The following is a 144179-nucleotide window of genomic DNA, read 5'->3' on the forward strand; positions in this document are numbered from 1 at the left end:
AAATGCTCTAACTTCAAATTTTAAGTTTAAGGACAGGCTACTTAGAAATAAAGGTTTTACTTGTATTTCCATAGAAAATCAAAAGCTGTTGATTCCTTCCAGACTAATATGGTTTGATCAAGCAAGACCCCCTGAAGCTGAGATGATACAGCCTTACAGACTACAAAAACAAGGACGTGGTCAGGTTTCTATGTTTTATCATGATCCCAATGGTATGAACATCGCCCCCCAATCAGCAGGAAGCAGTTTAGAAAGAACGACACCCATATTCCCAAATATTGTTTATAAAAGTTTGTTTTCATTTAAATGGGGTTAGTTATAAATGATAATGAGCATAGTCATTTTTTTAGAGAAAAAAAGGGGAATAGGATATAGGAATGAATACTTTGCACTGGTATAGATTGTCATTTATTGATACAACTTTAAGGTCAATTTTGTGATATGTATATGTCTCCTCTTGTTTAGGTATTGTGTTTATACAGATCTTTTACCTATAATAGTCAGAACTTAGGTTAGTTAGGTTTTCTAGATATACAGAGATATATTTGAGATGGTAAGGTATTTTTCAAACCTTTCAAAGACCTACAGAAATATGGCATTTAAATGATTTAGGGTTTTTCTTGGCAGTGAGACACAACTGCTCCTGGCACACCAATTATGTCAGATAGGAGGATGGGCATCGAAGAAAGTTGTTATGGAGTTTGCTTTCAACATGGCAAGATTAGCCATGTGGGCAAGAAACTGCTCTTGCCTGGACTGTTTGTTGGTGTATAAACTGGACATACAGGACCTACAAGAAAGTGAGTGCTGAACTTACAAAACAAGACAGTACTAAAGGGTTCCTGTTGAAATGGAGAAGTGTGCCAGACACACTGTGGCCTATGGGATGAAGATGGATGCCCCAACGTTACAGAGGAACCGTGGGTGACTGTCTAGGCAGCGGATGTCTCTGTCAATTTTAGAATTTATATATTATCCTTCTGTGGTCTTTGATAGAGTTGAAGACAGATAGTCACCGTTATAGTTTTCTTCAGTTATAAAAGATAAGTTATCTTTCTTTTTATTTAGACAAAAAAGAGGAGATGATGGGGAAAGTACTTCTGTGTATGTTTATCTTATTGATTGTTAAATAAAATAATGTTTGGCCATTGAGACAGCAAGTTAGACAGGACTAAGAGTCAAAGAGGATTCTGGGAAATGTAGTAGAGAAGTGGTGATATAGGAAGTGACATAGCAAGGAGACTCATATTTAAGTGAAGGAGAAACAGGAAGGGTCTCTTTTCCCCTCGGCTCCTGCTCCATCGGCACAATGTGATCCACCGGCAAGGAAACTCAGCTAACAGATGAGAATCCTAGTCATTGGCCAAGCAGCATTGTACCTAATACAAGTTTCTGTGTATTCATTTGGGCCTACCTCAGGCAGGTGGCTGGTGTAAAGCTCACACGTGGCAGTGGGGCTCAGCGGCTTTGGCAGAAAGATTTATCGTAACATTAATAGGTTATCATGAATGATTTTAGAGATATATACTGACATCAAGATAAATAAATGACCCCAGTTTAAAGAAGAAAATCATTGTATTTCTATGCTACAGTCAATACTTTTTGTAATTGACATCATGAGAACAACAATGAGAAACTGTATAATTTTGTATTCTGTTTGAAGGGAAGGTAATTACATCTTTCATAGAAAGTAATCTAGGTAACAGTAATCTAAGACTCTGATTTCAGAACAAAATATTTAATCCCTTATCTATAATTGAGATCATTGTCTACCCAGGGCTACCAGCTGAGTTCTTTCACCCAAGACATCAAGAACCACCCTTGCTGGCCAAGGGAACTGCCTCTCTAAAGGAACTGTGTGACCATGTAGAGTGGCAGCTGGACACTGAAGAATAAATCAGAAGTACTCAGCTTCAGTGTGAAATTGTCTGAACTCTGCATCATACACCAGACATCTTTCTAGATTTTTTTTTTATTTTTAGAATATTTATGAAAGTCTATTCCTTGGGAAGTTATCTGAGAGAGTTGGCTCTAGGAATCCGTTGTGGAAAGTGAAATACTGAATTTGAATTTACCCTATGATGTCCAGGTGGAGTTAGAAAGTCCCTGACAGGAAATCACAGTGTGCAATGGCTAAAACATTCACCAGTGACAAAGCAAATGGGATTCAACTGGAAGAGAGTATGCTAATAGTGTGGGTGTTTTAGAGGTTTAGAATAAGCTGTAGTCATAAAGACTATGGATTATGTGGGTGTTCCTAGAAGCTACTGTGATGTTTGGGAGTTATCCATGTAGAGGGTGGTTCATTACTCATTTAAGTGAAATCCTAAGCCATTGGCTACAGATGAAAAGACTCATTCCTGTAGTCAGGGGACAAAAGGCTGGAGATGAGGTGCAAGCATTACACAAGGTTTTTGAAAATAGTGTGTGTTCTCCACCCTGTCCTATGAATAACCTGGGAGGAGAACCCTGGAGCTGATATGAGGACATGTGGGTCAATGCACTTGAACATTTTCTATTTCAGACTTCTTTAAGCCCTGGGCACCTGCAGAAGAAAACTGCCATTTGTTGAAGATGAGTGCTTAAAAACGTGAAGTCTCTGACCCACTTAGAGCACACACTTTCTTGATGTACCTCATTTCTCTTATATCTTAAGTACAGGAACAAAAAGATGCCACACCCAAAACACCTTTGAGCAATTTCTATCTCAGAATCTGTTTCCAAACTCTATGAGTCACTGTTATTGTTTCTGTGACAAAACATTGGACAGAAGCAATTAAAGAGAGGTTTATTTAGATTTGTGGCTCAGAGGGAACACAGCAGCATGGAGAAGAAGGCGTTAGTACCTAGCCGTCGTGGAAGCTTGTAGCAGGTAGCTTATCACATGGCAACAATCAGAAAATAGAAACAGGACTAGAAATGGCACTAGTCTGTAAGCCTTGTGCCATGCCTTACTTCCCAAAGGGTCCACAGCTTTCCAAAATGGAGCCACATTGACTGGGGACCAATTGTTAAGACACATGGGCCTGTAGTGGAACACTTTCTATTCATGTCATAACACAAAGAAACCCACCATGTGCCCTTGTTAAATTGAGGCTAATTTCACGAAATGCAGTTTGGCTTTGAATTACAATTGTCATTTAATTTTGTCTGAGAATACCCCAAGTATTAATGTTATAAGGAATAAATTAAACATGATGTGATCACGCTAAACACTTTAATTTTAATGGGTCAAACAATGTAGTGCTATGGAATAGTTCAGTACAGCTAGATAACTACAAGGCACACAAAATCAGACAATAAAATGCATAAATAAATTAGTATCATGTGAAATACTACATTATTCATCACTTCACAAAAAATGGGGGCGGTGTTTTTTAAAGGAATGAGAAACTAAATCTGGATCTCTAAAAAGACACAGGAAATGTGAAACCAAGTTTTCAATTATACTTGAAGAATGACTTCTCAGGACCCACTCAAAGCTTTGCCCCCTTTGAAATCCCTATTCAAAATCCTTGGTTTTATGGTTTAGGACCAGCTATGTATTAGAAGCTATAAATTAGCTAACTATGTGTAGCATGGTATGGTATGGTTAAAATACTATAACAAATAAGACAATGGGAATTTCAAGGAGGAGGCTAGAACTACAGACATTGAGTGTAGATCAGCAGTCACATGAAGTCTGAGATAGCAAATCTGAGCTTGAGAATGGCTCTTCTACCTCACTGCTTATGCAAATTATTTTCAGAGGTCTTACTTTCTTAATAAATAAACAGCTGGGCCTTGGGTTGGCCCACCCTAACATCGACTCCAACTAGGACCCTTTTGAGCTGGTAAAGGGACTGGTGTTAGTATTCATGCATCTGTACTGCCCTACCCTCGAGGTCCTGACAGAATATGTCCTCAGCTGTATCCACTAAGAGCACTGCCTATGCACATTCACTAAGTTCCCTTTTAAAACCTGGGCCTTGCCCAACTCCGGTCTCTTTCTCTGTCTCTTTCCTTTTCTCTCTCTCTCTCTCTCTCTCTCTCTCTCTCTCTCTCTCTCTCTCCACTTTTGTCCCCCAGGAACCAGTCTCTGCCCTCCCCTGCCCCCCTCTCCTCTTCAAATAAACCTCTGATGTGAGTTTTGTTGAATGGCATGACTTTTCTTCAGGAAAATTTTAAATGAATTACAACAACTGGTTCTGGGGAAAGAAACCCACAGGATCTCCATGACTTAAGGTGATTGCAAGATACCCCAGAGGAGTTTTGGCGAGGACCCAGTGATGATGGTGTACCAGAAACCAGGGGCTTTGAACCAGACCAACAATTCATTTCAATGAACATTTGCTAGCTAGCACAGCTGACTGGACAAAAGGATATACTATGTGACACATTACTCCCAAAGCCATCAGGACAAATAAAGGGGTATTGAAGAAGCGGAAAAGACGAGGATAGACGAAGTTTTGTTGTGTTTTGCTTTTGAATTTTTTGTTTGCTAGCTTGCTTTTCTTTGTTTGGTTTGCCTATTTTAATTTCTTTTGGGAGGCACTGCAGAGATGTGTGGAGGATATGGGGAACTGGAAGATGAGTGGAATTAGGGTGCATGATATGAAATTCCCAAAGAATTAATAGATAAATTACATTTATAAAAAGAAAAAAACAGATTTTACTTTTATACAAAAATACAATTATTATAGGCAGAATAAATAATTAGCTCAAAGATATCTTTATCTTAATATGGTTATCACAAAATTCACAGCTCATAAAGCTGACAAATAGTAGTTTCTGGTACATAGGTTTAATTATGAAAGTATAATATAGTAGTGTACATCACTCAGTAGGGGAACTACCTATATAGATCACTTTAATATGTCTCAAAGCCAGAGTATTTGGGGCTCATAAGCATGATTTCAGTTATTAAAGATGGCTCTGAAGGCACTTGCCACCAAGCCTTAACAACCTAAGCTCAGTCCCCAAAGTCCACATGGCAAGCTGTACTCTGTCACACTGGTACAATGTCATACATGCATCCTATGCCTACAGACAAATAAATGTAAAAGATTTTTTAAAATGTATACATACATTAAAGTTTGGGCATTTTTTATTTTAAAATCACAAAGTAGTATAAACATGCACATACATTTTAAAAGCATTAACACTATGTTTTATTTGCCTGTAAAATGTTCTTAGTAAGGGAATCTCCTGGCCTGGGGACTGCAGACAGGTCGACTCACCCCCAGAGGACCAAGCAATCCAGAGTCTGCTGATCAAGGGGAGAAGTTAGTGTGGGCCCCTGTCTCAGGCCTGACTTCCACTTGCCCTCTTTGGGATCTCCTGACTTGGGGACTGCTGGCAAGTAGACTTGCCCCAGGCAAATCAAGCCACCCTGAGTCTGCCTACATTGCTAGTCCCTCCTCGACCCACCAGGAGAGGGAGTGTCTCACACCTTCCTGCACCCATCTTGAGTCCCATTGAAGTATTGGACCTGCTTGCACCCACTGGAAGAGAACCTTGTTCCCACCAGTAGAGGGAGAGACCCCACTTGCACCCACTGGAAGAAGGATGGGAAGACAGCAATATAAGACCACATTCAACAACAGAAAAAAACAGTAGGACGCCACCAGAGTCTAGGGACTCTACACCAGCAAGACCTGAACATCCCAACACAGATGAAGCAGAAGAGAATGGCCTAAAAACAACTTCATGAAGATGATAGAGACTCTAAAAGAGGAAATGAGAAAATCCTTGTGGTGGCACACACCTTTAATTCCAACATTCAGGAGGCAGAGGCAGGTAGATCTCTATGAGTTGGAGACCTGCCTGGTCTACAAGAGCTAGTTCCAGGACAGCCTCCAAAGCCACAGAAAAACCCTGTCTCAAAAACAAACAAACAAACAAAAAACAAAACAACAAAAACAAAAAAACAACAAAGAAATGGAAGAAAAAATAAGCCAAAAAAAAAAAAAATTCAAGAAATGGAGGAAAAAACAAACCAAAAATTGCAAGAAGCAATTCTAACAGTGCAAGATTTGAAAGCTGAAAGGGAGAAAATAAAAAATTAAAAAACCACAGTCTGAGTGAGTGCTGGAATTAGAAAAGCTGGATAAATGATCAGGAACTACACATGCAAGCATAACAAATAGAATACAAGAGATGGAAGAGAGAAACTTGTGAATTGAAGATACACTAGGAGACATAGATTCATCGACCAAAGAAAATCTTAAGTTCAACAAATCCTTAACACAAAATATCCAAGAAATATGGGATACTGTGAAAAGGCCAAACCTAAGAAAAATAGGTATAGATGAAGGCAAAGAAATACAGCTCAAGGGTACAGAAAACATAGTCAACAAAATTATAGAAGAAAACTTTCCCAACTTAAAGAAAGACATACCAATGGAAGTACAAGAAGCTTACAGAACACAAAATATAATGGACCACACACACAAAAAAATTCCCTTGCCACATAATAATCAAAAGACCAAATATACAGAATGAAGAAAGAATATTAAGAGCAGCAAAAGAAAAAGGCCAAGTGACATATAAAGGCAAACCTATCAGAGTAACACCTGACTTCTTCATGGAAACTCTGAAAGCCAGAATGTCCTAGATAGATATTCTACCTACACTAAGAGACCATGTATGCCAACCCAGACTACTATAACCAGCAAACCTTTCAATATCTATAGATAGATAAAACAAGATATTCCATGACAAAACCAGATTTAAGTAATACATATCCACTAACCCAGCCCTACAGAAAGTACTGGAAGGAAAACTCCAACCTAAGGAAGTTAACTACACTCACAAAAATATAGGCAATAGATAATCCCACTTTACCAAAAGCCAAAAGAAAAAGCAGGGTAAATCCATGCACAATACCAACAACAACAACAACAACAACAAATCCAAAACAAACAAGAATTAACACTCTATGGTCCTTAATTTCCCTCAATATTAATGGTCTTAACAAGCCTATAAAGAGACACAGGCTAGCAGAATGGATACAAAGACAGAATCCATCCTTCTGCTGCATACAAGAAACACACCTCAACTGTAAGGGGCCGTTTCCTGCATTATAATGGTGCCTGAAGACACCAAGATGTAAATTACTTCACAGGCGCTGGGTAATCTCCATTCCTTTGATCTCTGCCTATCCCGTGGCTCATTTTGGCCTGAGGAGCTGAAGCCATTCATAGGGTAACACGTCCCAGGTGGCTGGCCAGCCTTTATAAGGGATGGTTTTCTTGGTTTAGTGTCTCCGCTCAGTCTCCGCTCTGGGAAGCTTATGCTCTTTCACTCTCAAGATGCATTAAAGCTTGTCTGCAGAAGGATCCGAGTGTCCCGTGTATGATTTCTTGCTGGCGAGAAATACAGAGCGCGCGCGGGACACTCAACTTCAATGACAGATGTTACCACAGAGTAAAGGGTTGGGATAAGATTTTGCAATCAAATGGACCTAGAAACAAGCTGGTGTAGTTATCCTAATAGCTAACAAATTAAACTTCAATCTAAAATTAGTCAAAATAGATGAAGAAGGTTATTTCAATATTCATCATAGGAAATATCCATCAGGATAAAATCTCAATTATGAACATCTATGCCCCAAATAAAAGGCACCCATGTTAGTAAAAGAAACATGACTGAAACTCAAATCACACGTAAAACCTCACACACTTATAGTGGGAGACTTCAACACCCCACTCTAATCACTAGACAACACCCCACTCTCACCACTAGACAGAGCCACTAGACAGATACTTAACAAAGAAACAAAAGAACTAACAGAAGCTATGACTCAACTGGGTTTAACAGACATCTATAAAGCGTTCCCTCCAAATACAAAAGAATATACCTTCTTCTCAGCATCACATGGAACCTTTTCTAAAATCAGCCACATACTCGGCAACATAGCAAACCTCAACAGATATAAAAAATTGGAAAAACCCCTGTGTCTTATCAGACCACTATGCTTTAAAGTTAGTGCATCCCCTAATGATGCCAAAACCTTGTAGGAGGGCAGCTGCTTGGTTTTTATAATAGTTTTAAAATAAGTATTCAGAGAAATGAGAGGAGTGAGAACAGCACAGTTGTCTTTCCTAAATCTTGATGAATCACATTTAAAGGCTAGTATTCTAATTCACATTCAATCTACTGTTCTGTATTCAAAGTCATTGAATTCAGTGATAAGGTTAGTAGGTAGACAGTTAAAGTTTTAAAATGCCACTAACCAGAAAAGTAAAAGTTGCTAGCACTGCATGATCTCTAGTTTTGTTTTTCTGATCTATGAACAACACAAGTCTTGATGCCACTGCTTTAGATCATCCCCATTTAGCAGAGGGAGAAATTAAAGTCTAAAGATTTGAATGCCTTCTTCAATATCATATCAGTGGCAACACCAACACTTAGAACACAGCCATGTCCAGTTCCTCAATAGCCAAAAAAAAACCCAACAACAAAAAACTTTCTTAAAGAATGTAAATGTCCTTCTTTTTCATCTACAGTCATGCACATTTTTCGAAACATAATTATTGTCCTCATTAGAGTTACTATAGCTGTGATGAAACACCATGACCAAAAGCAAATTGGGGAGGTAAGGGTGTGTTTGCCTTATACTTCCAAATCAGAGCCCATTATTGGAGGAAGTCAGAACAAGAACTCAAGCAGAGCTGGAACCTGGAGGCAGGAGCTGATACAGAAGCCATGGAAGGATTCTGTTTACCAGCTTACGCATCATGACATGCTAAGCCTACTATCTTATAGAACCCAGGACCATGAGGCCAGGAATAGTACTGCCTACAATGGGCTGGGCTCTCTCCCATCTGTCACTAATTAAGAAAATACCTTATTGATGTATCCTATGTAGGCATTCTCTCAATTGAGGGGCCCTCCTTTTAAATGTCAATTGGCATAAAGCTAGCCAGGACAACTATTAAACAAATTGTCAATATTTGTTGGCTTTTATAAATATAAAAGCAAAATATATAATCTATATAAATCTATTTATATTTGGTCACAGGTAACAATATTGGCATCCTGGGAGAACAAAATTCTTAGCTGGGTTTTGACTGGTTCAGAAACACTACTAACTGAAGTTCTGGACTCTTTCTAGTATCTCTTGGCAGCTTATTAGAAAGGCAGGTAGCCAAGGATGTAATTGAGTCAGTGATGAGACCTGATTTTTGTTGTTAATGGAACTCATGGTAAAGATAAGCACATTGGTTTGGAGGTTGTATAAACATCATCTCTGAGATAAGCAATTTGCCTAACTAGAAAGAAGACTAAGCTATTTCCCCAGGCATCTGACACTCACTCTTCCAGACCTGGAATGAAAGTTGTTTTCCTTTGCCATTAGGAAGACTTATATTATGTAGATGGCTTCTTAAGAAAAAAAAAAAGGGGGTATGGAAATGGAATCCTAAGTACCCTAGACCTTCATTACATTACTCTTGTTTTCTGAAAATAAACATTCACACTATTGTGTGCACAGTAACTTGGAGCTGTGGGCATCTGTCTCAAACAGGAGTTTCTGATTAAAGTTAAAACACAAGTGTCTACAGTAGAGAGACAGCATCACACAAAGGAAAAGATAGTGGGGGGCCATAGGGATTGTAAAAGCTCCAATATTCCTCTTCCTGGATCATGACATCACTCATTTTATTTCCAGAAATAAAGGGTTTTAATGCTAAGAGTTGGAAACCTTCTAAGAGACAGGAAACTTCAGAGACAGAGTTGAGACTTAAACCAATGTGCTAATTTGGAAAGAGAAAATTCAATTCTTTGGCATTGAAATTACCATATGCTTCAAATGAATGGTTTTAGATGCATTTGTCTCCTACTGTGCTTTGGGAGCTTATCATTACCATAATTCATGAAGACTACATGGCCTGTTCAGTTTATATTTTCTCAATGGCTGCTTTTGAAAAAGCGAGACTGATAACTTAAAATTTTTATTACATTTATTTTTTTTACTTATTTGTTTGTATGCACACAAGTGCATGCAGGTGCCATGGTACATGTGTAGAAGTCAGATGATAACCCACAGGAATCTTTTCTCTCCTTCTGCCATGTGGGTGTTGGGGAAGCAACCATGGGTGATCAGGCATAGTTGGCATTGAGGATCTCTAAAATGGATCCACCTCACCAACTCTCCAATGGCTGCTTTTATGTGTCCTGTTAGGCAAGTTAGAATACCTAGTCATTCAAACACTAACCCAGGTGTTGCTATGAGTTTGTAGCTGTCTTGGCCTGCAATCAGCTCATTTTGAGCAAAGAAGATTCTCCATAATGGAAGTGTGGCTGCCTTTTCAGTTCAAAGACCTTAGATGATGGAGGGTGGTCCTTCTGTGTATATGTTTGTCTTATTGGTTGATAAAGCACTGTTGGCCAAGAGGGAAGCAAGTTAGGTGGGACAATAGTGTGAATGTTTATTTTCAGAAAACAAGAGTAATGTAATGAAGGTCTAGGGAAATGTAGTAAAGAGGGGTCACCTGATCCCAGGAAGAGAGGATGTATGCTGCTGGTGTCCTCGGTAAGATAGGAAGATAGGTCTTTATAAAATATATAGATTAATGGTTATGGTTGATACTTAAGACAGAGCTAGAAAATAAATCCTAGTCATTGGCCAACAGCATTGTAAATAATATAAAACTTTGTGTGTTATTTGGGAGCCCTAACGTGATGGTGGAACTCAGGCAGCTGAGTTATTGTTATAAAGATTCTCTGTAATGGAAATGTGGCTGCCTTTTCAGTTCAAAGACCTTAGAAGTTAACATGAAGTCTCAACGGAAAAGAGACCATTCCTCTGAAGATGATATTATTGACTCTTGACCATCAGTCAGTTTCCAGCCTGCAGTTCATCCTCTACAAGAATACCTGATTCCTTTAAGGAAAGCTCTTCTAGCTTTGTACCTGTGTTCCGTGTGTTTCTTTAGAGAAACCTCAGCTTATAACACTTTCCCAATAAAACATTTTTGAGTGAACACAAAAGCCATGATGTTTGTAGTTGTTGCCAATATCTGTCCTCAATCAGCAACTGCCATAAGTTAAAACCCTCTTATTCACTTATTGTCTCCTCAACAATGTTTTTTATTTGTATAACCTTAATTTCCCATGGACTGGCCTGTCTTCTGACATATTTTGTGATTGATTGGTTGTACTGAGAAGTCAACAGTCAAAACCTAATGTAAGTCTCTTAAATTGCTTTAATTCCTACTAGGGTAATATTCTTACTTAGAGGGGGTGGAGAATGGGGAATATGTACCTTTTAAAGCCATTATTTGTCAAGAATGAGGGTATCCAAAGACGCATTCTGTGCCCTGTTATCAGCTAGTCACTTGAAAAAGGAAAAGAGCCAGGCAGAGGTCAGGTGAGAGGTGGAGAAAGAGGGAACAGAGAAAGAGAAAGAGAAAAGGAAAGTGAAAGAAGTTAGTGTCATTTCTTAAAACTGGACAGAAGAAAAGTGTGTGACTTTCAGGAGTTACAGCACCCTTGGAAGAGGAAAACAAGGTCAGTAACAATGAAATTTGCTCATCTAGGTCAAATCATGGACTGTAAAGTCAGGTTGCAGGGAATGTGGGAAGAGTAGTAGGGAGAGGTAGGAGAAGAAATGATGTAAGGACAGTGTCCATGTATGAAATTCTAAAAAGAAAGAAAGGAAGCAAGGAAGGAAAGAAAGAGAGAGAGAGAGAGGGAGAGAAAGAAAGAAAGAAAGAAAGAAAGAAAGAAAGAAAGAAAGAAAGGAAGGAAGAAAGAAAGAAAGAAAGAAAGAAAGAAAGAAAGAAAGAAAGAAGAAAAGAGAGAGCTGATGTTCCTGTACAATTCACACCATCAAGCTTGTGACAGAAAGTTCTTAGGATCCAGGATACTGAAGGATCAGTATCTGAAACATAATTGTGAGTGCCATCTGAATGGATGATGGTCTTTCAAAACATCATGGTAATATAAATTCAACTGACTTATGTTTTCTTACACTGCTATGAAAATCAGAAGAGGATCTATTAAGGATCAAAATTTCAGGGAGAAAGAAATACAAACTTCTACTAGAAATGTAAGAGAAATCCAGGCTTGGTGGTGCATGCCTTTAATCCCAGGACTTGAGAAGCAGAGGCAGGTAGATCTCTGTGATTTTGAGGCGAGTTCCAAGGCTACACAGTGAAATCCTATCTCAAAAGGAAATAAATTTAAAAAGAAATGTAAGAGAATAAAGAGAATTTTTATGTTTGCTCTGAAGAGACTTGGCACTACGTTTTCTTTGAAAGGCTGTTGACATGATTATAGATTGTATGAAATGCCACTCCAAATACTCATACAGTAAAGTCTTGGTTCCCAAATTAGCACTATTGGCAGCTGTAGTGTCCTTGGGAAACTGGGGACCTGTTCTTGACAGGGACAGTGGAAGACTATCCTTTCCTTTTCCATGTTTGGGAAGGGTTCACTCCATCAAGTGCTTCAGTCATTATGCTCTTTCCCACAGGCCCAAAGGCAACAAGGCCAGCTGTGCGGGACTGACATGCTAGGATTATGAGCCCAAACAAGCCTTATTGTTTTAGGTATTCTGTAACAGTAACAGAAGACTCACTAACAGATATCGTGTCAGAACCTACATTTAAAATGGCAATTCTTGAGGAATAAGATGAGAAGTTGAAACTGGATTCAATTTTATGCAAACCAAGTTCTCCTCACCATGTGTCTTAGAACATTGCCTGGCTGTTGACGTTCAGGCTTCTGCCACTCAACTGCTCACTGCTTTGGTTAGATCTTCTCTAAAAGTCAGTGAGAAGGTCCTTTAACTCTTTTTCAGATGACTAACTGCAAATCCCCCCCCCAAAAATAGGATAGCACAAATAAATACAGCAGAAAAATGTAAAATACCAAAGCCCAATACTAAGTTATTGTTTCCAAGGGAGGGGGAAAAACATCAAAATTCCAGCTATTACTGTAAATTTAATTAGACTGTTTTTAAAACATTCCATAATTATCATTAACTCTCATAATTTATACCATCCATACAAGGACTACAGAGAATACACTCAAAAGTCAGACTGGAATTCCAGTAGATGAAACACAGCTTCAAATGTTGCCTGATTGTTTGAATGCACACATGAGGAAATAAGTCAGTTACCATTAGCTTTTAAGGTACACCTTGCCCAGCTTGCTTAATGAACTCAAATGCCTGGGGTAGCTCCTGGACATTTGTACAGACAAAAAGGTTTCAGCAAAATCAGGGTCACCATAACCCCTTTTAAAAGGCAGCATGTGCTTCTTCCTTATCTGAAAAATCTTAGCTATGCTTTCAAGATTGCTCTCTGGGAGGCTCTGTAAGAAAAATGCCTCCTTCCTCCTGCCTACCTCATGAGTATGTATTTGATAAACACGGCCATTTGGAAGTGCTCTGAAGTCTTTAGAAAGATGTACGTCTGGCCTGGGACACCAGTCAGCCATGTGTGGTTCTCATTTGTGAACAATCACTAAATGTCTTTTGGAAATTGGGAAATCAGCAGTAAAAAAAAAAAAAAGAAAGAAAGAAAGAAAGAAATTCATCAGCTTTTAAATATCCACTTTCAGGAAAAACAACATCTCTGGTGTGCGATTGCTTTGATTTCAGTAATTAAAATTACATTTTTCTTTCACAAATATTTTTATCCTCTTGGAATAGAACTTAAATCTCTGTTTTATAGAAAACACATGAAGCCTGATTTTTCCTTTGAATCAGAAGCATTTCTCAAGTTATTCCAAATATATTGTATTTCCTTACAAGGCAGCATAAAAGACAGATGCGGAGGATAAGGCCCTTTATAACAATCAGAAGGATTGGCTTCCTGTGCAAACTTTTTTCTCTCAACTTCCTATCAACATTTCTATCAAAGAGCTGAGCTTCTGAGCCTTTTAATTTTAATTTAATTTAGCTTTATCTTCTTTTGGTGGAGAAATTCCTAAGCTTACGTTTTGGATATAGTGCCACAGAGGACATAAAGAAATGGGTAAACTGAAATGGGCAGGGAGAATATGCTAAAAGAAAGATAAAACAATGCCACAAATGCAAAACGACTCTATCAATAGCACTTGGGACAGGGAATCGAGTGGAGGAAGGAAAGAAGGAAGAGTGGAAGCAAACGAAGGAGGAAGGGAAAGAAGGAAGGAAGGAAGGAAGGAAGGAAGGAAGGAAGGAAGGAAGGGAGAAAGGAAGGAAATATGGAGATATGCCATAAACTTTAGAAGACATGGTTGAACTTAAGTTTGGGCTACCAGATCTTTCTTGTTACTTGGTTTGAAAAGTCTGGACTCAAGCAAGTGAAGTCTAATTTACTTTCAGACTTTCCTTTTTAAAAAGGAAAAAGATCTAGAACTCCCTTTTATCACTAACTATGAGCTAAATTATAAGTTCCGAATATTCATATGTTGAGTGAGCCCTAATGTCATACCTCAGAATGTGACTACTTTTGAAACCAGGTCATTTTAAGAGATGATTAAGTAACAAGTAGATAATTGCTGTAAGAAATCTGGACAGACAGTGTTACGATAAATCTTTCTGCCAAAAGCCACCCGAGACCTACTGCCATGTGGGCGGTCTCCACCAGCCGCCTGAGTTCTGCCCACAGCGTGGATGGACAAAATAATACAGAGACATATTAGGTACAATGCTGCTTGGCCAATGACCAGGATTCTCATCTGTTAGCTCAGTCTTGATTATCATACATCTATATATTTTATAAGACTTATCTTATTGGACGCCTTATTGGCGTCCCTCCTTGTCAGTGGATCACATTGCGCTGCTGAAGGAAGAGTGGAGGGATAAAGGGGAACCCTTCCTCTTTCCTTTGCTTAAATATGAGTCTCCTTCCTATGTCACTTCCTGCTTGGATCATCACTTCTCTACTACATTTCCCAGAATCCTCTTTGACTCCTAGTCCCGTCTAACTTGCTGTCTCATTGGCCAAACAGTATTTTATTTAACAACCAATAAGATAAACATACACAGAAGTACTTCCCCCATCAAGACAGAGAGACAGCAGACAGTCAAAGAGGAGACTCATTTAGAACTCATAAAGCACTCAGCTGTCTGCAAGCCCAGTCACAGACACCATAATGACCACGCCTTGACCTTAGACTGGCTAGTCAGTTTGGGCTCCTGAAAAGGAAATCCAGTGACTAGTGGGCTTATAAACAAAATAGAGCAGAACAGAGAACCAATTTCTCATCTTGGGACATTCAAGATCATGATTCAAGTTCAAGATCAAGGCACTAGCATGCACAGGTTCTTAGTGAGGACCCTCTCTGAATGTTCCTTCATGGTCATTTTTGGCATGTGCAAATCCACACATGTACACATACATCTCTTGCATCCTCATTCTGTAATATAAGGTAATAATCTCATCATGAGGCCCTACCCCACAACCTAAGGTAATTTCCCATACCTCCCAAAGAACCCAGCTTCAAAAAAATATGATCCTGCAGGCTAGTTTCAGCATACAAACACTAAGTCTGTAGCAGATTTCTAGTCTATTCAAGGGTGAAAATGTAAATAGCTATTGCTTTGAGCTACCCAGGCTATAGTGCTTTATTATGCTATTCATGTGCTAGAACTACAGCATAATAATACAGTTGTACAACATTAAACATTGCTTTTATTTATTAGTGTTAAACTATTATTAGTTCCTAAACAACTTAAAGAGAACAACTTTAAATTCTAAGTAGAAATGTAGAAAAATTTTCACATGGACTAAATTTTATTCTTGCCAAACAAAAATAGTACATCCTATCTTATTTTTTTGTATTTTGACTTTAAAACTAAAATAAAAACTCTGGGTTGTCACAGAGAACAGGAACTGACAAATGTTATTTTCTGATTAACTTCTAAATGATAAATATTTTAGGCTCTGGGGGCTGTAACATCTCTCCTCAAATACAAATGTAGTTGGGTTAGCAATACAGAATTAAGTGTCTATATTCTAGTAAAATGTTATGCATAGGCATAGAAATTTTAATTTCTTATGATTTTCACATGTCATGAAATGCCTTGACTTAAGAACTACATCAGACTTCACCTCCTAAAGGGCTTACCACCACTTAACACCATGCTTCCAATACATGAGTCCTACAGTGACACCCTTAAACTGTTTCCAATCCATAGCATGCCCCAAGATGAGGACATCAACTTTCTAATGTAAACATGACATAATGATTTAGATATAAAGTACTGAAATCATGACTCAAATAATTATTAACATTTGTCTGGTAACATCCAATCCATCATTCTCTTACTGTCTTGGAACCAGATTTGAAAGAAAAATCCTAGCCTAATACATTTTCTCTAGGAAATTACTTGGTGCTTCTAAGTGGTAGCTATGAGTGATGTATGCCTATCAGCACCAGCAGACGGAGTCTTCATTCTAACATGGTACTTCAAATGGCTGTGTCTCAGCGGGTTCTACACTATTATCAGAAGACCTGTATCATTCATCTTCAATTCTTTTACTTTTAGCTGTATTAATTTTTTATTACAGTTCCACTGTACAAAGTTACCACAGTTCACCTAAAGAATAAAAACACATTTTTGCTTTCTTTACATCATGTCCTTTTAGCATGATTGAAATGTTACAGTCACTGAATTGTGTACTGTTCTTTAGGACAGATAATTATCTTTTATTTCAGATTCAGGATAATCATTTCATAGTTTTTTATCTTGTATAGGATCTTCTAACAATCTCTGGGTCCTGAGAGAGCATGAAGTGTAACTAGATAAGTGAACTAAGACTTTCTGGGTGGTGGTGGCACACACCTCTAACCTCAGCACTCTTTGAGTCAGAGGACAGCCTAGTCTACAAAACAAGTTCCAGGACAGCTAGGGCTACACAGAGAAACCTTGTCTCAAAAAAACAAAACAAAAAATAAGCAAAACAAGCTAAGACTTGTGCTCTGTACTCCTTACTTTTCCTGCTACTGTGACAAAACTTTTAACAGCAACAATTTAAAACAAGGAAGGAAGATTTATTTTGTTCACAGTTTTAGAGGGTCAGGTCATAATTGATTGTCTCTGTGGTCCTAGTTAGAAAGAACATCATGGTGGCAAGAACATGTGACAGAGGAGAGCTATTCACTACATAGTCAAGCAGAATGGTGACAATCTACAAGAAGTGACCAGGAATAATAGAAACCTAAAGACCTATCCTCAGTGAGGTACTTCCTCCACCTAGTCCCACCTTCCAAAGTTTCTAGAACCTTCTTAATTAGCTGAAGATCAACTTTTCAATAAAAAGTATTTTTGAAGGACATTTCATTTCCAAACTGTAACACATTATTGCTGTCACTTCAAAATGACAGGAATAATTGTAATATAATGTGTACCCTGGATGTAAAACATTAAGTAGCTGCTAGTAGTTCCCAGCAATGTGGTATTAGGGTTTGTATTACTTAAGTAAATCCTTACAACAATTCAAGGAACTATTTGAGTATTCTCTTTTATTTTTGAATTGAGGACATTAACATTTATAAAGGTTAAATGGCTTTACCCAAATGTCAGTATTTTGTGACCACATATAATTGACAGATGAGTCCATTAAATATCATTTTCCTCTAGAACAAATAAAATACCCTTCTTCCATGAGTCAGAAGTAATTTTGAGAAAAACAGACCTTTAAAAATGTTTACAAACATAATAAGCAAAGATTGAATTGGAGAAGAAATCACCGTCGGTCTGAAAACAAGAGTCCCAGTGTCAGTAAAAGCTTTGGAGACCACTTGTCAGATACAATATAAATTGGACCAAACTGCGTTAGACACTGAGAGATGCTCACAATTCCCAAGCTTGTAATCCCTGCGCAGACTGCAGGAAGCTGATGGAAGAAGGGCCCAGTGGTTCAAAGACACAAAGACAAGTTTGAAATGGAGACAAATTCAAAGAATGAGAAATAGCAGGAGTGGTGATTTGGAAAGGGACCTAGGAGAAAACATTCATGAAAGTTGGATCCTCTTTTTTTCTTTCTGACCAATCAAACTAGGATACAGAACATTAAAACCATGCAATAACAGAACCAAGTTGATCACATGGAGGAAATTTCCCTTAGAAGTCTCACTGAAGATGAGCTTCTCTGTAGCAACTAACAATTGCCAAGAGCTTCCTTGGCTAGGCATGGGACTTACTGCCCAATTCCCCTTTCCATGATGAGATTTGGTCTGGCTTGGGCTTGTACATTTCTTTTGCATGCTGTCACACTGGCTGCGAATTCGTATGTGAAGCTGTCCTGCTGGGTCAAGAAGACACTGTTTCCTTGTAGTTATTCACCACCTCTGGCTCCCACACTCTTTCCACTTGTACAATGAAAACTTTAAAACACTATAAAAGAAACTGAAGAAGATATCAGAAGATAGAAAGACCTCCCATGGATTGACAGGATTAATATTGTGAAAATGTCCATCCCACCAAAGGCAGTCTATAGATTCAACACAATCACCAAAATTTCCATTATTCATAGAAATTGAAAAAAAAGATCTTAAGTTTCATTTGAAAGCATAAAAAAAATACAGGATAGCCAAAACAGTACTGAACAATAAAAGAAACACTAGAGCTATCACAATTGTGTATTTTAAGTTGTACTACAGAACTATAGTAACAACAACAACAACAACAATAATAATAATAATAATAATAATAGTAAATAGCAATCATACTGGCATGAAAACAAACTCATTGATCAATGGAATAGAATTGAGGACATGCATGTGAGCCCACTGTCCGAGAACCACACAATTTTTGACAAAGAAGACAAATATTGTATGTTAATACATTAATATATTGTATATTAATTATAATTTTACATCATACATATCAGAGAAAAGATACAGCATTTTCAACAAAGTGTACTGGTCAAATCAGATAGTTACATGTCAAAGAAGGAAAGCCAACTCTTTTCTCTCACCCTGAAGAAAACATCTCCAAGTAGATAAAGGACTTCAACACAAAACCTGATAGTGGGAATCTGTTGGAGGAGAAAGTAGGGTATCCACTTGAGCTCATGGGCACAGAAAAGGGTTTTCTGAGAACACCATTAGCACAGGTATTGAGATCAGTCACTTTCTTCTCATCTCAGAGACCCAAAACTCCACTGTTGCTGGTTAGCACAGAGTTGTGGATACAAGTGTCCCTTTGTGCATCTTTTCTTTGCTTTTTTCTTATCTTTTTTCTCTTTTCTTTTCCCCCTGTTTCCTATGCTTCTTTCCTTCTTCCTTCCTTTGATTTTCTGAGACAGGGTCTTGCTATAAGCAACACTGGCCTACAATGGATGACAGCTCTGCGTTAGCTTCCTGTGCTCTAGAATGGTGGTCTGTACCACCATGTCTTGTATGGTTTTCTTTAAAATACCTTGGAAAAGCCTAAATTTTAGGCACTAAAGTTAGGATAATGCCCAAGACAGTGGTTCTCAATCTTCCTAATGCTGCGGCCCTTGAATATAAGTTCCTCATGTTGTAGTGACCCCTAATAATAAATTTATTTCATTGCTACTCCATAACTATAACTTTGCAACTGTTGTGAATTGTAAGGCAGGTAGCTGATAGTCAGGGTATCTGATATGTGACCCCCTGGGGATTGAGAACCACTGCTTTAAAGCATAGCCACAAAGTCACCTCTCATGCTTTATAGCTCACTAGCTGCTGGAGCAGCCTATGGGTGCAGGCTTCTCATCGGCTCTCGGGCCACCCATTAATAAATAAACAAATACTTCTCTTTCAGTGTTGTCTTTTCTGTCTCCCCCAATTGACACCCAGACTTAACTGTCCTAGTCAGATCTCTCTCGTGGAGTAGATATTTCAATAAGAATGAAATGGCACAGGTCAAACAAAAGCCACAGTGAGACTGTTGGAATCAGCTGCTTTCTACAACACAGGCTAGCCCATTTGCCAGGACAAAGAAGCCTCATTTAAAAGCCCAGTACAAGCACTCCTGATCCCTTTCCTTAGAGCAGGGCAGGGCTGGGATTTATAGTTTCTCTCCATCAAAGATCTCAAGACCAAATTTTAGGAAAACCACAACAGTCCAACGATGTCTGAAGACAGCTCTGGAATAAAAGACTGAAGCAATGAAATCAAGTGAATTCCCAAGAGTATAGCAGATGAAACTTGGCAATACCAATAGACAAGTAATTTTGAGAAAATACCACACACAATTCATTTCAAATTGTTGGGCTGATGATTATTTCTTTTTAAAAAGTCTAATGTATGCATGTGTGTGTGTGCCGGTGCCCTCACAGGCCGGAAGAATAAGCCAGAACCCTGGAGCTGAAGTTATAGTCAGGTGTGAGCTACCCTATGGTAAGTGCTGGGAAGTAGACTCAGGTGCCCTAGAAGAACAGCAAGTGCTCTCAACCACTGAGCTATCTCTGATACCCTAATTCCTAGTACTCAGGAAGTTGACACAGGTTTTCCCAAAGTTGAAGGGTGTGTGTGTGTGTGTGTGTGTGTGTGTGTGTGTGTGTGTGTGTAATGTGTATGTTATATGGACCAGCCTAACATATAGTATAAGACCTTGATCGGCAAAATGGTTGTATACACAATATTGTTGCCGTCTGCATTTATTCATGAATGTCGAAGGAGCCTAAGAGGGCCCATCTCTCACAGAGGGACTCGCTATACAATAAATGACTGTTGGGGTTGACAGGTAGATGGTGTTCTTTTCTTGCATGGTGTAGCCACAGACAAGTTGAACCACTGAATGTCTTCCCACCCACACTGAAGCCAGTGACTCTTATTAAACTTGGTGGGACACACACAAAAAGAAGAAAGAAGGGGTCTTTTTTAAGGGCACCAGGGAGAAAGAGAGGGGAGTCAGGGATTGGAATTGGGGAGGGGAATGACCAAAATGCATGCATGAAACTGCCATGCAATTTTTAAAGAACTTGAAAGAAGAAGTCCAGCCACCAAGGGAAGGACTGGGAAAAGAAATAGGCACTGGGTAGAAATGGCCACCTGTGGTTCTGGCTGCTCTCCAACAGCTGCTTACTCTACTTCATCTTCCCTTTCCTGTGCAGCCTGGCTGACTCCTCAGCTTCTCGTTGAATACTGCCCACCCATGGAAAGGATCCATGAGGAATTCAGGGGTTATGTCCTCATTTCAGGTGGCCATAGGAGGAAATTACAGAGCAGAAGGAAGGAGAGCAGAAAGAGAATGCAAGAAGAGCTGGAGGAATGACCATGGGCAAGGACATTCTTTACTAAAAATCAAGACAAGCTGGTAGACAAATAGAACTAGTAGGTATTTTATTTCATCACAGTCAACTGAGAGCATGTTTATTTTCTGTTTACTTCTAAAACAATAGTGCAGTGTGTACGCGGATTTATTGATACAGGAAGGCTCTTTCACAACCTCTCTCCTGCTCTTACTCTTCTTTTTATTGGTTCTTGCACAACCGAGTTGGGAAATTGCAGCCTAGAGCCTCCTTGCTGAAGAATAAACTTGAAAATTAGGATGTAAATCATCTCAACAGAAAATGGTGCACTCTGTCATCTTTATTGGCTTTACCTTTCTAGTTCTGAGGGAATGAAAACAAGGCTGAACAACTCTTCTTCATTGTTTTTTATAATAAAAATGTGTAGGATGCTTAGTGGCCACCACTAACTACACATGGGTGTGCAGGACGGTCTCTGCCAATGAGCTTCTTGAGGTCTGTTGCCTTATTTTAGTTCAGTCTTGGGTAGGATATGTCGAGTTTGCTTTTGCTATTGTTTTGATGTACTTTTTATGTTTTGCTATGTTTTGTTTCTTTAGAACAAAACCTTGTCAAGATAAAACAAAATGTGGTCCATGAGATACATCTTATTTTTAACCTAATGTTTCAGTGGTTTAAGATAATCAGGGTTCCATAAACACACATGGAAATGTCCATGACACAGTGAAAACAGGCCTTAGGTTATATTATGAGGAACTGGACATTTTTTGTTTTTTAATATAACCGAACTCAGAGCCTCAAGAAGTTCAATTTAATCTCCTGTAGAGTAAATCCATTCTCAAGCGCCTGTGGATACATTTGTTATTTAGCCCTTTGCTGGGTTTCTTTTTAAAGCTTTGTAAAGAAACAGAAGCAGGTCACAGGGTCTCGGGGCTTCATTTTGTTCTCAGTGGGAGAGGACTGTCCCCTGACACACAGCACTGACCCGTTAATATTGGGACATTGCCTTTTACCCTTGGTCACTGGCTAGAAATTAACCACGCACAGAGAAGTGCTTTTGTCAACCATGGTGATACTCTGTATTCCTGGTAACAAATAAAGAAGCATCATTCATCACTGAACAGAGAAAAGGGAAGAGAAACTAAGCTATTGAAGCTTTTTAATGCATTTTCTTTATTTTTATGTGGCACATATATTTTTGTCTTTCAAATACTAGGTTTGGTTGAGGTTTTTTTTTCAGAATTTTGTACTATCTGCCATTAATGTTCAGCTTTCTTAAGTCCCTTTATAGGCAGAGCTTCTCATTCATGCTAGTAAAGAACTTCCCCACAAAACATCATAGCTAGAACATTGTAAGTTCACTAGAAACCCCCTGGATCTTCTGATCCTTTCTATTGATCTCCTAAATGATCAGATGAAGAAACCAATTAATAGTCAAGCTGATGCTTGAAGTTCTGGGACGAACACACATTCTCATGACAAGATATTGCCTAAATGAAGAATGGTGGCTAGCTCCTTCTGCCTGGGTTTCCATGGAGCTTTCTTTACTCCATTTACCTCAGACGTTATGGAGCAGGACAGTGAAGACAAAAACAAAGGCACATTTTATAGCTGATACCTGCTGCTGTCATGTTCTGAACCACTGAGTCCAACTCCTAACAGAGTGTGATTTCTCTCAGCTTGTCAAGGTGAGGCTGCTAAGGCCTATTGAGAGCTCCCTGGCAGAGGGCTGCTACACCTCAGCTTTTGCAGACATGGAGTCTAGTGGGAGGTCTTCTGTCACTTGAGGGAGTGGGGGTAGGCAGGCTTGCTGCCTTAATTGGTACAATGGGACTCTAGTGCATCCTCTTTTGAACTCTCTTTTCCATCTAGTCATTAGGCAAATGGTTTTGCCACATACTGCAGCCATGACACTCCCCAAAGCAGCAGAACCAACTAATCATGATTAAAGGCAGGTAAATTGTAAGTGCACATAAACATTCCTCTTTTTAAATTAAATTTAAGATCACCAGCAACACGTGTCTTTACTACCTCATGACTATAGAACAGTTTTACTAAACACATCTTATAGTGCAGAGAGCTCAGACTAAGATTAAATTTGAAGTTTGAAATGACTGATCTCATATTTATTGCAATAACAAAAAGCTTCACTTTGTCTACTTAAGCTTTACTACATCCAGAAGATCTTGCTTTCTATTTTGTGAAGCAGATTGTCACATTAGGAGCACTCTGTCTTCTACTCAGAAAACATTGCTGTCAATTAATAGTAAAGAATATAAATATGCAATAAGTATGGAAAGGTTTGTGTACTACAACAAAGTCTAAAATATCTCTCTGACTCACTAAAAGCATGTAACTGATATGAATTATTTATTTTACTAAACTTGCAGAAAACATAGTAAATGTTTAATCTCACAAAATGTAAATGTTTTTCTACATTTTGAAAAATACGCAGGAAGTTTTTATTCTCAGTTTTAATTTTCATCTTCATATATGTTCAGAAAGAAACTTCATGTAAATTTAGATGTAATATGATTTTGCTTCATTCCAGATCTCAATCAAGTTAAGCTTGGTAATACTTATGCATTTAAAAGGCTCTTGAGCATTTTATGAAAATAATTAACTATAATGATATAAGCTTATTAAAGTATTTAACAAAATGATGGCACTGAAGTCCAAAAGTATTAATACTGATATCTCAAATTTTTGTCACTATAATTCATGACATTTCACTACAGAAAACTGACAAAGGGTACTTTAATTTTATATCTGTCCATTTATAGCCTAATAGAATAAACAATTAGATGAAATATATGAACCAATAAAACATATTTCTTTCACACTGTGACTTTTACAATATCAGACAACAGTATTTCCCATCTTGAGTCTGAGCTGTTTGTACTACAATGTACTTAGAGAAACTGTTCCTACTTGATTTCATTCTGTTTTACAGACACTGTGTCACAAGGACATCTATCTGCTTTTGGAGGCTTGTGTTTTCTAATGGTCTTTACTTGATCACAGTAACATTTCTTCAGAAGAAATTAGAGTCGTCTTGGTGACCTTCTGTCCGTTGAACCTTGTTTTTATTTCTGGTATGGCTAAGGTTCATTATTTTAGTGTTGGAAATTATAGATTCAAGGTAGATGGCGGAACACTTTGTACCTTAGGATTGGCATGACCTGTGCCTGATGGTTGGCAAACACATACCCTGGAGTTCAGGGAAGCTGTGTCCAGCAGCACAAGAAATAATGGGACCAGAGAACTCACCAGCTCCATGGGAGTCTCTAGACTTCCTGGGTCAGTGACTCCCGTGTGAAAAGACCAACATGAACAAATGAAGAGGAATGAACATTTGGAGAAATGACAAAGGATTAACAAGTAGACTCTGAGGGTTGGAGTCAGTTTCTGTGGACTCTCCTCCTCCTTCTTCCACAGTTCGTTCCCACTTTGTGGTAAGGATGTTGTAATTTTCCTTCTAAGCAGGTAACTAATTCCTGCTGAGACCAATGTATTATGCTAACAACGTCTTCTGGTAACTACTGATACAAAATTCACATAAATGATACTTTCTGAGTTCTTTTCACCAACACACACACACACACACACACACACACACACACACACACACACGTGTGCCCATGCACACATCATGTGTCCTAACATAGAGGAGAAATATTTCAGAACTGAAAGATGGCTCTCTGACCTATAAATTATAGAACATATTTAATGATATCTCATTGTGTCGTGTGGTCTACAACAGAAGCCCTTTCCCTGCAGTTGCCATATAATCACTACATGACTCATTTGATTCTCTCCTCTGGAAGAAATTATAATAATAATGTTTATTCATTTGGAAATATAAAATTGGTTTCATGAAGTTAAGGCTTTTAGAGAAAGCATAAGCACTACAAATAGGTTTTGGTTTTGAAATACAGGTCAGCCAGGCATGGTAGTGTATGCATGCAAGCCTACAGGCACTCCGGAGCCAGAAGCACAGGGGTCATACACAGTAAGATCTCCTCAAAAAACACTAGCAAGCTGGGCTGGGAATGCAGCTCAGCTGGCAGAGAGCATGAGACTCCCGTGCAGTACCCATCACTGAAAAAGGAAAGCATAGATTCATGTAGAACTCCTTATTTTTGTGAGCTTCAACATATTTTAAAAGCTAGAAGATTCGTAAGAATAAAAATAAGATTAATATGAAAGACAGAACATCACCACCACCAACAGAGACAAAACACGTCAGGAAGAAGTTGGTTGTTGTTGCAATATTATTCAGGCTGTTATTGCAGTGGGGTGAGCCCTCGGATGTTTTTCCCATGGGATTTTATAGGAAGGTGTTTACAAGTCACAGGTGTGCAGATTTATCAGTGGAGTTCATTTGTCATCATGGCAGGCACAGCCAGTTGAATGATGACCGTTCATTTCTAGTGTCTAGTTAGTTTCGGGGGAAGGGCAGAAAGGGGTCAGCCAGTGTTGTAGGAAATACAGAATGCAAAGTTGGAGGGCCTGTGTTTACAGGGATCACAGGTAAACAAGACCAACACCTGTAAGAGTAGGCAATAGGTCTTACCTCAGTCACAGATAAAGAAAAGTTTTCTTTACAGAGGTTTCCCAGAATGCAAAGGGTAAAGATTTTAGAAAATGAACTTCTGTTTTTATACTTATTCCACTCATGGAAAAACCTACAGTGTTTGTCATTTTGTGAGCTAGGGAAAGAGATGACAAAGGGAAGGATATTCAATAGAGGGTATTCTGAAAGTTGCTGATACCAAAAGGAAAAAACCTACTCAACCTAGACAAAATTAGAGCCGAGAGGACCAGCAGGATGGTACAGTGGGTAAAAATATTTGAGCCAACACGGAGGACCTAAGTTCAATGCCCAGGACCCACATGCTTAAAAGAAAGAACTAACAGGCTGTCTTCTGACCTCCACAGGTATGTCCTGAAGATAGACATACACATGCACACAAATAAACACACAGATACACGCACACGCACATGCACACACACACGCACACAGACATTCTTCACACACACACAGGCACACATACATATACACACCCTGACTAAATAAGCAAAGGAATTTTTAATTTCCAAAATTAAATCAAAGAAATTATGAAAGACAGTATGTTTGCCTACTTGAAACAACGCTGTCTCCCAGACTTTCCAAAAGCTTTAGTAACAAATTCATCTCATTTAACATTCACCCCACTGTTTGCATATTTCTGAGGTATTTACATATTTATATCAAATAACTTATCCTTAACATTCCCCCAGACTGAAGTAACTCAGATAAAGTTCTTGACAAAACACTTGTCCAGCAATGGTGCATCCACTACCAAGGGGAGATGGACACCCTTGTTTTCCAAGACAATGAACTCTGTACCTCTGTAGTCAAGTGCTTCCACCATTTTCTCCTTCCTCCCACCTTCTCTCCTTCCCTCTTTTCCTCTTTCCTTCCTTTCCATTTTTAAAACTAATAAATACTTCCCTTTCCTTTGACATCATTGGAGAAGTCCATGGTTTGTCACTGTACCCCAATTTCTTGCTACTCTTAGATTTTGGTCTTATTAACCTTGACCTAGTCTTTCTCTGCGTTACTTAGGATAACAATACAAAGTTCCATTTAGAAATATATTTTGGGGACCTATTGTACTTTCTGCTGACCATGCTTAATACAAACTTATCATATATTTTTAAGTTACTGAAATTGGATTTTTACAAAGACAGATAACAAATTATGAAGAGCTCGATTCTGTTCAGGGCACTGCAATAGGGGATTTTTTTTTTGGTCTGGAATTTTATACAATGTAGTCTACATAGAGAAGACAGGTGTGAACACCCCATTGTGTTCCATAAACAGACACAATTGCTGTTCTACTAAAATTTTATAAATAAAAGAAGCTGGGTTTGGTGGTGCATGCCTGCTACCCCAGAACTTAAAGGGTTTTGGAATCAAGAGTTTCAAGGATACCATCAGTTATATAGTGAGACTGAGTTCAAGGCCAGTTTGAGTTACTTGAGATCTTGTTTCAAAAATAAAATAAAAAAAAAAAAGGCAGCAAAATAATACAACACAGGGACCTAGTGAAGTTCAGCACTGTCATTAATATTAGCTAACTACACTAAAGTCATATATAATCCATAACTATTTTTAAATTTTTAGTTTTCTTCTAAAGTACAAAGGGTATTTCACAAAGGTTTTTAAATAAGCACAGTGTAATCCTTAGAAACAGAAAATATTTAGCAAAGTATTTTTAAAAATATTAATAGATCCATAATCTAAGTCTGGCCTAACAGTTCTCAGAAATTTGGGCCTCAGAAATTATACACAAAATTTTATTGAGGGTATTCAAGAGATTTTATTCATGTAGTTTATTTTTGTTGACATTTACTGCATTGTAAACAAAACAGAATTTCTAAAAAAATCTATTTACTAATGCACTAAAATAACAGCCATAAGCCTAGCACATGAGAAAGTTTATAGTTATTATACAAGTTATTGTACTATAAACAAAAAGTTTATCAAAAATATTTTCCAAAGAAAAATATCAACAAGAAACGTTTTCTATTTTGAAACATCTCATAATATATGGCTTAGGGTAAACGTAGAATCTCATTTTGGCCTCTGTGATCTCAAGATTATTCATATCATTTGCTTTGCAGTAAAAAAAAAGAACAGTCTAGCCTCACACAAATACATTGTTTAAAAAAAGTGGCTGCTACACTGGACAATTGTAAATATTGGTCTTGGTATTTTAGCAAAACTGAATTTGCTTCATGTAGTTTCTTAAAGATCCATTGAGATGTGATCTCTGAACTTCATCCCTGAACTTTTCACCCTCTGCTGAATTGTAATCTATTGTTCTATATTTCACTTGGAGTGGATCCTTTACTCAGGCTTGGTTTTGCAACACTGTGCATTGTTTATGGAAAACATTGGGTAAGACAGACCTTTTAAATGTTGATGTACTTCATGATAGGATACTAAAAACTGGCATGCAATGACATCACCACTGATCATGTTAGGAACACTTTTAGAACTGGGAACCTTCCGGTGTTGCTTAGAAGCTCTCTCCAGTCACAATTTTTATCTAAAATCCTGAATTTCAGCATGGCAGCAATAGAGTATTGCTTTCCGTAAATTAAATTCTCACTTTCTCCCTATATGAGAAAGTTTCTGTTGAATGCCCAAGTCTCAAAGTATTGTGCTTTTTCTGCTATCTTTATTTCAAGTAAAATGATGATTCTCCTGAAATCAGCTGACTCAGTTGGTGGATCAGTTGCTTATGTCCCCTTCAACTGCTGCTCTGCGATACTCAGCAAGAGGCCATGCCACCCATCAACATAGCTTCCTAAGTGAAACTCACTTCTTTTTCCTTTTGATGTTGTTGCTGTTTGGTTGTTTCTGTCTGTTTCTCCCTCCCTCCCTCCCTCCCTCCCTCCTCCCTCCCTCCCTCCCTCCCTCCCTCTCTCTCTCTCTCTCTCTCTCTCTCTCTCCTGTATGTGTGTGTGTGTGTGTATGTTTATATGTGTATGTGTATGTGTATTTATGAACGTGTGTCTGTGTATATATGAAAAATGTCATGATGGCATGAAGTTGCTACATTTACACCTAATGTCTTGATTTGCACTAAAAACTTAATAGTCTTTTTGTGTATATATCAATCCTGACAAAAAGGCAAACAATGCCTTCAAATTGTGAGGATAATACTTTAGAGCTTGAAGGGGTGTTGAGAACTCAGGAGCCATCAGACCACATTTTGGGAATGGCTAATCTACTGTGATGAGTGTGCAAATCAGGAGCCAAAATACTGGCATTCCTTGGACCCAAAACAGCCCATGGGTCGGTTCTGCTTGGCCTCCTTACAATACTTTTATGCCTTTAGACAGGGAATGCATTCCCTGGTTTACTACAGTTCCTCCACCCCTTTGACTCAGCTCCTACTTTACTCACTGATGCTAATCGGTCTTGATAGACATTTAAGCCTAAGACCACTGCCAGTTCAATAGGAAAGTAAAATCTGAGGCAAGAGACTTTGAAAGTCATTATCTGCAGACAGTATGATTGTTCATCTTGCAAACCAAAGAAATTCATCTGGAAAGCTAGTCAAAGTAATGCATTCAACAAAACCCCCCAGTTATTATATTAATAATAAATCAATATCTTATGCAACCCCAGAGTCAACTGGAAAACTGAGATAAATATATTTAAACCCACTAAGTTAATATGTAGAAACTGTGAATTAAGAAAATAGAGCAGTTTGATAACTGGTAATTATAATTATGTAATGATTAAAACAGCACTATTTACAAGCACTTACTAAATTTTACATGGGGTCCTGCAGTTATTTGTCATCTAATCTCACCTTACCCTTATTGTAGCCCTTTGCCATCAGCTCTGGTAAAATATCCATCTTATAGATGAAGAAATAACATACACACACATACACACACACACACACACACACACAGAGAGAGAGAGAGACAGAGAGAGAGAGAGAGAGAGAGAGAGAGAGAGAGAGAGAGAGAGAGAGAGAGCAGATGGTCCTCCAAAATCATATGTAAGGAAAAAGTTTACCACATTCTTACATGGAAAAGTCAGTTTATGGAATTGGCTCTCCTCAAATAATCTACAAAAATTAATATCAGTCCATTACCATTCAAAATTCTATTTTTTAACAAGGAAACTTGACCGTGTAATTCTATCCACATGAAAAAAGAAAAACTACATAACCAAGATAGTTTTGAATGAAAGAGAACTTTTCTATAGGTGTGAAAAGACTCTCTGAAGTTAAAGTTATCAGGATATCACATGATATTTGGTAGACAGGCAAGGATGGATGAAATGGAATAGGGTGCCGAAACCAGGTTGTATTCTCATGTACTTAATGCTCAGCAACTGCTGTTATTTATGTAAGTAGGGCAAAAAATGAAGGCTATGACAATGAACAGTCTATGACAATGATCTTTATTGATTTAAGGAGCCAACTTAAAACTTTATTGTAGATCATGTGAAATAATTTCCAAATGAGTAAAAAGTTAAGTGTAAAATTATATGTCAAATATAAATTAAACATACAAGAATATTTTAGTAATGAGATAGTAAAAGTTTTTCTAGACTAGATTTGTCTACTTGCCCATTAATTTTTTAAGATTTATTTTATTTCATATGTGTGTGCTTTGCCTGTATGGATGGATGTGTACCACAAGTGTATCTGTTGTCCTCAAAGGCTAGAAAAGAGCATCAGGTCCCCTGGAACTATAGTTATGGACAGTTGTAAGCCACCATGTGGGTGCTGGGAATTGAACCCTGGTCCTCTGCAGAGCAGCAAGTGCTCTTAGCTGTAAAGTAAGCCTCTCACTGAGTTTAAAAAAAAAAAAAAAAAACCGCAAGCATAAAGAATAATTTAGCATATGTATACCCATCTTTAAACTTTTTTTCTAAAAAAAAAAAAAACACTTCTATAAAATAAAATACCACACAATATTAAAACTCCACAGGCAGTTGGGGTAAAATGGGTGACCTAGTTAAAAATAAATCAGCTTATGTAAGGAATTCTTCCATGTAAATACATTGATAAACCACTCAGTTTTTTTAAATGGGCAAATATCTTTAAATGTTCAGAAGAGATATTAACATCAAGTAGACATTAAATTAGACTCATTCATAAGCATTAAAAAAGCACGTAGTTTCAGTATAATATTTTGTTTAAGGATTACATTTGTGATGTTGAACAATGCTTGGATTCACTGACTGCAGTCCCATGCTACCATGTGCTGCCCAGTGGTGTAACCTTTAGGAATGAAACTTGCCAACATCCCCTTGTACTGTCAGTAGGAGTCTTCCTCATAGAACCATCTCTGTCTCTGGTGACTTTTTTTCAAACTTTCATCACATACGTAGAAAGACTGAGGTAGAAATAATAATAATAATAATGTTCACACATTAGCTCTTCTAGCAAAGTGAACCAAGCAGACAAACAGGAGAAAATAAATGGTCACAAATGGGTAAGTGGCACTAAAATACAGTAAATAGGAATACAGGATACTAGCAGCTATTGTCAATAAATATGGCATGGAACTATTTACATATGTAATGCAAAGGGAAAAATATTGTGGCTTCATTTGGAATAACTGAAATGGCAGTAGTATTAAAAAAGATATATGTGCATGTATGTGACGGTAAATGACCAGAAGGGTCACAGGAAAGTTATATATCAAACTGTTGGGAGGAATCCTTTGGGGACAGAAATGGGGAGGGGGGCAGTGGTGGCACCCATTTTGCTCACTGTAGTTCTCTGTGATTAAAGTTCTTTCCGTGAGTATATATTGAGTATAAAGGAACAATGATTGCTTATATTTGAAATATGTCTTTCCACACATATTGGAAAATGCCTTTTTCCCTCAGGTGTGCATTGAGTGTATGATGGGTGATACAGAGTGAGACACTGATGACACAGAGGCTTGGCTCAGCTGCCTCCCATCTGCTGGGAGATGGGAGCTTCATGCACAAACTGTGCTAAAGGGGGCGCTTTGCCCTTTCCTACCAGAAAGTATTACAACAAACAGAAGCAGCAAGAGAATGGAGCAGTTAGAGTAAATGGTGTGGGGGTGGGAAGGTGGTTTTGTTCTTCTCTGAATAATTAAGCAAAATAATAATAATTGATGACTTCTCCAGTACCCTTGAGGTCTTCTTTAGTAGACTGTTGGTTATTTATTCATTGCTTTCCAACTCTGTAGAGATTTGTTCCTCTGGCACCTTTCCACATTCTCAATGACCTTAGCTTTCACAGTGTAAACCACTGTGTTTTCCCTCGACCACCATGTTTATTGCTTTACTAGTGACTGTGTTAAAATAGTCTGCATGGTGCTGTGGTATTGTGTCTTGTGAAAGATCATGTGTCCAGGAACTTTTGTACTCAAGTCCAAGGTCTTTTTTCAAATATCTGACAATCTGCTTTTCTAAAATATCAGTAGAAGGGCTGGTGAGAGGGTCTGGGTGGTAAGGGTGCTTGACAAGAAAGCTTGGGGACCTGAGTTCTATCCCAAGAATCCATTTAAGGTTGAAGGGAAGAATGGACTCCACTAAGTTGTCCTCTGTCCTCCACATGCCAACTATGGCATATATGCATGCTACCCTACATAACACACACACACACACACACACACACACACTTAATAATAATAAATAAATTAGCAGGAGTCATATATAGTAGACACATTGTACTTCCCTGAGGAATGTATCTTTTATCTTATAAAGATTGCCATTAGTTTCTTTGTAATAGTTATCTAATTTTTTCTTGGCTTCACTAACAATTCTTAAAGCTATTGTATGTGTTTAAAAAATGTATCATGCAAATGTTCACTTTAACATTAACAAACTTTTGGGCAAAAGCAAAGTAGACCTTGGTTCTTTTTTTTAAGATTTTATTTGTTTATTATGTATACAACATTCTGCTTCCATGTATATCTGTACACCAGAAGAGGACACCAGATCTCATAACGGATGGTTGTGAGCCACCATGTCGTTGCAGGGAATTGAACTCAGGACCTCTGGAAGAGCAGCTGGTGCTCTTAACCTCTGAGCCATCTCTCCATCCCTAGACCTTGGCTCTTATGTGAAATTTATATGTTAATGCCTAGAGGCCTGTACTCTAAACTCTAAAGTGGTAGTGCAGTTGAGTCAGCCAAGAAATTCCTTGGGCAAGCTGACTCTTCAATGAAAGAGAACCACCTTGTATTAGTTTGCTAGTGTTGCCATGATAACATATCAAAGACTGGTGACTTAAACAGCAGAGATATACATCTTTGCAATTCTGGAGGCTACAAGTCAAGACCAAGATGCTGGCATCTTAACGCCCCATTGTTGAAGGTGATCTCTAGTCAATCAACTGATGGAAGTGCTTATCTCTTCTGAAGACCTCTGCATAGACACACCCAGAAATCCAGTGTGACAACTTACCTGGGCATCATTTAGCCCAGTTAATTGATTCAATGAAATTAGCCCTCCTATCCACAACCACAGTAGTCAATTGTCACCATCACCACCATCGTCTTTTTCAACAATTGTCATCATGACTCACTGTAAAGGGCAAGCATGGCTAGTCTTGTTCTGCTGAACAGTTAGCTAAATGGAAAGAAGAAAATACATGTGCTTGGGACTTTGACAGTTTTCTAACTGTAAATCTGTTTCCATTATGCCATGTTGATTCTCAAAGAGTTGTGTGCTGTTAGAGGAACTCATTCCTCATTTTAGCTAAGTTTTCTTCCCTTGCGAAGAGGAGTCAGAGGGATGGAAGTAAGGTAGTGATTAAAAACCGGGAACTGTGTGTCAGGGCTTCTGGTCTCCTTCTGTTCATGTATGTGGCTCTCCACATAGCATATCTTTATACAGCACTCATTAGTCACAGAAATTGTGTTTGCATGAAACCCTAAGTGAGAACATTTGCTTTTTCAGTATAACTTATTGCATTTGAGCAAAGAAATCCCTTTTGTTTAAATCTCACAATCATATTTCTGAGAAAAATATGATACTTCTTCTAAATCAGTTTCAAATATTGAATTATAATATGTCATGAAAAACAGATATATTGTTAACCATAAAAGAACTATAATTCTGTATCAGGTTTCCATTTGAAGTTACTTCATATATATATATATATATATATATATATATATATATATATATATATCTACCTTCAAGTCACTTGTACATGGTCATGACTCACCTAGATTAGTTGGGCTTGAAAATACACTCAAGTCATCCAGGGATGCTATTGCACACCTACAATTCTAGTGCTTAAGTAGAGGCAAAGAATCATAACAGCTTCAAGACAAGTTTGGACTACATAACTAGACATTCTCTCAAAATCTGTACATATATTACATACTTATGTATAACTTACTGGGGCACTGTGAATATAATCAATCAAAAATTTTCATCCCAGTTTAGATCTGTCTTGGATTTAAAAGATGTGCATATATCCCCATCTGCTTATGAATGTGTCTTTCTGACCAGTAGCAAACCACATATTTTAATACCAATAACAACAGCTCTCTTTCAATGTGTGTACTAAACAATTTACATGTCTTCAAGACCAGGTTTCTTCTTTCATGCTCATCTCCCGGGCAAGCTTGGTTTAGTCTACATAGGGGCTCAGGAAATGAGATGTGAGCTCTGTGGTGGTCAGGTTTATGTGACCACTTTGAATGGTGACTGACATAGTCTTTAATTATGTATTAAAAACTAGCCAACAGGTGGCGCTGTTTGGGGAGGCGATGCAGCATTGTGGAGGAGTTACGTCACAGGGACAGAATTTGAGGGTCCCTATCCTCTGCCCCATTTCTGACCCACTCTCTCTGCTTGGTGCTTGCAGGTAAAGGTGTGATCTATCAGTGTCCTACTCTAGTCACCCTCTGCCCGGCCTCTGTTGCCATGAAGGATGCTTCAACTGAGTCAACCCAAATATACGCTTCTTTAGTGGCCTTTGGCCGTGTTATTTTCTCATAGCAACAGAAAAACAACCCATACATACAAAGAAGTGCGAACCATTCCAGCACTTGAGGATTTCATCTCACTTACAATCAGAGATGTTGGCGAGAGTCAAAAAGCATTAACTCTAGAATAGGAAGATGCTGCGTGCGGTCCTTTGAGTGGCTAGCGGTCAGAAGCTGCGAATATTAAATTTGCCAATACGTGATGTTGTGCATGGATATTTTAGAGGGTTGCTGGATCTTTATACAGTCTAAGCAAAGTAAATAAAAACGTTAAAAATCCCCTCTTCTGTTTTTGCTTTCTTTGATCATTTACTTATGGTCCCGTTTTAAGGAGGTCACGTGTCAATGTCTATAGCATTCCATCTGCTGCAATTGAAGACAGTTATGGTTTCTGTAAGTCAGCCGCTGACCTCGGGCTGACAGGGCATGTTGGCTGAGGGCTGCGACCTGAGCTCACCACCTAGAATGTAGTGACTCACTACCCAGGGTTTTAATTCCCAGCAAAGGAGATGACTCACAGAGTGACCTTAAACAGTCCTCTCGTGACTCGGTTTCTCCAAGGAAAGCAGCTCCCGCAGAATGAAGGATAGCAGTATTACAACCCCCCAACCCCCTACCCCGTCATTAATAGGCATTTAAAGTATCAAAAAACGAAGCATGGGTAGCTTTAAATTTTCCTCTTTTCTTCATAAATTAATGATTTAAGGTGTTATGCCCCTTCCCACTTTTATTTTTTTTCTGAAGTTTTGTTTGTTTGCTTGTTCATTTGTTTGTTTGAGACACAGTTTTTTTCTGTCCTAGAACTCAGAGAACCATCTGCCTCTGCCTCCAGGGTGCTGGTATTAAAAGCAAGTGCCACCACTAGTGGCCCAGCTGGCTGAGGTTTTGTTGATGTTGTTTTGTTGGTAGGGGTTTTTGTTTGTTTGATTCATTTGGGGGTGGTTGTTGTTTTGTTTTGTGTTGTTTTGTTTTGTTTTGTTTTGTTTTGTGTGCTGGTACAAGTGGAGACCAGAGGATAGTCTCTAGGGTCAATATCAGGAGCTCTATCCATTATCTCTGAGACAGGCTCTCCCATCAGCCTACAGCTCACCAGTGAAACTAGATGGGCTGGCCAGCAAGCCCCAGAGAGTCTCCATTTTCTGTCTCTCCAACATGGGCTCTAAATAAAGACCAGACTAAAATACTGGTCTTCATATCTGTGAGACAAACACTTCACTTCTATCTCGAAGCCTTCATAGGTGTTTCTATTGAAGGATAACTTTTGTTATTCTTTTTTAAAGTGATTTACCTGGCCCATGCCACGAACTGCTGAAAATATATCTACTATACCACAGCACTAGATACATAACAACAGCAGTTGTGTTTTGAATACAATAGGAGCATGGTGCAACAATTCAGAAAGTTTACTAGTAAAATTAAATGTAGTATTTTCTGGGCCATGACTGCCTTATGGAAAAAATTAATATTTGTCTCTGAATGGATTACTTCTCAGTGGACTGAATTAGTTCTTGTGAGACTCGACGTAAAAGAGTGAGGCTAGTCACTCCCCTGTCTTGTCCTTGCTTAACCCTTTTCATGTGGCTAGTTTCCTCACTTCACTGCCACATTGTGACACACCCAGACAGTACTGCAAAACGGTTTGGACTTTTCATTCATGAGAACTGTCAGCCAAATGAACTTCTTTTCTCTTTATATTACTGAGTGTCTGGCACTCTATTATAAGCAACACACAATGAATTAATCTTGTATAAACTGAATTACATAAAATGCATGTACTTGGAAGGGAAATTTATTTATTTGAGTCAGATAAGTGGGAGCTGGAGAGATGGCTCAGCAGTTAAGAGTACCCTTCGCTCTTCCAGGTCACCAGAGTTGAGTTCTCACAACTGCCTATAACTCTAGCTTGGGAGATCCGATTCCCTATTCTGAAATTTACCTTCACAGACGTCTTCATTCATATATGTACAGACCCACATCTACATACATAATGCATTAATAAACAAACCTGAAAAAAAGCTCTTGAGTCTTATAGATAAAATCACATATATGTGTATATATGTATACATATAAGTGTGTATTCTGTATGTGTGTATCAAGAAAATGATTTTACAAACTCCCCCATGTCTGCTCTTCCATGCCCCAAATTTTGTGAAAATAAATTTCTGTATTCATCCATGCATTTATTCACTCACTCTTCCTCTAACTCTGTTAATGCACACTGTGTGTGTGCTGGAGGTCACAGATACAGCAATGAACAGGACAGGCTCAGAATCTTCTCTGATGGCATTTTCCTGCAAGCAGAAGCCATGAAAATGACACCAGACTTGTTAGAGTGAATCGAGAATCAAATGAGGGCTTTGGTTGAGAATGAAAGCAAAGATCTCTAAAAGAATGAACAAGGAACTCCATCAGCAAATTGGTACACAGCATTTACACAAAAGATGAACAAATGTTATATCTACAACTGTCCTACTATGAGGTAACAATAGAGTGGAAATTTAATTAAACTCTGGTCTTTAAAGGAGAGGCCCTCAGAGTAGAGCCCCCAAAATTGAACATTACTAGCTTTATAAGACAAGAGAGAGACTGGAAGACCTACACATGTACACGCCCTGTCTCTTGCTATGTGATATCTTGTGTACAACAGGACTCAGCTGGAAGGAGGTCATCAAAAGAGGCAGCCTCATGACCTTGGGCTCTAGAACCATGAGCCAAAATAAACCTTTTTGTTAAAACACACGTAGTTAGTAGAATTGCGCTATCAGACACAGCAAACATACTCATACAATATCCCTAGGAAATGACAACTCAGCAGACAGAAATGATGAGAGTGGCTTTCCATGAAAAGGAAACTGAATGAATAAATATTCTCCGAAAGGAAAAACGTGTAGCATGTTCCAGATACTGAGGGTAGGAACAATAGGGCTGAAATAAGAGCCAGAAAGCGACAGTTCCTGCAGAGGTTTTTGTAGGCAGGGAGAAGGTGTCAGAATCTTCTAATAAAGACATTGTGACATCCCCCAAAAGATAACCATGTTTCTTTTAATTGTCTATAATGTATTTTTTGCTTGCTTGATGATCTACAACTGTCATTTTCGTTTCATAGCAAGTCAGGCCAGGAAAGTATGTTTTGCATTGTGTGTGTGTGTGTGTGTGTGTGTGTGTGTGTGTATGTATGTTTTATTTCAACCTTTATTCCTATTCTTGATTGGTCTTCACCTTGCATCCACTCCCTCAAATTTAAGTAACAGACTTAACATGTGTGACATTATTTTATGTGTTCATCTTCCATAAGTTGGGTTTAAGAAATCTCATTTTATATCTCACTCAAAATGATGCTTCAAGCTACTGCCTCTGTTCCCACTCTGCATCCCATATGACAAAACTATCATATCATAACCCTTAGCAATCATCTCCCAAAGGAAACATTTCCCTAATGGTGCATTTTAAAGTGCTGTCATGAGACTCTGTCTTACACACACATATGTACCTGATTTATGATATATGTACAGAATTATCTGGAATATCTACCCAGGGGTAGCCCTGCAAAATCATAAGGTACATGGATCCTTAATTTATGTACAGGCTTCATGTTATTCATTAGACTGGTAGAATTTATTGATATTCTTATCAGCACTACTTGTCTCCCTTTTCTAAAGTAGTACTTAATTTTATAAGCCTTAACAAATTTGATATTTTTGATATCTAGACACAGAGAAAAATAGATAGATACTATTGTGTATATTGGTGGCTAATTTGGGATTTCCCTTACACAAATTGTTTTTCAGCTTGTTCCTTGTTTCCTTGACTTTCTTCTGTTTTGTTGTTTACTTGTAGAAATATATTTGTAAACATTCTTATTGGTATGAAAAGTTTGCATTGCTTCTAGTTGGTCTGCTTCTGCTGGTTTCGGACAGAAACTCTAATCCTAACACAGCAAGTCCACCATCCATTCACTTTGGAATTTGAGTTTTTAAAGACAATCTTAGGAAATCTTTTCTCACTTTGAACCATAGAAAAGTCCTCTTAATTTTGATTTATTGACTAATAGATCATCTTTCACATTTAATCACAAAACAAATTTGGATTCTATCTTCATATGAGATAGGGCCTAGTTTTAGTTTTTTTCTAAATAACTTTCATATTTTTCAATGCCATTTGATTTTAAAAGGACTAACTCTCACATGTTGCTTTACTTGAAATTACATATTCTAATATGTAATAGTCTGGGTTCCATACAGATAGATACTCTTTTATATAGCATTGTTTATTCTTCTTTTAAAAACCATATTTTTAAAGTAATGTGAGCCTGTATTGCTGCCTAAATGTTTGTAAAGTAAAGCTGCCAACCTGATTCTCTTTTAAGAATAGACAAAGACTATTTAAAGCTATCAGACATGCTCACCTCACTCAGGGAGGTGAAAAAAAGTAAAACTCAGAAAAACTCTGATAAGCTGTCAGATTGGCGACTACAGAGGCTGGGGAGATGGCTCAATCATTGAGAGCACTTGCTATTCTCCTGTAGAACCCACCTGAGTTTGGTCCCTAGCCTCTGTGTTGGCAATCTCTGAGTTGCCTGGAACTCCAGCTCCAAGGGATCCAATTCTCTCCTACGGTGTCTGTGGGCACTATGCAGACAAGATACACATTCACACACATACATATAAGTAACTTGAAGAAAAAGGACATATGACTATAAGGTCACAACTATTATGTAGTTTCTAGACAAATAGTGTTAATCTAAGTGAAGTTCTTGTCTATGATATATATATATATGTGTGTGTATATATATATATATATATATATATATATATATATATATATATATATATATGGAAAGAATTTGAATTAAAACCCCAAAGTAACTTACATTGTTTGTTTATGATAACACAAATTCAGCTACCAAGACATACTGTTCTGGCCAAAGTTATTGAGGCAAATACCTTTTGTAATAGCCATGCCAATAACAAAAGTAAAAGCAAACTGGATTCATTGTTTTTAATTGATTGGCCATGGGCATTTCAACTGCTATCTAAAAGTATTTTGGGGAGTGAGAAGAGAGAATACTTGCAGTAAAGCATAAGGAGGTCTTACCTCTTTTTCTCTGACATCTACTCCACCATCCTGATGGTGTCTGCAGATGGCCAGCATCTTCATACATAGATCAAATGCCTAAGTCTCTGTCACAAGAGTCATATCCCCAGGCATGGCATTATTCCTGTGGAAGGTAGTGTAGTTTTGCCAAATGGATTTCTTTTTTATTTGTGGTCAGAATTAAAATACCAAAAACCAATTGCTATTTGATGCTATCTCTGTTTTTCTTACGCAGTGCTTGCCCAATGTCTTTGTTAAAAACAAACAAACATAATAGTTAATTCTTGGTTTTCCTGTTGTGATTGCTTAAGGATCTCCCAGCTGGGATTTAACCTTAGATATTCTACAATTTCTGTGGAAAAGTCTGGTTTGATGAAATGTTTAGATGTCAGCTCTGTGGTAGACATGCAGCTACAGCCGTTCCTTTTGGGTCACCAATCTTGTTTTGCAGGGTCATGGGATTCTATAAAACAACATATTTTTTTTTATTTACAAATTACAAGTGAAAAGAGAGGGGAAAAATCCTTGGCACATAGAAAGATAAAGGGAAGGAAGAAAGCTTGCAAAAACATTAGGAGAAACTAGGACATATTGTTACTGTTGTCCTTCAGTAAAAGACATGTAATAAAGTAATGAAAATTACTTCCATTTGACCTTAGTAGAATGTTGGCTAATGGCAGCTTGACCTTTGTTTGTGTTCATCCTAATTCCTTCTGAAGTAAAACTTTTGTAAGTGTAATTTGTTTTCACTGCACACCATTGCTAACTTTTTCAAAAAGTTCACTTATTACAACACATACAGAGATCTCTTGAAATATTTTTCCTGAGCTTAAACTCTTCTCTTGCTTCACCTGGTCATGTGAGTGTAATTTGTTTCCACAGCCCACTACTGCTACCTGTATTTTGTGAAGATTATGGTTTCATGTGAGATGGGTAATGAATATGTAAAACAATTAGCTTAAGAGAAAAACAAAAGCCTTATACTGTACAAGGAAAATGTAACAGAGGGCTAGGGATGGCTCTACAGTAAAAGTAGTGGCTGTGAGGACATGAGTTTGAATATTCAGCACCCATATAGATGATGGCTGGGCATGTGCCTGCCGCCATAATTCCAGCCTTGGAATGTGAAGACAGGGGAGTTCCCAGAGCGAGGTGGCATCCATCTCATGGGTTTGACTGAGAGACCCTGCCTCAATGAATAAAATAGAAGAATAGACAAGGATGAATGTCTGACCCATCCACCATGGGTGTCCAACATGCATGGACACACTCAATCATAAAAAAAAAGAAGAAGAAGAAAAGACATATCCTCTACATTCAAGGTTTCCTTTTATTACTTATAACTAATTATTTGTAACTTCAAACGCCTACATGATGAAGATATTAGTTATTAAATGTAAAATTATATTTTTCAGATGATTCAGCTGTACGAAAATCTTGAACACTGGTATACCAAATTTTCATCAATAATTATAATGGTTGGCAATCATGAAGGGGAGAGAAAATAAACTAACATTCCATTTTTGGCGGAAATTTTACACACACCCAAGTACACGTCAATATCTAGATTATTCCATTTCTCAAGGGGGCTTGATTCATGACAGGTCAATGAGTCATGGATACTTTGGCCTTGAAGTCACTGGATCAGTCTCAGTACAATCAAAATGAGAGTGGGGGCCGTCTTCCTTCCACCCTTTTTCAAAAATTTGACATTGCAACATATTCAGAGATCTCTTGGACTTGGAATAATTTGTTATGAAACTTGAAATCCTCCAGCACTACATCTGATCCTTTGAGCATAATTTTTTTTTTCACTTCACACCATTGTGAAAATTATGGACTCCGCATAGCTATTCATTTCTTATATCTATTTATCCTTGTTTGTTCCTAAGAGAGAACAGATAATGCAACTATCTGAGTGAATTTTGTCCTGTTTGGGCTTTGCTGACCCTCCACTATATCACTGCATGTACTGTTGAAGGAAAAGAGTGAACAGGCTTGTAGTGAGAGATCTATCAGAGGGAACCGCGGCGCTGACCACGCCTATTTGGGCGTGGTCACTGGAGCTTACGTGAGCTGACTTGGTCTGGAGTCAGGGACAGGCTTGCACTCTCTGGGTTCCAGTCGAGTCACAGAGGGCCGCCGAGCTTGTATCTTCGGAATGTTTATCCTGGGTTGTTGGTTTCTCATGTAAGTGATTCCTCCCCAATAAAATTAACCTATCTCATCCCAGTCCCGTGTATCATAATTTGTACAACCACACATGCTTCAAACAAAAAGAAAACAGAAAAGTTCTCTTATGTCCTAACATCCAATAATAGCAGTGCTATTTTTTCCATCATTATTGGTAGGAGTTTCTTCCCACTGTAGAGGAAGCAAACTGTCAGAGTAGGAAGCAAAGAATTTTACATGTAAAAAAGAAGTCTTGATCTTTTTACTAGCTCTCATCACCAATCTCCTCAAAACAATGATTTTCAATGGAATGATTTCTCGAAAAACTACAAAACCAGTAACAAAATCAATAAGAACTGCAATACTGATAGGGCTTTACAATTTTAACTTTCTTAAGTACTGGTATTTAAATATGTTGTGTTCCTCCCAAGACATAGGTTGGACTTTGATAATCATTGTGGTAGTGTTCTGAGGTTGATTCCTCAAAAAGTGACAAGGTTGGGACTGGAGAAATGGATGGCTCAGCAATTAAGGGCACTTGTTCTTGCAGAGGGCCTGGGTTTGATTCCAAGAACCCACATTGTGGCTTCAAACCATTCATAACTCTAGTTGCAGGCAGTCTGTCACCTTCTCGGGACCTCCACTAGCTCCAGGGATGCATGTGGTATACATACATACATACATATATACATACATACATACATACATACATACATACATACATACATAACATCCATATACATAAAAAAACCTAAATTAGGAAAGTGTTAAATTTGTTAGGAGGTGTTAATGCCTTTCTCCAGGTGTTAATGCCTTTCTCCAGGAACTAGGTTCTGCTGTAGCAGGTTGTTAGAAGTGAGCCTTTCTTTTGTATTTGCAAATCTCTAGTCTCCACTTGCCCTCCTATCTCCCCACCTGGCACTGATGAAAGATGAAGTCTTCAACAGGTGTGAGAGGGCAGCCGACTTCCATTCTCTAAAGCACTGAACATAAACAACACCTCCTGTGGTAATCCAGTTTCCTAAGGAATGCTAGACTAATATTCGAGGGACAGGCTACCTGGGATTAAGTTTGTTAGCTGTGTGTTCTTGGTACATTTAACATCTCTAAGACTAAAACTTAACTCTGGAAATTTTAAGGGTAAAACAAACTCAGTTATAAAAGCATTTCTATCTTGAAGTGTTATTAGGATTTAATGGGGGTAATATAGGTAAAACACAGAACAGTCCACATTCAACAATTAAGAAATGGATACACTCAAGAGCAACACTCATGGAGGTCACACAGAGCCCCACCATCACCACTGTGCTTCAGTGGTCTCAGTGGGATTGCACCAGAGTTCAAGTTATTTCTTTCCCAAAAGCCCTTTCTTCCTCCTTCAAGAGTAGTAATCATTGATAGAAAGCAAACTAAATCCCAAATCCACATCTGTAATGTGTTTCCAGAAAAACCAAAAGGTAACATCTACTTATCAGAAAACCTCTAGAAGTTTCCTATGATGTCTCCCTCATATTCCTCCTTGAATTAGTTCATGAGTGTAGTGAAAATGTGATTATTATACTTTCCTAACATAATTTATGTGCATTACATTTGTGATCCTTTTATAGTAATATACTATCTTCTATTTCAAACTTCCATGTTTATTACTCCTGAATTATGAGACCACATCAAATTTCTAGCTTATAAGCTAGTAAACACACGTAGGTGGGCTTGAACATTTAAAATAAAATAGAGATAAAAGTTGAAATATTATTATCACAAACTTAGAGACAAGGTATTGAAAATTTTTTTGAGTACAACCTTTTTTTAACTTAAAGGATTGATGTTTTACTTTTTCAATTTTTTAAGAATTTCATACATGAATAGTGTAAATACATCATGCTCATCCCTTCTTTTCCCCTTCCAACTCCTCTCTTGCTTTCATAACTTTCCCTTCTTTAGTATACATCCATACCTGAATCTATCAAGTCCATTTGGTGTATCTCATATATGTATGTGTTTAGAGCCGACCTCTTGGGATTAGGTAATCTATTAGGAGGGATTGTTCATAGAAAAGAATGACCTCCCCCTTTCTCAGCAACAACTAATTACTGTTTGTAGCTCTTCATTTATGGACAGGGCCTTGTGATTTCCCCCATTCACCTCAGCAACTTGACTACTGTTGTCTTTATGTGGCTCTTGTTTGGGTGAACTTATTTTTGAAATTTCATGGGTGCATACATTGAAGATGCTATCCTATGGCAGAAGTCCTGGTCCTGTGACTCTTACAGTTTTCCTACTACTATTCCAGAATGTTCCCCGAGCCATAGGTCTGTGTTGTGGATGTATCATTGGGATTGGGAAGTCTATAGTCAGTTGGTGTCTGTGTTGTGATGAACTGTGTTTTGCTGCGGCAGTCTCCATATGATGCAAAAAAGAAGCTTCTGTGAGGAGGAGGACTTATCTGTGGGCATAAAGGTAGGTATTTATAATGCAGTTGGATATATAGTACACAATATCGTTTTGATTTATTTTGGGATTTGTTTGTTTGGATTTTTGTTGTTTGTGTTTTGTTTTGTTTTTGTTCTTTGAGGCAGGATTCCTCTGTGTAACCCTGAGTGTTCTGGAACTCACTCTGTAGACCAGGCTGGCCTCAAACTCAGAGATATGCTTGCCTCTGTCTCCTGAGTGCTGGGATTAAAGTTATGTGCCACCACTGCTCAACATGCAGTATCTTTTCAGTAGGTTTTCCCTTAAAGTCCATGACCTCACCAGCAATGGATAGCTGGCTAGGTTTATAGTAGCAGACACAAATTCCCTTCTAATGAATGGGTCTTTAGCCCTATTAGATAGCTATGCTTACCACAAAGCTGTAAGTGCCACTATTACATGGTAAAGGTACAACTTCAAAAAATATTACTGGTTCATTTAATGTTTTGTTTTACATATTTGTTGGTGCCCATAAAGATGGCTCCACTCGATCTTGGCTCAAGGGCAGAGAGTTCAAAAACTGTCCTTAATAAATCATGAGACCTAAAGGTCAAAGGTGTGGCTACAGTAGGATGTTGGATCTTGACCTTGGGTATCTTATCTAAATAACAACAGACCTGGTCTGAGGTGTGTTTACTCCTGACCCTCAAGGCCAGGTAATGAGAAGTTGAATCTAAGGTGTGGTTACTAAATTCTTGGAGAAAGGAGGAAGAAAAGTCTGTTTGTTCTGGGTATACTTGATACCATGTTCCCCTTTTTGGTTAAGGTATATAAGGATGATGAAAAATAAACTCATGGCATTCAGTATTTACTGAATCTATTCTGTCTCCATCTTTTTCTTTAAGTCCTTTAGCTAACCTTTCTTTAGTCCACACTGCCCCTCTCAGGTATGAACCATGGGCTGCCCAGCTGGCTCTGACTGCAGCCCTGCAAAGACAGCTTCCCACACATATTTAAGGAAAAAATGCATTTTAATATAATTTTTTATTGATTCTTTGAGAATTTCCCCAATCCCATGCACCCCAATCCCACTCATTTCCCAGTTCTTCCATGTCTGCCTTCCAGCCTTATAGACTCACCCCCAAAAGAAAATTTTGAAAAAAGAAAGAAAAACTGCAGCTTGGGCCCAGAAGTTACCACAGCCCTTGGTGGCTGCACTGAGATTGTTATGGCCCCAGTCAGAGCATGGCCCTCAGACATCAACATGGTCTCAAGCAGCAGCTCAGACCCAAACAGCACATGGCCCCAGGTGGCAGCATAGGCCACCCATATCAGCCTGTTACTCAACACCTTCCTGTCGTCAGTTCTGTCTCTTTCCACAGTGCACAAGCCACTTTGCTTCTTCTCTTCCGTTTCTTACTGTATACCTACCTGTTCATCATAGTGGTGCCCACCTATGCTGGCCAAGGGGCACTGTGCAGGCTGTCTTCCTGCATGCCTAGGCCCCCCAAATTTCCATTTTCAAATAAGACTTATTTGTTACTCACTTTCTCACTTAACATAACAAGAGCATTGTTCTCTGTCATTATATTCATAGATGATATATGCTTTACAAATATATAATGAATAAATTATATGGTCATTGGTAACATAATCTAAGAATTTAATGCCAGGTTCTACTATGGGATTTTTGTGTTTGCCTTATTTTACATACCTAACAAGGTTTTGAATTAATAGCTATCAGAGATGAACAGGACACCCTAAGACCTTAAGCCATGTGTCTGTAGTGACAACGGCTAGAACTGAAACCCAGCCATAGGACTTAAATCATCCATTAAAGCTAAAGGTTTTTTTTTTTTAATACCTGGTATTTAACACCATTAATGGAAATAATTTAAAATCTTAAATAATTTTGTGTTATATATATATATATATATACATATATATATATGTGTGTGTATGTATGTATGTATATATGTATATGCATATGTATATATGTGTGCTTTGTGGCACCATTGATTACAGAATAGGAAAGACAAAAAGAATTTAGCTTAATACATCAGTGTACAATAAATGCTATCAGTGGAGAGAGTACATTACAAGTAGGAAGATTAAATTAAAAGGGGAAAGATCCAAGTAGAACTTCAGGGAGGAGGATTAAGTCTTGAGAATTGCTAAAAGATGAAAAGAACTTGGAGACAATTTGGACAGGCATGACAAGCAAAGGATAGAGGGCTTCTCAGATGCTATACATTTGTTTTATTTTACTAAATGAAATTATTCCTCCACAACTGCAAGAAATTTGGATTCTTGTTAGCCAAATCTCATTTAAGAATGGGGCACTCACTAAATGAAATTTCATCTAAATAAAGCCATCCATCCTTTAACTGAGTATGGAATCACACCTTTTGGATATCAGCTTACAATCCTCTCTTTTCTTGTTTCTAGATTTTAAGCCCCTGGACCTCATCCTCTTGTGCTTTGTGCAGGTCTCTTTGTAATTCATGTTTCTGCTTCTACTTTGCTTTATTTATTTAATTTTGAGGGTTTTTTTTTTCTTTTTTTGTCACAGTTGGTTATGTTTCTCATGTTTCCTTTTCTAACGCTGTAAATACTGCATACCAACAAGACAGATAAAGAAGGAAATATTCCCAAAATGATTTCAAAATCCAATTGTTTTTCTGTGATTTGATTTATAGGTAATGCTGAGGAAAGGATCAGGGAACATTTTAAAATAACTCCTAATTACTAACAGCTGAAAATGTATTAGCTAACTTTAGGCATGGAATCCAGGCAGCTGATTATGTTGGAAGTGAAACTGCATGCTTACTCTCCTAGAGTGGCCCACCCAATGCTTTCACCGTCCACATTTGCCAGTCTTCATACGCCTATGAGCTTGCATGGCATTTAGAATTATGTGGATAAAAACACCTAAGAGTCTCTAGAAGCTATTGGTGGTTAACTTTGATGTGTATCATCCCAGATTGTGTGTAAACAGAAACACACACCCACAGCAGAAAATCATGGAGATTATCTGATACTACAGACCCTAGACCATAAAACATTTTTGACATATTGATTAAAAATACTCCATACTTCTGTCTAACCAGGATTTTCTGAAATTGGCTGAGTTTCATATTAGTTGACGACACATATTTGTTATAACACAATAACTAAGGTTATAGCAAGACAGACAAAAAGTAGAGTCCCTCCATGGTGGAAATGTATGTGTGGTGCAAATGTATGTGTGTGTGGTTGGTGGGGGCTTGGGAGGCAGCTTCACAGTTTGTTCAGAGATTCAAGTTTAGAATGCTTAAAGAGCCTTTACAAGGTTCAGAAGACCTTTATATAAATTTACAAAGATTTTTAAAAATTATTACTATAGTTTCCAAGCTCTTATGGTATAGTAGAAAATACTCTTTTTTCAAATTGGGTGTCTTGAATTAATAGCTTCGTGGAAAATCCACATCTGATTTCTAATGAGAAAGGTACAGTAGAAGAAACCCCATCATTCCCCTCATGCAGTGCATACGATGAATGGCTTTCAGTCAAGTTGATGCTTTTGGAAGGAAGATGGCAAGCACAGGAGAGATGAGCATGAGAGTTGGCCTCTTAGCTGGCAAAGCTGCAGTGCTCTCCAGAAAGAAGCTCACAGGAACCAGTTGTTAAACTTTTAGGAATTTTTCGATTCATCTGACGTCATGACTGTATCTTTAAATCTACCATGATCAGAATATTTACCACATGGAAATTGGCACACATAATATATGATACGGTGTTTCTTTCACCCAAGGAGACACTTGCTATTATAAGCTCACCACTGAGTTTGTAAGAATCCAAACTCTGTGCATGTAGTCTGGAAAATGGCAGAATTGGGGGAAATAAAAGTCTATTATCAGTCTATTAGACTAGTAGAAATCTCAATCCAAGAAAAAGCTTTCTAGAAACTTGAAGACAGCAGGCATGGATAGAAGCACACAAAATGGAAACTTTCTTCCAACCAAGGCTCAACATTAAACTAGATGACTGAGCGTTTGACACATTCAGCCTGGATGTTCCCATGTACTTGAGTCCCATTCTACCAATCACCTGTTGTTCTTCTCCACATATTGGACCACCAAGCATAGATTTTATGCCTCTGAAATCTAAACAGAACCGCTCTCAACAAATATATGTTTTATATGCATTGTAACCTAAACAGTGATGGATAACAACAGTGATGCAATAAATGAAAATAGGTTAAGGTGTAGGGCAGACAGTTAAAAAAAAAAAACTGACAAGGCCATTTCATGATATCCTCTTATATTTCTTTTTAACCTTTTCATGACAGGTGGACATCCCTCTCTGAGAGCTTTTCTTATCTGGGACAAAAGTGTAGAAAGGACTGTGTATGGAGGACAGACAGGAGGTGCAGTGACTCAGAACTGGAAAGATCTTGATTACGCCAAGAACAAAAAAATGAATGATGCATAAATTAAGAATTTATAAGAGCAGTGAAGTAATAGTTGGTCGTTTTAAAATCTCACTATAAATGGGATGAAAAATATTTGTAGGGTGTGAAACTAAAGAACAGTGTGATCTACTTTTGTTTTTAAATTAGTAAGCTGTTCTATAAAAGTTGCACTAATAAGTAGTAAAAGTACCATGAAAATCCCCGATCTTTATAAGTGTTCAGACAGATATAAAGGGCCCAGGTGTTAGGGATGAACTGGGGCAGGTGGGTAGAATTAAATGGGATAGTTAAGTATTCTAAGAGAATAACTAAGAAAACTCACCACCCATTGTTAGTCATGTGATATTCTTTGATGTTTTGATTCCTTTGTTTTCTTATTAGACTAGATCAGATACCCATGTTTACTAAAAATGACAATGCTTATGGTCAATTACAAAGAAAACTCCAACTCTCCAAACTCTAAAAGGCAGCTCAAATACCCAGAAATGAACACAACTGGACTACAGGAGGATTTCTGGCAAGCAGACAAAAGCCAGCATTCCTTGGGAACTTGTGAATCTGCTCTACCAAAAGGAGTCATTTCCCTCACTTCTAGCAACAGGGACATATGACTCTCCAATTAGCATATACCTATGGCATCTACCAGCATATCAAGGTCCATGCTAGCCTCCAGCTCCCTCAGTCCCTCTCACAAGCTATTTGTTACACATTTCAAAGCCCCCACAAAGTCTCCTGGCCACTCCTTGCCCGCAGCTACTCATCATCTTATATCCCGGCTATTCTCACTATGCTTGCTCTGTTCTCTACCCCCGCCAGTCTGTCCTGTCTCACAGATAGTCCTGGCTATGTCCAGTCTTCTTTCACTCTCTGCTCTGGACTCTTCCAGATGTCTCTGGATATTTTCTATCTTATTCAGAATGAAAACCTTCCCCGTAACCATATGATAGAGCAGTCATGTCAGAAGTTATTGCACCCCCTTGCTTACATCTGGTGCAAAACTTGTACACACTAATGTGCCTTCAGCATTTTGTCTTTCAAAACCCACTTACGTTATTGTTCTCCTTCCTTCCTTCCTTCCTTCCTTCCTTTCTTTCTTTCTTTCTTTCTTTCTTTCTTTCTTTCTTTCTTTCTTTCTTCCTTTCTTCTTTTTCTTAAAATGTCTGTAGTGCCCCAGCTTGATTAACAGCCACAGAACTCCCAATATCTATCCAAATATCCAATAATTATCCAAAGTCTAATTACCACTAACTGTTACCTGGTATGTCCAGAATTCAGGCCAGCCTGGACTACATGGTAAGACCCTGTCTCAAATAAAGGAAAAAAAGACAAAGAAAAGGAAAGAAAAGAGCCTAAATGAAGCATCACTGAAGTTACCTCTACTTCTGCCCCAAACAATAAGAACTGCACCTACTCTAACTAACAGCCTAGTTAGTCTCTATCCTTTGTCCACATCAAAGGAAAGAATCAGAACTGCACCTACTCTGACTAACAGCCTGGTCTCCATCCTTTGTCCACATCAGAGGAAAGACTGGCCACTCACTGAAGGTTCTGTTTCCTTCTTCTTCCACTCCTAGGGCCAAATAATAGTGCCAGTGCATAGCTGCTCAACATTTTCGTGGAATCAAGTTTAATGTTGCTTCCTAGCTGGATGCCAGACTGTTACTAAACAAGGGACCAACCACATCTAGACTTTTATTCTAATCCTGGAAGGCATTGGCCCTGGGGACATGACTGATGATGGTTATTTAGGTGGCTTCCTTTGTTGTGACTTGGGAGAAAGGCTGTATCTTAAGCAGTTCTGAGAACTAGGGGGTGGTCCATTGCTCCAGAACAGGGCTTGCTTGTGGGTGAGATCTACTACCACTTTTCCTTCCTTTTCTTTGTCCTTCACACAGAACTTCCTTCAGGACAGAACTGTGCTCTCTCAAAGTTCAGAGTCCATTAGTATTCTCTCTGTTAGTCTGTTTCTAATTAGAGAACTACAGTAATTGTTGTTCCTAGCTAAAAGGAAAACCTTTTAAATTAAAAGAAGAAGAAGAAAAAAAACTCACCCACAAGGCTTAGCTGTTCACATCCTCTCCTTAGTTTAGGAGTGTACTTCTTTAACACTCCAATAAAATTTCATTTGGTTGCTTAAACAACAACAACAAAAAACTTGTAAAGCAATTGCAAATGGCTCTTCTTTCTGCTAGAAGCCTGTGTTTAAGGAGGCAGAATGGTCCCTGGTGATTAAGTTCCTAGACTGAGCCAAGCAGCATTCTAGGGAGTCTGCTTTCTTTGTCTGACCAAGCCATTCTTAGGTACTCTCTCTTATCTTTATTGATAAGACAATAAAGTAGGATACTTGTTGACTGTTCTACAGAGTGACTAGAAAGAGTAAGTTTAGGGTAATGGAGTAATCTGTAGAAAGTGGATACTAAATGTTAACTAATATTAATAGTTTCACATAGAAAATAAGGATAGGCCTAAACTCATGGGGGTTTAGTTTACATCTTATTTTATATTACCTATGTGTGTGTGTGTGTGTGTGTGTGTGTGTGTGTGTGTGTGTGCTGTGTTGTATTGTGTTCTCTCTGTGTGTGCTGTGTATGTGTGTGTGTGCTCTCTGTATGTGTATGTGTGTGCTGTGTATGTGTGTGTGTGCTGTGTATGTGTGTATGTGCTGTGTGTGTATGTGTATGTGTGTGTGCTGTGTGTGTATATGTGTGTGTGTGTGTGTGTGCTGTGTGTATATGTGTGTGTGTGTGTGCTGTGTGTGTATATGTGTGTGTGTGTGTGTGTGTATGTGTGTGTGTATGTGCTGTGTTGTATTGTGTTCTCTCTGTGTGTGCTGTGTATGTGTGTGTGTGTGCTGTGTATGTGTGTATGTGCTGTGTGTGTGTGCTGTGTGTGTATATGTGTGTGTGTGTGTGCTGTGTGTGTATATGTGTGTGTGTGCTGTGTTGTGCTCTGTGTGTGTGCCTACTTGTGCACTCCCACATATATCCCTGTCTTAGTTCAATTGCTGTGAAGAGACATCATGACCAAAGAAACTTATAGAAGAGTTTGTTAGGGGTTTCCAGTTTCAGAGGGTGAGTCCATGACTGTCTTGGTGAGGAGCATGGCAGCAGGAAGGCAAGCATGGTGCTGGAGCAGTAGCTAGGAGTTTACTTTCGATCCACTAAAATGGGGCAGAGAGACTGGAAATGTCATGGGCTTTTGAAACCTTAAAGCCCACTGACCCCCAGTGACACACCTCCTCAAACAAGGCCACACCTCCTAATCCCTCCCAAACAGTTCTACCAACTGGGGACCAAGTATTTAAATATCTTAGCCTATGGTAACCAGTCTCATTCAAACTACTACCACAACACCGCAGCAACACACATGTGGAGGTCAGAGGACAATTTTTAGTAAAATTCATTTTTTTCTATATATCATATGGTTGCTAGAAATCAAACTCCGGTTTAACTAGCAAGTACCTTTACCTGATGTAACATCTTGCTGGTCCTATTACTATGGTTTTAAACCATAGTTTGAGTAGTAAATGTTGTCTCTAATAATTTTTAAACTGGTTATTTGAACTGATGCTGTCAGTGTCATTTAAAAAAATCATGGAAAGAATTTTGTCTTGGAAGAGAATTTCCAAAATTTTCTGCAATGGCCCTAAACTTACTTCTACTCTTTATATGAAACAGTATTGATAATTATAAAATTAAAGTATCAGTTAACCCTAATATATGTTGAAGATGCTCTGTGACTTGTAGCTTTAAATATTCAGTTAAGATTTAATTTTTCTTAGTGTTATAACAATTTCCTTTTATCTTTAATAAATGGTAAAATTACATGTGTACCAAGGAATTGTATCAAAATTAATTTCTTTATGGTTTATAGCCAGCAACTTTTTAAATTACTGTAGCATACAAATCTTTATATACCTATATACCCAAGATTGTTTTAAAATTTCCTAGGCAAAAAGTGGTGATAAGTAGAACAAGTCTAAGAAATAATGCTTCACGGTCTGCAGATATCAATGACAAAATTACTCCCACATTTTTTTCTTCAGCTGTCATGCTTCTAAGACATGTCCAGAAATACTTTTCTGTACCTCATCCCAAAGGTAGAATCTAAGTCCTCCCCCTTGACAATGGGTCATCCCTACTCTGTTGCTTACTTCTGATGAATATAATGGGGCAGAAGTGAAGCCTATTCCTAAGAATGGGTTGAAAAACATAACTCGGCCAGCTATGAGATCCTGACAAAGCCAAGCCACACATGAATAGGCCAGGTGGAGCTCTAGCCCAGCCCCATGTATTACTAGAAGTCATCATTGTCATCTAACAACAACTCTAGTTGATCCCTGCCTCTGCCTTCTGAGTTGCCCCAGTTAGTTCCAAATGAATCAGAAATTAATCCCCGGGAACCTTCACTTGAAGTGTGGATTTACACACAAAACAAATGTTTTTGTTTTACTACACTAGCTCCATGCATCAATCAATAACTCCAATAATGCTTTGTCCCTTCCTTAATATTAGAACATGCCCACTTAGTATGCTCACTTCGTTGTTTTGTTGGAGCTTTAACTTCATATGGGGAAAGATAAACCTCATAATTTGCCTCACAAAAGCTACTCACCTGCCATCTCCCATCTGCTCTGTCTTAGTCAAGACAACACTCCTCAGTGTATTGCTTGTGCAAGACCCAGGGATCACCCATTAGTGCAGTCTTTCCTCATACTGCACACCCAGCCTTTCAATGACTGCCTTTGGAATGTACCCTACCATAACAAGCTACACTGTCTTACCTGTCCTAGTCTCCTTTCCTAGTGCTGAGATACATAGTAAAATTGTATGTATGTCATACTGTGGACTAGCTAGTTATCCGTACTGGGACACCCCAACAAAAAATAACTTTAGACAAAGGGGTCTATAGGGTGACGCACAGTTCCAGGTTAGAGTCCATCTTCTTGGGAGAGTCAAGGGAAAAGAAGTCAGTCACTAGTAATACCCAAGGTCAAGAACAGAAAGAATAACTATGCACATACATGTGCTCAGCTAGTGTTCTTCATTTTGTCTAGGACCCAAAGCCAGGGAATGATGTTACCCATTTTTAGACTGGGTCTTTCCTTCTCAATCGAGAAAATCAAGATGATCCCCCACAGACATGCAGAGGTCAACCTAATGGAGACAGTCTTTATCAGAGACAACTAAACCTAGCCACCATGCTGCACATTACTCCTTATTATCATCGTGACCATCACCTCTCATGAAGTAGAATGGTACAATAGCCCTGAAAAGAGCTTCCCACATTTACCCTGCTACAGTCTATTTGACAGACAAGTGTCTTCTGTCCACACACTTGAAGGCTTTCCCATAACACTTGCCACAGTATACAAGCCCTGCTCTAGCTGAGACCTGTCTTCTCCAGTTCTATCTCCCAACAGTTACTCATGTGGTTCAGTTGCATCTGTCACAGTGGTTTTTCTACTTTCCTTCAAGCTGGCTATGTTCATGGCTGTCCCAGACTCTCCGAGTTCATCTCTCTAGAGAACTCCCTTCAGTGACTCTTAGAGTTTGTGGATATCCAGGTCTCTGCTCACACTTCAGCTTCCCTTGCTCCTTTGTATCTCATGTGAGTGGAAAAGGGGTCTCTTTTTCTCACTCTAAAGCCCTGTTGGAAAACAAAGTTATTTATTTACTATCTCTCAGGCAAGAGTTCAGGTTTCCTGCAGGTAAGCACTGTCCCTGTCCCTTATGCTAATGAGTTATCATGCTGAAAGGAATCCTTGCCTCACAGACAGCATTCTATATATACACCTGACAGATAAACGGGAGAAAATTGTTTGGTTAATGAATTGAATGCAACCAATTCATTGAATCAATTTAGCTTAAAATTTGCAAAGTATTTCATTAATATTCAAGATATTTCTGTGAAAGGAAATTTGCCCGTTTTCCCTTCCATGGAAATAACCAGACTTCCTTCAAAGGACTGGTTTAACTCAGACTTATTTTGAGATTATTTATTAAGATTCAACCAAGTAATTTTAAACTTTAAAAAATTGTTTACATTTGTGTGTGTGTGTGTGTGTGTGTGTCTGTGTGCACACATATGTGTGTTTGTATGTGTAACATAATACTTTGTGCATGTCACAGTAGACATGTGAAGGTCAGAGGACCTCCTTTGGCTGTAAATTCTGGAGATTGTATTTAACTCAGTTTTAGCAGGAATGGCTATTACACGCTGAACCATCTCACCACCCCCCAATGTTTAGATAATTTGATACTATGATATTATATGAAAGTCTTGGATTTAAGAATAATTGGAATATTAAAATACATAACATAGTATTAATAATATTTATGAAAATTTACATATTCACATTTACATTATTCTTACTTTACCATGTATTATTACTTTCTTATTTGTTCAGTCATTTCTTGTTTATGACTGAAATAGTATGAAGTGTAAAAAAGGGTAGTGATTTTAACCAACTAGCAAGCTACTAGCTAGAATCCATGAGTTTAAGGATGTTGGCTAAGACATGAGACCAGGACAAGACAAATATGGTTCACAGTGATAGTTGGAGACCAGACAACAGATGTTTCCCTACTGTCATCTTTTGCTCTGCACTAATTCTTGGAGCTTAATTTCCACAGGTAACATAACAAAGACCAGAAGACATGTGCAGACCCAAAAGATTGTGTCAGAAGTGAAATCCTAGTCCTCTAAAACTAGTACAGCAACTCTAATTCAGAAAAAGGCAATACACTTGCTGAACTGGTTGAAAAAGAAAATGACTTTTTTCTCCTAAGAATAATATCAACCATCTTTCAAAACAATTTGTGTACATATATATATATATATATATATATATATATATATATATATGTACACAAATTACACATATTTAAGATTTGAGACAAGGTCTCATGTAGATATGGATGTCCTAGAACTCAGTTTGTGACTTGGTTGGCATCTAACTCTCAGCAATCCCTGTTCCTCTGCCTCCTGAGTGTTGGTACTATACACATGCACCACCGTGCCTGGCTTTTTATGAGATTTTTCAAAAGTGAATCCAGAAAAAGACTAACAGTCTGCTTTTGAAAATATGCAGAGACAGACTGGTAAGGAATTGTCTTCTGTAATGCATTAACAATGTCATTGTAAAGTTCTATGTTGATGCCTTCATCTTTAACGTATTGATATTTGTAGATGACACATTTGGGAAATAAAGAAGGCTGAGGGAGGCCATGAGGCCTCCAGCTTTCTGAATGATACCGGGCCCTTGTAAATGACTAGTATGGGACTCCGTTGCTCTTTTCCTATACAGACACAAAGAAATTAGTTGAACACACAACAAGATGGTGCCCAGATTCCTCAGTATAGAAATGCATTTGTGGCACCTTGATGGTGGAGTCTCTACCTTCTGGCTATGTGAGAAGCATGTTTCTGTTATTTAAAGTCAGGGGTAATTTCGTATACCAATGCAAGCTGGCAAAACACAACAGATGTTTCCCTACGGTCATCTTTTCCTCTGTGCCTCCCATTCTTCCTTTTCCTTCTCTTAAATAAAAGATTCTTTTCTTTTCACAGGTATTTGTTGAAAGTTTTTTTCCCCCAGGGAGTGATTAGGAAAAAACATACCATTAATGAAGAAATATTATGCCAGTACATCAAAAGAAATTTTAACCGACTGTGAATTTTGGTTGACCAAATTTGATTGTCCATCATTCAACTACTTAACTAGTTTACTTATTGACTTTAAACAGAGTTTCATCACACAGCAAGGAAGCTGAGACTCACCTATCTCCAGTAGAGTGGCTCACTGGCACACCAGGTAACCAATGCTGCTTTCTGCTTGTCCTCTATTGTGTCTGCAAAGCATCCTTCAGAATAATGGTCCAGGCAAGCAGTGCCTTGCTGAGAAGTAGAAGAGGATCAAACGGATCAGGTATGAAAATGTTGACATTACCACTTCATGTGACTAATTGCAAGCTCAGAAGGGATGTTTTTTTCAGTGGGTGTCTGCAAAGTTTTCTCCTTCACAGTTGTTGTGATCACATAGTCAGGCAAATCTCATTAAGCAAAGGTTGCCAAGGCTAGGACATTTGAGGAGAACATCCTTTGTCTGTGACTCACTCATATCCATCATGTATTGGGGATTCTCCAAGTTTGTCTTAATCTTTACTATGTGTCATAATACTCATCCTGGACATACAACCTGCCGAGTTGTTGTGAAAATGAAAACTGTCCTCTTTTTCATAAAGTTTCCTGGTGAGCAATATAATTTGAAAATTGATATAAAACCCTGGACCAACTACTTAGTTTCACCCAATTCCTGTAAGAGAAATTCATAAGATTTAATGAGGGGTTTACTAACTTCACAATAGACTTCAGCATTGATCAGCATATTTCATTTGCTTTCCAGATGCTAGTGCCCCACCCCATGGAAATCTTACATTACCCAGCCTCTGAGCCAAACTAATGCTGGAACAGGGTTCCCCAGGTTCTCAGATGATCTCAGGTTCAATTATCAGCTAAAACTGTCAGTTAATTTCACTAGAGGATTAATGATGACTACCTCTGGGTGTGTCTCTGCTGGTATTTACAGAGATAATCCAATCCTGAGAACTCTGACCTAACCAATAGATTGATAAGCTATGCTATTATTGACAGGTAACAAAAGGTAAGAAATGTATCTATCCTAGGAGGAGAAAGTAGGTCACTGAGGTTATATACTTGGAACTATAAATCCTAAATACTTGTATACCTCTTCTCTTGTTCCTTGTCCACCATGGGAAAGTTCCTATGTCACATACTCTCACTGCAGTGACATTTTGCCAAGTGTGTGAACTGAACATGGACTGAAACTTCCCAATCAATTTTTCTACCCTCCATTTCTTTCTGTCGGTGATTTCTTCAGGACAATGCAAAAGTCGCCAATTTATCATTGCTAAATTGTTCTGTCTTAATCTCCAGCTATTACCATTTTATTATTAAATGTTTTCCCTTTATAAATTAAGCAAACACACCTTGGAAACTAAGTATGCAGGGTTTTTTTTTTTTTTTTTGTCAGTGATACAAAATAGTCATCTAGGTATCGAGAACCTCAGTTGGGGGATCACCTCCATCACATTGGTCAGTGGGTATTGTCTGTATGGCATTTTCTTGATTAATGATGGATGTAAGAGGGTCCAACCACCTGGGCAGGTGGTCTTGGGTTGTTTAAGACAGCTGACTGAGTCTGGGCAGTGGTGGCTCACACCTTAAATCCCAGCACCTGTGAAGCAGAGGCAGGCAGAGCTTTATGAGTTCAGGCCAGCCTGGTCTACAAAGAGAGCTACAGGAAAGACAAGGCTACATGGAGAAACCCTCTCACAAAAAAAAAAAAAAAAAAAAAAAAAAAAGCAAGCTGACTGAGTAAGCCATAAGCCATGGACACAAGCCAGTAAGCAGCTCTCCTCCTTGGGCTCTGCTTTAGTTTCTACCCCCAAGTGCCTGCCTTGAGCTCCTGACCAGACTTCCCCTAAAGATGGTCTGTAATGTGGAAGTATAGACCAAAGAACCCATCCCCCCCAAAGCTGTTTTTGGTCAGTGTTTTATTTTGGTCAGTGTTTCACTACAGCAGAAACCATGCCAGGACATTAAATATATAATTAAAAATTTCAGTGATAAAGGCATGGTGTAAAATTGAAACATTAGAGATTATTATGCTAAGTGGTGGATTTAACCAGTTTTATTCTTGTTTTAAATTTCCTAACTTTAAGAAATTGAAAAACACTCAAGCTAATTTTTGCACTGATTCTCTTTCACTCCTACACTCCTGCTTGGAAATTCTTGAGGATTATTTTACCAATACTCATACTCTTGTCCCAGCAGCCTTGATTTCAGTCCAGAATCCTGTGTCATTTTATTGTAAGTAGCCACCAATGACCATCTCCTAATTTGTTTGGCACTGACCTACAATGTTGCCATAAGTCTGTCATCCTCTGATGGATATCCCAGGCTGCACACATGCCACATGGGGGTCCAAAGTGGAAGGTAAAACGTGCCCTATGACACTGTGACATTGTCTGCAGAGGATGTCAATTCTTTGTGAACATTCCCACGGAGAACCCGACCTCTGTTCACCACAAACAGGAACTTTCTTTCCTTTTTCTTTTTTTTTTTTTTAAACCGGAAGGTAGAGCAAGAGAGGAAACAGTGTTGATTTCTGGGAGAAGTGTGGTTGGAAGTACAGTTTGCTCTTGGAACAATTGTGGGAAGCTCCACAGAGCATGTCCTTTTTACTCAGTATAATAGAAACCACTTCCACTTCTCTGAGGAAACAGCAGTTCAAAGACAGGACACAGAGTCCCAAAGCCCTGGCAACTTTTGAATAGTGTTTTTCTCTTCTTCACTGGCAAACTGAAAGAGTCTCCATGTAGGTAAATTAAGCCGCATGGGTCTCATTTAGATTTGACCATGATGATTTCCTTTTGCATTACTGGAACTGACATATCTGGTCCTACTCATTTATCCAAGAAACTCACACTAAACATTTTCTTTGCATTGAGCTAGGGTAGTAAAGATCTACAAATGAGTAAGACACTTGCACTCAAGAAGTACACAATCCACACAAATAAATGAGTTGAAAACACACCATTCTGGACAGCAGTTAGGAAACATGTTGCCAAATGGCCACAAGTGAGCATTATTTCTCCTGATATCTGTGCCACAGAAATTCCTACCTAAGCTTTTCTAGGTCTACAGATTGGGAGATTCAGCCCTTTTAAAATTATGTAATACATTATTTAGAGTCCAGAGTCCACCCTGCTGGAAACAATAAGATATTGTGTCACTGTTGGAATCAAAGGGCTAGAAATGACAAAATGACATGAATGTGTGTTTAACGCACAATACCAAGTGATTTAAAAATGAAAGAAATATAGCAATCTGAAATAATAACATAAGCATAAATTATAACAAAGCATATGTAACCATAATGTTCATCTACTATACAAAAAGCAAAATAAATTAAAATGACAGTTTCTGTTATCAAGGGGTATGGAAATGGAGACAATGGATAAATGACATATAAAAACAAAGAAATTTGATAGTTTTTTAGACCACTGTTGATAATGTGACACAAACTAGGGAATATGAATAATTAAATTCTCAAAGAAAATACTGAACTGGATAAGGAAACTAACCCAACTAGCTACACGGTGGATCAGCTTGGAATAGCATTTTTTTGCAGAGAGGAAAATGTCCTGGAAGTAACATCTAGAAAGAGTGTTAGACACCCAGTCTCACAGCTATTACGACACAGTAGTTTATCCTTGCCCTTGAATCTGAATTCATCTTTATCCTCATAAGTTAATTTACTGTTATTGAAGCCTTTCTTCCCAACAACACTGATACATTGTCTAATTCACACCAGATTAAATGGAGTATGAGCTGCTGTATATTAGAGAACAGATTAGAAAGCCATCCTTTCTTATATATCAGTGTTGAGATACAGTATAGATGCTGAGAATCCCTGTCATTGGCCATCCCACTCTGTCCTACTCCAGTGAACACATGCTAGTCATCCCATTATGATTTATCTATAAAATTAGCACATGGACACTGGTACTATTTTGTTTTGTTTGCTTTTAAAACACAACCTCATATTTCCCACGCAGTAGTTAGTTAAGTCCTACCTCTTTATTCCATTGTCTTTCTGAATGTGTGCTAGCTGGTTCTGCCCATCATCCTTACAAACCAGAATACTGCTATGTGCCTAGCACACCCATCTGCTTCTTCTGTCCTCCATCTACCTCTTAATTTTCAACATAATCCATAATGACTTTACTTTTCAGTAATCCATCTGTCTGGCCTTCAACATCATGATGCCAGAGATCTCCCCAAAGTGAATCCAATGCCAGCTTGTGAAAGAGGCAAAGTGTAGGTAATCATGCCCAAACCCCTGAAGTCAGGGACCCTGGGTTCACACACAAATGTTCAACTAATGAACTGCAGAGCCACAGGTAAGTAAGTATTCCATGGAGCCTGTGGGATGAAGTGGTGAATGATGTCTCTTAGGGTTGAGGGTCACTTTAAGCATGAAAAGAATCAATATATGCAAAGTTCTTAAAGCAATAGCTGGTGTGGAGCATATGCTCTAAAATATTGTCAGTGATTTTTACTGTCTCCAGGTTTTATCCTGAGAAAGAAACCCTTCTCCTTTATAACTTAAGCGCTAGGGCTAGGGGGAGGAAACCCAATGATTCATATTTTCTCTCTCCTCCCTCCCTCCCTCCCTCCCCCCTTCTCTCTCTCTCTCTCTCTCTCTCTCTCTCTCTCTCTCTCTCTCTCTCTCTCTCTCTGTCTCTCTGTCTCTCTCTCTCCTCTCTCCCTCCCTCATTGTTTTGGGGAATGAAATGCAGTAGAATGGGAACGGTTCAGACTCTGAGTTCAGATGACCCAGGTCAAATGCAGCTGTCCTTTCCTCATTGTGTGATGCTGAGGAAATTTATCTGCCTTGGTCCATTTCCCTGTTTATGGAATGGCAATAATAATGACCTCTAGCACTCATAACAGAAGTCAGGATTCATCACAATAAATTGTGTGAATGCCTGGGTGTGAGTGCTTTGTGCTAATATTCATCACTCTTGTCATGGTTATCTGATCTCTGCTTCCATGCTGCTAGAGAGTATGTCATAGGACTTCCTGAAGAGTCAATGAGCAATGACCCCAGTTCAGTGTTCTAGAAAAAAAAAATCTATTACTGTGGGCAAGTCTTATATTTAATTCAAGATCCACTTTATTATGAGTACAAAGATAATAATCACTGTGTAGAGCTAATTGCATCATTAACATTTTATCTTTAAAGTTTAAAAACACTCACTAGATTCATGTACCACATGCACACATTTCATTTCCCCTAACATTTATTACAATGTACTCTTCATCAGTGTGTAAAATCAAGAGAAGAGGGTGTATTACTCAAGTTTCATCACTATAACAAATACCTGTGATAATCCATTTATAAATGAAAAGGGGTTATTTGGGCTCACAGTTTTGGAGTTTGAGTCTGTGGTTATTTGGCCTTAATGTTTTAAACAAGATTGAAGAGTAAGATTGCTCTCCTCATACCCAGACAAGAAGTAAGGAGTAGGAAAGAGATGGGGGGTGCTAATGAGAGAGAAAAGGACAGTTGGTGGAGAAGGGGAGAAGAGCGAGGGAGGAAGGGAAGCAGAGAGAAAGGGAGAGAGAGATCAAGGATCCACAATTTCCTTTGAAGTCATTTCTTCAGTGACCCAAAGACACCCCGCCAGGCTCGACCTCTTACAGTTCACTGATTCCTAATAGTACCAATCTAGATGTCAAACTTTTAATACTGTCGTGACCCGGCATGTCTCAGCTCCAAGTGATGAGGTTCTGCTTGAGTAGGGGTGCGTGGACCTGGAAACTCCTAGCAACCCAGCAGTGATAAAAACCAAACATAGGCATCTTGTCATGTTTAGAGAGCTCTCAGTTCCATCTTTTTGACTGTTTCTTAACTATCCTTCCATGGCCACAAGGAGATCTCTTCTTTCCTTCTCTTCTCCTCTCTGCTAGATGAATCCTCACCCACTGTTCTCCTTCTTACTTACACACCTTGCACCTCGCCCAGGTGCAGGCCTATTCAGATGCTTAGGCCCATAGAGATCCAAACTAGGAGACAATGCCCACTGAGGCCATGTTATTCAATAGCAAATCAGTTAGCATACGCTATTCAATGCAAGACAGGAGCTCCTGGTTCCTGGAACCCCTGGAAATCGTTCCCGACATAATATATAGGATTTTGTGGGACATTTAACATCCACACAGTAGTATGAAACATTCAGAAGAAGCAAGACTCTCTTGGAATATGCACTGGATCCGTCATTTAAGGATCACAAACAGCCAGAGAAATATTAGACAGGAGGCTCTGCCTTTTTGTAGTTTAGAACAAGCGGTGTACAAATTTCTATTAATATCATACAGCTAATTTGTACAAAAATTGAGGGCTAGAATAAAAGTATGTTGATTTTTTTAACCTCATCTACAATTATTTTCCACAAAAATCAAGAAGAACCTAGGCAAGAACTTGGAAAAATGATTATTAGGAAAGGAGGACTATCAATGAGAAATAGAATGTAGACAGACCAATGGATGAAGGTGAATATAATCAGAGTATACTCTTATATGTGTGTCTGAAATATAATAATGAAACCCGTTATTTTATATAATCAGTATATGCTAATAGAAATGATAACCCTTAAATGAATTTACAGGTTTTATCCCAGCTCTGCTAACCAATGCACACAACACAGTAAGTGGATTTGTTTGTGTAATGGGGGGGGGCGGGTAGGGATATAGAGAAGGAACAGTTCATGTAAGTTCCTGGTCAAACAATCTTTCCCCGTGCACAGTAGAATGTTTCAGTGCATTTGAACACTATGTTGGGCTCACTAAAACACATAACCCAGTAAATATATATATATATGTATATATATATATACTGTATACAATTAATTATATATTAATTATATATTATATATTATATACTAATTACTTAGATAATTCTGAGCATAAATATGTATACAGACATATATGTATGTATATGTACAGGAGTCCACGATAGCTCAGGTGATCTGTCCAATTTTAGGCAATATCAGGTAAAGCAAGCAGGTATGTAGCTGCCCTTTACTATGAGTCATCTATGGGTGGAAGCTGTGGGCACTAAGCCCATTCAGGGGTCCATTTCCTCAGCCTCTTTAACGTAAGTAGCATGTATTTCTTTGGATTTCTAGGATCCAGTAGGCTTTCAGCTAGGAATACAAACAATCGAGTAGGAGGCCTAAACAATTGACAGCAACTTGCAGGAGTCCATGATAGCTCAGGAGACAGACTCAAAGGATGGTTCAATTGTGGTCTCTCCATTTCCTCACAAAGTTCCCTGAGAAAGTGCCACGGTACCCTCTCACCTGCTATTTCAATATATTACCCAAGGCAGGCAAAATATAAACTTCAAATCACAAAATGTATTTATAAATAATTTGATAGGGTCAGCATGCTTCTAACCTACAATAAATTCCCTGAGTTTATGAACATGATAAACTTTAATTTCCTGCTACTAATGAATGAATTTAAGTTTCGTGGCTGCTCTCATCCTTTTGCAAAGAACTGACATAGAAATTGTTCATGGGTAAGGAATATTATTCCATTGTGTGAGTTGGTCCAGTGTTTGGTGATTCCCTAACTCACAGCTAAATTGCACATCGGAAGATCTTATTCAGCCCACTAATTAGTTTCTGTCCAATACATTCTGTAACATATAGTTTTCAGACAACTAAGCTGTGGAAGTTTGATTGACTCTTTACCTGAGTATTACTACATAAGAATAATGATAATTAATAATTACTTATATCCTTTAAGGATTAAAAGTAAACAACACAGGAAAGCAAGAAAATTAAAAATGACTCTAACACTGATAATTCAGATTCAAAGTCAAACTCTTCCATTTAATAACTCTGTTGTAACCTTAAGCAAAGTTCATTTAAACTAACAATAACCATCAACCCATCAACCTTAATCGATTAACAGTAATCTATTTAGGGTACTATAGTGTTTTGGATAAATCAGTAAATATTTGCAAGCCATTCAAAATAATTCCTAGTATATAACTAATCAAATATGTCTTAAACATTCCTATGTGAATTTATAAAATATATATTTTATATTTTTCCATACAAGTATATAAAAATTCTTATGTATTCATATGTATATCTATGTACATGTGTGAAGAGGCCATGGCATTACATTTCTGAAAATACTTCCTTCAAATTCAAATATTCACAAATGCATACACTTATTAATGTTTGATCACTCTTGAAAATAGGTCTTTAAATCCTTGTTAGTTCTTAAACACTAAAAGTTTAGAATTATTCTTTACTACTACAATATAGAAAGGAATTTAGACATTGTCCTTTAAAAAACTTGAGTTGGGCAAAACCCATGCAAGAAGACCTTTTGGAGAAGGCTAATTGTAGAAAAATTCACAGTGACCATTGTCTCAGAGTGTGATGTTAGAACCTTTGCTGCCTTCCTGTGTTGTTCATGTTTTTGTTATGGCACATGCAAATCTAATATAATCCAATATAAGAGGCAACTTCAGTTCCTCCCTCACCTTCTCAAACTATTCCATCAACATCTTGTCCTTGCTTGCATCTTGAAGTCCACTTTCATCTCTTTTCCTCCAGTTCTCCTGAAATTGTCACAGGGCAGAACCTGATCGTGCAGAACATGAATTTCTTCACTAGCATCATCCCTCTGATACACACTCCCTACAATCACAACTTACCTTGTAATGTGCTAACTTAAGCTCTTGATTCTTGTCACTTACAAAATTGCAAGTCTGAAACCTGCAGTGTGGTAGCCAGGTCTTCCAAAACCAAGTCTAGTTTATCTCCCCAGTTATTTCATGATTCTTTGTGCACCAACCTGACACCAGATGAAAACAATGACCATTCTTTGACTATCTTATGCAATGTTGATGCCTCCATAACTGTAACTCAAGTGGTTGTCTGGTTTTTTTATTATTTGTTGTTGTTGTTTGTCCTCACTCTTATTTTCAGCTTAGGAGAATCTTAGTCAAATTTAAATTCAGTTTCATATGACTGCTTCTCTAAAGCCATACTCCAAAACCTGCTTCTGGGCTCCAGACCAGACAGCACATGAATTCATTATTACAAAAACTGTACTGGAATCAATCATTCCTATCTCCATCTTCCTAATATTCCCTGGAAACTTGAAGAACCAGGTCACGAGCATCTTATCAACCCCAGGACCCAAACTAGCTTTGGTTGTGGTAGATCCTTAAGGTAGTTTGTGTGTGTGTGTGTGTGTGTGTGTGTGTGTGTGTGTGTGTGTGTGTGTGTAGCAGTGACCACAGGAGCTAGAAGATAGTGTGAACTCCCCGGAGCTGCAGTTAGAAGCAATTTTGAGTACACAGATGTGGTACTGGGACATAAAACACAAGAGCAGTAAGTACTCTTAACCACTGAGCCACCTCTCCAGCCCCTCTTATACTTCAGAAAACGATTACGTAAGAGGTTTTTTATTCTCTAAATTCAATGATTATAGAAGTAAAAATAAAGTTGCAAACATATTGAGAATGAAAACATTAGATTAAGGATAATGAAAATATCCTTAAATATAAGTAAATCCGATACTACAGTATTTTTGAGTAATGCTGTAACTAAGGTAGCACTGAATGCAGATTTTTCCTTTATACCTATCTTCCTACCTATCTGTCTAGAGATAGAAAGAGATATATTTGTATGTACATGTATGTATATGTGTTTCCATGCGATGTGTCTATATATAGATATATACATATATGTATGTACATAGGTATGATATATGAGTACATGACAGAGAGAGAAGGTATGTATATTGTTTTTAAAAGTTGACATCCTCCATTAATATATTAGTAAATTTGTTCTAGAAAAGAAACAAGGGAGGAAAAGAAGGGCCAAGTTGAAAGATGCAGACAGTGTGGGGATGAACTCCAGGCACAATTTTTATTAGGGTGAGAGTTGAACTGAGAAGACGATGTCTGAGACCACTGGCATGCTACAACCGATGGGATAGAATTGTGAATTAAACGGGATATCAAGTTAAATGAGCCTTAAAACATCTCAATTTGCAAACTATCATCTTTCTGATAAAGGTACAAATAAAGGAAGAATGCATCATGTTTTATTTATCTTGAACTGTAAGATAGGAAATAAGGAATAATAAATATCTGTAAGGAGTTATAAATATCTGTGATAAGACTCACTGAAGTTTCCATTGGATTTTCCAATGAAGATAAGATTCATGAGAAAATAATTTTTTGCATGACCACAATGAAATTTTATATGTACAAAATGTTTTGAAAATCATATTTAATGATCAATTCCAAAAAATTATAAACGATAGTTCCGTTGGCTATATGCTTTATTTGTTAGCTGTTATTGTTACGGTCAAACTAAAAATAACGTCTCCCAGGGAAACAAAGCTGAGTTAGAAGATGCTTCTTTATATTTTTCTCATGTTTTCAAAGCTGTGTGCTAATTACACTAACAAATACTAACAAACATGAGTCAAGTTCATTGCAACCCGCCCCCCACCACCACCACAAGGAAGAGAAACAGAATAAACAAACAGCCAAGGTAAGCAAGGCCACAATAACACATGTGCAAACTTTCCGAAAGCAGAAGACTGGTCTCACAGGCCAGAAGTTGCTCAGTAGACATCTGACTTCTACTTAAAGTATCACCTTTGCCCCTGTCTTTTGGAATCAGTTCACCTTCATCCTTTATCATCAATGGAACGGGCCCATCCCCTTGTCTCCAGTCCACAGTGGCTTCTCTTCCAGACACTTTACTGTGTTCCTCTTGTATGTGACATCCACTCAACTAAAACACTAACTTTACCTAATTGTCTCTATGTGTGTATGTGTAAACTTGTACATATCCTCATAAACAGGTAAGAAGATGCTGGAAACTGGAGATTTCTCTCCTGCTTTTTTCCCCCCTTCCCATGGTGCTTTTCACATTTTAGATTTTCTGCTTTCTTGGAATGCATGAGATTATGACTGAGGTATCTTGCAGTTTTTCATCTTAGTCTCTTCTTATCATCCAAAAACATACTAAGTATTGCACCAACATTGCATATTCCTGATTCTTCCCATCTGAGTTTTCCCTGTGTTATTTTATGCATACACTTTAACGCAGAAATGTGACCTCTGACCCCAGCACATGCTCTTCATTTTTACCATGTGTCATTTTTCATATATATTAGAATGCACATAGATTTGTCATCAGACACCACCACCTTCCTTTGAAGTATCCCTGTTCTCTTAGGGCTCACATTGCAATACCCTGCAATGCTCACCCAGCTGCTGTCACTCCTCTCCAGGCCATTCTCTCTTCACTGAAGGTGTGGTTGTCTGTCTTACCTTATTCCTTCCATTACCTTTGCCATCATAATTGTTAGAGACAAAACAATCTTAACAGAAGCAGACTAGATGATCCCATTCTCAATTCTTTGATCTCCTTCCTTGGCACACTAGTTTTCAGTCAGTCCCACTTGGTTACTGATAGCTCCACTCATGCATATTAGCCATGTGAATCATCTCAGAGACAGAGACTAAAGGACTAGTTGAGCATCACCTACAACTCTACACTTAACTTACTCTCCTTCTTTCACTACAACAACCGTGTAATTACAATGAAACTCAAATCTGCTGACTCTACTAATAACCCCACATGCTTCTGATCACTTCGCCCTTGAACTCAACAAAGATCTTGCACTCCCAGCCTGAAACCATTCTCTTTTTTTGCATAGAAATTTAGTTATCTTACCAATCTAACCTTTTATTGAAAGACTTTGCAAAACTCCAACTCAGGTGAAATCCATCTTCGTCTGCTTGGGCAGGTAAGTGTGGCTAGAGAAAATGTGCAAACAAGCTTTTAAGTTTGCAACCCCAAGTTTTCATGCATCAAACATTTCCTGGAAATTATACTCTATTTTTGTGACAAGATTGCTTTTCTATCAGAAAAAGTGTTTTATCAAATTTCTTGCTAATTATCTTCCTTACTTTATATAACTTTTGAAATCAAAGTTATTTTTAAAGTCTGTGCCGTGTTACTGTGAAAACCCCATTGTATCTGTGTCTGTGAATAAACTTTCTCTTATACTGGATCGTTAAGTCAGGCAACTCCTGTTGTCATAGGCTCTATCTCTCTTCTCTTTTTCAACCAAGGATGCTGATTTCCATATATTCCCCTTTAAGCATCGCATCATCACTTTTTCATTGTTTGTCCCAAAATTATGTCATATGTCTGGTAGACCATGAAAACAGATATGCATGTGCTCACATTCTTTCTAGTTCCTGTCCCATCTCTCTGAACTCTACTGCACAGAAACTCTCTCCAAAGCAACAGAGATCAACCTTCGAAACTGCAAGCTCATCCTCCATCTTGCCCAGTCAAGTTAATAGTGTCATTACTCAGCCAGTTACTTGAACTTATTCATCATGCCTGATTCTTCTTTTCTATATACAGTCCACTTACAAAACTTAATAGTGGTGCCACCTTCAAAAAGCTCGTTGGTATGGTTTTTACTTCTTACATGCCATTGTCTATTCTTAATACAAATTAAAATGGTGAATTTAAAGTAAATAAGGTTAAATAGTGTTCCCTTATTTTCTTCACAACAGAGAAAGCTACAACAACAAAAAGATAATTAAATTATCATTTATACTTCCTGTTCCTTGCATCTGGAATTCCCCTTTCCAGAGTTTTGCCCCTGTCTGTCTTTTTAATCCCTTAGATTGCTGCTCAAATATCAACTCATTGAGTTTTTCAAATACCTTGTCAAAAATATTTCTTCTGGTCAGAATTTTCCATCTTCCTAATTCTTTCATTTTCCTAATAGTTGTTACCACTATTTAAATTATTTATCTTAAAATGTTAAATATATGCTTAATAATTCTGGGAGAACTTCATGTCTAGTGTATTTTGATTATATTTACCCCCAATACCTCCCAGATATATGCTTTTAAGAAACATTTAATGTTAGTCACTTTTACCAAATATTATAAAATGTATGTAAAACAAGGAATTAAAATCTTATCTCCCTTATTTTGTATGTCTATTACAAAGATGTTTAATTCCCCATAAGACCTTTGTTTACGTGAATGCTTTGCTACAATTTCAGACTGAAGTGAATGAACCTTCCCTCTTCCTTTCCTTTATGTCAATCCTTTTCAAATTATTGAGCTTTGAACGATTGGGGGGGGGTCTCATCTCAGCCAATGGGGAAAGGACACAATCACCACCTGAGACAGAATACAATCAAGAGCCTGTACTATCTCCACGTGCTTGCTACTCTGCTTTGATGAGAAACCCACCCTCTTGATCAAGAGTAAAGCTGTGCTTTCTTGTAGTTCACATGCTCTTTTTTCCCATCTTTTTTAAAATTTAAATTAGAAACAAGATTGTTTTAATGTCAATCCCAGTTCCCACTCCCTACCCTCCTCCCCTACCACGCCCCCCCTAACTAAAACCCCACCTATCACATATCCTTTCTGCTCCCAGGGAGGGTGAGTCTGTCATATCCTTTGGGATAGGGCCTAGGCCCACCCCCAGTGTGTCCTCAACTATGACTATGTATTTAGGAAGCTATTAAGCTACAACTTACAAAATAGTAGGTGTCCCTTTGACTCTTCAAGTGCCCACTGTTAGTTAAACCTCCCTTAACCTCTCCTCTCCCCACCATCCATTTCATAAATATATTCATTTGAGATTATTTGAAGAGAAAGGACTCTGCCCTCATTTACTCATTTGAGGGCTTGAACTATGAGGAGCAAGGGATGTAGTCTTCAGAGACTGTGTATGACATTAACAAATGCCCAGACTCTGAACTTAACTCCTGGATTTAAAATTTCAATCCTTCAACTCCCTTGCTTTTCAACCTCTGGCAAGGCAGTTAGGATCTTTCTGTGGCCCTCCCTTAAATTTAACAAGGGGAGGATAATTAGTAACTACTTCACGCACTGCTAAGAGGATTATCAAGGTGAAGACATGTGAAGTTCCTACAGCTGGCAGGTACATGGAAAGCACATAATACAGGTGAACAAGGATCTTCCGACTTTTATACTAGATGATGCTGCCTGGTGCAGAGCTGTCTGCAGGACAAGCATCACATTTGATGTCCCCACTGAAAGTTCACATCAAGGGGATACATTTCTATGTTGAATGTAAACCCATATAATTGTTCATAGGTGGATATGTGATCCAGGCTGTTGTTTAATATACCCAAATGTTGAAGGCCAGTAATAAGACCTGGGGGTGGGGTGGTATTTGATAAGTGCAAATGTTTGGCATCCTCATCCTAACCATAATGCTAAGTGTTCTGAAAGCATGCCATTATGTATTCATATTAAACCCTTGAAATCAGGTGGACTCCTTAGAAAATGCTTAACTCTCCACAAACAGTATAAGGTGATTTATTTCTTATGTTACCATTCTTAATGGAAATTTAGGGATTTACAAAAAAGGTTTATCTCATTTCTCCTGAGAAGAGATTAATGGATACTCTCAAAGGATTAAAAACTATTAATGCCAAGAGACAAATTTTTAGAACATGATTATTCTTCCCTGCCAGAATTTTAAATAATTCCAGATCTCTTGTTAAGACTTTCATGGAAAGACCTAGTCTTCAGAGGACACCAATGAAAAAATCATATATTTTGCTTCATTCTTAACTACTAATGGAAGTTGTGAATATTTGTTTTCCTTTCACACAGTAATAAATTAACAAAACTCACATGATTATATGCTCATTTTTCCAAGGTAGCTTTTTAGAGGTTTTTGTTTTGTTTCATTTTGTTTATATGGTATGAATATCAACTCTGGTAGTTTGAGTGAGAATGGCCCTGATAGGCTCACATACTTGAATACTTGGTCCCCAATTGATGGAACTGTCTGGGAAGAACTAGGGAGTGTGGCCTTGTTGGAGGAGGTATGTCATTAATGGAGAGCTTGAAGTTTCAAAAGACTCCTACCATTCCTCATGTGCTCTCTGCCTCTTGCTTACATTTTGAAATGTGAGCTATTAGTGGCTCCTGTGGCCATGGCTTCATTCCAGTATAATGAACTCTAACCCTATGGAAAGTGAAGCCCAACTAACTGCTTTCTTTTATGAGTTGCAATGGTGGTTTATCATAGCAATAGAAAAGAAACTAATACACCAACAAACTATAAAAGTGTGTGCCTCTTACAGTGAGCTATTATTTGGGAAACTACCAAAATGTCTTGCCTTTGGGAACAAGAGTAGTTCTGAAATGTTCACTTTTATTGCTGTGTCTCAGGAAACCTGATGGAGAATGGTTTAGCCACCTACATTGAGGTCACGTAGTATCTAAATGAAGGGTACTATTGACTGACCTCAAGCAAAACAGAGCTAGAACAAGACTTTAAGAGAAAAAGAGGAAGTGGCATGTGTTGTTTGTGATTTCAGTCAAGAAACAAAAATAAGGAAGTGGGAAGAAGGCACAGCCAAAAAATTCCTGATTATGTCTGCAATATGACATCTTTTTGCTGTTTGGTTATTTGATGTCCCCAGATCTCCACTGGTTCCTTTCTCATGTCCCAACAGGAAAAGTAGGCATGGTGAATACACATTGTGGTTGATAGATTCTACTGGAGTGGGTTTCCAATAAAATGTAAATTAGCAAAAATGTCTTTAGCTACTGTAAAGTCAAGCTCAGGAACCAATAGTCAATAATCAAAGATACTGTAAAAGTTTTAGAGCTGAAGGTTTGCCTTCACTGTAAAAAAAGAAAAGTAGAATGGTGTCTTCTTATCCTCTACTCCTTTTCTTCTACTGTCTCAGTCGGTAAGTATGGGTTTTTAGGTGAAATGCCACACCACATCCTATGAGACTCCTCAAGCTTTTAAGTAGCTAAGTTGCATGTATTTCAAAGACATGAGAAGAAAGCATGCTAGATCACTGCTCTGAGGTTAATCCCATATCAGCCTCTTCTACATTGACTCCAAAACAAGTACCAAATGCGCAGTGATGCTGTGACCCCAACAGAAACTCAGTTTCTGATAGGCCTCTTCTTGGGAAATTTTGTAGCAAGCCAGGTGCTGCTAGGCACTTGTTTTCCCTCAGCACTGAGGGAACAGAGGCAAAAAAATATAAGGAGTTGGAAGCCAACTTGGGATCTGAGATACTGTCTTAAAAAAACAAAACCAAAAACTAAGTAACTAAAAATCAAACCTAACTAGTTAAATAAATACACGTAAAATTCTATCTTGTAGCTATTCGTGGGTACAAGGTACATGAAGATGAAGATACAACATTTTGTCAATAATTTTGATTCAAATGTGTCTCCAAATATATGCATGGAAATTTAACTCATTGCTTTCTGAGAAAACATAGCTTTCAGAACAGTTTCCAAATCAAAGATAAGTGTGGTTGTGCGTGCCTGTAATCTCAACACTTGGGGAGTACAGACATAAGGATCAAAGGCCAAAGGCCATCCTCAACTACATTGTAAGTTACTGGTCAGCTTTACCTACATGAAGTCTTGTCTCAAAAAAAAAAAAAGAGAGGTGAAGAGAGAGAGAGAGAGAGAGAGAGAGAGAGAAATGAAGGAAAAGAAAGAAGGAAGGAGAGAGAGAAGGAGAGAAAGGAAGGAAGGAAGGGAGTTAAAACAATCCTATAAAAATATTAACTACAATTTCTCTTGAGAAGGTGTTTTAGGTGAAAAACGACCCCAGAATATATACCAATTATCTTGGGAGCTCATTTGCATATTAACTGTATGAAAATGTTGAACTCTACCTTCATTGTATCTTTATTCTCAAAAACAAAGTGATCACAATGTCTAGGCCACACTGTTCATCCAGTATTGCTGAACTGATAATTAGATCTCACCTTGATCTCGGGGTCAGCCTTGATCAGTACTGAAGTTGTCCAAATCATCCTGTCTCCAGCATTAAGGCTTCCTTTTATACTTTTACACAGCAAAATGCTGTTTGCTCATGTCACATAATCAAATTGCCTGTGTCATCTCTCAAACCAGGTTATTAATATTAATGAGCGCTCTGGCTCAGCATTGTGAACACACTGTGTGCCTGCCTTATTCTCTAGCACATATGCCTTCAAAATTCACTCTACCCACCTGCAAGGGTCAACTCAAAGGGACCTTGGGGCAACCATCCCACTGCTCTGATACACACCTGGATCAGGCCAGACAGCCCTGGCGCACTGACTTCCGTTCAGTCCTCCCTAGACAGCCTGTTTAAGGTTGCATACTTAAGATAAATTCTTGCAGCCCGGATGGATGCTATTATTTCACTTCAATGAAAGACGATTACATTTTTATTAATGTAAAATCCTTTGTATACCTGCTTAGCTTTCTGCTTTAAAACTTCTTTTGAAGACAAATGGGCATAATTCTTCCTTCAGATCTAACCAGAGACGGCATAAATTCCAGGCCCCATCAAGGAGGCTCTAAATGGAGATGGCTCGTTCCTCGGTCTTCCTTTGTGGATTGCACCACAGAAATCTCCCAGGGCCAAATTTAAAACATATTTGCTTTAGACTTTGCCAAGTTTGGTATTATTTTGCAATTTCAGTCTTAAAAAAAAAAAAAAACACACTTCTGTGTAGAGGTATTTTCTGTCTGCTCTGTTTTTCATAGTTCTTTTACCTCTTTCTGTCTCAAATATCTATTTTCAGTAAAGACAATAAAAATGATAAGAAATTGGAAATGAGTTGGCTTTTGTTTAAAAGGCATTTTGGTTCTTCCTATAAAAACTAATCAAAACCTTCTGTGTCGTTACCCATCTTACCCTATTGTGATGGGCACAGTGCACACTTCTTATGGAGCTATAGAGAAAATGTACTATTAAACAAATGGATAAAGTAACAGTAGCTGGGACCAGGCTTCCTAAGCATAAGTTACTGGGCCCAGCACTACCTACAACCTGTCCCCAAAGACAACAGATCACTCATTCAAAGTTCTTGAGTTTCTTCTCTTCAAAAGATTAAGAGTGAGCCTGATAGTGGTGGTGCAGCCATTAATAGCAGCACTCCGGAGGCAGGGCAGGTAGAACTCACTAAGTTCGAGACCAGCCTGGTCTACAGAGTGAGTTCCAGGACAGCCAGGGCTACACAGTGCAACTCTGTATCAAAAAAAAAAAAAAAAAAAAATTAGGAATGCTTTGTAACTTTTACTTTTAGATTTTGGATCCTTTGGAGTCCAGCAAATATAATTTGTTTTTAAATGTGTAAAACAATTCTAACTGCCTGAGCTGATAGTCATGTTCTATACTTTATCACAAATAGGATGTCAGTATGCCAGAAGGCAAAGTAAATAAATAAATAAATAAATAAATAAATAAATAAATCTAATTTATTATAATGTTAAAAAAATTTTTGAACCTCTGAAATTTTTAATCTTGGTACAAGACAGTTTACTCCGTTGAAATCGGTCAGAAAATTTCTTGTAAAAAGAGATGCCAAACAAAGTCATCTCAAAGTTCCCTCTAGAATACCTTTCTCCCTTCAGATTTCCAGTGAAAACCTGCAGCAAATTTCTAGTGTCTTAATGCTAATGAGTTCCTATTGAGGACTTGCAATTGTCCAACATTACGCTGAGAATTTTTACACAATTTTCATTTGACCTTTTCCACAGTTCAGTTATTACTCTCCTATGTTATTACTCTCTCCTACATTTTAGACACCTAGGAAGCCTCCATAACTTGTTCATTTCTCATATGTTCCAATGGTCACAGTACATAAACACCATTTTAGATTGTCTTTATTAACTTTATGAAGGGGACAATAAAATTTACCTCATAAAGTGTCAGATCTTGTTTTTGTCAATCAGAAAACAAAAATCTTAAGGTTGATTTAGAAAGGCTAAAAAAATATAGTTCCCTACTTCCACTGGTTTAATGAAAATTCATTCCAGTGCATCAGTCATCAAGGTTAGTCACAGATTTTATAAAAGATAATATTATCCAAGATATCACTTAAGAATAGCCTTAAACTCCTGGAGTACAATTGAAGTGAGAAAGGAGCGGTAATATTAACAAAGGAGTGAAGACCAAGGTCAGCAGACCTGAGCCAGTGAGTGATCACTGACTCTGGTCTGACAAATGTGAAATCTGCCTAAGACTGAACTAGGCTTCCTTAATAAAGGTAACATGTGACTGGGACAATATATGAAGCCACTGGCAGTGAATCCAAGATCTAACACTAATGCACAAACTGACTTAGTGGAACCCATTCTATATGGAGAGATACGTTGCTCAGCCTAGACACAGGGGTTGTGGGGGAGGTGGAGAAGGGCCTTGGTCCTGCCTCAGTGAGATGATGGGTCAGACTTAGACTTCCTAGGGGAGTCCTTATGCTCTCCGAGGAGCAGCAGATGGGAGGTGGGGGAGGGGTCTGTAGGAGGAGCAGTAGGAGAGGAGGGAGGAGGAATTGGGATTATAGTATAAAATAAAATCTTAAAAAAAAGAACAGCCTTAAAATTGCATTCTAGTTACCTTATGCTGGCATTTAATAAACATTGGAATCCCATTAAACGATATGGTCTATGTGGTGTGAGTCTGCATAACTCATGCAAACCACCATGCTATAAAGGCTCATGCAGGATCAAGATCAAAATGATCAAAATCAGAATGAAGTTATTTAAAAACAAACAAACAAACAAACAAACAAAAAACAAAACTTGAAACCCATCCTCATGGTAGTTCAACAGTTCTCAACTTATGAGTCACAATCCGTTTGGGGGATCACATATCAGATACCTTGCATATCAGATATTTATATTACAATTTGTAACAGTAGCAAAATTACACCTATGAAGTAGAAAAAAATTAATTTTAAGGTTGGGAGTTACCACAACAGGAGGGACTTTACTTAAGAGTCACAGCATTAGGAAGCTTGAGAAACCTCTGTTGTAGTCAGTTCTGTAACCAAAGGCAAGTTACTCCATCCACATGGACTTCAAATTCTGTAAGGGACTGCACAGGAACATGCTACTCAGTGTTCTTTAGGTTCTCTTTTTTATATAATTTGTGATCATATACATCTATACAGTATATTCAGGGAAGTTTATAACAGCCGGGGCCTAATGGCAGCGGATGCTCAGTATTAAGGCTGAAGCAAAGCTCATGTTCTAGAAAGCAGGCCTGCATGCATGCTTCAGGACTTGGCATGAAACCTCTGCATGATGGCAAGAAATGCATTTGAGTCTTATTTACACACATAGATAGCAGTGGCTTTCAGAGTAACACTTCGGAATGCCACAATACATAAGGAAAAGATTCTTTGAGATATTGAAGACGATATTTGAGGAAAGTGGGAGGAAATCACCCTCATATTTCTTTAAGTCAGTGTTTAATCATATATTTGCAAAGGGGAAATTGTGACTAGCATGGCATGCAGCTGTGTGAGGAACAACTGAAAGGAGGCTGCAATTGGGTCTTAAATTAGAAGCACATCTGAGGATTGTTAACAATTTGTGAGTGATGGTAATTTGTTGGATTTTTCACTCTTTATTTGTGTATTTATATGACACATAAGAGACACAAAAAAAGGAGAGGGAGAAAGAAGAAAGGAAAAGAAATGATCAGGAGGGAGCTAGAAAATAGGAGACTGCTAAGCAGATACTGCAATTTGTGTACAGGCTTGATTTTGTGACAGACCCTTTCCTAGAAAGAGAAAAAAAATAAACAAAATCCTTTAAAATCACTAGAAAACATGTAAAGAGAACCCTGATAGGATCTTGTCCAACCACAATTTTCTTTCTTTTTTTTTAAAGATTTATTTACCTAATAATATATATATATATATATATATATATATATATATATATATATATATATATATATATATATATATATATATATATATATATGCTCTGTCTGCTTATGCCCCTGCAGGCCAGAAGGGGGCATTAGACCTCATATTAGATGGTTGTGAGCCACCATGTGGTTGCTGGGAATTGAACTCAGGACCTCTGGAAGAGTAGCCAGTATTCTTAACCACTGAGCCATTTTTCCAGCCCCAACCACAATTTTCAATAGCAGACACATTGAAAGGCAAACAGCGAAAAACAATAGAAAGTTCCTGAGTGGTGGCACATGCCCGTAATCCCAGCATTTGGGAAACTGAGGCAGGAGGATCATGGAATCTGGGCCAGTCTGTGCTGTCTATCAAGTTCTTGCTTCAAAAACCCCATATATTTTTAAACATTAAACTAAGAAATCTAGGGAACAAGACTACACTATATAATTTTAGAGCATAGAATTAACTTATTCTTAAGACCTAAGCGCCATTCTGATTGTGGAATGGTACAGATGTTTCATGTTTGCTTAGGCAATACTCAGCTACAAATAGGCCAATCTATATGCTGATCCTCAACTGTTTTATCCATTGGTCACACACAATTTCTGATACTGTCTAAGCAACATGCATACTCTCTAGGACAAGCTCATTCAACCTAAAAACACAAGTATTTAATACTTACTTGTACACTCTAGGTCATATAAAATCAAACAAAGAATTTAAGAAATACACTGACCTTTGTCATAGTCTCAGATACATTAAAGTGAATACCTAGAATTCTTCTCAATCTGTAAAAATTCTAAATTGATTATTCTTCCCTTCCTAGTTCTAAATTGAGATATTCTGTACAGTAAATCTCAAGTACAAATTTGTAAACCAGTAACTGGGGAACTTGTCATCAATGACTGTTGATTTTATTGTTGTTGTTCGAAGATGGAGGTTTCTGTCCCACCTGGTCCCACAGCCGCTTTGCTCCAAATAAACACACAAATACTTATATTAACTAGAAAACTGTTGGCCAATGGCTGGTGGTTCTTACTGGCTAGTCTTGTCTTAATTATTAGCCTATTTCTATTAATCTATGTATTTCTACATGGCCTTATCTTACCAGAGGATGCCAGGCACATTTCTACATGGCATCTCTCCTTGGCCCTTCTCCTGGTCTGATTGCCCCACCTATCTTCTTCCTGACTATTTGCCAATGTTTTATTCATCAACCAATAAGAGAAACATATATACATAAGGGCTTCCTCCATCAGTTGTGGCTTGTTTTGTTCTGTTTTGTTTTTACAGACAGAATCTCTCTATGTAGCTCTGGCTGTGCTAGAATGCACTACTATTTAGGTCATGCTGGCCTCAAACTCAAACTTGAACTCCAAGAGATCTGCCTGCCTCTGCTTCCTCAGTGCTAAGATTAAAGGCCATATGCAGACAATGAAAGGTCTGTTCTTTACCCTTCCCAAGTGATTCTGATTCTGATCTAGGTTGTAGATCAAAATATATACTTAAAGACAAGTATTCCTATCCATTGAGTCTAGGAGACTTCATAGACTTTAGAAACACTGATGCCTTGTTGCTAAGATTCCTTTGGCTATAAAGCATTCAAGTAGTGAAAAACAGAAAGTACTATGGAGAAAATAGCAAGTGGGAGGAGTCATTGAGGACAGATACGGTATAAAACAATTAAAAGATTTATCCATTTTGTCAACACCTATTGCTAATAAACACATCACAACATACATAATTGATAATAAGTAGATGAAGGGAGTGCCGTTTTGCTGGAGGTGACCAATTAAAAACACACAATAATAAGAGACAAAGGAGATATGCCCTCACAGGATTGAGAAGAGTAGGTAGTGAACGATGTTCAATTCTGCCAATAGGGGAAAGCACATTGAATTTCAAATGTGTGAGAAAGGGAGAGAATACTAGGTATTTCCTCCAGTCACAGGTGGATAACTAGCTGTATCCTTGCATCACCAGGAGACTACTAAAGTCCCTGTGGCATCAAAGTTTTACATTTTACATGACCTACAGTGGCTGTGAAGGGCCTGGTCCTGTGAGGGTCAAATTAATGCCTTTTGATGGTCATGAATTCATTGTAGAAGGAATATGCACTAACATGAGAAACAAATAAAGGCCATGCTGAGGGACCAGGCCAGTTTGCTAAGCAGGAAACAATGAGTCAGTTTCAGTGCAGCCATCACGCGTGCTGTGGAAAGTCTGCACGTGTTTGACTAACAGCTCCACTGACAAAGCTAAATTCCCAAGTGCACCTAAAATCTCACAGGCACTACTGATGCTGCAAAAACCCCTAGACGGTTAAATGAAGTGAATGATAATGCTAGTCTTTTCAATATTAAAACATTTAAATGGATGAAGGCATAAAGAGTCTGATAGAGGGAGAGGGAAACTGCAAAAGGTGTCAAAGTGTCTGATGCCACAAAAGGAGGAGTGTCAGGAAGGTGACCATGGCCTCTAAAGCACACAGACCTTCGAGAATCTCCCAGATGCTCTGTTTCTGTAGGTCTAACACGGCAGTATACCTAGAAGTCTCCCCCCCCTCTTTTCTTTCCTTTTTCTTTCTGTAAAAACAATTCCAGGGGCTGGGAGCTGGTGGTGCACAGTCCTTTGACCCCAGCACTCAGGAGGCAGAGGCAGACAGATCTCTGTGAGTTCAAGGCCAGCCTTGTCTACACATCGAATACCAAAACAGCCAAAGATACACAAAGAAACACTGTCTCCAAAAACCAAAAGCAGAAAGAATAAATAAATCTAATACTTTCTCTATGTGTATGTGGAGGGGAGGGTTGCATTTGTCACAGCTTGGGTATGAAGGTCAAAAAAAAACTTTTGGATTTATTAGTTTATTATTTTATGTGTGGGAGTGTTTTGCTTGCATGTGTGTATGTGCACCTTATACCTACCTAGAGCCCATGAAGTTAAGAAGAGAGTTTCAGATTCCTGGGCAACGAAGTTACAGCCAAGTGGGTGCTGGGAACTGACCCTAGCTCTCTGCAAGAGCAAGTGCTTTTAGTCACTGAGCCAACTCTCCAGCCCAGGTACAAAGGGTAGAGAACAATTTGTGGGAGTCAGTTCTTCCCTTCCACCAGGTAGAACCTGGAGAAGAAACTCAGACGGTTAGGCTTGGCAGCAGTGCCTTTCTTTTCTAATTCACCTCACTGGCTCCATTTCTCCTGCTTTCAACCGAATGCATTGGATTTCTGAATTGACAATTCCATTTTGTTAAGGCAAGACAAGCAGTATGTATAACTGTTGAAGTTACATTACTATCAATCTTATCTACATTTACTGGTTTCTGCATATGGGGATTATTATCCAGTCTGAAACCATGGGGAAGTTGTTCTACAGTTTTACTTGCTTTTTCCTGAGAAATCCTAAAACAGTACTCTACGATTGACTTTTAGTATCTATCTGGACATCACTTTACCAAACTCCATCTTCTGATCCTGCAAACTCTATTTAAAAAAAACATAGCCTTGGTATAGTATGACCCCCCCCCATGTGTGTTAATATGACATGGGCACGTCCATGTCCAGAGAGGTGAGAAGAGAACATGTGATCTGGACTGGGTATACAAGCAGTTGTGAGCGGGTGGGAGAGCCCAATTCTGCTCTTACTCAAGAGCAGCCAGTAATCTTAGCTGCCAATCCAGCTCTTTAGCCCTGTATGCTTATTCTTAAATGTCTACATTTTTCTCTCCTATTTCTTATTAGTTATGCTAATATGTTCTATTATTTCCTCCTAAAATGACCAGTTGCAAACCTCTTTGTGAGTGTTTTCCCCGTAGTCGTAGATTCTTGCATAGACACATAGCTATATCATAGCTGGATACCCATATGGATCAGATGCTTTTTCATTGTTCATCACATTGTGACAAATGGATTCTAAGGTGTCCCCCATAACTCCCACTTCCCTTACTTTGAGGATGACATCTGGAACTTCTAGTAAATTCAGTAGAGGGAAGATCATTGAAGACAGATGATTGTATGTGGAAACCGGTCCATAAGATTGCTAAGTATTAAGCTCCAGCTCCGTGTTATAGCATTTGCCCAGCATGTGTGAAATGTTGGGTTCTATCCTTAATACCACCAATTTTTTAAAGTGCCTTTGGTTTCATGTTCTTTTAACCAGATGTGGTGCTGTACATCTATAATCTTAGCAGCTGGAAAGCTGAGGAAGGAGAATTGTGAGTCTGGGGCCAGTCTGAGCTACAAAAGGAGACTGCCAATAGCAAGAACAGCAACAGAAAGAATATAAGTATGAGGTGCAGTGCAGTCAGCAGAGTGCTTGATCCCAGCACCATATAACTAAGCATGGTAATGTGTACCTGTAATTGGAGCATCCTGGAAGTTTAAGCAGATGAATCAGAAGTTTAGCCATCCTTGGTTAGACTGGGGTATTAGAGGTCCTGTCTCAGTAACAGCATCAAAAGTTCATAAGTCTCTAACTCTATCTCCATTTCACCTGAGGCACAGCTATTTGATCACCTAGACATGAGGTACAAAACAGAGACTTCAAACCAAATTTCAAGACATCTTCCATATTTAAAAGGATAGAGGTTGAAAAGGCTGGAGGTAATGATTGAAGGGAGACTTTCCGTACAGAGAAATATCAATTAAGTATGCCAGTGATCACTCCCCTGGAGAGTGACTGGGAGGCTTGTCACTCACCCTAGGACAATGACTGAGGCTTCTGTCAAAATGAAGACAGAGCCAAGAAGATGGGTAAATTGCTGAAGGAGACAGTAGAGCAGAGGGTATTTGTTGAGGAAAAAAACTGTGGTCAACATGAGGCCAACGTTGTTACATTTTTATGGACAATCTATGTACCACAAATTGGTAAAAAAAAAAAAAAATCACTTACCAACAAGCCCAAGGATGTGACTTTGACTCCCTGGCCCCACATGGAGGAAGAAGAAAATCAATTCCCTCAAGTTTTCCTTTGACCTTCACATGGGCACAGTAGCACACATGTGCCACACACATAGACACATAGGCACACACAATAAGCAAATAAAAATACAAATAAATAAATGTGTTTTTCTAATGAAGCTGTTCTACAGCCTGACCAAGAGTGATACTGTATATCCTTCTCCCAGAATGGTGGAAAAGCTTCTATAAGAAGATACTATGGTGGCCCAACACATGCCCATGGACTGAGGAAGAATTTGGAAATTACCAGGCAAAAAGAGTTGTACCTACCCACAACCAGTAAACTTCGGGGAGACACATCAAGTATTGCAAAGTTATCTAAAAATCCACAGACCATCCATTAGAAGTAACTACACTTTCATCCATTACCAAAACTTTAGAGTACCAGATCAGGGTAAATTAGTCATCTGAAATCTTTTCTGGTCCTTTCCCTATCCATACTCTCTTTCAAGTCACCACTCCCTTGATGCTGAAGGAGTCGGAAGCCAGTCAGTCATTGGAGGAAGAGAAAACAGGTAGTTGCCCCCCATCCCACACATCACCATCCCTATAGCTGGGAAGAAAAGCATTGTCTGTGAACAAAGCCTTCAATTATTTATCACACTGACTCTTCATATTAACTACTATACTGGCTTTTTCCTAAGCAAGCTGGTTGAACAATATTTTATTATCAAGCAGAAAGCAGAAGTTATGAGTTTGCCTTCAGTGTTACCCAACAGTTGAATTCCCAGACCTCTACTGAATAGCTTCGTGTACATGATCTCAGCCTACAAACACTGTACTTGCACTGTTTTGCTGTACTTCTCCAACTTAACTTCATGAATGTTCTCACAAATCACATGAGATCTCTCTCATTGATTCATTCATAATGGTTTGAATGTATCAGTAAATGTATTTGGCCTGTTGGTGGGCACATTCTTCCCCATTAAGTTTTATTTGTTTCTTTTTTCCTACAACAGCAAGTTTGTTTGTGTATTGTGTATGTAAGTGAGGGCATCCATGTGCCACCATGCAAGTGTGGAAGTCAGAGGACAACCTTCATGAGTTGTTCTCTCTCATTGTGGCCATGTTTCTTTAGTTTATGTCATGTCATTGCACAGAATCCTCCAGGCTAGCTAGTCTAGTGTTTCTGTCCAATTCTCCAGTCTCTGCCTCCCATCTCATTATAGAAGTGCTGGGATGTACATCTTGACATTTGACATTTGTTTGTCCATATTTTCTGATGATTGGACTCAGGTCATCAGGCCTACATAGAAAGTACTTTTGCTCACTGGGCCATCTCTTTGGCTTCAGCAACACATTTTAAATTTAACATGCAGCAATTAACATGTGCACATTTTAAAAATACTAGTGCTTTGTATTGCTGGTATATTCCCAATAACAAAATTTATTAACTTATATAGGCTCATGTAAATCTGCAAAAAGCCAAAAATGTTTATATATCTTCAATAAATACATGAGAGTGATTTGTTTTCACCAAATCTCAGTCAATACTAGGGATTAAATCTCTTTTCAATGTTTGCCACACAAAATGATAATCATGGTGTTCTTTTTTATTTCTTTAAAGAAAAATGAACTTCATGATTTTACCACAACCCAGACTCTCACACTGGAAAAGGCTATTAAAAAGACATACTAAATGTTTACTCTAACTTCATAAGTTTGAGGCCAGAGGAAGTGTGATTGACTAACCACAGTGTCAAGTTGGAAAGCTAGAACAGAACATGCCAATCACTGGCTCTTGCTCTTTAAGGCAATGCTTATATAGTCAGAAAGCCACTCTTCAGTGGGGAAGCTCATGTTTCATGAACAGATAAGCTGTGTTGATGAGTACAGTGCATTCGAAGCAGGCAGAACGAGTGTACCAGGACTGGCAAACACTAAGTTTGTGAAGGTGTAAATGCAGAAAGTTATGAAAAGAGGAAATCAAGGAACATATCCTCCCTGGATAAAGGAAGACTGGCTACTGGTGCTTACTATGAAGTATGGCTAGCATAAGAAAATTCCCCCTTTCAAACCATTTCAGAAAAAAAATGGTTTAAATTCACATGTGAGAAGTTAGTCATTTAATTTCAAGTGCACGGAAGTTATTGTGTACCTAGTATGTGCCAACAGTGTTGACATGCTTTTGACACTCAAGTTTATGAGTTTACTCATAATTCAGAGCTCCTGGGATACAGATGTGTGAGCATCTTGCTTTCCCCTAATGGCCCTTGCCATTAAAATATCATCATTGCCACTATCAGATATGACACTTTGAGAGAAATGTAAATCTATTCATATGAGATCTGTGCATATGCTTAATTTATGTTATCCTATAAAAGTTGCAGACCATTTTTCTCATTATAATATTTTAATGTGCTTTAATTTATGTTTTTTTGAGAAAGAACATTATCATTTTTCTCCTCCTGTAAATTCTAATGAAAGCTATTTTGTTGCTTTTCACTTGGTTATTTCAACAGATATCTTGAGCACTTACTTTAGTGTAGGCACTGGTTGTGTTTCTATGGCTACCAGTTGACAGCAGTATCCAATATGACACAAAAATTTAAAATCTATCAAACCAATGAAAAAAATGTTATGTAATTATTTTTCATTTTACATTTGTTCATTTATTCATAGAGGGGGGGAAAGGCTGATGGTATGAGCATGCCATAGCACATGAATAGAGGTCAGAGGATAACTTGTGAGAGTTGGTTCTCCCCATGCACCATGTGGATTCCAGGGATTGAATTCAAGTCATCAGACTTGGTAGCAAGCACCCTTACCCACTGAACTGTCATTCCAGTCCAATCTTACTTCTGTTATGATACCATGTAGCTAACATATCTAAACTGTCAGATCAATAAGAGAAACCTATACCTACATATGTATTGCATACTTTATCATAACTTGATGCAGGCTGGCAAGAAGGTTCATTAGGTAAGGATTCTTGCTGCCAAGCCATCCCTAGAACCCACTTGGTAAAAGGAGAAAATAGACCAGAAAGTTGTCTCTCATCTCTTATCTCTATAGGCATGCTGTGTCATGTACACACACACACACACACACACACACACACACACACACTAAACAAATGTTAAAAAAATAAATAATATAATATACTTAAAAATAACATAATAATGATGTATCTGGCACCTAACCATACAGTAGTTTCTTTTAAAGCATAATTAATATCAGGAGTCAAAGTTGCTATGTTCTAAATTCTGTGTCTACAACTCACTAGCCAAATGATTTTGAGCAAGTTATTTGAATTGATCCTAATTTTCTAATCTGCCAAATCAGAACAATAAAGTACATGTATAATGTCATAATGAATGTTGACATGTTTAGTATGTAATCTGTATCTGATATGCCAGTTCTTGATATAGTAAAAAGGTTGTAAGCAAGAAATGAGTGCCTGCACATTTGACAAACCCAGAGATAACTGGGAGTTTTGAGGGAAAACTTGGCATTTTGAAATTTATTTTCTAACTTTGATTTTTTTTGTAACTGATTTTTGTATTTAGGGTTTTTTTCCTATGTATAATTAAAAATAGTTAGATTTTCTTCCCTATCATCTACACAAATACCTGTTTTCTTTAAGGGTCTCACTGCAGATCTCACAGGTCACAGCAACACTAACTCAGGGGTACCCTTAGTGTCTAAGGCAGACCAAGATAAACTCTCACTGCTCTTGTTTTTCCCATTGAAGCCAGCATTAACTTACTCAACATGATAGCATGGCACGGTTAAATAATATTCATGACAAAAGGAGGCATCATAAAGCAAGGTATTACTTATTACTGAAAGCAACATACTAAACTCCATAAGATACTAGCCACCCTCTACGCACTGGAGACACACTAGTAGGCAATGGTTGTTATCATAGTGACTCATGAAAAAGTAACTGCCTTATATTTTCTCAAAACATAAGCAAAACTAAGGAAGAGAAATGCTAGCTGGAGCTTGTTACAACCTTCTTTCTCCTTATAAATCACATCATGCATTGCAATCTTTACCTTTATAATTGCTCAAACCTTTTAACCTTAGGATTAGAATAAGCCATACATGTTACCCTGGTAAGATGCCTTTGAGTCATGTGTACAAGATAAATCCCAATCTCTACTCTTGACAGTAAAGGACAATAACTGTTATGTTGATCTCGTTTCAAATGCTTTGCTCAGCTCAATTGCAGCAAATTTCATCATTCTTCCAATTCGATTGTCTCTATCAAAATGTCTGACTCCATCTGTGCCCTGGAGGAAAACCTTGCTTATTGGCCTCAATCTAATTATCAGCAGCCATCCATGAAGCGTAGCATGTCTTGTACAAATATTTTGACTGATCATCTACTGTGCTAGGAACTTGAAAAATGGTCTTGCTTCACACATGATTTGTTTTCTAAAAATATCAAAAGAGAATATGAAGTTGTGAAGGAGAAAAAAAAAAAAGAAAAACACTTTTATTTGGATGGGTGAGAAGGGATGGTATTTGGTGATCATAAAGAAATGTCAGATCGTTACTGTCTACAGGGAAACTGAAAGGGTCAGAAGGGAAACTAAAAGGGTCAGAAGCCATGAACATGTCACAATTCAACACCCAACAACTAAAGAAAACAATAAACAACAAGAAAGCTCTGTGATGATTTATCCTCTTGACACTTTTTAATGTTTTTTTCTTAAAAGTTTATTAATAACTGAAATATTCCTTCCAGTGAGAGTCAAAGAAATGAAGCATATTCATTTAACTTTTTTATTGGAGATAGACGGAAGGTGTAGAGAGCCGGAGTGAGAGAGCTGCTTTGCCTGTGTAGGGTTCTGGATTTCTCGGCTGCAGAGTACACACTCTAACTCAGACAGCTCGGTTATCTCTATCTGCTCTGATTTCTGGGATATGTGGCTGTTGGGAGATTTTCTCCATATAGTCTCAGTCCCACTGGATGGTTTCTCTCCACCCAATAGGGTCCCTGCAGCTGCTATGAAATAACCCCTCTGAGACTTAATATCTATTTACAATTGTTTGGCCATTGGTTTAGGCTTCTTATGGCTAGCACTTTCTTAAGTATTAATCCACAACTATTAATTTATGTATCTTCATGTGGCCTTATCTTACTGCAGACCATCCAAGCATCCTACCTTCCTGGTAGCTACATGCCCCACCCCCACCCCCACCCGACTCTGCCTATTACCTTTCTTTATCCTTCTTTGGATTTCCTGCCTGGCTAAATTCGGCCTGCCCATTGGCTGGAACAGCTTAATTTATCAACTAAAAGGGAAACATATTTTCACAGCATACAGAAGGACATCCCCATCATGTGGCTGATGTGATTCCTGTGAGAGTACAGTCATTCCCATAATGGGTTAAATAAGCTACAGTAGTAATTTGTAAGTCAGAAAGGAAGTAATTTTGGCTTTTTATACCTACTTTCTTTTTCTTTCTATTATCTGAAAAGAATAGATACATAAAGACAGAGAACATGGCATGCCTATAGGAATAAGACTGAAAAACTTCCCAGTTGGACAGAAAAATAGAACTGATATAGATACAGGGTGGTTTATTGGTGGCCATGTGGAATAAGACCTTGACAATATTTCTGTTTGTTTGAAAGAAAACCTGACAAAGGAAAGAATGAATATTAGCCACAAAAAGTCAACTTCTGTTTAAGGAATACCAGATAGAGTCACGCAAAAGCCTTGTCTCAACAAGAAGGGAAAAAATAGGATAATGTTAAAAATTATGACATAATGTATGCACAAAAGTATGTTAAATGGATAAATATGAGATTTTCTTTTACTAGAATGAAACAGGTCTTTGTTCTGGGCCCACTAGCGTTCTCTGGCTGAGAAACTTGAGCGTTATTGTTGCTTCTTCATTATTAATTCTGCCCCATTTTCATGACCAATTAATAATCAACAAATGGAAAGTATATTTTGCATCTTCAGTGTTTTCATGTACTCACTGGTCCCTCTCTTCGAGTTTGGTCTCAGATGAAGCTCTCATCCCTTATAGTCATCCCCATATGGCTTTTCATCTACTTCAGCTCCAGAACCCACCTACAATAAGTACACAAGTGCCAGAGGCCACTTTCATTGATTCTTTTATGATTAATAATAGAATGGGGCTGTGGATGAAATACAAATTAAAACCTTATTTGGTCCAATTAAATGTGGTTTACTAATCAGTAAATAAGATATATTCTCTAACCAAACTTCTCATAAGTGGTAATATTTATGTAGATAACTATAAGTATAATACAATTAAGAAAAAGCAATGTAGCAATTCAAGAATAGTTAATGAGTAGCTGGTCAATGTTCACACACACACACACACACACACACACACACACACACACACACACACACACACACGGAGAAAGAGAGAGAGAGAGAGAGCTCTGAGTTGAGAGGTAGTGAAGAACTATATGGGCTGAAATAAATTCCTGATATTTCTTTGAAGAATGTGATTTTAATATACAACACCTTAAAAAGGTAGTAGAATAGCTACAGAGAGGAATTAATTTACCAAAATATATCAACATTTTGAAGCATTTTGAAGTAATACCATGAATATAAGACCTAGACTATTTATAGTACCAACACTATATGGGGTGATAGAAAGCATTTGGTCCAATTAGAATCTTGTGTTTTGTTTTTACAAATTGGAGTTGGAAGCATATACATAATTTCACCCTTGATTTGGGAACAAATCCCTATTTTTTTAACATAAAAAGGCTATTTAATGGGAGTAACTCTTTTGATTATTTAGAGTATCAATATTTAAGTGGATACAAGCTATAAAAACCACATGTCTATTTGATAAATTTAGCAATAAATGAAAGACATTAGGTAAGATAAAAACCCCTGAGGCAGCAAGCAAGAGACTTGGATCCAGCTTCAGTATTGTCACCAACTGCGTGCCTGACCTCAGTTACTCAAAGCAATGTCCCAGATCTTGGAAGTGTGCCTTGTTTGCAAAAGGTCAATATTAAAATGAGTGATGCCCATTCACTCATGAAATCATGTTCCTGTGCAGAATGTTGGAAGAACTTATATCTGGTGTTTAATTTTTTTATTGGAAGCATCAAGACACAGAAGGCAGCTTCCTCAATAACCCTAGACTCTTGGAAAAAAAAAAAAGTAAGATACTTGAAAATGTAGGCAATGTGTTCTTCATCACTGTGAGAAATACTCTTAGATACCATGACTACCTAGAAAAAAATGCAGTTTTTTTATTGGAAAGAGATAGTATTGAAGCTTATCTATAAAATAATAAAACATGTTAGACCAAACAGTATGTGAAATTTATAGGAAGACAAATCATACTAATTAGAAAAATTATCTAAGGTCGCTCTCTTCTGCTTCAACTGTGTTGACTTAATATGGAGAAACAAAAGACCCAGGATAGCCAAAACAACCCTATACAATAAAGGAACTTCCAGAGGCATCACCATCCCTGACTTCAATCTCTATTATAGATCTATAGTCCTGAAAACAGCTTGGTTTGGGCACAAAAATAGACAGGTAGACCAATGGAATAGAGTTGAAAACCCTGATATTGGTCTATACTCTGCCCTCTGTCCTGCAGCAGGTGCCCTAGCCTCAGAGCCTTCATCCAGTGGCTGATGGAAGCAGAGGCAGACATCCACAGATATACACTGAAGTGAACTCTGGAACTTAGTTGCAGAGAGGGAGGGATGAAGATCAAAGGGGTCGGTACCAGGCTGGTGAAACCCACAGAAACAGCTGGCCTGAACAACGGGGAGTACATCGACCCCAGACTGCTGTCTGGGAGGCCAGCACAGGACTGATCCAGACCCCTGAACATGGATGTCAATGAGGAGGCCTCTGCACTCTAGGGGAACCCTGATAGCGGATTAGTATTTTTCCCTGGCTTAAGAAGGGACTTGAGAGCCCATCCCACGTAAAGGGATGCACTCTTGGCCTGGACACATGGGGAAGGGCCTAGACCTGGCCCAGGATGATGTGGTGGACTTTGGGGAGCCCCCATCGAGGGCCCAACCCTGTCTGGGGAGTGGAGGGTGGATGGGGTGGAGGGTAGGTCAGGGTGGGGGAGGAGGGGTGGGGATGAGGAAAGGGAGAGGGAGAAGGGATTGACATGTGAAACAAGCTTGTTCCTAATTTGAACTAATAAAAAAAGAAGAAAAAAAAAGAAAACCCTGATATTAACCCACATACCTACGAACTACTGATTTTTGACAAAGAGGAATCTAAAATGGCTGAGAGACACATAAGAAAGTGCTCAACATCCTTAGCTGTCAGGGAAATGCAAATCCAAACAACTCTGAGATACCATCTTACTCCTGTCAGAATGGCTAAAATCAAAAACACCAATGACAGTTTATGCTGGAGAGGATGTGAGAAAGGGGAACACTCCTCCACTGCTGGTGGGAGTGCCAACTTGTACAGCCACTTTGGAAATCAGTATGGTGACTCCTCAAGAAAATGGGAATCAGTCTACCACAAGATCCAGCAATTCCACTCTTAGGCATATACCCAAAAGAAGCACATTTATACAACAAGAACATCTGTATAACTATGTCCATAGCAGCATTATTTGTAATATCAAGAACCTGGAAGCAACCTACATACCCCTCAACTGAAGAATGGATGGAGAAAATGAGGTACATTTACACAACGGAGTACTACTCAGCAGGGAAAAAACAAAACAATGGAATCTTGAAATTCATAGGCAAATGGATGGAACTAGAAGAAACCATTCTAAGCGAGGTAACCCAGTCACAAAAAGACAAACATGGTATGTACTCATTCATATATGGATTTTAGACATAGAGCAGAGGAGTAAAAGCCTATAATCCACACCACCAGAGAAGCTAGGAAACAAGGACCCTAAGAGAGACATACGTGGTCCCCCAGAAAAAGGGAAAGGAACAAGATCTCCTGAGCAAATTGGGAGCATGGTGGGGGTAGCTAGGAGAGTGAGGAGGGGAGAGGAGGACATGAGGGAGCAGTAAGGTTGAGTCAGGGGAAGAAAGAGAAGAGCAAGATAAGAGATACCATAATAGAGGGAGACATTATAGGTTTAAAGAGAAATTAGGCACTAGGGAAATGTCCAGAGATCTACAAGGATGACACCAACTAACAATCTAAGCACCAGTGGAGAGGCTACCTTAAATGCCTTCCCCTGACAATGAGGTTGATGACTAACTTATATGCCATCCTAGAGCCTTCATCGGGCAGCTGATGGAAGCAGAAGCAGACACCCACAGCTAAACACTGAACTGAACTGGAATCCAGTTTCGAAGAGGGGGGAATGATGAGCTAAGGGGTCAAGACCAGGCTGGTGAAACCCACAGAAACAGCTGACCTGAACAAGTGGGAGCTTATGGACCCCAGACTGAAAGCTGGGAAACCAGCATGGGACTGATCCAGACCCCAGGAATGTGTGTGTCAGTGAGGAGGCCTCGGAAATCTATGGGGCCTTTTGTAGTAGATCAGTACTTATCCCTAGCATAGGAATGGACTTTGGGATCCCATTCCACAGCCTAAACACACGGGGGAGGGCCTAGGCCCTATCCCAAAGGGTATGACAGACTCTGAAGATTCCCCATGGAAGGCCTCACCCTCCCTGGGGACCAGAAAGGGTATGGGATAGGTAGGGTGTTAGTTGCAGGGGTGGCAGGGGAGGGAGAGGGAACTGGGATTGACATTTAAAACAATCTTGTTTCTAACTTAAATTTAAAATGGGGAAAAATTAATAAAAAAGGAAAAATTATCTAAAATCAAAATGAAGGAAAAAGTCACGTGAATTCTGTCTTCCGAGGGCTTTAATTAATTAATTAATTAATTAATTAATTAGTTTAATTAAAAGCATGTGCCCCCACTGCCCAGCATATGCAAATATTTTCTACATAGATACCTTTTTCATTTTCCTCTTTTCTCCCTCCCTCCCCCTCTCCCATTTCCTTCCTCTCCCTCTCTCCCCCTCTCTTTCTCATCTGCCTCTCTCACAATCTCTCTTTCTCTCTCACTCTTTCTTTCTCTCTCTCTTCTTTTCTCTCTTTCTCTCTTTCATTCTTTTTTCTCTTGGGTGAAAAACTCCCTAAGTTGTACCTATGTGCATAGGATTGCAGATCTGGGGGCTACCTTGGATAAAAGACTATTTTTCGAACTTTTATTCCTAAATTAGGAATAAAAATGACACAGAACTATGTCTTTTCTCATAACAAAAAAGCAGTATGGCTTTGTCTTGTGGCAGCTATGCCACAATGAAGAGTAATAGAGTCAGCAATGACAATTGAAATTATGTCCCTGGACCCTTTATCATCTCACCATAATTCTACGTAAGAGTTCTGAGCAGAAAACAGTTCTTGGAAATTCTTCTCACTCATTCTCTTTTGTTCTCTCTCTTGTTCTCTCTTCCCTACAATGTGTTTCACCAAATAGGTTTCCCTTTTCCCAGTGGAATGTATGCAGTAATAATTTTCCATTTTATCTTAACAAGCAAATAAACGAACAAAAAAATTTTCAGTGGTTCTTTCATCAAACAATTTGAGAAATCATCCAACACCAATCCCATCTCTTAAATGGTGTCACAATCATATCATGAAGTCTTTTCTACGACTTGCTTCTAAAATACGTTTCAGGAATGAAAAAAGAGAGAGAGATGGAAAATTAGAAGATAAATAATATAAAGCCTAGTCTGGTAGAAAATAAATAAATTTTAAAAGCATTGTGCTTAAGCTTCTTAGGTCATTTTGAGTCATTTGACATGTTGTAAAAGTGATGATTAACTTAGATTTGAACTCCAGAAATATCTGAGACACACCCACAAACCAGGATGGGTGGCAGCACAACCCTTCCTGGCTCTGTCTTTACTGCTTAAAGTTGCAGCTTCATTCTGAAGGAAAATAGTGACTCTCTCCTTGGGTCCTAAGTTCAAGTCAGTACTAAGTGCAGTGTACTTTTTCTCAGGCTTGTCAGGCTCACAATCAATCTTGAGAGTTTGATAGCAAGACTATATATTTTTTGGAGTTTTTCTTGTTTTTACTCATTAATTTTTAAGACTATATTTTTTTCTTGGCACGTCTTTAATATATATTTTGGATGACTGTTTTTATTTTTTTATCTTACTAGCTGCTTTCCATTCCCTCTGATTTTCTATTAGACTTTCCTGTTTGTAACATTGGCCATTATTTATAAAACTATACCATAGCAACTGATAAAAGCACCTTTGTACTAGAGTTTCATATTGTGACCTTCGGTGGTGAGTATTTAATTTGTTGTGTATACTTATGCATATGCATGAATGTATAGACATTCAACACTCTTGTTCTTGGAGAGGAAACATTAATGTTAGTTTGTCCTCATTTTGGGTGTCTACCCGACCTTCCTGATGTGATGCTAAGCTCGAGACAAAGCTTAAATCCAAGGGGCAGCTGCGGTTGTTGTCCGAACTATTATTATCAAATATAACAGAAGCAAATGTCTTCAGAATGGTGAAAGGAATATATAGGTACTGGAATATATAGGTTGAATATCTATATATTCAACCAAAATGTTTGTCCAGAAAAACATCAGATTTCAAAATGAAGATGAAATGAAAGTAGTTTTAGAAATGAAATCTCTGAGAAGTCATAAGACAAATGCAATTATATGCCCTAAAACACTAAACACAATTTTCAAATGTCAGTCAGATAACAGGAAACTTGTTCACATAAGAGCATGAGAAATGATAAACATTGAGTTAGTTATTATCATTTAGTTTCTTTTGAAAATAACATTATATTATAATCATGCATATAAATAGTGAATATTTAACAACAGAGTAAAAGAGTCACCTCAAAAAACAGGACCTTATTTGATACATGAAGAAGGAACTTCAAGCACACTGTGACACAGGAGTCACATTATAGCTTCAGTAACAATTCCTAACCAAAGCCAAGAGAGAAATTAAAATTAGATTCTAAAAAGTAATAGTTTAACTCAAAACAAAGTTTAAAAACAAATGGAACCACAGAAAGTGACACTGGGGTGGGAAACAGAACCACCAAAAAAAAAAGGGGGGCAAGATTAAAATTTAATATAGCCAAATGTATAATCACATTAAATGTTATAAAAAAAAAAACAACTAAAAACAGAGCTTATCAGACCAGAAAAAAAGGAAAGACCATGTCACGAAGGTGCACACAAGGGTCATATAACAGTAGAGTTACATTATAAGGAGAGGATTATTACAAGTTGTCCTTTGCGAGTTTGGAGCATAAAAGTGTGATCCGATGTCAGTCACAGGCAAGGGAGACCGTAAAGCAGGATAGCAGCGAGAGAAGAGATTCTATGGCATCTGTCTCCCCTGGGAAGTCCGTATTCCCACTCTTAAATGTTAACACCTCCTTTTCACACTCTACCTCTTCTCATCTTGAACTCTCTTCTGCAATGACATTGAGAACCCCAATTTCACTCAAATATAGGTGTGCTAGGGACACTAATGTGGAGCCATGTCTCTCATTTAATATTAGCTCCTTGGCACTCATGAAAGGTTGAAAGTTACTGATGAAAAGACAGAATGAAAAGGAAGGAAGGAAGGAAGGAAGGTGGGAGAGAGGCAGGGAAAAAAGAAGAAAAGAAAGGACAACAACAAAAAGGGGGGAAAAGTTACTAGTGAAGGAAAGTAATCTAGGAAACTCTGTTGTCTTTTATAAAATAAATATTGAAGTACATATTATAGCAAAAAAATAACTTTTGTCAAATCATTAACTATCATCTAACTCACTAGAAAAAGAGAATACAAACAACACACTGGAGAGTTTTGGGAAGCTGAATTTTTGGAGTTTTCAACATGTGATGGCTTAACAATTTTTAGAGCAGCTCAAAGCCAGTAATTAGGCTGTAAGCCAAATTCATTCACCATTAGGTTAAAAGGCTTGAGAGGTTGGTTGCAGAATTCTCATTGCTGGCAGTGTCAGAAATGTTGCTATGTAAATGTTTAGGATTATGACTGTTTTGCTGAACTTTCTGCACAGAAATTCAGCAGCACAGAAAGTAGCCCCAAGTGTCACCAGATGGGACTTCATAAAATTAAAAGGTTTCTATACAGCCAAGGAAACTAGCAGCAAAGCACACAAATAGCCCACAAAATGGGAGCAAATACCAGCTATAATCCAGATAGGAGTGCTAACATCCAGAATTTGCAAAGAACTACAGAAATTAGATTCCAAAGAAAGAAGCTGCCAAAAAACAAATGCTAGTGAAAAGAACAGCTTTTAAAGGGATAAACACAAATGGCCAATAATTATTTCAAAAAGTTCTCAATATCCCTAGACATCAGGGAAATCCAAATTAAAACTATTTTGAGAAACTGCCTCACCTCAGTCAATAGCACATCTGACAACAAATATTGGAGAGGATGCTGGGAAAGAGGAACATTTGCTGCTGGTGGGAGTTCACAGTCTGACAGACATTTTGGATATCAGTTGGAAGGTTTCTCTCAGAATTAAAAATAGAACAACCATATGAACTACCTGCTTCTTCTCAGGGCCACCCAGAGACTTTCCTATCCTGCCAGAGAAATGTGCACCTCCATGTTTACTGCTTTATTTACAATATCAAGGAAATGGAACCAGCCTAGATGTCTGTCCACAGATTACAGGATAATGAAAATGTGATACATGCACAAAATATAATAGTATTCAGCTCTAAAAAAAAATGAAATTGGTAGGAAAATGGTCCCACTTGGAAAGTATATTAAGTTACCAAAAGTCAGAACGGGGGGGGGGGAAGGAAAGAAAATATATTCTCCCTCACATGCAAATACAGGTATAAACATGGGTATAACGTTAAATTTTGTAGAAAAAAAAGACCAAGAGAGGGAACTACTAGCTGATGAGGAAGGAGCGGATACAGGTAAAAGGACGCATGAGTCATGGGAGGGGATACAAAGCTAATTGCCTTTCTAATTTCCTCTCTGTCACAACTTTCTTTTCCTTTTTTGGCTACTTAAGTGTATAAACATATAATTGGTAGTAAAAGTAGGAAACCATCAGCTCAGCACCAGAATGGCCATTGTAACTGTATAAAAGTTCACCGAGATGTACAGTTTGGGACTGGATGAGTGTTCGAGCAGCTACTTTAGTAGTAGAGGATGTTTTATTTGTAAGTTTATCACAGTAAAGTGATTGATTTTGAAAACTGCTTGTGAATTTGAACTAATTGAATTAAAACTGAGTGTCTCAGCAAACTAATCGTAACGCATCTCAGTTTTTAAAAATGAAGCAGTTAAACTGGAAATGCTTTCTTCATTCCCACTAAGTACCCAATGTTCTTGTCCTTGGAGACATCACTTACAATGAAAAATGACAATAAACCTTGACAGGCAGCAGAGCATTTGCAATAGAGTTTGGTCACATAGGCATTCAATAAATAAGTGTGTACCTGTTGAAATAAATGAGTTTATTTTTTAAAAAATACTAAGCTCTACTTAAAAAAAAAAATCACAGCATGATGTTTGTCTATTCCACAAAAGTCAGAAGAAATATCTGGCGAAAAAGCAGTTTAAAACTCCCGCACAGAAATAAATCAATACCTTTGAAGTTATCAGGAGAAAGGCATATTTTGACTGCTTACAAAAGAACCATAGTGACTTCACTTAGTTTAAACATTGAGAAATCCTGAAGTAATTGGTGCTTTTAGAACTGAACCTGTGTATTACAAACTTTACGCTTTATTACCCCCAACACAAAGAGGTGACAATACTCCCTTTATGTCTTAAATTTATAGAAGGCACTTAAACAGGAGTGTTTGCTGAATTGGGGTAAGGAGAGTATCCTACAAGAAATATGCTGTTTCCATGAAAACAAACAAACAAACAAACAAAAAACCCAAAGCAACTGTAAGAGGAAACCAGTGCAAATAACTCCTCTATCATCTTTATTTTAGGTCAAGCCATTTGGAAGCAAGTTCCGGGATTTTGGAGTAGGACAAATAGTATCACCCACTGAGCTGACCAGAGTGGGAAATGCTAAGGTTTGCATTTTAAATATCCACAATTGCTTTTCCTTTATATGACCAGTGTTCCCTGACCCAGACCACAATTGGATGGGAGCCTGGGTTATAGAGTAGATTGGTACCAGCAGAGAGAGCAAGGCAAGTACGTTGATTTTAACTTTTCTAAGTGTAGCAGGTGGTTGAGGGAAATCTATTTCAATATTCGTTCAAATTGCTAAAGGTTTCTGGGATAAACAACATGGTTGCACTACTGAGCGGTGTAGAGATAGATAATCATCCCCAAGTTCAAAGGACTCCTGGTTTCCCCGAGTCTTAGCTCTTCAATCGGCACGAGAAGGAATTTAATCCGAGGGCTACTTCGTTAGTCCTCACATTAAACAGGCTTTCTGTAACTAATCTTTTCAAGACCCCTGAACTCAGCAACGAACACGACGGAGTGTTGCTCCTGCCGAGAGACATGTGCACGACAGATTCGGTAATTAGTTGTTGAGTGAACGACTCTTAAGATGAATATTCTAAAGCCTTTTTTCTCCAGATTGCAACTATACTAGAATGAGTCAAATGTGCTCAGGGTTAGTTACGTGGTTCCTCTCCTCCGGCATTACCAATCTTTCACTGGGAGTTTGAAAGCGCATTTAACCCCAGCTCTTTTCTGCCAATCCTCCCCTTTCCTCCATTCTTGTTTATCAGTAGCTTTTACAGTCTCTGGAAAGTTTTGTAATGTTTATTCCTTGGATTATTTTTATTACGAATTTGCTACTGCTGATAAAATGAAACCAATTGATATTTTATCCAGTCACAACAATGAGGTCTTTGTAAGTTTTAAGAGTTTACCCATAAAAATCTTGAATTTCTCTATGCAAACCATCTGTCAGCCATGCTCAGTGCAGCTGGCAGCTTGCCAGCTTTATTCCCGCGACACCGTCATCTACCAAGAGCTAAAGCACAGCGTTCAGTGGGCTTCCTGGCACAAATGGAAACAGTTTGCACAAGGATATGTTGAACTTTTTGCTGTGCTATTCATGAAGATCTTTAATCTGCTCAGGGAGGTATTTATGGCCTGCCTTTGTTTGTTTGTTTGTTTGCTTATTTTTTACTTTTTAAAATACTTTTTCCTAAATTTCATCAACAAAGGTGTCTACATCTATTGAAATATCCCGTTCTCATTTAACCATTGTTCTCTTGCCATACATTGAAAGAACATTTTAATGACTTCTTTTTTGAGAAAATACTGTTATTTTTATTGAAAACAAAAACCAAGTAATTTGAAAACAATTTCTTTAGGATTTTGCATTTATGTACATAAATATCTGTGTATGCACTTTTAATTGTATGGATTTCTCCTTGCTTCAGGATCAACTAGTTAAACGAGTTTGAACAAGTGAATTGGAAGGGCTACTGAGGAAACAACCCAGTTGGTGAAATGTTTGCTACATTAGCGTGAGGATCTGAGTTCAAATCTCCAGCAACCATGTGAAAAGCAGGGTATTGTGGTATGGACCTGTGGTCCCAGAGTTGGGAGGGTGGAGACGGGTAGATCCCTGGGCCTTCCAGGCTCAGTGCAGGTTCCTTGAAAGACCTTGTCTCAAAACAAAGAAGAGAGTGATTTAAGAAAACACCTTGTCCTCACACACACGTGTATGTGCATACATGCCCAGCTGCACACAAGCATGTGTACCCACACAAATATACATACACATGCGTGCAAAGTAAATTAGAGAGCTTCCCCATTTTCTTAGTCTCAAAGTTGTGAGCACGTGATCATAATTGTTAAAAACAAAAAGAATTTATCAAGTATTTATTTTGTGCCACACACTATTCTACTATGAATTAATTTAATCTGCAGGGAAATACTACAAAAAAAAAAAATCACTATCCTGTTAACACAAAATCACATCCCTCCCCTTAAAGGGACTAAGAGATAATTTCCTGTGGAGTGAAATCTGAATGACCATAGCCTGAAAACACAGATTTTCTTACCCCAAATGCTATCTATATTCCAACACAGAAGCAAGAGAACCAAGAAAGCTGCAAATCAACACTTATTAGTGGAAACATCAGAAAGATATCTACAGCAAGATGGGGAATCTCTCCTCTAGACCTCAGATGCTGTAGTTGACTTTCTGAGCTTTCAGGTTGATGGAAGCTAGTGATCTTGTAAGCTAATAGATCCCAAGAAGTTTCTGTCTATTAGTCACATAATGTTAATTGGACACAGAGGTGGGCAAAGAACAGCTGTTTGGAGGGAGTAACTCTAGTCTGAGGTAATTTGATCTGCAACATTCTAGCCTCTGCACATCATAGCATTCTAACTGGTCAGTCTTTGCTGACACAACTTATTTCCAGAATTCTCTTTGACAAAGCATAGTTTACATATTTAATAGTTAAGAGATATTAGGTAATTAGAATCACATTGTAAATCCCTGAGAAAAAAATATATCAGGAAAACTTTCATCTGACAATGCATGTCTAAAGAGTCCATAAGAAAGTGATAAGGAGGCTGGGTAGTGGTACAGAGCAGGCAGAGGAGGTGAATCTCTGAGTTCCAGAACAGCCTGATCTACAAAGTGAGTTCTAGGATAGCCAAGGCTACACAGAAAATAAACAGAACAAAAATAAAAAATAAAAAAGATGAAGCCAAAAGGAAAACCAAGAAATACATTGAATTGAATACAAATGAAACAACATATTGAAATCTATGAGCATATTAGCTATGACAGACAAAACTTATGACACCTGCTGCAAAAGATAGACTAATAGCTTCCATGTTAAGAAACTAGAACATTAAAAATAATAAACAAAACCCCACATATGCATCAAGCAGAAGAAAGGTAGAGAGAGAAAACATAAGAACAAAAATCAAGAAAATTGTCCAGCAGTGGTACTCAACCCCTTTCACAGGGGTTACATATCACATATCATGCATGTCAGATGCTTGCTTATAATTCATAACAGAAGCAAAATTACAGTTATGAAGTAGCAACAAAATAATTTTATGGTGGTGGGGTTGTCATCACAACACAAGGAACTGTACTAAAGAGTCTTAGCATTTGGAAGGTTGAGAACCACTGCTGTAGAGAAAAACAGTATCTGGGTATTGGTGTCCCATGCCTTTAATCCCAGCTCACTGTAGAAGATAAACTACTCAAGGCCAAGCCATGAGATACAGGTATAATTAACATAGCCATGGATGGCTACATTTGCAAAATACAGTGAGGACTGAGAAGTAGAATCTGAAGGTAAAATACACTATAAATGTTGCTTTCTTTCCTTAGTTGATTTTCTTTCACAGTATCCAGATGATACAGTAAAAACCTGAGATGTTTTTACTGACACTGTAGACTTGAACTTGAGTGGAAGTACAATAGTAATGACTGAACTAAGAGGTGGGTAATTGTTTATTTATCCACTCACTCAGTTTTTCTAATTTTCTCTTTTGCAGTGCTGCAGAGGGGACAGACGGCTGTGTAGATGCCAGGATGTCCTCCTATGACACTCCAGCCCCGCTTGTATCACAGGTGCCATGTTCTGTTTCCTCTTCTTTGTTTGAAATGAAGATGCTGAATTAGATCAGCAGCTTATCAACTGTTAGCTACAGAATATTTTCTGTGCTTTGTTTTGTTTTGTGCTGAACTAAAATCTCACAGATTGGGTACGCTAGATACAATGGTGGCACACACCCTTAATCCCAGCACTTAGGAGACACAGACAGGTGTATCCCTGTGAATTTGATCGAGTACCAGGACAGCCAGGGCTATACAGTGACTCAGAAACACACACACACACACACACACACACACACACACACACAGAGAGAGAGAGAGAGAGAGAGAGAGAGAGAGAGAGAGAGAGAAACAATAATCAACAAAAGGTATGCTGGCTTCTCTAAAGCAGTCAAAAGAACTGGTAAAGATCTAGCAAAGGAAACAAGACAAAAGACACCGGTTAGCAGGAATGATACTGAGTTATTAGTACACACTGTAAAATCAAGAGGGCAGCAAGGGGTGTAGTGAGAATGGTATTCAGAAATTTGTTATAAAGATCAATTGAAAAAATAATTTTCTTTTAAAAATCTCTTTTAAACATCTGCTGTAGGCACCTACAAACACCTGAGTTTTTGACAATCCAAATTTCTACGATGGAACAAAGAGAACATCTTCAACAAATGGTGCTGGCATAACTGGATGCCGACATGTAGAAGACTGCAGATAGATACAAGCCTATCGCCATTCACAAAACTTAAGTCAAAATGCATCAAAGACCTCAACATAAACCCAGCCACACTGAACCTATTAGAAGACAAAGTGGGAAATACCCTTGAATTCATTGGTACAGGAGACCGATTCCTGAATATTACACCAGTAGCCTGATATCAACAATTGATAAATGGGACCTCCTGAAACTGAGAAGCTTCTGTAAGGCAAAGGACACAGTCAACAAGACAAAACCGCAGCTCACAGAATGGGAAAAGATATTCACGAACCCCACATCTGACAGAGGGCTAATTTCCAAAATATACAAAGAACTCAAGAAGCTAGTCACCAAAACACCAAAAAATCCAATTAAAAAGTGGGGTACAGAACTAAATAGACAATTCTCAATAGGGGAATCTAAAATGGCTGAAAAACACATAAGAAAATGTTCAACATCCTTAGCCATTAGGGAAATGCAAATCAAAACAACTCTGAGATACCATCTTACTCCTCAGAATGGCCAAAATCAAAAACATCAATGACAGTTTATGTTGGAGAGGACGTGGAGAAAGGGGAACACTTCTCCACTGCTGGTGGGAGTGCCACCTTGCACAGCCCCTTTGGAAATCAGTATGGCAATTCCTCAGGAAAATGGGAATGAGTCTACCACAAGATCCAGCAATTCCACTCCTAGGCATATACTCAAAAGAAGCACATTCAAACAACAAGAACATCTGTTCAACGATGTTCATAGCAGCACTATTTGTAATAGCCAGAAACTGGAAGCAACCTAGATGCCCCTCAACTGAAGAATGGATAGAGAAAATGTGGTACATTTACACAATGGAGTACTACTCAGCAGAAAACAAAATGGAATCTTGAAATTTGCAGGAAAATGGATGGAACTAGAAGAAACCATTCTGAACAAGGTAACCCAATCACAAAAAGACAAATATGGTATGCACTCACTCATATGTGGATTTTAGACATAGAGTAAAGGATTACCAGCCTGCAATCCACACTGCCAGAGTAAACAAGGAGGACCCTAAGAGAGACATACATGGTCCCCTGGAGAAGGGGAAAGGGTCAAGATCCCCTGAGCAAATTGGGAACACGGGGAGAGGGGGGAGGGAGCTAGGAGAATGAGAAAGGGAGAAGAGGAGGGATGCAGAGGACATGAGGGAGCAGAAAGCTTGAGTCAGGCGAAGAATAGAAGAAAACAAGGATGGAGATATCATAATAGAGGGAGACATTTTAGGTTTACAGAGAACTCAGGCACTAGGAAAATGTCTGGAGATCTACAAAGATAATACCAGCTAACAATCTAAGCAATAGAGGAGAGACTACCTTAAATGCCCTCCCCTGATTATGAGATTGATGACTGACTTATATGCTACCCAATTGCCCTCATCCAGCAGCTGGTGGAAGGAGAAGCAGACACCCACAACTAATCACTGAACTGAACTGGAATCCGGATGCAAAGTAGGACGAGTGAAGAGCAAAGGGGTCCAGACCAGGCTGGTGAAACCCACAGAAACAGCTGACCTGAACATCGGGGAACTCTTGCTCCCCAGACTGATAGCTGCAATACCAGCATGGTACTGATCCAGACCCCAGGAACATGGGTTTCAGTGAGGAAACCTCAGAAATCTACGGGACCTCCTGTAGTTGATCAGTACTTATCCCTAGCATAGGTGTGGACTTTGGGAGCCCATTCCAAATAGAGGAATACTCCCTGAGCCAAGACACACAGGGGTGGGCCTAGGACCTATCCCAAAAGAAATGATAGACTCTGATGAACCCTATGGAAGGCCTTCCAGAGGGAACAGAAAAGAGAATGTGATAGGTAGGGTTTTAGTTGGGGGGGGGGTGGTAGGGGAGGATGGGAGGGAGAAGGGAACTGGGATTGTCATGTAAAACAATCTTGTTTCTAATTCAAATTAAAAAAATCTGAGGGAAAAAATCTGCCGTAGGAGTTTCATGGTAGAATTTTGGGGCTGTGTGTGTGTATTATCATATCATTTGCAAATAGCAATACTTTGACTTCTTCCTTCCCAATTTGTATCCCCTTGATCTCCTTAAGTTGTCTCATTGCTCCAGCTAGAACTTCAACTACGGGACCAACATAGACTGTCTGCATATACGTCACAGTTGTGTGACATGGTCTTCTTGTGAGACTCCTAACAGTAAGAGCAAGGGCTGTCTCTGACTCTGATGCCTGCTTTTGAACCCATTCCTCCTAATGGATTGCCAAATCTAGTCTTAATAGAAGAGAAGTCTAGTCTCACTGCAACTTGATATAGCATGGCTGGCTGATATCCATGGGAAGCCTGCCTGTATCTGAAGAGAAACAGTGGAAGGGTAGATGATATGGGAGTAGAGAGGAGGTGGGAGGGGAGGAATTTGGAAGAGGGGAGGAAGGGGAAACAAAAATCAGTTCAAAGATGGTTCCAATGAAAATTTTACCAAACATTGAAAGAAAATTCAACATCAGAGTTCTATGATTGCTGTGGAATGTTATTTTAACTAGGCAAAGATGTGTTACATTTGTTTATGCTGCATGATGTAAGGAGGTATGTTTAATTACATAAAGATGTGTTTTATCTGTTTCTCCTTGCCTGCTTAAGTCACCTGATTGGTCTAATAAAGAGCTAAATGGCCAATAGCTAGGCAGGAAAAAGATAGACAGGGCTTGCAGGCAGAGAGAATAAATATGAAGAGAAATCTATGCTCAAGAGAGAAGAGAAACAGGAGGAGGAGAGAATGAGGAAGATGCCTGGGGCAAGGAGCCAGACACCCAGCCAGCCATGGAGTAAGAAGGAAAGAAAGACATAAAACAAAGAAAAGCAAAAAAAAAAACAAACAAACAAACAAACAAAAAAAACCTGAGGCAAAAATAAGTAAAGAGAAGCAGATTAATTTAAGTTAAAAAAAAAAAAAGCTAGCCAGAAAACAGCTAAGTTAAGGCCAACATTCAAAACTAATAAGTCTCCATGTCATGATTTGGGAACTGGTTGGTGGCCCAAAAGAAAAAATCTGGTATACATGATCATTTCCAAACATATGAAAAGTTATAGGTTTCAATTCTTCTTATAAAGATAATACTAGCTAATAAGGTATAAAAATTCATCAGCATATAAAGAGTATGAAAACTATGTAAAACCTGTGTGGAATCAACCTGGGCCATAGAAGGAGTTCCTATATAAATAACAAATAAATAAATAAATTGTAAACCATGACCTCAGTGAAGATTATTACAGGCATGAAATTGGCTCAATATTTGAGAAACAGATTCTCTGTACTTCACCATAGCTTAACCAGGAAAAAAACAATCAAACAAACAAACAAACAAACAAAAAAAAAAAACAGAATTCAAGAAAATGTTGAAGACCAAATACTACCCTGCTCTCCAACCAAGTGAAAGATAGGAGTTTGTGTTCCCACCACACCAGTTTAGAAAGTTCCCATCCCCATGTAATAAAAAGGGATAGGAAGAGGAATACAGATTGGATAGAAAGAAATTAAACTGGCTCTGATTCTAAATGAAATATCTCTGTGCATCAAATAATTCTTTCTGTAAGAAAATTAGAGAAATCAGTTTTGAAAATTCCTTCTAAGGGCAACAGAGTCACAGAATGCAAGATACAAGATAAACCACACAATATTAACCCATTGCCTGCCAGCAGTCAGGGACCAGAAACTCAGTTCCATAGCCTCACAGTCTGAAAAGTTTCACTAATCTTTTAAGGAACTCAAGCCACACCAGGACTCCCAGGGCTAGCCAGTAAAGTAAAGCAGAGTTGGAGAGTTTACTAAATATGTTCTAATATAGACTCGGGCATGTGGGCTAAATAGAGAGATGCTTAGAAAGAAACACATACTTAAGTGTGGGAACATCCTTCCCAAGGAAAAATAAAACCTAGTAGAGATGGGCTCCTGGGGAAGAGCCGCCACGAAAGATATACACTTGTATGCTTATAAGATCCTTAAGGGAGAGTCTCAGTAGTCTTAGCATTAGCTATGCATAACATTTTGGAAGCTCGAAACTTTCATATCATGGGACTGACCTATGCACTCTGCATAAAAGTTACAGTTGTGTAGCTTGGTCCTTGGGACTCCTAACAGTGGGAAAAGGGGTTGTCTCTGACTCTTTTACTGGCTTTTAGGACCTTACTCACCATACAGTTGTGCCTTGCCCAACCTTAATACATGGGGAGTTGCTTAGTCTTACTGCAACTTAATATGCCATATTTTGTTGATACTCATGGGAGACCTGCCCTTTCCCGGGTGGAGATGAAGGAAGAGAGGATAAGGGGTGGGGTGAGGGGGGAATGAAGGGGTAGAGACTAGGAGGGGAGGAGGGGAGGGAGGCTGTGGCCAGGATGTAAAATAAATAGATGAATAAAAACAAACAAATAAAGCCAAGTACATTTTAAAAAGAAACTACACACATCTCTCTCTCTTTTGACAAGTGAGCTTTTTTGTTTTTAATTTTTTATTTAAACTAGAAACAAGATTGTTTTACATGTCAATACCAGTTCCCTCTCCCTCCCCTTCTCCCCTGCCCCCCACTAATACCCTACCTATCCAATACCATTTCTGCTCCCCAGGGAGAGTGAGGCCTTCCATGGGGGTCTTCAGAGTCTGTCATATCCTTTGGGATAGGGCCTAGGCCCTCCACATGTGTCTAGGCTGAGGGAGTATCCCTCTATGAGGAATGGGATCCCAAAGTCCATACCTATGCTAGGGATAAGTACTGATCTACTACAAAAGGCCCCATAGATTTCTGAGGTTTCCTCATTGAAACCCATGTTCCTGGGGTCTGGATCAGTCCCATGCTGGTTTCCCAGTGATCAATCTGGGGGCCAAGAGCTCCCTCATGTTCAGGTCAGCTGTTTCTGTGGGCTTCACCAGCCTGGTCTTGACCCCTTTGCTCATCATTCCTCCTTCTCTGCAACTGGATTCCAGTTCAGTTCAGTTTTTAGCTGTGGGTGTCTGCTTCTGCTTCTATCAGCTGCTGCATGAAGGCTCTAGGATGGTATATAAGTTAGTCACCAATCTCGTTATCAAGAAGGGCATTTAAGGTGATAAGCAAGTTTTTAAAGTACTTGTGGAGACAACAAATGAAACCAAAAGGCACTAAGATTTTACAAGATTTACATATCCTTGCCCTGCAAATGGGATTGGTGGTGAGATTCCTAAAAATTCATTTACTGGAAAAAGGGAAGGGCCATGAACTGTTTGTTCATTATGCTAAAATTCCTGCTTCTCTACTGGCTAGAGGCTTTGACAAGACTCTAAATAGGCTTCTCCCCTGCTCTCTACCCACAAGATTCCTTAGTTTTCTGCCCTGTCTCATTACCAGCCATCATGTGGCCATTCATGTATCGCTCCAGTGAAATCACTCCAGTTAAAATCATCAAAGCATGTATGAGACATAGGTGCTGAAAACTGTTAAGCATTGATGAAGAAAATCAAGGAAGTTCTTAGCAAATAGGGAACATTGAGTCCACTCATCAGAGGACCACAGTTACCCTTATGTCAACATTTAAGCAATATAATTTATTTGTTTGATTTTTGAGACAGGGTTTCTCTGTGTAGCTTTGTAGACCTGGCTGTACTGGAACTCATTGAGGTCCGCCTGCCTCTGCTTCCCAAGTGCTGGGATTAATGGCGTGTGCTACCACCACCCGGCCTAATATAATTTTAAAGAGAATTTCAGAAAGATGTTTTTGTAACTGTGAACAAACTTATTTTAAAAATCATATGAAAAGGCAAAAGAACTAGAGTTATAATAAGATAAATTCCAAGAGTATGTTTTTTATTGAGGATTCAATAAAATTCCAACCAATTCCAGCCAATAACTGAGCTGCCTGGTTCCATTTATATTACTTCTTAAAGTGACATCATGAACACAAAGAACATATTAGTGGTGATGGAAATCAAAGAAGTAGAGAGAGGAGGGAAATACTTGATCTATAAAAGGGTAATGTAAGAAATACTGTAGTGGTGGAAATAATCCATATTTTGGTTGTATTAATATCTACTTGTAGCATAGTAGCCCAGTTATGTATGGCATTAATATTAAGGTGAATTGCATGAATGATACTACACCCACATATGGATCTGCAATTTTCTCATTTAACTTTTAAAATAGAATTTAGACAAAAAAGAAAGACACAGACAAGTCTAACCGATCCAGGAGTCACGCCTAATACTTAAGTATAAATAATTCCTCTATGTTCATTTTTTAAGTTTTATGACGTGTAGAATGAAAGTTTATCTGTTCATCTTTTGGAGCTAGAATAAATCCACTGCAAACACTTGAAAGAAATGGAAATAAACAATGAAAACCAGGAATGCTACCACTTGTGAGTAATAACACATTGTAAAATAAAATGCCAGGAAGTGCTTATTACTTCCACGAATGGTATGATAGTTTAGCAGTAAGAAATTAATTCATGAGCTTTATTGCATTCTTTTAAGCTTAATGTTGGGAGATACGTTCACAGGTTTCAAAGTGCATCATAGCTGAAACAAAGCTTTAAAAATATCTTAAAGTTAGACTAAGATGTTTTTGTTAAATAGCTTTGAGGTGAGAAACCCAAGAAAATCTGAAGTTTTACAAAGGCACATAACTGAGTAAGGAACTCATTAAGGTTAGGGAACAAAAACAAAGCAGCCCAATTATTGTTAGCTGACGTGCCTGCCCTTCTTGCTGGGATGGGTTGGTGACCAAAGGTGATGATTAGTTCCTTGTGCCCATTTCTCCCTCAGCTTCCTGATATAAAAAACTGTTAATGAGTAGGTATGCACCCTGGGGGCTAAAATAGAGCCCCCTGGTTCTCTTTCAAATATAAAAGTTTAGATTTGTGATTCTTCTAAGAGTTTTTACAAGATTACCTGTTTTTTTGGGGGGGGGTTGAAACAGGGTTTCTCTGTGGTTTTGGAGGCTGTCCTGAAACTAGCTCTTGTAGACCAGGCTGGACTCGAACTCACAGAGATCCGCCTGCCTCTGCCTCCCAAGTGCTGGGATTAAAGGTGTGTGCCACCAATGCCCGGCAAGATTACCTTTTGAGATAAGTAATAACATTATTGGTCCTATCTTAGTAACTACAAAATGCAGCCTACCAGCAAAAGAACTGGGTGGAAAAAAAAAAATACCTTACTTGCTCACAGTCTGTTTAGCTATAAAAAGTTGCTTGGACATGAATACATGTGGGTTCTTTGGAAAACTTGTTTAACCATATAAAGGAATGGAAAACATGCTGGGTTTTACTTATATTCATTGTAGTCATTTACTTGAAAAATAGAATGTAACCACATTGTAATTTTCATATCGCTTGAAGGATGCTACAGGGGTATAGAAGCCTCAAGGGATAAAGTGAGTTAGAAGGAAAACATCGAGAATGAGAGAGTTTGAAGGGAGATATCAAGAGTGAGAAAAGGAAATCACCGGGAAAGATGTAGAGGAAAACTAAGAATAGAAGAATAAGCCAGGCATTGGTGGTGCACTCCTTTAATCCCAGCACTTGGGAGGCAGAGGCAGGTGGATCTCTGTGAGTTTGAGACCAGCCTGATCTACAAGAGCTATTTCCAGGACAGCCTCCAAAGCCACAGAGAAACCCTGTCTCCAAAAAAAAAAAAAAAAAAAAAAAAAAAAAAAGAAGAAGAAGAAGTCAGAAGGAAACCATCAAGAGAGTGTGTGGGTGTGTGGGTGTGTTTTCCCTTCACCTCCTCAGATTATAAGGTCATAGTGCATCAACTCCACCAACTCCGTAGATTGGTCCTTCAGGTACCTGAATGTTATCCCCTGATTTCTTTCTCAGCCTGTTTATCATTCCTATATAGAAAGGCTACTGGCTTTTTTTAGTTAATCTTGTATCCAGCCACTTTGCTGAAGTTATTTATAAGCTGTAGTTCCATGGTAGAATTTTTTGGGATCAGTTATGCATACTATCCTCTCATCTGCAAATAGCAAAACTTTGTCTCCTTCCTTTCCAAATAGTAGCCCCTTGATCTCCTTTGTCTAATTGCTCTAGCTAGAACTTCGAGTACTGTGTTAAATAGGTATGGAGAGAGTGGATAGCCTCATCTTGTTCCTGATATTAGTGGAATTACTTTGAGGTTTCCCCATTTAGTTTGATGTTGGCTATAGGCTTGCTATAAATTGCCTTTATTATGTTTAGATATGTCCCTTTTATCCCAGATTGCTCCAAGACTCTTATCATGAAGGGGTTCTTGATTTTGTCAAAGACTTTTTCAGCATCTAATGACATGAATATTTTTTTTCTTTCAGTTTGTTTATATGGTAGATTACATTGACAGAATTTTGTACTGTGAACCATTTCTGCATCTCTAGGATGAATCCTACTTGATCATGGTGGATGATCTTTTCAATGTGTTCTTGGATTTGGTTTGCATGTGTTTTATTGAGTATTTTTGCATTGGTATTCATGGATATTGGTTTGTAATCTTCTTTCTTTGTTCATTCTTTGTGTGGTTTGAGTATCAGAGTGACTGTGGCCTCATAAAATGAATTTGGCAATGTTCCTTCTGATTCTATTTTGTGGATTAATTTCAAGAGTGTTGTTATTAGCTGGTAACAGAATAGTTGGTACAGTGGGAAGAGGATACTGGAATGGGACTTTGGGACCAGAATCTAGGATCTAGGGAGTGGGGGACTTCCAAGGGCAGGTGAGCCACTCACTTATTCTTTTGACTGTCATAGTCCTGCTCCTGGGCAGCATAAGTTGATACGAGTTGGGTGCCAGTTTTGGTTTTTTGAGATACAGTTTTTCCTTGTATTTTCGGTTGTGCTGGAACTTACTCTGTTTACCAAATTGGCCTTGAACTCAGAATCAGCCTGCCTCTGCCTCTGCCTCCTGAATTCTGGGAGTAAAGGCGTGTGCCATCACCACCCAAGTCCTCATACTTTTTAAATTTCATAAAATATTTCTAAATAGGACTTTATCTATTTATTGATGAAAATCATGTACATGTTTCATTGCTCATTAGTTAAAGTAATTCTTCTGTATATACTGTATGCCAAATAGTACTCTAGGCAAGGGATTGCTGAAGAAATCTGTAATGCCCTATATATTCACATGTAATTTGTATAAAATATATATATGCACATGTATGTAAAATGAGAAAACCAAGAATGTTAGCAATTATTTCTCCATTTTGCTTACCTTTATTTTTATATTAAAAAGAAATTCTGTGTGATTTTTATTAATGGAAAAATGACTTAAAATGTAAAAGGATGCTCACTATTTGGTTGTGACAAAGTTAAATTATTTTTGAAATGTTAGAGATAAGAAAGATATAGTAAATTGGTTGTATGTATATATGTGTATTTATATTGTCCTTGAGTTTCAAACCAAAATATTTCAAACTTTTCAGTAAAGATATAATTAAGATTGGGAATACAGATACTTATGTTAAACAGACATGATAAAATAGAGCTCCCATTTCTGTTATTCCATTTTCACTAAGTAGTTTAATAATATTTTTCTGACTTGCCCACTAATGTATTAATAAATTAGCAAAATGAGCTGGAGAGATGACTCAGAGGTTAAGAGCACCAGCTACTCTTCCAGAGGTATGAGTTCAATTCCCAGCAGCTACCTAGTGGCTCACAACCATCCGTAATGAGATCTTGTGCCTTCTTCTGGCCTGCAGGCATAGTAATTATGATGTGTCTGTGTGAGTTTGATATCACACATATGTAACCTTACCATTGGGAAGATGGAGAAGGGAAGACTGAAACTTTGAGCCCAGCATGAGCTAGAGAGTAGGATCATTTCTCAAGAAAACAAAACAATTTTTAACAAAAGTTAATTTAAAAAAGTCTAAAAATAACACATTTATAATGGACCAAACCTATTTTAGTTTGTTTTTTTTTCTTTCTTAAACTTGCAGTACATATAATTCCAGGGTTGAAACTTCCATTTGCTTTAAAATGTCAGCAGTCCACAGAAGCTAACCGCATTCCTATGTCTGTCTTCACAGGAACGAACACAAGACAGAAACAGAGATTAGACCTCTTCAAATATATAACTATGAGGGTTTTTTTTCCCTCTTCTCTCCATCTACCCACAATCAAGACAGGGTTTCTCTGTGTAACAACTCTGACTGTACTGGAACTTAGTCTGTAGAACAGGCTAGCCTTGAACTCACAGAGATCTGCCTGCCTCTGCCTCGAGACTGCTGGTTTCAAAGGTGTGTGCCACCACCACCTGAGATGAGTTTTTAAAAGTGGATATCCTCTCTGAGAAAGGGGTCATAGAAGAGATTTTGTGAGTGGACTGAGAACAAACGCAGATGGGAAGGAACATAAATGATCAGATGGGGTTTGGGTGGGGGACGGAAGGAGAGAGTGCTGAAAGAGACTACTGCAAAGTGGGGAACATTCCAGGGACAGGTAAAACTCTGGTGCAAGGGAATCCCCCAGGAATCTTCAAGGATGACCCCAGCTTATACCCCTAGCAATAGTAGATATGTAGCCTGAACTGGCCATCTCCTGTCACCAGATTGGTGCAGAGCCCAATAGTTATCAGACAGGCTTCATCCAGCAATTGATGGAAACAGATACAGAGACCCAAAGCCAGCACTAGCCAGGCAGAAAAGGAGAAAGGATCGCAGGAGCCGAAGGGGTCAAGAACACTACAAGAAAACTCCCAGAGTCAACTAACCTGGGCTCATATGGGTTCACAGAGACTGAAAAGACAACAAAGGACAACCATGGGACTGAGCTAGGCCCTCTGCACATATCTTACAGTTTTGTAGCTTGGTCCTCTTGTGGGACTCCTAACTGTGGGAACAGGGGCTATCTTCAACTCTTTAACTGGCCTTTGGAACCCTACTCCTCAAACTGGGTCGCCTTGACCAGCCTCAATACATAGGGAGGTGCTTAGTCTTCCTGCAACTTGACATGCCATGTTCTGTTGATATCCATGTGAGACCTGCCCTTTCCTAGGCAGAAACTGAGGAGGAGTGGATTAGGGGATGAGAACAGAGCGGGAGGGGGGGGGTGCTGAGAGGAAAGGGAGAAATGGAAACTGCAGCCAGGATGTCAAGTGTCAAATTTATTTATTCATTTACTTATAAAAAAAATAGGCCCTCCATGTAGTTTGTTTCCCAGGAAGAATATAATGGGGAAAAGGCTGTTACGATCTCCCTATCACAATAATTTCCTTCTTCACCTTGTGTTCCTAATGCTTAGTATCCTAAAAGCCTTCACTTCTCTCACCCACAAATGTAGTTTAGACCATCTCTTTGCATTGCTTCTTTTTTCCAGACAAGAAAATAAAAGCTTAGACTGCTCTCTCACCTTCCCGATACCACACAATCCATAAGGGTTAATGATGAGTTTTGAGCACCAGTGTACTGATTTGGGCTGTGTTTCCCTAACCATTCTGGGCCGTTTTTCAGTTTCTGGTTATCAGGCACTGTCACACACATGCCCCATGTGAACCACTAACAGGCAATGTAGTCATATTGCCAAAAAACTATTTTCCAAGTGCTCTGCAGTCATATTCAGGATGCCCCAAAGACTCAAAATAAATACATTAAGGGATTCAAGTTTGGGGACAAAAGGGGAAGGAAGAAAGACATAAAGGGGGAGGTCAATGGGATTCACACTGGAAAGGCTATTCATTAAAGGGGAAAGAGCACTGCTGGGGAAACAATGACTCATGGTGTCTATGATGCAGACAGGAAACTGATGCGGAAATAAATCACAGGTCTGAAATGAGAATGCACTCACATCAGTATGAACCTTGCTTTACTTATGTTCCATGTTTCCTGTGCCAAATACCTGTATTTATAACCAATAACTGAAAATTGGGTGCAGGGGTGTTTGTTGATGGGTTGCTTTTTTTTTTTTTTTTTTTTTGAGATAGTGTCATGAAGACCAGGCTAGTCTCAAACTTGATATACAGTTAAGGCTGACCTTGAACTCCTGACGGCGAGTTTTCATTTCCTTAGTGTTGGTATTAGAAGCATTTGCTACAACACCCAGCTTGAAACTGTTTATTTGTGATGAAAGTCGTTTTTTGAAAGTGAAAAAAAAATTAATGGTCCAGTAGCAAAATTGAACTTAATGGGGAACTTGAACCTTCTAGAATAAATTCCATTCTCTGCCCCTTCTCAGCCTGGCTGTGATGTTTGCTTCTCTTAGGTTTTGTTGTTCTGGTTGTTTTGCTTAACACAGTGAGGTCCAACCCTCTAATTTATGAGTTTTATACACTCTTCCTTTTGTAAATTAGTTTCTAGTTGTGCAGTTGCTCAGATATTAAGCTCTGCTTCCATTTGAATTTGTTTCATGTAATCTAAAATACTTTTACTAGTTCATCAGCTGTTTCGTTATCCAGATCATTTGCATGAATAAGATGCAAGCTAATTTTATTATAAGATATAACTATTTCCACGGAAATGGGACTCAGCGGTTAACAGTACTTGTTGCTTTGGGAAGGACTTTGGGAAGTCTCCAGGAAGCTCATAACCATCTTTAACTCCAGTCCCAGAGGATCCGTACCCTCTTCTGACCTCTGATGGCACTAGGCACACATGCATGCACATACATATATGTAGGCAAAACACTAATATGCATAAAAACAAATAAATGTATTCTTTTTCTTAAAAATTCTGAAAATCATGTATTAAGAAATTACAACTTTGGTTGTTCTAAGTAACAGAAATAGAACATAACTTTATTTGGGAAGCAATAGAAATTTAAAGCAACTTATATAGGGAAAATATTTCAGTATGTCTCTCTGTCAGTATTTCTCATCTCAAGCTTTACATAAAAAACCATTTCTAAAGCTGGGAAATAGTCATGAATGTTACTATGAAGATAATAACTTAAAGAAGTAACTATTATGAAAGGTTTTATGTAGACATTCTAGCCTTGAGCAAACAGGCTTGATGCTTGATGGAAACAAATCAAAAAAAAAAAAAAAAAAAAAAAAACACTTTTTATGATAGTTTTGGTTTCAAATTCCTGGTCTACCTTCAAACAGAGTGTAGGAAAGCACATGATTTTTTATGTCACTTTTAATTTTATTTTAAATTTATTTAGCGCGTGTGTGGGCGTGTGCTCATGTGCGAGTGTGTAAATGCACATGCGTGTCCACACTTGTACACCTGTGCTGTGGCACACCTGTAGAAGTGAGAAGACAGTTTGCAAGAGTCAGTTCTCACTTTCCACCATGGAGGCTTCGGGAACTCCAGTCCTTAGGATTGGCAACAAGTGGCTTCAACCACCCAGCCTTCGAGACATGGACCCTATGGTGTTTGAATTACTAACTTTCATAGTAAGTCAAGTGCAAGTTTTGTATAATTACTGTCACTTCTTTTTCAGGAACCAGACATTCCTTTTCTTGCTGTATATGTGCAAATAGGAGCCCCCCTCCTTCATCAAGTTGGCTTCTTTTAAATGTATGGAAGATTTTATTGTCTGTATTATTACAGGAAACCTCAGGATGTAAGGGAAGATACTACTTGTTCTTTGGTCTATTAACCATCCAGTTTAGATAAAATACAGGTAAGTGCTTTACTCCTTAGTAATTATGACTTTTTTTTTTACTATTTTTTTTTTAGTTTGGTATCAAAATCTAAAAATCTTACAAATACCAACTAAAGTTTCAGGAGTTTGACAAGGGGTGTTTAGTTGTTATTTTCTAATTTGTTTGTTTTATAGTAGGTCATTAATCAGAGGCAAAGAAATTCCAGTCACACACACACAGAGAGAGAGAGAGAGAGAGAGAGAGAGAGAGAGAGAGAGAGAGACAGAGACAGAGACAGAGAGACAGAGAGACAGAGAGACAGAGACAGAGACACATGAACATACAGACACAGACACAGACACAGACGGAGAGACACAGACTCACACAGAGACACAGACACACACAAATACTTCACAAAGCTGTTTTCCTGTTCACACAATGACACTGGAGTCTACAAGCACTCTCCTTCCCTATAGAAGTTTAATTCTTTCCCCCATGCATCCTCTGAAAAGCAACTGCGTCATTGTTTGTAGCATCTTTACGAAAGAGGGAACATGTCAGAGTGTCAATGTATCTAAGTATCTTTCCACTGCATGAAAGCAAAGATGGTAATTTTTTTCTGCTCCTTAACACACAATGTAAGCATGGATAGTTTTCAGTTAGAGAAAAACTCTGTATGGCTCTTACCTGAAAGAAACAGAGTGAGTCTGTGCTAGTCACTAACAGGCATGAGGCTGCAGAAGAGTGACAGCCCCCACCCTAGAAAATACTTAGTTGGTGCATCACAACACACTTCCCTGCCAGCTTATTGTGTTGTGAACAATAGGGGAGGCAGATCATGGGAACCTCACTGGACATGTGTTCTCTAGGAGCACAGGGATGTCATTCAAACATTCTGGTGGGAAAACCAGGTGGATAGACAAGTCCTTGGCCTGACAAGTGCTGTTTCGAGGTGCTTAATTAGCAAGAGGAAGTTTATGTTCAGTTAGGAAGCTCCTTTGGTAAGGAAATGCTACATATTTAAACATGCCCAGAAAAACAATTTCTTTTGTCTGGAAATTTTATAATAAGTCACTCAGGCTGGCCAAATATCTGTCGGAGTCAAGCTAGTCTCCCATTAGCTTTCCAGCCTACTCATCCAATATGGGTCATTGGCTTTGTTTATCCTGTGGGTTGACTGCAAAACATTATTCTAAATGTTCAGGTGCCTTTTTTTTCCATTGCAAAGATGTTAGGAAGGTTAAACATAATTGTATTCCCCACCCCAGAATATTTTCCCAAGAAATAGCAAAAGAAAATGTATTTCAATTGTGTTAACCCTTGTAATAAAAGAGGATATGTTGGAAGTGGGCAGCTGATAATTTGGCCGGCATCTATGAAAAAAATTCTTCAAGTTCTTAATTGTAACAGCAAAAAAAAAAAAAGGAAGAAAGGAAGGAAGAGAAAGAAAAAAGAAAGAAAGAAAGAAAAAAGAAAAACACTTCATAAGTTACTAGGTTGATAAAATAAAAAGAATTAAAATTCTCACATAAATCTGAGGAAAAGTAAATTGATGTAGGATGTCCTTCTGTAGGCTGCATATATGTGTTGGTTTTATTGGTTGATGAATAAAGCTGTTTCAGTCAATGGCCATGAAGAATATACCTAGGTGAGAATTCCAAATGAAGGAAGGCAGAGTCAGAGGAGACGCCATGTAGCCATGGGGAAAAGCAAGATGCAAGTGCATCCCCGGTAAGCTACATAGTGATATGCAGATTAATAGAGATGAATTAATAATTAAGAGACAGCTAGCCAGTAATCAGCCTAAGACATTGGCCAAATAATTGGAACTGATATTAAGCCTCAGAGTGATTATTTTATAAGTGGCTACGGGGACCCTGTGAGTGGAGAGAAACCCATCAAAGTGGAACTGGACTAGAAAGATAAAAGCTTCCAATTACAGTAAATGCTTTCTTGCTAGATCAAACTAAAATTTCCGCCTAAAGATTAATTGGAATTTTTTCAAAATTTCATGTAAATAAAGCTTTAATTGGCAGATGTTAGGTTTCTGAGCATGTTATGTTCCTACATATTACCTTTTTTAGTTTTCATACTACCTGCTACCTTATATTTTCATACAAGATAACATCTTTCCCACTTCAAATTAGGTATCTTGCACCAGAACACTCTATATACTCTCATGCATGCCAGCTTAAGTGAGCCATGTGGTCACTTCACTGACAAAAAGCTTAATCAAAGGCTAGGGATCAGGAGGTAGCTTGGTGGTGCAATGTTTATGTGTCCAACTTGAGGTCATGGGTTTGATTCTAACTGTCCCAATTTAAAAAGAAAGAAAGAAAGAAAAAGAAAAAGAGAAGGTACCATTACAGAGTTCCCATTTATCTTGATTTTTAAATAAACTGATAAAAATTTTATTTGTTACCATCCCCAAATTGGCAGCAGGAAAATACTAGACTATCTTTTTAAAAAACAAAGCCCTGTTTAAACTTCCAAGATTCCAATCATTCAAGAAAACAAAGCTACTGTTTCAGTGGCATAACCCAAGCCATGCGCTTGACTCTGATCTAAAAGTTTCATCCAAGCTATGAACTAAACACAACTTTATAAGGAGAAAGCCAAGGTATTCTAAATGCCCAGTTGTGAGTTCAATAATTCAGACCCTGAAACGCTGAAAAGCAGTTTTTCTGACATTCAAGGAGAAAGTTAGAGCTTTTTCTGGGCCATGCAGGCATTGGGAAATTCAGGGAAAACACAGGGAACAGCAGAGTCAAAGAAGAACAGACCTGTTACAGAAGTCACCAAGGAGAAGCCACAGTCTGGATACAAACAGAGGTACCCAACAACTGCTATGTGAACACTTCCTCTATATCTCTCCTTGATAGTATTATGCTGCTTGTTTTTACAATACCAGTCTAAATTATTATTCTCTCTTAAAGCAAGAAAACATATGTATAGAGATTGTGTATTCTGATCAATATCATCCAGTGGAAGATACAGTCAGCAAAATAATTTGTGTTGTCTCAAGGAAGTAAGGTATTAGAAAGATATTCATTTTATATACTCCTTATGAATTGGATCTGGTGTTGCACATATATTATACAGAATACATTGGGAGGAAACTCCTTTCCACTTAGAAAAGTCAAATATCCGTGACAGAAACTAAACATTCTGAAGTCCTGTAGACCATTCCATACCCTTGCTGTACTTGCATAAAATTAGCAATAAATTTGAGATTTATTCAGTGTATCTATTCAGTATCTTTGCTGAATATTATAGACATTATTAGCCTTTTACTATAGTGTGCTCTCTATAAAGAAAAGAAAAATTATGAGTTATCAAATCTTAAGGAACTTACAACTTTCCTGGTGAAAGGCAATTCATGTAAATACAAGTCAGTGTTTAATAAAACTCAAGTCCAATGAGAGGTCCAAAGGAAGGGGTAAGCAAGTAGGCAAATATGTTTCCAAGGCTTTGAGGCTGACCTCTCATGCATAGAGACCAAAAGATGTAATTCTAGGTAGAAGATGCTAGAAGATGACTCATCCTGTTATAGACCCATACCAAGAGGCACAGATGAGTGGGTTCTGAAGCCCTGAATGTTTATGTTGGGAAATCCTAAATGTATGAGCAGACAGTGACAGAGTGTGACCGGGGGCTCTGAAAAGAAGAGTTTTAGAGGAATCCACTCATCAACGAGGAAGAAAGGGGGGACTAGAAAAGAGGTGCCTAGTGAGGGAAATTTTTCGAAGCAGGTATTTGATATTTGGGATTTCTCATCAGCAGAATAATTGGAGATTTGGAAGTTGTACATGGAACTGACTTTGTGGGAATGTGAGGGTTACATTTTGTTAGCTTGACACAAGCTACAGTCATCTGGGAGGAGAAACCTCAAGTGGCATAATCTCTAATTATGTCTGGGGGCATTTTCTTCATTAATAATTTATGGGGGGCAACTTACTGTGGGCACTACCACCCCTGGGTGAGTGGTCCTGAGTATCATAAGAAAGCAAGCTAAACAAGGCATTGAAAGCAGGACAATAAACAATATTCCTCCATGGTTTCTGCTTCAGTTTCTGTCCTGACTTCCTTCAGTGATGGAATAGACTGTTTCCTCCCCCAGGTCACTTTTGGTCTTTATCACAATAACATAAAGCTAACTAGAATGGGGTCTTGGAAATATATTATGAAATAAGAAGAAGGAGATGGAGTGCCATATAGGAAAGAGGAAACTGTTTGAAATGCTTTAACTTAAGACATGAGAAGAAAATGCAGAGCCTGTGTAGAGTATTTTTTTAAGATTTTAGTATTATTACTAGTGTTAGCATGAATTTGGACTCTTATGGTTAATTCAAATGATTGCATTGAGAAATTGGGGCAAGTATTTGTTACTATAAAATACAATTGGCATTTGAAAAAAAGTAGTATTAGAAATGGGACTCCCTGCTCACAAATGGTTCAAGGACTGTTGATGGTGAAGCATCAGAGTTGTATTCACATTTTAGATGTTGAAGAGTATGTTAACTTTTCCCTTCACTGTGACAAAATGCCTGGCAGGAGAATCTTAAAGAAGAACAGTTTTATTTGATTCACAGCTTCTGTCTAACGTGGCGGGAAAGGCATGGTAGAGTTCATATGGCAGAAGATCTCCTTATATCTCAGCAGATCAGGAAACAGATGAGACTAGAACAGAGACAGATACATTTTAAGGCCTACCCCAGTGGCCTATTTCCATCAGAAATGCAGTGCTTCCCAGAGGTTCCTCAACCTGCTATCAGCTGGGGATTGGGTGGTTAATCACATGAATCTACAGGGGACAAGTTTCTTCCAACTATTACAAAGAGTAAGGCAGATAGAAAGGAAGAAGGGTATAGATGGAGGCAGCCAGTCCAGGTAACTCAATCTACTAATTAGACATATTTAAGAGGCTGGGACGTGAGCCAGAGTTATACTTTGATAGCATCAGGTGAATGCTTTCCAAGACTTTTTCCCTCCAAGCATGTATCCAGTGCTTGAGACCCCAAGACCAAATCAGACAATCAGATCTGAAATAATAGAGGCCTATGCTCTGAAAAATTAGATACAAGCTTCTAGCCTTTCAAAAAGAAAAAATGAAATCCAAGGAGGAAGCTGACCTTCCTCCTGGTGTGTTGCATGGAAGAAACCAGACCAAGAATGAAGTAGTTTTCTGAAATATAAATAGAAGTGAAGGAATTTCTGACTGGGGTAAATGTCACTGACATCTCTACAGTTAGAACAGGACCATCAACAAAGGAAAGAGACAGGATTATAAGTTAATGTTTACTACAACACAGAAATACAGCACTTATCTAGGTGGAGGAGTGCAATTTTTAAGGACTTTGTCTTTGCTCCTTTGAAGTGCAAAGGTCAAAGGAAATTGAGGAAATTGCAGCTACTGCCTTATGGGATCTTCAACAGACATTGCTGACCCTTTGTTGAGGACAGAAAGAACCAGCATGCCAGTAATTCTTGTCATTCTAAGGCTATTGGGGAGAGTTTGCTCTGAGAGCATCATGGCTTAAGGCTTTGAAGTAGACTTGCATAATATCTCAGAATTTCACAGTGTAAAACAGTTAAGTCAAGCACCAAATAAAACACTAGACTCCTACATGGTCCTCTGACTGTGGCTTAGCCATTGAAACCAAACATCTACTGCCACTAGGGCCACACTTTATCTGCATGTGACTCTTACCACCCACTGAAGCACACACACCATTGTCAGTGGTAAAGTTTCTTCATATCAACAGCCTAATGTGTATGAATATACAAACTGTTCTCTGTGATGAATAAGCACTTAATTCTCTACTATCTCTAATAATTCTTTGGCTATATCATCAATAAGAAACAACAACAAGTGCTCAGTAAAACAGACTTAGATGTAAGTTAAACACATTCACTAGCAATTGTGAAAATTTTATATATATATATATATATATATATATATATATATATATATACATGTATTATAAACAAAATTTGGGGGAGTTTGATTTATAATGTTTCAAATTGTAGGAACAGAGACCCTCTTTTTCTTTTATAGCTCTCTGTTCTACTTTCTATAATAATGACTTTATTCCTAGCCTTCAAAATTGGCAGTTTTAGATTCTCCCATTAGGGCTGACAGAATTAATTCTGACTTTGTCTCGTTATACCATGACACTCAGGCAAAGAAAAGAAAAATAAACAGACCACCCTTTGCCATTTTCCAGCCTCCGGCAACACCAATGGTCTGCTCACATCTCAGTAACTCAAGGTGGATTACTTGTTGATCCTTGTGACTAAAGGTGGGCAAGTGCCAGTGGCATAACCAAGAACAGCAGGGTGGATGGCGTCAATCACCACTATCAATTGCCAAAATGGAGGGGCAATTCCCAGAGGAATGCTGGAGAACTATTTTTCCTCTTCTCTCCCTCAAACTAAAACAAAACAATTTAAAAAGCTTATGTGATGATTGTAGGGGACAGTAAAGCCATGCCTGTTAGAGGCTGGCTACAGGTGTGCCTGACCACGCCTGTCAAGGTGAGATCAGGATAAGGCAGCATGGAAGCCCCTTCTTCTCATCCCCCTTCTCCCTGGCCTCGATGCTCGGCTGCCCCTGGCATGCTCTGGCTTGCATTTGGCTGGTATTTATCTCAATAAAGATATCTTGGCCTTACAGATTATAGATTGTCTCTTGGGTCACGCAATATGATGATGGTGAATGACAACCCCTCCCTACAGTGTTCACTCCCTTCCCTCCTGGACACGCTATTCCAGAGAGGTCTAAATGGGACAGTTGACCCTGACTTGAGACAAGAAACATCTCTGTAGTGATTAGATTATTGCAGTAACCAGCTATTAATACAGACTCAGAAGAAAGACACCAGTTTGGAAAGCGTAGTAACATTTTGTTGGCAACCTCCTGGACAAAGAGTTCTGGATAGACAGTGAAGGCCCTAGTAGGTTTCTCTCTCTAATTTGTTTTCCTGATTCTGTATACTATTGTAATCATCAATATATTGACTTAGCAGTATACATATGAGAGTCAATTGAGATTCATTTTCAAACTCAGTTGCCCTAATAAAAAGTGTTTCTTTGGAGTGTCCTCTTAAGTCAGCTATATAGAGCAAGTAGGCATCTGCAAATCCCAGCTAGAGTGTGATTTCTTACAGTTTGATCACTTGATAATCAGCAAGGAAACAGAAGAAATGACTGCCATGACTCATGCTGCCCATCTGATTCCAAGATCTATGCTGCCGAGGAGCTGAGCCATGTGGTACTCAGATGAAAGAGGAAACAGGAGGCCTTTTCTGCCATGCATGAAGAACTGTGACAAGAAATTTTCCACCTCAGCAACAGATATGCTGGGAAATCTCAGTTTACAACATAGTTTACATCAAAAACTCGGATTTTCCTGTCCCCTTGCAAATTCAACAGATACTCATGAAGAGGGGGACAAATGACACTGGAGAAGTATTCCAAAGGAAAATAAACCTTTGAGTATTGATTTTAGAAACTGCTGTAGAGTACCAGGGAGAGCAACACATATTCTATTATTACAATAATTCTTATTGAAAGGCTTCTGTATGGCAAAGGACACAGTCATATATAAAGCAGCAGGCTACAGGGTGGAAAACAATCCCTATCAATTACTAATTTGATTGAGAGTTGATATCTAAAATATATAAAGAACTAAAACAATGGATATCAAGAAAACAAACAACCCAATTTTAAAATGGAGTACAAAGCTAAACAGTTCTCAAAAGATGAAACACAAATGGCTGAGAAATAGTTTAAGAAATATTCAATATGCTTAGTCAATTGAGAAATGCAAATCCAAACGACTTTGTGATTTCATCTTACACCAGTCAAAATGGCTACGATCAACAAAGCAAATGACAGCTCATGTTGGCGAGGAGAACATCACCCATCGCTAGTAGTAGTGTAAACTTGCACAAACACTATAGAAATCCGTGTAGCAGTACCTCTGGATCCAGCGGTACCATTCTTGGGCATATACTCAAGGGGTGTACGTCTTACTGCAGAGACCCTTGCTCGTGCATGTTCATTGTTGCTCTACTCCTAATAACTAGTCATTGAAAACAGCGTAGATGCTCATCAAGAGGTAACTGGATAATGAAAATGTGCACTACACCATGGAATGTAGTTCGACTGTTTAAAAAAATTGTAAAATCCACAGATAAACAGTTGGAGCTACAAAAAGATAATCCTGAGTTAGATAACCCAGACACATGGTGACAAATATTATAAATACTTTCTTATATGTAGATGCTAACTTTTTAGCCTTCAACAGTCATACTACAATCTGTATAACCACAGAGGAAAGATATAGACTAAGAGACTATGGGGGAAGGGAGACTCTCCCAAGGAAGAAGAAATAGAATACATAGTCACGGGAGACTAGGGAGACTGCAGTGAGAAGATCAATAAAGACTCCATGGAGTACTGCAAATGGATTCTGTATCTTTGTTGCTCAGACAAGATTATCTATTGCACTATCTGCCATCTTATTTGCTGATGATAAAGTAATAGAAACTTTTCTAATGTATGATTGAAACTTAAACATTTTATGTAAGTAATTCATCCAATGTCAATTCTCTTTTTTGCTAGTTACTGACTGTACTATTTTACCTTATAAAAATTGTGAGTTCCTTGTATCACAGATACTGATATTTTATTAGTAATTTGAAATATTATATTTGTTGTATATATTTTCATTTTACTGATAATATTGTTCACTGTAAAAATTCATAATTTCAAACAAATTAACTTATTATTTCTTGACACATATTTTTGTTGTGCCATGTGAGAGACCATTACCTAACTCAATAGAGTGAAATTTTAATTCTGTTTTCCTCTAAAGATGTTAGTTTAATAGACTCAGTTTGGTCAGTGATTGATTTTTCTGTTAACTTCGTGTGCTAGGTTAAAAGAAAGTCCAACTTTATTGTTCTGTGCATGGATATTGAGTTGTCTCAGCACTATTTCTTAGGGAGACTGTTCGTCCCCTAGTGAATTTTGGCACTTATCAATGTCAAATGAACAGACATAAATGCAAATTTTTATTTCTGAATTACATTCAATTGACTTACGGCTCTATTTTTCTTCTAGTACAATTCTGTCTTCTCTCCTGCAGCTGGCCAGCAAGTTTTGAATACAAGTATGAACCCTCAACCTTTATTCTCTTTCAAGACTGCTTTGGGTTCCTTAAATTCTTTTATTTCCATATCAATTTTAGGTCCTTTTGTCAATGTCTACAAAATAAATGTGTTTTGATACATATTTTATCAGATCTGTAGGTCAGTCCAGAAAATAGTTCCATCTTAAGAATATTGCATCTTGCCAGGCAGCCGTGGCGCAAGCACTCGGGAGGCAGAGGCAGGCCGATCTCTGTGAGTTTGAGACCAGCCTGGACTACAAGAGCTACTTTAAGAACAGCCTCCAAAACGACAGAGAAACCCTATCTAGAAAAACAACAAACAAACAAACAAACAAAAAGAATATTGCACCTTTAGCCAGGTGGTAGTGGTGCACACCTTTAATCTCAGCACTTGGGAGGCATAGGCAGGAGGAGCTCTGAGTTCAAGAGCAGCCTGGTCTACATAACAAATTGTAGGACAACCAGGGCTACAACCCTATTTCAAAATAATAGTAATAATAATAATACTATAAATTCATTCCATAAGTATATAATCTTTTCAATTGTTTAGATAATCTTCAATTTCATCCAACAATGTTATATAGTTCTCATACTTACTTTATTGTTTTTTTAATATTTAATTGATATGTTTGTGTGTCTGTGCATGCCATATACATGCAGGTGCCTACAGAGGTCAGAAAAATGTTGGGTCTCCTGCTGCTGAATTTACAGCTGGTTGTGAGCCAGCCACCCACATAGGTTATAGCTACCAAACCCAGGTCCTCCAGAAGAGTAGCAAGTTCTCTTGACAATGGAGCCATATTTCTCCACCCTGAATTATAGAGAATATTTCATTTTTATATTGATGTAAGTAAAATTATATTCTTAATTTCATTTGTAAATTGTCATTGCTAGTATGTAGAAATATGATTGATTTTTAACTGAGCCATTATTCTACAACCTTGATGAATTCACTTATTCATCCTAATTTTTTAATTGACGACCTCAGATGTTTTTAATAGACGAAGTTGTGCCGTCTATGAAGATGGTCTCTATAGTTTCACATTTTCCTTTATAATCTGGTTATTTTGTATTTTTGTTACTTTTTTGCTTATCAAATTGTCCAGATTAGTTCACTGTGGAGGAAAGATATTTTAATCTTGTTTCTTGTCGTAAGGCAAAAGATTCAGCCTTTCATCCTTAACTACAACTCTAGCAGTGAGTTCTTTGCAGATGTCCTTTGTCATATTGAGGAAGTCTGCTTCTAATTCATTTGACTGTGTTTTATCTTGAAGGAATGCTGGGTTTGTCAGATGGCTTGTCAGCATCCATTGAAGTGATGTCCTAGGAATGTGTCCTTTCTGCAAAACTGTCTAATTTGTTGGCACACTGAGGGTACTAGTTCCCAGAGTGGCCTCCTAATTTCTGCTTTAATCACATAGTTACCCTCACACACCAATAGTGGGAAACTTTAATAACAGGCTTTTGCCAATCAGCAGGTAATCCAGACAAAAAGAAAAATGCTGGAACTCACTGATGTTATAAACCAAATGGAACTAACAAATATTCACAGAACATTTCAGTCAAACACAAAAGCACCTCATGGAACTTTCCCCAAAATTGATCACATACTGTGCCACAAAGCAAGTCTCAACAGATACAAGAAAATTGAAATGGCACCCTGCATCCTGTCTTACCATCACACATTAAAGCTGGATATCAACAACAGAAAGCTTACAAACTCAAGGAAACTAAAGAATGTACTATATCCTAGACTCTTTATTGGCAGTTTTGTACTGATTTCCACTGTCCTTCTACTTTCTGTGTTGTGTTATCTCTATTGATAAATAAATGATTGCTCTTAAGTAGGGGTTTTCTTGTGCTTAGAGGATGCTCTTTTCAATGTTTGCTCTGCTTTTCGCTTTCAATGTATTTGTACATTGAAATGTACAATTTCTGCATAGTATTTGTACGTGTATGGGTACATGTTGGATTTATTATACTTGACATCATTAAGTATAGATTAATATTTTCATGAAATTTGATTTCTCAACCATTTTTTTTAAAAATTTCCTTTCACTATTTTCTCCATTTTATTCTTATTTTTCTTGTGTGGGTAAGCTTAATCATACCCAACATTCTCTGATGGCCTATTTAACTTCTCTTGTCTTATTTTTTCTCTGTTCTTTAAATTCCCACAATCCCTAATTCTAGGCTTAGAGGTTAATAATCTTGTTCTCCAAAATTAGGACTCAATTCTTTCTTGTTTCCTTTGCCAGCTTAATATCTATTGTTAAGAGCCTTCTGTGACTTTTTTACTTGGTCACTCTGTGTCTCAACTTGAAGAATTTGCCTATAATAGATATGTGTAACTCCTGTCTGATGAGTTTCGGTCATGACACCCTCCTTTAATCACCATGTGCGGTCTCTCTTTGTTCTTTGCCTGTATTTATAATGACCACTCTGAGGTCCTTGCCTGCTAAGCCTCACATGTGACTGGTATTTTTCTTACATGCAGTTCCAATCTCCCTTGGTTCTTTTTATGTCTCACCATTTCTGCCTGAAAAGAGGAAATATTAAATAATAAATTATAGTAATGTCTTCCTCCCATGATTTGATCTTGCTACAGCTTTGCCTACTGCTTTGTTTATTTGCTTAGTGGGCTGACTGGAGTGACTTGATAAAAGCCTATTTTTTTCTTGGTGTACAGGTCTGGTGTTCCATTGAATATTCTTATCATTTAATCTGCCTATATGTCTGCCTCTGGAACCACACTGGCCACTTAGGAGTAAAGGTACTCTAGTTCCTTCATCCATTTAAATATGTTTGTACTCTACCATAACATACATGTGTGCATGTGTGGCTTTGAGACTTATAGCTGCAAATGACACATGTTATTTTATTTTTTAATGTTTATTTCACTTCAATGTGCATTGTGTCTGTGTGTGCGTATGTAAATGCACATGAGTGCAAGCTCGTGCAGAATTGGGCCTTGCAACTGCCCAACATGAGTTCTGGGAATTAAACTCAAACATCTGCAAGATTAGTATATACTCTTAACCTCTGAGCCATCGCTCCTCTTTTCCTTTCTTTCTCTCTTTCTTTCTTTCTTTCTCTCTTTCTTTCTTTCTTCTTCCTTTCTCTCTTTTTTTGAGATGGGGTCTTACTTTACATCCCTGACTCTCCTGTAACTTGCCAGCCTCACACACACAGAAAACCCCCTGCTTCTGCCTCCCAAGTGCTGGGATCTGGGATTAAAGGTGTGGGCCACCATGCCCAGAATTCCAGTCCCTTAATTTTAAAAAAGTTCAGATTTCTTACATGTTGTTCCTAGGTAAAAATCGACTTCTAATTCAGTCAGAAATTATGCCTAAGCTCCGGTGAGGGTTCCATCCTAGTCAGTTGGTCGATGTTTTGCTTTGGGGAACATTTCTAAGTCTTCTCTACCACCTTCCCAGTATGAGTACTCATGAATAAAAGCAAGTGGATCTTATTCAAGTCTTCTCTAACATGCTTGTGGCTCAGCTGCTCAGAAAAAAAGATGCTGGAGTTCACTCATAGTGTCCCTTCCCATTGGGATCACTCTGATCCTGGGAGAACTCTTGGTTGGTGCCTCATATCCTGGTTTTCAGATTGCACCGCCACTTGGCTTGCCTCTGGTTGTTATGTGGAATTGTGGGACCCTCCTTTAAATTACATATGGACCATTTATCTGCTAATACCACCATCCTGGCATGAAAAGCTCTATCCTCTATTCTACCCCTCTGCCTGGGTAGAATCTCTATCACTATCCAAGGCCTGGTGGTAGGGACATGACTTCCTTCTGTGAAATAATACTTTGGATACATGAATGAGTGAGTGGAGCATGATGGTCCCAAAGTACGCATTGTACATCTGAGGGAATAATTTTTTTCTTAAAAAGCCATTAGTTCTATTATCTGTTCCTGAAAGATCAAAAGAAGATGAGGGCTCCCTCTCCATTTCACTCTTAGAATTAGAGACCTTGCAGTAACCCTCTTGAGCTGGAGCTCTGTGGGGAAGAGCCAGGCAGTACTACGGCTTGAAGACAATAGACTACTCTTCTTATTAGACATTAGCAAGTTTTTCTTGAATGAATGTGCCTCCTTTTCTATATGTCTTTAGGACACTATTCATATATTTCAAATGGTTATTTCCATAACTATTCTCTGTTTACATTGCTATTTGTTAAAGTAAGAGTGTGCCTTGTTACTCATCTATCATTTGCATAAAGATGTTAGGAAATGCTTTGAATGGAGTTAAGAACATAAATAATGCAGTGGAATTTTTAAAAAAGAACACACAGGGTAGCTGTTTGGAATAATGATTTATATAGGTTGTAAAGCAGAGCTTTCTCTGGCTGTGTGAGGGGAGGCATGCCCAGTCTTAGAGCCATATGTGAAGCACTTCTGACAGGCAGAGGCATGGAGATTGGATAGAATCCAGCCCTCTAACATCAGCACTTAAGTCATAGGCTAGAGAATAATAATATACTCCATTTCATCCTGAGTTTCACCCAGCCTGCTATGGGAGAGGGCTACAGTGTGGGAAGCTACTCATGAGTCATGACAGCCTTGCCCATGCTCTGCTTATCTATTCCTGTCCGTGTGACCTGACTGGGTCCAATCATCTGGAAAATTGGAGTCAATTTCAATGACAGAGGAATCGAACCAGTGAGATGACTGGCTGGAAAAAGTAAGCAATGTTATTTGCATTTAGTTGTTCAGAGATCAGGAGGATTTCTGTGGGGCAGGATGCCATGAGTTCCGACAAACTTGCCTGGGAATAATGCCCTTCCAAAGATGTCTTTTGTGTTTATGTGTGTCTTTGGGAGGATTGTTGTTTCTTTATTTGTTTTGTTTTTATGCATCATGGCTAGCCTGGAACTCACTATGTAGACCAGACTGACCTCAAGCTCAGGGTAATTCTCCTGCCTCTGCCTGGAATTACAGCATGCATCACGAAACAAGCAAACCATCCACATTTTAATTGCCCAAATTTATGGATATTTTAGATTACATATCAAAGAGCAATAGGATTACAAATCAGATTAATGTGCTAATCATCCAGCCTTAAATTAAGTTAGATTGCTATCCATGTGCACTCAACCAAAGCATTTTGTACATGGGGGAAAAGATGCAGACGAGTAAGTAATTTTGAGAGAGAAGCATGGAAAAGACATGATCAGGAGTACAGCTTTCCAGTTAGACAACAGAAATAATTTAAATCTCTCTGCTGTACATCAAGGCGACTTCGGTTAATAACCACATGTTATATACTAAGGAAGAATTGAGGGGACAGTGAGATGGCTCAGCAAGTAAAAGCACATGTCATGCAAGCCTGATGGACCCAAGTTTGATTCCAAGAACCAATGTGATGACTGAAGTAAAGAACCAATTCCACTACGTTGTCCTCTGACCTCCCCACCAGTACCATGGCATTCCTACACATGTCATGCATGCACACACATGAGTGCACATGAACACACACACACACACACACACACACACACACACACACACACACACTATATTATATATATAGTAAGTGTTTAAAGTATTGAAAGTAGAATTAAATTGTTCTTGGCACAGAAAAAGTAATACTAAAGGTAATTCATATGTTAGCTCAGTTTGGCCAATCCAGTTTTTTCATACTTTAAGTATCATGTTGTACACCACAAATACACATAACTTCCATTTGTAAATTTAAAAATAGAAATGATTTTGAAAAGAAGAAAAGAAATGGAAAAGACTCGACTGGTCATTTCTGGCTTTGAAGATGAGAGAGACCCTTATGTTGTGGGAGGTGGGCAGCTTCTAAAGCTGGAAATGGCCAGGAAAGCCACTTCCCCCAGAGGTTTCAGAAGGAGTACAACCGCAGGCAACCTGGTTATATTCCCTGGGCACTTACCTGGGCTTTCTGACTTCTAACTGTGACACAATGGAGCTGCTTTAGCCCCTCTGTTTGTAGCAACTTGAAAAAATAAAACTAAGATTTTTTTTTCTAACTCTACACTCTCAGGTTACAAATTCAAATTCTCAGATCCCAAGCCGCAAAGTCTTCTTTCAACTAAGGCACACACAGGCCAAGTGCATGAGGGGCGGGGCACATTCATTAGTGGCCACAGTACAGAGAGGAGAACCTGTGACTTCCACAGTACAGTGTGGATGAAAAGATCCTGTCCTGAGGGTAGACACATCAGTACACGCACCATCCATTGCCCACAGATCTCTACTATTGCTACGTCTCCTCATGTCTCAAAAACGAGTCCTTACATCACAACAAATTTTCCTTCATACTTGTGGCAACGTCCTTAGTTCTACCTTTCACGTCATAAAGGATATCTTTATGCCCATTATTTGACCGTGCTGCTGGAAACTCACCTGAGTCTCCCCCTTCAGGCTCTCTGCCATCTGGCCCCTCTCTGCATCCACACAATCTTTCTTTCCGTTTCACAGAATGACTGCTTCTCTTAGAAGCATCCTTCCTGAAAGTGGCATCCATGTTCACACGCAGCATCCACCCAGCTGAAAGTGACCTGGTTAAGCAGGACACAACTCTACCCGGTTCTGTCCTTAGCAGGTAACTGTGCAGTTGGCTTCGGCCCTGGGCTCCTTGAATAAATGACACACTTGTTCTTGTTCAATTTTATCCTATGAAATATTTTCAAACTGTTGATGCATTTGTAGTTTCTCCTATTGTTTGCATAATTTGAATTTTCATTACTTACCAGCCTAATACCCTTTTAAAACTAAAGCAACTGTGAATAAAGAAGAGGAGAGGTAAGTACTCCACATTTGGGAGTCTTTGCAGAGAATAGGAGCCCAGATATCCTGATACGTTTGTCTTTGTTTCTTCTGTTTTGTTTTCTGAGACTGGTTTCTCTGTGTATCCCTGGCCATCCTAGAACTCACTCTGTAGACAGGCTGGCCTCAAACTCAGAGATTCACCTGCCTCTACTCCCAAGTGCTGACCTTAACAGCAAGAACCACCATACTTGGTATCCTGATTTCTTGAATCAAGAAAAATATTAAGTAAGTTTGCTGTGGGAGGTGTGAATAGTGATAATTGTTTTTATGTTGACAAAAGAGGTCTTAGGAAAGCAGCAAAGCTTAATTGCAATAGTCATAAAATAGAACAAAGATCAAAAAAAATAAAACAAAGTAGCTAGATTGTTTGTTAATTTTTTTTAAGGACATTTGACATTAGAGCACCCAGGTATGCTCACACACAAATAAATGTATACTATAAGTTTTGCGTGTGTGATTTTATCTCTTCTCAGCCTAATGGAAACATCTTAAGGAGGTGGAGTCAAAGCTTAGAAGTACTTAGTATCTCCAGTAGTTCAACTAATAGCATCCTTAGTCCTGTGTGTATGGCACTCATCCCTTCCTTCTTGCACTCCAATGTTTAAGTAAGCAGACAAAGGATATGTTCTGCTTTTGCTCCATACTCTGGGATGTTATGGGTGCAAGCAGGAGAACTTGAACCTGGTAGGACCAACTATTTGTCGAAATCTTTTGCTTATATTGCACTTTGATTGCACAATCTCAATATCTTGTCTGTGTTATTTAAGCCAAAAAATTGTTTTCATTAGTAGAGAAGAAAAAAGGAAAATAGTAACATATGAATGAATCCTTATAAATTATGTAAGTCACATACCTTTATATAAGATATATAGAATCCAGTTTATTTTATCTAAGATATTAGAAAGGGGGCACACAATTAACCTAGCATTTTATAAGAATATTATTTTGTGTTAAAAATTAAAATATGAGGGCTAGAGAAATAGCTCAACAATTATAAAAGCCAGCTGTTTCCCTATGTCAGGTGCCTCAAAACCACCTATAACTTCAGCTCCAGGGAACCTGACATCTCTGGTCCCACAAACACCTGCCCTCGTATGCACATACCTACACACAGATTCACATATACATATATAATCAAAATAGGATAACTGGGTAAAGAATTAAAACATAGTTTCCAGCCTTGAGTAACTTACAGGCTACACTGACACATGGTATTAACACTTAAAATGTAGTGGTTTTAGACAATACAGCTTCCCCTGGCAAAGTGGGAGATGCACACCACCCTCTGTGTCAGTACTTACACATAGTGTGCAAAGTCATTGCCCCTCCCTTTCGACTTGGCAGCCTCTCCCCAATTTATACCTACCCCTGACATCCCCGATGGCCTTCTAAACAGTAAGCTAAGCGTCAGTTGCCTCTTGCATGCAACCCATCCAAGCACTTCTGGAAGTGGGAAAGATAGCACTGCCTGACTTTTCTTAAGCTTAGCTTGAGTGCACACACTCATGTTCCTCGCCTAGAGAGCAAACAGGACAGACAAGAGAAGATTGCAATATCAGCTCAGTGTGTAATCTAGATAAGCAGAGTTACTGGGTACAAGTGGAGGACCAATCAAATGCAGTCTCATCTTTATTTATCTGTTAAGAGAAGTTGAACTTAAGAATGTAAGGAATGTGTCTGTCTGAATTCTTAGTGTCTTTTAAACATTTTCTGGCTGTGACTACACTGCCAGCTAAACCGTGCCCTTTTCCTGGCGCAACTTCAATGAGCCAAGGGTATGCTTTGTTCGACGCAGAGTCTGAACTTTTCAGTGGTCATGCATGTGCGACTCCCAGGTGTGGGTTTCAGTCCTGTTTGCATGTGTCTCATTCTGGCAGGCAGCACTGAGGAAAAGCTTTTAAAGCTGAAAATGAAGCCCAGAATAACATGCCAACAATGTGCTGCTGTGGATTTGGATTTCTTCTTCTTTTTCTGGAAAAAAAAAACGAAAATCTAATGAATGTTTCTTCCATGTTCCCATCAGGAAAGACTATTTCTTCTTACTTAGTGACATGGAATGCCAGGCATTCAGGGGAACTAATTGCCCTAGTCTGCCCGTTTCACAACCGTGATAATTCATAATTTCCTTGGTTGATGAAGTGGGGTGTGGGGAGTGGGATGGCAAAAGAGAAAATAATTGCCACTGTAGCCTTCACTTTTCCAAAACCAAAAAGAGTTGAGATTTAAGGAGGAGCCACCTAAGGAGTAAAGCTCTTGTAGCCAGAACAATGAAACCTATGGATGAAGATAGCCCTAACTGCCTTTTTATGAAGTAAGATTATCTTATGTGAAATATGAATTCTCATGTTAATAGGGAAAAAAAACCCTCAATGTAATGTAGGTGTTACAGCTCAAATGGGAAACGTTCCCTGGCAGTCAAGACCCAAGGAATACGACAAAGTTACGTTGCATAGCAAACCCAATGCACGAGGTTTATTAGGAAGGGAAAATTCAGGGGGTCAGCTGCCTCTGCTTGGGTGAGAAGTCACAGAAAACTGAGCAGAAGACAGGGTTTATGTAGGGTTTCTTGGGGGTGGAGCTTTCCAGGGTGGCTTGGAATTAGAGGGATATTGTGAGTTATACCTATCAATCTAAAGTTCCTTCTTATTCCTGATCCTTCCTTAAGGTCTTCCTTAAGGCCCTGCTTGCTAGAGCATTTACAAGCAAACAGACCCACTTATTAAGCAGAGAGAATCTCTCCCCTCTACAACAACTTGCTTGGAGTTTTAGTTATATCCAAGAGTTAAGTGCAATTTGATGAGACAAAGTCTGTTGTGTCCAGTACAGGACTGGCTTTAGTCAGTCCTAAACTTTATCTCCCTGTTTCCAACATGGCACACTGAGCTGTTTCTTCTCACATTCTAGCTCTCAAGTTGGTAACCCCAGTCTGATCAGCTCTTCAATGTGGACAAAGAGAGCCTTAGTCTTACTCCAAGAGTTAGTGGGATATTGATTTGCACTTGTCAGAGAATGTAAGTTTTCACTTTCTATGTTGTGTCCATTGTTTTCTTGGGAAACTCAGTCCCCCAAAGCCCTTTATGCCTTCCCTAAACTCTAAGCATCATTCACCAAGTCTCAAGAAGCATACATACTCTCTAAGACCTCTCTCTCCCTCTCTATCTTTCTTTCTTCTCATTTCCTTGCTTCTTCTCTTTCTCCAAACATACTACAGGCTTATAAAATCCTCCACTAAGTTTTGATATTTAGTAATTCTGCAACATACTTAGCAATTCTTCATTATGTTCCTATTAACTCACACATTGGAAAAACAAGTTTAACCAAATTAGGAACGCATTTACTGAAAATTTATAGCCTTCATGTTGACCAAAGCATTGCATAAGGAGAATTATATTAAATTTCACAAAAGTTGAATCTCTCTCTTCTTACTACTTTTCTGAATGGTGATATTAAATTACTATGTTGTTAGCCTTCAAACACAGCCATCTGCTAGTAATTTCAAAGCACGCTCGAGAATCTAGACTTAAAGTAAGATTTTTAAAGGGGTGAACAATTTGAGACAGTAAATGGAGGTAAATGAGATCAAAACACATGCTATATGTGCTGGGGAAAGAGGTTCTAGAACTTAACTTTTAAATGACTATATTGGTTGAAATAAGGTGTGAGGTAACACGATGGTTTATATTATTTTCAAGCAAACTTTATTATAGTGTTGCACTAGTCTGCCTGAGAAAAAAATACTTGCCAGCGCAATAAAGTGTTACCATTGTCCTTGTACAGTAGATATTGAAATATTTTATATATGTCAGAGGTGCCTCCCTTCCCATTGTTTTGCTTTCTGTAGTTTCAGTTACCCAAAATGAAGCATAGTCTGAAAACATTAAATGGAAATTGTTTCAGAAACCAAGCAGAATTATGGACTTTTTTAAAACACAGCTCTATCTTCCCTGGGAATGGGAAGCATCCTGGAGTGTGACATACCCTGATGGATATCCCACCTTCCCATTGCACACTGGTCCAGCTGCAGAATTTGATGGCTTTTAGAAATATTACAGTGCTTATATTCAAGCCAATAGCATTTTACCTAGTAATGTCACCTCTGCTCAAAAGCAGTCAGGTGAATAATTTAGATGTGCAAAGAGAAGTCACAAAATGATTTGTTTGAGTGAAAAAGCAAAAGTTTCTGAATCTATGAGAAAAAAATACTATCAGACACTGAATTTGCTAAGATCTTTTATGACAAGGATGAATCTTTTATATGTGAAATTGTGAAAGAGGAAAATCTGCCTGGTGATTTTTAAGATTTTTGTTTGTTTGCTTTTCAAAAGGGTTTCTCTGTGTAGCCCTGGCTGTCCTGGAACTCATTCTATAGACCAGGCTGATCTTGAACTCAGATATCTGCCTGCCTCTACCTCCCAAGTGCTGGGATTAAAGGCATAGATAGCCAACCACTGCCTCACTTGGATATTTTATTTTTTTAATTGTGTGTGTGTGTGTGTGTGTGTGTGTGTGTGTGTGTGTGTGTGTAAGAGAGAGAGAGAGAGAGTAGGATTATGTGCTCAGGAGTGCATGAATGTCTGGATGCTTGAAAAGGGTTTGGACTCCATGGACTGGAGTTACAGGTGGGTGTAAGGAATCTGACATGTGCTGGAACCACATGTTCCTCTCTGCAAGAGCAGTACATAGTCTTAACTGCTGATCCATCGTTCCATCCGCTTGTGTAATTTTGTTATCTAGGTTATTAAATTTCCTGTTGTGATAAAATACTCTGACAAAAACAGCTTAAGGGAAAGGGGGTTTATTTGACTCACAGTTACCAGTTATAGTATGTATCTGTTACTTTCCTGTGCTGTGATAAAACTCCATAACCAAGGCAATTTTGTAAGAAAGAAAGGGGGGAAAAAAGCAATTTTAGATTACTGTTCCAAGGAGTTGGAGTTGAGGACAGCATGACAGCAGGTGTCAGGCATGTTCCAGGAGCAGGGATCTGAGAGCTCGCATCCTGAAACTCAAGCAGGAACCAAGAAGCTTTTAGCTATGAGAGCTTGCCCACAATGACATACTTTCTCCATCAAGGCCAAACCTTCTAAACTTCCCTCAAGCAGCACCACCAACTGGGAAGCAGAGTGTTCAAATACATGAGCCTAGGGGGGACATAATTATTCAGACTACAACATAGCCCTTAGGTGGAGACAAGGTGATAGAAACTCGAAGCAGATACTCACATTATAACCACAGTCAACAGCAAAAATTGGTGAATTAATGTATGCGTGCCAGGACTCAGCTCACTTTTTCACTATTAGACAATTGAGGATCCCCTACCTAGGGAATGGTGCCACTATAGGTGGATCCTCCTGCCTCAACTAAGGTTGTATGGAGACACTGTAGCCCCACCTCCTAGTAGCCCAGACAGGTAGCCGGGACAGGACCGTAAGGGCGTGGTGAGGGGAAGTCTAAGCTGACACGGAAGGGTTCTTAAGGGACCGTGCAAATGTGGAGACCCTCTTCTCCCTTCTCCCTTCTCCCTTCTCTCTGGCCTGGCTGCCTTGCTGCCCCTGGCCCGATTTGGCTTGTGCTTGGCTGGTGTTATCTGAATAAAGAAACCTTAGCCTTACAGACTGCGAATTGATCTCTCTTCATAAGGTAATCAAGATTACTGCTATATAAGCATGCCCACAGGCCAACCTAATGTAGACAACCCTTCATTGAGGGTCCTTTATCAGTTTATACAGGATTGTCAAATTGACAAAACCGCCATCACATTTGTTTTCACGCCACAAGCTGCAAAGTTACAGTCACAGTATACAGTAAATTCTTTATTTTCAAGTGTTTAAAAATTGTCTATGTTTACTATAATGTAGTAATAACACAAAACATGGAAAGAAATATAATGCTGGATTTGCTACTAAAACAGCCTGTGAATCACAGAGATTCTTGGTTAACAAATAGAATTTTTAGTTTTCCCGCATTTGGGAACCACTGTTGCTGTATGTCACTCTGTCACTTGCAGACAGTTTGTTCACCCCTCTGATTCCACATTTAAGCCTCTAAAATTGGCTAGTGTTCATGGAAAAGATGAAGAAGCCAATGACAGATGAACATTAGCAGATCACTGATCAGTGGCTTCCTTTCTTACCATCCAGAGTTCACAGGGGCCTGCAAAGGACATTGACGTTGCATCTGAAACTGTTCCTGCTGCTATAAACTCTTAGCTGAGACTGAAAAACAAAATTACATTTCTGGGTGAAAGATCAGAAATCATGACCCTACTAGTGACAAGCTGGGCCAGCAAGCATTGTGTCTGTATAAAAATGTCTACTAATGGTCCCCTGAAACAAAGCATCTCAAGCTCTTTACTGTAGGTAAGGCATGGCTATACACATTCTCGAATAAGCTTGAGCAAAGAAACATACGTAACTAGAGGTGCTGAATTGGTTGATAAACCATTGCTGAATTTCCAGCTGAAGATGTTGACTAAAAAGAATGATGCAATCCAAATCAAGTCTTAAATTGTAATAAGCTGCAGTATTGTGGAAGAAGAGGCTCACTAGAAATTGCATTCATAAGCATACAATGAAGCCCTAGAGCACAAAACATGGATGGATGAGTGGATGGATAGATGGATGGATGGATGGGTGGGTGGGTAAAGTAATCCTGGTACCATGTGGTAGCCACACAGAGCATAGGGGCTTTAGCCAATGTGTGAATAGCAAGATGCCTTGTACTCTCTGGGTAATGTATTCGGACAAGGACTGTGTGCACATAATTTTTACTATAGTATGCTGTCACCATTCCATTTTGTGAATATTTATTTTAATGCCTTGCTTATGCTTGATTTATAAATTAAATTTATCAAAGTATGAGTACATAGGAAAATCCATAATGTATATAGGGTTCATTATTATTCATGGTTTCAAACAACCACTGGGGATCTTAGAATGTTTACCCAGATAAGAGTAGAGGCATAACTATGCACAGGTAGGATTTATAGAAATTAAGAAGAAAAATCCCCACCATGGGGGAGCATTGGAAGGCAGCACAAGACGACAAACAATGTGAAGATAACATATCACCCATTGTCTCTGTGCAAAAGACTGTCCCAGCCCTGTTTTAAAGGGGAGAGCTCATTAGAAAATCTCTGGCAAGTGATAATAGAAAGAATAGGAATTACTCTTCTTTGTGATTGTGGAAAGCTAAGTAAAATATTCGTAGTCATAAAACATGACTTAGTCTTTAATTAGTGTTTAATTTTGAAAATGTGCAACATAAGTAAGTCCTCTCCCCAGTCCCTTCTTACCTGCTCCGCTACAAGGCTATTTGGATACCTGTATCCAGAATGGATATTTGAAGGTGTGAGTGTGGACCTGGAGGACACCCACTGATATTTCCAGGTTCCTGTGTCATGGAACAAAGAAACAGACCTGGGACACATGGACAGTGATGGAAGTCGAGAGAGTTCATCAAAGAAGAAAAAGACATTCCTGAAAAAAATGAAGGATACAGTCCCAAAAGGCCTTTTATAGGTAATTTACATAGAGCCCACCTTCTCTGTGAGACCCCCTTTCTTTACCTCAGTCATGCTGATTGATAACACAGAGCCTTGTCTGTCAACTGGCTCGTTTCATGGTGCAATGCCTCAGTCCCCACACCACTTCTCTCCTTCTGCACTGTCTCAAAACCTCATACAACCTCTGCGTGGTGGGGAAGAAAAAGTGTCTTAAAAATACCAGGAGTTGTTTTCTTTCTCCTCTCTCGGGTTTACATTTGACTCTTTGTAGCTTATCTTAAGAATTCTAAGACCTTGGTAAAATTCAGAATAAAAAATGATGGTTGGCTAGGAAATGTCACTGAGCCAGCCAAGGATCTCATTTCATTTAATTTGATAAGAGAGTAAACAGTCTGGAATGTAGATGTATGATTTGGTCTGTTTTCATTTTCTAACCTTCAAAGATAACGACTACCAGTTTATGAATGTACAAGAAGTAGTTGCTTTTTTTTTTTCTTTTAATAAAGGCCAGGTGATACTCAAGTAATTCTGAAAATCTACAGTGTATGGGATTTTTTTAGGTTCCCCAGATACATGACCAAATTTTCAGCATTATCCAACATGAAAAAATAGTATATCATCCCTGTGGGCATTTTAAGGCAAGTTTCCTGAGGGAACAATTTCCTTTGCTTTAGGGAAATCACTGCAGCATTCAGAATGAAATGCTTAGGAAAGGCATAACTTCCCTACGTGTGAATATTCTCACCAAGTCCTTAGCCTTCAGTGGGGGTTTGTAGATGTAACCCAAATGTTCCCAAATGTAGTAGCTGCCAATTTACTGCCTTCATAATCTAATTGAATTCTCCTTCCTGGGCGGTATTTCTACAGCTAAGTTTAAAGAAATCGATAAGGACTACATGCAAAGGCCTTCCTGTGATGCTGTTGTCATCTCTGGCACTGTGTGCATTATGTCTCTTCCTTCTTTCCTTCCTAGTCTCACTTGCTCCAGGTATTTACACTTCGGTAAAGCCAAAGGTGGAAAGGAAAACCATACTTGTGCCACAAGGAATTTTTCTGAATGAGCTACATCCCTACCTCCCGTGGAGTCATTTACTGTCATAGTGGCATCATTTCCATCAATTGCTACAAAATCATTTTGCTTGCTTGCTTGCTTGTTTGTCATCACTTGTCTGTTAATTTGTTTCAGCTTGAAGTTAGAAGTCCAGGTCAGCCTTAAATTCACCAGGTAGCTAAAGCTGACTTGCGCCTCAGGATCCCCCCATCCCACCTCTGACTTCCTAGTGTACCACCACACCTGGCTAATTCAAAGCTGAGTCAATACTGTGTTGAGCAATCCTAAATTCTCATGTACACAAACAGAAGTCTTTTTCTTAATTTGTTCTTGGCACAGAGGGGTTATAATCATTAATCACAATGCTCTGGCACTTTCCAATATCAGAGTACAGAGAGCATCAACCAATATTAGATGTCACACTGGTGAAACTCAAGTCTAGTGTGATAAGCAAGCACACACAGATTTCACATTTCTATGTCTTTAATATGCAAACTCAAACTGTTTTATATTAATAGTATTACATGCTAGAAGATTCAAATCAAATTGCAGTCTCCAAAAAAAACAAAAATTAAAAAAAAAAGAATAGAAGAAGGAGAAAGAAATGAAAATAAGAACTAGAATGGACAAATGACATTTCCTGGAAAAAGTATACCCAAACAGGCTATGAAAAATGGGTTGGGTTTCAGAAATGCCAAGCAGGAGACAAGGGGCCCTAGATGAATACCTTAAATTTAACAAAGTCAAATCAATTTAGGGTCAACTAAGCAAACCTTCTGAGCATATTTTTCAGTCAAGTATGAACAAGGGTGATAAGATTTAGCAAATGTACATTTGTATTTTAAATGGCATATCAAGAACAAGCTACACAAAATATTGTGCTCAGTGCTGAGAGGAGGGTGAGTGTGATGTGTTTCACACAAGGCACTTATAATTTTTACAAACTTGCAGCCAATGGCTTGAGAAATTTGAGCAACAAGCGGCAATATCCAAACAAAACCAAACCAAGATACCAAAACTTAGTTTAGAAATTGTACTGGAGCTGGGTGGTGGTGGCGCATGCCTTTAGTCCCAGCACTCGGGAGGCAGAGGCAGGCAGATCTCTGTGAGGTCGAGACCAGCCTGGTCTACAAAAACTAGTTCCAGGACAGCCCCCAAAGTCACAGAGAAACCCTGTCTCAAAAAAAAAAAAAAAAAAAAAAAAAAAAAAAAGTACTGAATGGATTTCGTCAGGCATCTTTAGAACCTTTGCTGTACAAGAAAAATAAAAAAATAAAGAGACAGAGAGCAAATAATTTTTGCCATTTTACTGTATGTCTAGAAAAATGGAAGGAAGAAGGCATGGGAGAGAGAAATATGAGAGAAATTATAAAAGAATAGAACTGAAGGGCTTTGGGAGCCATGGCAACTGGATGAATGGCAGCCCAGGGAATTTGTCCACCAAACTCTTCAGTTGGAGACTTTTACATGCTAGATGCAGGTTTAGCTGATTTTTCATTGCCTTTCCTATAATTTTATTTTACTTCTCATTAATATTGTCTTAGAAATATTTCATGAAAAGAAAAAGGTAGTCACAAATATCCAAGAACTGGAGTTGTTAAGCACTTTGTCCAAAAAGCCAATATATCAATGGCTTAACAGGCAATGTATCTCTCAGGGGCACAAACAAAGCTCATAAGACTTACAATAATGTACCTTTCTTTCCCATATTTTAAATGAAAGCCAGCAGGGTTTCCAGAAGAAAAACAAGCCAAGCAGGAACTTGTCAAGACTTTAAATTGATTGCCAAAATCTATGGACGAATGGTACATTTGTTTGTCTTAGATATATTAAACTTTGAACAGGTTTTTTTTTCAAAAATATAAATAATTTCGTTCTTCCTAATGCAGTGCAAATCATGTGGAAGTTCAGTAGTCCTATTATACCACAAAACAAAACTGAGAAGGGAGCAAATGCGCTTTGAAATGGTAAGCATCAAAAAGTGAAGGCAAAAACAAGCTGTTTCTTTCCTGTTCTCTCCCAACCCCCTCTCTTATTGTCGTCTGTCATATTGAAATAAATAAGAGGGCGAGAATTTCTTTCTCCCACAGTGCTGTTTGTGGTTAGGAAAACAATAAAGGATATTGTTACTAATAGGTAGGCGACCTAATGAGAAAAAGAAGTGGCCTGTGGTCACAGCTGCGGCTGTGCAGGCAAAGAAGTAAGGCTTCCAAGAGTGTAAGAAAGAAGCTAAGAGCATCTATGAAGGAGTGAAGAGCTTTGTGACTGCTGTGTGCAGTAAGATTATTTGGAATATTTTGGCCCTAGTCTTTAAAGTTTATGAGTGGTTTTTTTATTTATTTATTTACCCTTTTCTGGAGAGCTTTTGCCTTATTTTTTTCCTCTACATATTTTTTCAGTTCTTCTCAAAACCATGTATCTTATACAAACAACAAAGAAAGCATGAAAGTGTGGCCCCTGTGCACACTTGACCCACACTGAAGACAGCAGGGTGCTTGCCACTGTGGCTTTCATCCCCAAAATGGCTACAGACTTCCACTTCTCAGTCAGGGATTCCTAGATCTAAGGCCTTGCCATGGGAACCAATGTAAACATACCTCATTAGGCATTTGTTGTCATGATAGTGGTTTATTGTGTTGTGTGACATTCTGAAATCAGAAAATCAATACTGTCTAGACTGAACTTCTTAGAGACTACCACTGACACAACAAAAAACATAAGTCTCTTGAGAATATGGCCAGACCCCAGAAGATGGGTTTGTCTCTGAGCTGTCCTTAGAGCTACTGTATGATTTCTTGAACACCTTGATCATGGCAGGCTAGAAGGATGTGTACTGGTTAGGGTGTGCAGCCTAGAATGGCATGCTTGTATCTTACCCCTAAGAGCACCGTTGACTTGGGAACCAACATCTTTATGCTTAGACTTTTACTTGAAAGCAGAACTGCCAATGGTAATTTTGTATTTTAGGCTTCTTCAAGGGTTTTAAATCAGCTTTTCAAAAACAGATACAGAAAGGTTGTAAGGCTGGTACAAGAAATACCTGGAAGCTCATCACCTGGTTTCCCCTAAAGTGGCTGTCTGCCATAACTATTATACCTCAAACAAAATGGAGAAGCCAACACTGGTATGCACTGCAATGAGCTAAACTCCAATCTTTCCAGTTTTTTCAGGAATGAGCTCTACCTCTACCAGAGTTCATTCCAAAAGACCACACTGTGCTTAGGGAAATTCTCTTAAAAAACAGAGCAGCATCTGGTAACCAACATGAAAACAGTCACTTAACTGTATTAGATAATTTGCCTACAGGTAAGGTAACCTGTTTCTATAGCTATTACATATCAGTCGGAATTTACTCTCAATTTATTTTGTGTGTATGAATAATTCGCATGCATGTGTGCATGCCTAGTACCAATAGAGGTCAGAAGAGGGTGTTGGAATTTTGGAAGTGGAGTTACAGATGGTTGTGAGCTATCGGGTGGGTGCTGAGATTCAAACCTGGGTCCTCTGCAAAAGCAGGGAGTGCTCTTAACTGATGAGCTGCCCCACTGACCCCTACTATTTATTGTACTGCTTCAACACACACACACACACACACTAAACAAATAACCAAACATAAACTTTAATTAGTACGAAATAAAAGAATTTATATTATGAATAAAATCAACTATAGGTTAATTGCTCTACAAAGGGATTCCATTTCTGGGATATCTTCTAGCAGTGAGAAAAATAAATTATATCTCTGTCAGGTAACTCTCTTAACTGATTCATCCAACACAAACTTTTCAGGTGTCTACAATGCATAGATTGTTATGTCCCAGGGTGAGATACCATGCTGAGAAGACTAGACTGAAGCCATTTTTCACAGGAGCCAGAAAAATAGACCCTGATCCAGCCTACCAGAAAGTCACCCTACACCTAAACAAGTGGAGAATGGGTTAGATGAAAGATGGGAACAGACACAATCACTTCAGCTCCTTTCACACAGACCTGCAGGATCAAGGCAGACTTAGGTAAATATAGGACACAGGGCGGAGCTGTGCTGGGCTCATGGCACATGCCTGCCAACCATCCTTGGCTCTTCTCCAGACCTATATATGTCTGTTGGCAATGGTCCCTATGTACTATCAGGTAATACGCTATAGTAGGCACTTCCCTGGGTCTTTCTATGAATTACTTTAAGTAAATTCCAAAACCCCTGTGTGACCCAGGTCATATTGTTTCCCCATTTATCAATAAAAATGAAAGAAAAGTTATCTGACACAAGGGAAATCCCCCCAAATAATCATTTTCTAATTTTTACAACATTCTAAACATGGAGCCAAAAGTTGTCTCTGAGCATCAAAGTAAAAATCAGCTATATTTCCATTCAATTAAAATAACGTTTTTAATTATTTCTTTTATTTTTGAAATTGTAATGTGATTACATAATTATGTCATTTCCCTCTTCTCTTTTCTCTATCTAAACTCTCCCAAATATCCCTCCATGGTCTGTTTCAAATTCATGGTTTCTTTTTTCATTAATTGTTGCTACTTGAATGTATGGATATGTGCATATATATTCTTAAATATAGCCTACTCAGCCTGTATCATGTTACAAGTATGTGGTTTCAGGGAAATCATTCATTTTGACATCTAGATTTTGAAAATGAATGTTTTTTAAGCCTAAAATCTTACTTTTTTTCAGATACACATGAAATAAACTGTTGAAGACAGCACTAAACGAGCACGTGCTAAACATCATTGATGTTCAGTAGAACTAAAAGGAAGTACAGCACCTATCACTGCCTCTCCCCACACCCCCTCCCCCCCCAGGCTACTTCAAAGACAAATATGTGTACACCAA

At 38.4% G+C, this 144179-nt stretch overlaps 1 long non-coding RNA gene across 1 annotated transcript; it reads left to right on the top strand.

Annotated features, from left to right (window-relative positions):
• Positions 1-11393: 11393 nt before the first annotated feature.
• On the top strand, positions 11394-101333 carry LOC118238240. The gene is made up of 6 exons (XR_004768025.1): positions 11394-11493; positions 56529-56710; positions 97025-97111; positions 98447-98586; positions 100536-100611; positions 101189-101333. It is a non-coding gene; the product is annotated as an uncharacterized LOC118238240 (long non-coding RNA).
• The last annotated feature ends 42846 nt before the right edge of the window (positions 101334-144179 follow it).

This window comes from Cricetulus griseus, chromosome 2 (genome assembly GCF_003668045.3).
Source record: "Cricetulus griseus strain 17A/GY chromosome 2, alternate assembly CriGri-PICRH-1.0, whole genome shotgun sequence".
In the NCBI taxonomy this organism is placed as follows: Eukaryota; Metazoa; Chordata; class Mammalia; order Rodentia; family Cricetidae; genus Cricetulus; species Cricetulus griseus.